The 135,537-nt window shown below is 42.6% G+C and overlaps 2 protein-coding genes across 6 annotated transcripts; one reads left to right on the top strand and one right to left on the bottom strand.

Annotated features, from left to right (window-relative positions):
• Positions 1–19,064: 19,064 nt before the first annotated feature.
• Positions 19,065–80,611, bottom strand: NUDT22 (nudix hydrolase 22). 4 transcript variants are annotated; one of them, XM_089652814.1, is made up of 6 exons: positions 80,378–80,611; positions 45,897–46,504; positions 31,585–31,692; positions 24,740–24,837; positions 24,567–24,660; positions 19,065–20,525 (listed from the first exon to the last, which is right to left on the bottom strand). In XM_089652814.1, exons 2-6 carry the CDS (start codon positions 46,491–46,493, stop codon positions 20,415–20,417), a joined length of 1,008 nt encoding a protein of 335 aa, XP_089508940.1. In that variant the 5' UTR covers positions 46,494–46,504; positions 80,378–80,611; the 3' UTR covers positions 19,065–20,414. The 4 variants fall into 4 exon arrangements, with proteins under 4 accessions (XP_089508940.1, XP_089508941.1, XP_089508943.1 ...); XM_089652815.1 differs by having other exon boundaries at positions 80,382–80,611; XM_089652817.1 differs by lacking the exon at positions 80,378–80,611 and adding an exon at positions 77,074–77,132.
• Positions 80,374–131,700, top strand: DNAJC4 (DnaJ heat shock protein family (Hsp40) member C4). 2 transcript variants are annotated; one of them, XM_089652818.1, is made up of 7 exons: positions 80,374–80,511; positions 101,377–101,482; positions 104,048–104,141; positions 114,837–115,063; positions 115,920–116,075; positions 122,463–122,549; positions 131,494–131,700. In XM_089652818.1, exons 2-7 carry the CDS (start codon positions 101,400–101,402, stop codon positions 131,588–131,590), a joined length of 744 nt encoding a protein of 247 aa, XP_089508944.1. In that variant the 5' UTR covers positions 80,374–80,511; positions 101,377–101,399; the 3' UTR covers positions 131,591–131,700. The 2 variants fall into 2 exon arrangements, with proteins under 2 accessions (XP_089508944.1, XP_089508945.1); XM_089652819.1 differs by having other exon boundaries at positions 80,455–80,597.
• Positions 131,701–135,537: the final 3,837 nt, after the last annotated feature.

Here is a 135,537-nt window from a genome sequence, read left to right as displayed (position 1 = left end):
GTCCTCAGCAATCGCCGGGTACCGGCGGGGAATCTCTGGCCAGGGCCCGGTGATCGGCATCTGTAGGCACCTTCGGCAGCACAGGTAGGGCGCTGCACGCGCACCCCCTACCCAGAAATGTAAAATCACATATATACAGTCATGGCCGAAATTGTTGGCACCCTTGATATTTCTCCAGGAAATCATGTATTTCTCACGAAACGTATTGCATTAACACATGTTTTGCTATACACATGTTTATTCCCTTTGTGTGTATTGGGACAAAACAAAAAAAGGGAGGAAAGAAAGCAAATTCGACATAATGTCACACAAACCTCCAAAAATGGGCTGGACAAAAGTATTGGCACCCTTTCACAACTGCGGATAAATAAGAATGTTACAAGCATGTGATGCTCCTGTAAACTCACCTGGGGCAAGTAACAGGTGTGGGCAATATAGAAATCACACCTGAAAGCAGATAAAAAGGAGAGACGTTCACTTAACCTTTGCATTGTGTGTCTGTCTGTGCCACACTAAGCATGGACAACAGAAAGAGGAGACGAGAACTGTCTGAGGACCTGAGAACCAAAATTGTGGCAAAATATCAACAATCTCAAGGTTACAAGTCCATCTCCAGAGAACTAGATTTGCCTTTGTCCACAGTGCGCAACATTATCAAGAAGTTTGCAACCCATGGCACTGTAGCTAATCTCCCTGGTCGTGGACGGATGAGGAAAATTGATGAAAGATTGCAACGCAGAATAGTCCGGATGGTGGATAAGCAGCCCCAAACATGTTCCAAAGACATTCAAGCTGTCCTGCAGGCTCAGGGAGCATCAGTGTCAGCGCGAACTATCCGTCGACATTTAAATGAAATGAAACGCTATGGCAGGAGACCCAGGAGGACCCCACTGCTGACACAGAGACATAAAAAAGCAAGACTACAGTTTGCCAAAATGTACTTGAGTAAGCCAAAAGCCTTCTGGGAAAACGTCTTGTGGACAGATGAGACCAAGATAGAGCTTTTCGGTAAAGCACATCATTCTACTGTTTACCGAAAACGGAATGAGGCCTACAAAGAACAAAACACAGTACCTACGGTAAAATATGGTGGAGGTTCAATGATGTTTTGGGGTTGTTTTGCTGCCTCTGGCACTGGGTGCCTTGACTGTGTGCAAGGCATCATGAAATCTGAGGATTACCAAAGGATTTTGGGTCGCACTGTAGGGCCCAGTGTCAGAAAGCTGGGTTTGCGTCCAAGATCCTGGGTCTTCCAGCAGGACAATGACCCCAAACATACGTCAAAAAGCACTCAGAAATGGATGGCAAAGAAGCGCTGGAGAGTTCTGAAGTGGCCAGCAATGAGCCCAGATCTAAATCCCATTGAACACCTGTGGAGAGATCTTAAAATTGCTGTTGGGAAAAGGTGTCCTTCCAATAAGAGAGACCTGGAGCTGTTTGCAAAGGAAGAGTGGTCCAAAATTCCGGGTGAGAGGTGTCAGAAGCTTATTGATGGTTATAGGAAGCGACTGATTTCAGTTATGTTTTCCAAAGGGTGTGCAACCAAATATTAAGTTAAGGGTGCCAATACTTTTGTCCAGCCCATTTTTGGGGTTTTGTGTGACATTATGTCATATTTGCTTTTCTGCCTCTGTTTTATATTTGTTCCAATACATACAAAGGGAATAAACATGTGTATAGCAAAACATGTGTTAATGCAATACCTTTTTTGTGTGAAATACTTGATTTTCAGGAAAAATATCAAGGGTGCCAACAATTTCGGCCATGACTGTATACGTGATTTTGTTCAGCCCTGCCGCCCTGTAGCAGTAGTTCTGCTACAGGGTGGTCGGGAAGCGGTTAATATCACTTTAAATCTGACCTACAGAAATGTGACAAAAATAACCCTTGTTGTGGGGCTCCCAGCACTTTGCAAGGGTTCAATGCTTTTTTTGTCTAGAGGTTCAAAGATAAGGAGAAATACCTTATTCGTTGCTCTGGCCGGCTCCATCAGTTCTTGCAATTGGTCCAGGAGTAACTCCTCCTCTAAGGTGCTTCAGTCTGCAGTTGCATGTTCACACCAACCACATACAATACAGGGTTAAAGCAGAACTAAACTGCAAAATACTCACCAGCAACTTCAGCAATGCGACGGTTACATCCCTCGCTGGCCGCTGTCATCTTTTCCATAGGCTACTTCTGGGTACTGGGTTTTCAGCTTCTTGATTGGCCAGTGGGGGATGACATCATCCTGCACATGCACACAGGAGTCAGTCATTCTGGCACAGACGTACCAAGAATTCACACTAAGCTGTGCATGTGCAGCTCACTGTACATTCATTAGGCTAAGCTTACACTAGTGTCCGAAAACAGGTGTTTCATCTGAGTTTTTGAAGCCTCATGAACATGGCATGGAGGAGCTCAGCTATGAGGAAAGATTAGAGGAACTGAATTTATTCTCTCTTGAGAAGAAGAGATTAAGGGAGGATATGATCAACATGTATAATACATCAGTGGTTCATATAGTGTGCTTGTTGTACACTATGAACTACTGAGGTCATCACAGAGGACAAGGGGGCACTCTTTACGTCTGGAAGAAAAGAAATTGAATCTCCAATAATGGAAAGGTTTCTTCACAGTAAGAGCTGTGAAAATGTGGAATAGACTCCCTCAAGAGTTGGTTCTGGCCAGCTCAGTGGATTGCTTTAAAAAAGGCCTGGATTCTTTCTTAGATACGCAGAATATAACTGGTTACTAACATTTATAGGTAAAGTTGATCAGAATATCCAATTACCGCTCGGGGGATCAGGAAGGAATTTTTTTCCCAGCAGGAGCTAATTGGATCATGCTTTGCTGGGTTTTTTTGCTTTCCTATGGATCAACTGTGGGTGTAGGATTATAACTTTTTTTTTTTTAATGGTTGAACTGTATGGACTTTTGTCTTTTTTCAGCCAGACTAACTATGTAACTATGAACGCATGTCCACACTCTGTGCTAATTATGTGCATTGCAGCAGACAGTGTTGTTCACCTGGTCACATTTGCGTTACTTTGCATTGCAAAAATTAATTCAACTGGTATTAGCATTCCTCAAACACTTCCATACATGCTTTGTTTACAGCACGTTTGAGATTAGCATGGGCGATTAGAACCAGCAATTCTTGCAGGAGAAAGTTCAGCCCCATGCACACTTTGCCATTGTATTATGCAGTAGAAGAATTCTGAATGTCTGATTTTTAGTCCATTCAGGTGCATTGGCAGCCCATTCATTATAGCAATGTTGCTGTTCGTTGTTTTATGTATAGACAGCCTAGGCTTCATTCACACGGCTGCAAAGATCAGCAGATTCTTGCCGTGGTTCTCAATGTTTCCTGCACACTGTGTGCCCAGTGGCAGCTGTCAGACTTGTACTCTGTACAAATCAATGGCCAGCGCCGCCGGTTACATGGAAACAGAGACTTAAATTGACCCAGGATGAAGACAAGGTACATCCAGGGTCAGTATTTCTGCAGAATTCTGGCTGCACACAAACTGGCATCAGCTAATCGTCCAGGCATTTAGTTGTCTCTGGATGCAGCAAACAGTCTGCACCTATGTGACCCTTTAAATGTAGCCGTACTCTTCAATAAAACAGGACTGCTGTACAATGCAGCTTGACCAGCATGCTTTACTAACATGAATCTTTATCCACTTGATCTCTGGAAGATTTACCCACTTTCATGATCAGGCCATTTTTTTGCTGTACAACACTGCATTACTTTAACTGACAACTGCGCAGTCATGCAACGCTGTACATAAATTAAATTTATATAATTTTTTCCCACAGATAGAGCTTTCTTTTGGTGGTATTTGATCACCTCTGGGTTTTTTTTTTTTTTGCGCTATAAACAAAAAAAAAACATTTAAAAAAAGTCTTCAGGGCTTGGCACCCCATTAAATATACGTAGACAATATAGATATACATAGAATGTGGAAGAATCTTCTATGTATATCTATATTGTCTAAGTATATTTATTCTCCATAGATATATTGCTAGCCCCTGAAGAAGTGACGGTTGTCATGAAACATGTCGGGCACTGCCTGCACAGCTTGAGTATCCCCTACCTCTCTGAAGGAGTACTTTGTTGGTACTATCCATACTGCAACCATTTTCGCAATCATTTTATGTGGTTGGTGGGTTATGGAATATTAGCTGTGGGCTAATTGTGCAATGATATTATACAAGATATATTTTAGAGGTGATGTGATATTAATAAAGGAACATTGATTTTATCTTTTCGTGTACTGAGTTTTTGTGCCTAGAAAGTCCATTTCCATTTTCTTCCTTTCAATGTCCCATACAACTTGTGATAAGTATTACTCCCAGGTAAACACAGAACACCAGATTACAGACATTTGTTATTACCCACTAAATAGTTTTTTTACTATTTTATAAACTTCGCAATTTATACTGAAGGGTAGGGTTCAGGGGCGGACTGACAACTCATGGGGCCCCCGGGCAATAGGGGATCATGGGGCCCCTGTGTCCTTGCCCAAACTCAAAAAAGCCTATGCAAAAGGTACCAGGGGCATCTCATTGGGCCCCCTACTGACCCCGGGCCCTCGGGCAGTGCCCGAGTTTCCAAATGGTCAGTCCGCCCCTGGTAGGGTTGAGCTTCATGTTCGAGACGAACATGGGCTGTTCATGTGTTTGGCAAAGTTAGAGCACAGTTAGAGCCACTTTAAATCAATCCTGTAGGAGCTAAAATACAACAATAGGGCTGAAGGGAAAGAGAGGCGTGTGAGGTCAGGGGGGTGGACGTTCAATCTTCTGTTGCCTTAGATGTCATCAATATACTCCCTGGAGCAAGTGAAGAAATTCCAATAATGTAATCTATTTTTCAATAAATCATTTATTACTGTGTTTTTCTACCTCTGTGAGCTCCAAAACATCTCCTCATCCCTTAGTTCCTTTTCAAAACAAGCTGTGCATGTTAGTTGTGGTCATGTGCACTGCTTAATGGACTCTACAAACCCCATAGTCTATATAGTTCATCTCAGGAGTGAGAAAAAGAGGGTGGCTACCCTATTAGTTATAGTGGGACTATTGAAAACAAATGTAGCCACCCTCTAAAAGGAAGTCAGATCTCAACAGCAAACAAAAGGAATTTTGAAGATTTGGAGGAGGCTGAGAACTATAGAAGGTACTATAGAAGGTTTGAGTTTGAGAATATATTCATTAAAGTGGAACTAAACCCTCCTATCATTTTCAGCCAAGGAAGCTGCCATCTTAGTCTCTGTTTGATCTTCAGTTGCCATGATGCTGCACATGTGATCAGTTATGGCACCAGCCATTTAAAGGTTTTACAGTTTGGTTGAGGGAACAAGCAAATGTGACAGTTACATTCTCTGCATGTTTTTTAACTGTTAGACCAATGAGTTTACTTCTGCTTTAATAGAATATATATATTTTTTTTTAAACCAGAACTTAATGTCAATATAGTTTCCATTTTTAGATGCAAACAATTGTTTTCCATTTTTGAAATTGCAAAATAAATAAAGGTAAAGAGATTAATGGAATGAGCATTTACCAATTGCAAATAAAAATTCACATTGTTCTTGATTTTTCTGCAATAAAGGACTTTGGATAATAACTTTTCCAATATTTATGTATGCCTTGGTAGATTTTGCATGTATGTCATTAAATTAGCAAGCTAAAGGGAAGGTGTTAAAGTGGTTGTAAACCCTTACATATACCCAGTGAAGTGTCTGGTCTAAGGTGATACACAAAGATGAAAGAAATCCTCCTACATAAGTTGTACCTGTTAATCTGCAGTCTGCTCATCCCTACGTCCAGAAGTGACTCATGCTGATAGCAGAGGACCAAAGCAGCAGACAGAAATTACACTTAGTGCTCTTAATTGAGACAAGTACACACTATAGTTGGATATGCTTTGTACATATTTCATGTCTGGGGTTTACAACTGCATAAAAGCAGTACTTTCAGCTAAAACTACTAAAACAAAAGAAAAGTACAATGTATTTCATCATATTCTGAGTTTTGACGGCAATGCTTACCACGAAGTAATTTTTTATGTGACTTTTATATTTCTACATGCTTGTTCTTCCATGTTTTTCTTATTTTATTAAATATAGATCTTTGTAGATTAGCCACTAGAGGGAGCTTATGGGTGTCTTATTGCAATTACTCTGTCTCCCCCTAACACTTGTTGGGATACACTATGCGCCCCAAAGGCAGCTCAGCGGACTGCATCGTGAGTAGGAGCAGTAAAGTGCAACCATTGTGAAGCACTATAAACATGGAGCAGATCCTGTAAATGAAAAGAGCACATGTACATACATACAAATTACACATAGAAACAAGGCATTAACATGGACACATATTGATAAGAATATATACACTACTTTATACTGAAATAGTTTACATATTTTTCTGAAAAAAAAAAATGAAAAATGACTAAATTTTTCATTAAAAAAAAGTCAAGTAATACATTTTAACAGGCAAGTAAATTAAAACAAAGCTAGAAGAGACCCTTTATTGTTTATAATAGATCACTGTTCAACAAATTTTTATTTTTTGCCAGTTTTGGAAACAAAAGGATCCATTTCTTAATGAATTTCACATTCTGAGTTCAAATATAACAATGAAATTTGTCAATTGGCTCTAGTTTTTCTGTAAACGGAAAGTTTTCTACTATAGGCGTAATGACTACATAATGCACAATAATTATATAGATAGATGTCTTTCCACAAATATAAAGCAAGTGATATTGACTACATAACAAAGCCTAAATGGCATAATATATTGCATAGGATTACCAAGAAAAATTATAGCCATAAGCTAAGTTGAATCATTTTAATACTTAGGATTCTCACTAGTTTTGTCTTCAGTTTGTGTCGGTTTTGCTTCTCTTGGCTTTTCTCTTGCATTCGAGGAAAGGGCTATCTCTTACAACTGCACGTGACTACACGCTTCAGGTTCTTCCTCACTTGACTCAACCACGAAGGATTCTGGTGCTTTAGGAATTGGTAGCCCCTCTCCATGAGGAACTGGACGTATTGCCGATGGAATATTTGGATAGTGCACAGATAACTTTTTCTTCTTATTTAGCCCTTTTACAATTGGAGGCACCATACAAAAGTAACAATTACTAACATGATCTGTTGGCTCTCTCCAAATCATTGGTAGAGCGAAAGGCATAGATGCCTTTTTTCCATTCAACCATTGCTCCAGTGCCGTCCCACAAGAATTGCAGCATATATGTGGTGCCCAGCTCTTGTCCTGGTCTCCTATCTTGCAGCCAAAATACAAGTTGTAGGCTTTCTTAATCATTCCTGTTATCCTCCTTTTTTGTGAGATAAAAGTTATTTCACCGCAGATATAGCAGAAATTATCTGCTTTATTCACACAAGTTCGAGGCATTACTGAGTAGCCTATATAAGCATAAAACGAAATGTAAAGACGCTGTCGAACTACAATCAGCTGCAGATACTGCAGCTTTTATGCAGTGAAGTGATGCAATTAAAGGCTAATATTGCATCATCTCAGTATACATGCAATTTTCTATTGGTCACCAGTATCAATTGCGCAATATGCAGCTGAAGTTGCATCATAATTATGAATGGCTTACGTCATTAGATGGGTGAAAATATCATGGAAACTAGAGCCAATCAACATTTTTTAGGGTCATTTTTGTTTTCAGCACCCCAAAATTATGTAAGATTAGCTAATTTTATGCCCAAATCTTTTTACCTGTTGAACAGTGTTATCTTTGTACAGATAAGAATCCCTGGAGTAGACAGAAATCATTATCACCTACTAATAGTTTGCTGTTAGTAAGTTGCATGTCATGTATTACTGAAATAATTTATTGCACTTGTCCGTGTTCACGCTAATGATGTTCTTTGCAATGCGAAATTCTGTCACTGCATTGTTTCAGCTGTTTTTCTATCCCTGTACAGTGGTGATGTATTTTTCCCGTGCAAGCTAATTCCTGTGTCAGATAGATTTTAAACAGAATTTATGTATCAGTAATTAGATTGAGATGAGAGGGCTGTCAGCCAAGGATACTTAATGTGAATTTACTGTGTTAAGCCAAGATTACTTTAAAAAAAACATATATATTTTTATATATATATATATATATATATATATATACATGCTATATTGCCAAAAGTATTGGGCCAGCCCTCCAAATCATTGGATTCAGGTGTTCCAATCACCTCCATGGCCCCAGGTGTATAAAATCAAGGACCTAGGCATGCAGACTGCTTCTACAAACATTTGTGAAAGAATGGGTCACTCTCAGTAGCTCAGTGAATTCAAGCGTGGTACCGTGATAGGTTGCCGCCTGTGCAAGAAGTCCATCCGTGAAATTTCCTTGCTACTAAATATTCCACGGTCAACAAAGTGGAAGCAACTGGGAACAACAGCAACTCAGCCACCAAGTGGTAGGCCATGTAAAATGACAGAGCGAGGTCAGCGCATGTTGAAGCGCAGAGTGCGCAGAAGTCGCCAACTGTCTGCAGAGTCAATAGCTAAAGACCTCCAAACTTCGTGTGGTCTTCAGATTAGCACAACAGTGCATAGAGAGCTTCATGGAATGGGTTTCCATGGCTGAGCATCTGCATCCAAGCCTTACATCACCAAGTTCAATGCAAAGCGTTGGATGCAGTGATGTAAAGCACACCGCCACTGGACTCTAGAGCAGTGGAGATGGAGTGACCAATCACGCTTCCCTGTCTGGCAATCTGATGGATTTGTCTGGGTTTGATGGTTGCCAGGAGAATGGTACTTGCCTGATTGCATTGTGCCACATGTAAAGTTTGGTGGAGGGGGTATTATGGCGTGGGGTTTTTCAGGGGTTTGGCTTGGCCCCTTAGTTCCAGTGAAGGGAAGTCTTAAGGCGTCAGCATGACAAGACATCTTGGACAATTTCATGCTCCCAACTTTGTGGGCACAGTTTGGGGATGGCCCCTTCCTGTTTCAATATGACTGCGCACCAGTGCACAAAGCAAGGTCCATAAAGACATGGATTAGCGAGTTTGGGGTGGAGAAACTTGACTGGCCTGCACAGAGTCCTGATTTCAACCCGAAAAAACACCTTTGGGATGAATTAGAGTGGAGACTGCGAGCCAGGCCTCCTCTCCCAACATCAGTGTCTGACCTCACAAATGCACTTCTGGAAGAATGGTCAAACATTCCCATAGACACCCTCCTAAACCCTGTGGACAGCCTTCCCAGAAGAGCTGAAGCTATTATAGCTGCAAAGGGTGGGCCAGCTCAATACTGAACCCTATAGACCAGTGGTTCTCAACCTGTGGGTCGCGACCCCTTTGGAGGTCGAACAACCCTTGCACAGGGATCGCCTAAGACCATCAGAAAACACATATTTCCAATGTGTAAAGAGCAGCTACTGTGTAGAAAGCAGCTACTGTGTTGAAAGCAGCAGTATTAGAGGTAAAATGACACTTCATGAATTATAATTAATGGGTAAATAATTTTATGGTTGGGGGTCACCACAACATGAGGAACTATATTAAAAGGTCACGACATTAGGAAGGTTGAGAACCACTGCTATAGACTAAGACTGGGATGCCATTATAGTTCATGTGCGTGTAAAGGCAGGCATCCCAGCACTTTTGGCAATATAGTGTATATACGAGGGGAGTTCAAGTCAAACCAGGACATTTTATTTGATAGGGAAAAAAAAAGGGATGCTAGCGTGGCGGTACTACATTCAGTAGCAAGTGTGTCCTAGTACTGATAGGCGGCGCACATGTCCTGGGCCAGTCCAGAGGCCATTAATTAGGGTTGCCATCTCATTCCATAAACCTGAACACATATTATTTCACAGGTTCTGAGGCTAATTTAATTCAGATAATTCACTAAGTGAGTTTAATTACCACCTTAATCAGCAACAGAACCTGTGTAATTAATATGTATTTGGTTTTAAAATGATGAAGTGGCAACCCTACTGTTAATCAAGATGTCAGACAACAGTGTATGTGCATGGAACAGCATGTGGTGATGACGTTTCTTGTGAATGAAGGTGTAAAACCCGCAGATATCTATAGAAGACTTCAAGCACAGTCCGGTGATGAGACGCTCAGCAGCAGTAAGACATTTGAATGGTGTAAACGTTTCAAAGATGGCCATACATCCATCAGTGATGATCCAGGCCGTGGTGGTTCCCAGCCCACTGCAGTCATTCCTGTGAACAGTCAGCACATAGAACATATTGGATCATCGACACATAACCTATCCTGATATTACACAAGACCCAAATCTTTCTGTGGGAACGGTGAACACAATGATTATGAAGTGAAGCAGACTGTCCTAGGATGGTTCAGGCAAACCGACAAATCTTTCTATGCCAAAGCTTTCCAGGCATTAGTTAAACGCTGGGATAAATGTATAAATGTAGCAGGGGAGTCTGTTGAAAAATAAATGCAGTTTCTACTCCTTGAAATGTATTTGTTATATAACCTCATGTCCCGGTTCGACTTGAATGCCCCTCATATATGTAAGCAGCACAGTGGCTAAGTGGTCAGCAATTCTGCCTGGTGGTTTCTTCCCACACTCCAAAGGCATATTGGTAGGTTAATTGACTCTTATCTAAATTGTCCCTAGTATCTGTATGAATGTGAGTTAGGGACCTTAGATTGTATGCTCCTTGAAGGCAGGGACTGATGTGAATGTGCAATATTTATGTAAAACCGCTGCGTAAATTGACAGCGCTATATAAGAATGTATAATGATCCCCACACAATATATCTTTCCCTACTGCTCCACAAGTATCACAGCTCTGGAAAGATTTGCGTAAGTGGAAATGCCCACTGTCATATCACAGGGTTTCACTATAGGAAAATTATTATTATTATATAGGATTTATATAGCGCCAACAGTTTGCTCAGCGCTTTACAATATAATGGGAAACAATACAGCAATAATACAGTTCAATACAAGAGGGTTAAGAAGGCCCTGATTCTTGGAGCTTACAATCTAAGAGAGAACTATATTCAAAACTTAAAAAAAAAATGGATAATTTGAATTTTTTTTGCCATCTGTGACCATTGGAGAGATTTCTCTTCACTTCCTGTCCTATTGCCAAAACAGGAAGTGAGAGGAAATCCTTGCAAACTAAGTGAATCCCTTGGGGACCTCCAGGTCACCAGAACTAGTGCCCCCATTGGCAGGATTTCCCTTCTATTACTTTTCTGGGGACAACCCAAAATTTAGGATTTTCTTTTACTTTCACTTTCAATGATAATGGTAAACAGGGCAAATAGGGAGAATCTCCTTAATGTGGGCACAGACAGCAATAAAAACCTAATAGGTGTTCTAATCCCTGGTTACTCTGTCCAAAACTGAAAAAGAAAGTTTTGCCTTTAGTTATACTTTAACTGTAGTAGTATAATGGCTACTGTTGGATGCAGACAGCATGAAGAGTTCCAATTATAACTGAATACTGATTAGTATTAATTAACTTAATAACACCATAGCTGCATTCTGCCGCAGAGCCCAGCTTGACTGCTGTTCTTTATTCGGAATAAGATGTAGACGTCAGACTCCTGTGTCTACATTTTCTGTACCACACTGTTTTATTTCTTTAATTAATGATTTTCTCAAAGGTACAATTAATGATTTGAGTAATACACACTCATGAATATCGGCTTTATTTAAAATGTAAACAGCAACCCCACTCACATTCTTGCAGCAGACAGAAGTAAGCTAGGCACGTAGTAAAAGTAGTCATGGAACTAAGGGCTCTTTCGCACTGATGCCTTTTTACTAAACACGCAAGAAAAACATAATAAAAATATTTCCCTTCACCGTAGGTTCACACTTATGCATTTTCCAGTTTGCAGAAATGCGCTATAGTCAGGGCTGGTGCTAGACTATTTTGCAACCTAGGCAAGACCAGCTACTCGCTACTCGCTACCCCCCCCCCCCATAAAAAAATAAAATAAGAAAATAAATTAAAAAAAAAAAAAAACAACGTAGAAAATATTGAATCAACAAAACATGAAACTGCAAGATTTATCTTAATTTGCAAAAAAAGTGCCTTAAGATGCCACTAAGACCAATATTAAAGACAAGATATATATTAACCAAATATAAATTACCTGTATTAACCAATCAGACAAAAAAAAAAAAAAAAGAAAAGAGTGATCCACCGTGATCAGTAGCCGACTTGCAGTAAGGGACTGAGTCTGAGAGGAACACTGGAAGGAGCAGCAGCTCGGCTGCTAAACTGGCCCCAGACACCCGGCATCTTCCTCTGTCCTTTCTTCCTCCCACTCTGCCGCCCCTCCCCTCAGCTGAAGGATCATTCATGATGTGGCGGCGTCCCACACGATCAATTAGCATCCGCTCCCCTCACCCTGACTATTGTCTGCCCCCTCCTTCTGTCATCTCCATCCTCCTAGGCCCGACTCACCTCTGATGGCTCCTGCCAGTTGCAGAGTCCAGGCTGCAGCTCTCAGCGAGAGCAGAACGGAAGTGCCATCAGAGGACAGACTGCATCTTCAAAGACTGTCATCAGACAACGGAGTGGAGGGTGCACTTTACCCCCTTCTTGTTTGTTGAACTTTTCCTATACATGCTGGGAGGATACTACTGCTGGCAGAGCTTTATTTAAAGAGGAAGACACCATCCTTTCACTGTCTATTATTGGGTCACTTTGCGTGGATAAACTTTCACCTCTTTGAATTACAAATATCTTCACGTTAAGGTTTAGTGTTACACTTTACAGTTTAAAGGGCCCCACCACCAGAAGATTTTGTAAAAATGGTCAATGACTTGATAGGATCTATTTGACTAGTTAGGCCCCATTGGTTAGCCCCACCCTTCTCACTCTGGTTTGGATATTTGTTGTATTGATTGTTATTATATACTGCTTGCAGTGTCATTCTTCACTTGCCCAGTGCATTTCAGGCAAGGCTATTCACTGGTGGTAAAGAGAATGAACATCAACCCTATTCACCTTGATTTGTAACTGAACTGTCCTTACTATTGTCAAACCTTTCAACCACCTCCTTTCCTCAAGATTATTGCTGCTTTTAATAAATCTAATTTATTGCCAATAAATGTGTGTTAGTTTATTGCCTGGTCCAGTTATGGAGTGGGTCACCACAGGAAATGGAAGGAGAATACCTGCAGCTCCTGTAGGTGTAGAGCTACATCACTTTGAAAAAGGCTTCCACCAAAAAAATCCGCCTCAAAATACATACACCAACATTTGTTTGCATCTATAACTTTTGATCTGGACATCAAAACATATGAATCCCAGAAGAGATGATCAGCCAGGACTGATTCCCTTTTGCCAAAAGCTTTTGTTCCCTAAGATAAAGATGACAATGGGTTTTTTTGCTTAGTGCACAGATATGGACACCTATGAAAAACAAGATATCTATCTATAGGCAGATTGTTTAAAAATGATCACTAAGTGATTGGATTGTGCATGCTGGTTGTGAAAGTCACCTAAATGTCTCTGGACTGTTTTACCCTAACCTCTAGGTTGGAAAACCTCCTGTCTGTCACCTGTCTAAGAACGTCATATAATGTGCACGCTACTTTTATAATGGCAACTTTGGGAATTCCAGGTAAAACTCTGGACACGAACTTGAGGAAAACAAGCTTTATTAACCAGCTGGTGACCTAGCCAGACTAACGTCGCAAAGCTAAGTGCCTTGAAAAAGCATCTTACAGGGTATACATATCAGCAATTGCGTCACAATGCATATATTTCCTCTTTCACTCTCTGTATATTTAAAAGACTTTCTAAACAGTGCAGGATATGGCATTGCTAGATAAACTTATCTTCAGCTGAAAATAAGGGTACCAGCTACAGACTGGAATACATTATTCCACAGGAAATAAGGGAGGGGGAAGTGAGCTGATGACATTGTGTTGCAAACAAATGCTGTTAGAAATGGTAAAGTTTAAAGGGGAACTCTGCAATATTTGGGTGCTGCCACACTATAAGTATATGCACTGAAACAGTTTATTGCATACTGTGCTAAAATGATGGTACCCTCTTCCAAACTCTTGTATCCAAATCCTCTCATTCCTACCAAAATGGGATAAAAACTGTCCTTTCTATATGACCAGCACTATAGACTGGAGCAACACGTTACATTGATGTTAGGGTACATTTACACCATATGCAGTGGGACTGTGTTGGGTGTCTAGTCCAGCACAGTCTAACAGCATGACAAGGCAAAATGTCTTGCCTCCTTGCCTGCGCGTTTCACACCACTGCGTTGCTATGCACTATACATACACCATACTGTATGCATTACTTTTTTTTAGTGCAGTCCAAGGCAATCCTTTGAGACAATTGAACTTTATGAGATGGCTATGTGACATCTCAATAAAGTTTGTAAGTAAAAAAAAAAAAAAAAAAAAGGTTTTCCCATTTTCGCTGTTAGCATTTTGTATCTGAAGTTTGAAGGACACGGTACATATTTCCCCACGTATTTAGTCACTACATCCTTCCATTTCTAGATGTCTATCGCTTTATATTCACATGTTTTGGCTTCTATAAATTGTTTTGTAAATATGCTCTGGTGTAATACCTGTATAAAAAATTATGGAATAAAAACAATTATAACACACGACACAAATTTGCTTGCTTTTCAGTAAGCTGGCATGGCTGGACGATCACATGGAGTAGACAAGGATTTTAAAACAGTATGAGTATTCTTTTTTTGAACAGCAGAGAACTCTGTGGTCTTGTAATGGAAGGGAACAGCATTGCCTGCCTCCTCACATACAACTGCCTGATCTTGTTATTATTCACTTGTCCTTAGTAAGCTGTGTCCAGAGCAGACTTCCCCTAAAGCAAACTATACACATGAAATCTAGATCCCAATCTTGCTTATGTCTGTTGCACAAGCAGACCCCATTGGCTGATCACTCTCTTGGGAGAAGGTGATCCATCAGGATTCACCAGACAATTTAAAAGTTCTGGTCTTAACTACTTGCCGACCGCAGATAGCCGAATGACGGCTGCACTGCGGCTGGCCAGTTCTGGGTGGACGTCATATGACGTCCACCCAGAACGCGCTCTCCTGCGCGCCCCCCGGGGGCACGCACCCGGCGATCTCCATGATCGCTGTGTCCTACGGACACAGCTGATCACATGACATGGTAAAAGGCCAATCACAGCAGCCTTTTACCACGTGATCAGCCGTGTCCAATGACATGCTGATCACCGGGAAATGCAAATGCCGGTTCTCGGCTGCACTTTCCTCACGCTGTCAGATCGTGAGGAAAGTACTGCCGAAAACCGGCAGTTGTCAGAGCAGGGATCAGCACCGATCATCAGGGTCACTGATCATCAGTGCCCTGATTATCGGTGCCCAGCAGTGCCACACACAAGTTCCGACCACCTGTGCCCAGCAGTGCGCCCACCTGTGCCCAGCAGTGCGCCCACCTGTGCCCAGCAGTGCGCCCACCTGTGCCACCCAGCAGTGTCACCACCTGTGCCCAGAAGTGCCACCTACCTGTGCCGAGTAGTGCCACCCACCTGTGCCCACCAGTGCCCATCAGTGCAGCCCAGCAGTGCTGCCAGTCAGTGCCCAGCGGTTGTGCCAGTCAGTGCCCAGCAGTGCCGCCAGTCAGTGCCACCTATCAGTGCTGTCTATCAGTACCCATTATCAGTGTCGCCTATCAGTGCCGCATATCAGTGCCACCTATCCGTGACACCTCATTAGTGCTGCCTATCCGTGCTGCCTATCCGTGCTACCTCATTAGTGCTGCCTATCAGTGCCCTTCAGTGCTGCCTATCAGTGCCCATCAGTGCTGCCTCATCAATGCACATCAGAGAAGGAGAAAAATTACCTGTTTGAAAAATTTTATAATAGAAACAAAGAAACTTTTTTTTTTTTCAAATTTTTTTGCATTTTTTTTGCTTATAGCACAAAAAGTAAAGTGCCCAGCAGCGATTAAATACCACCAAAAGAAAGCTCTATTAGTGAGAAAAAAAATGATAAAAAATTTCATATGGGTACAATCTTGCATGACCGCGCAATTGTCATCTAAAGTGCGACAGCACTGAAAGCTGAAAATTGGCCTGGTAAATAAGGGGGTATAAGTGCCCGGTAGGCAAGTGGTTAAAGCTATTGTTGACTTAAAGATAAGCTTTTATGAGAAGGGAAGAATCTACAGCTTGCTCATCAACATGCAAGTTTATGCTGGTATCTTGCCAAAAAAAAAAAAAAAAAAAAGCATATCCCGAAAGGCTGGATGATGTCTGCAGGGCTTACTGTCATCTGAACTCTGTAGCCTGATGTAGTATTTGTGATCTCACTAACCGCAGACCTTGACAGAATGAGTCCAGTGACTCACAGACAAAAGAGGCTATTTAAAGGATTAGTTCAGCTTTACCAAAAAATCTGCCTATGCAGGTAAGTGGTTTAGATACAAACAAGCTGTGCAGCTTTGACCAAATTTAAATAATGCCTTTGCTATAGATGTAGGCCATTTACATATCTCCCGAAGCCAGGCTGAAAAACTTCCAGAGGTGGCATCATCCAATCCTGCTTTGTTGCTAGGAGGTTACTGAGGCACCTCCAGCCAGTTTGAACCCCCTTGCACTTTCTCTCCCATTGCAGTAGCTCTGAGCTCAGTGATGCTGCAATAGATGGTGGACCACACATGTACGGGGGGTTTGAGAGCTCGTTCCTGTGATAGTGGGGGTGCGCAGTAAGGTCTAGGAGTGACCTAGAAACATCCTAGCAACAAGAAAGGACAAGATGATGCCATCTGAATGTGTTTTTTGGCCAAGCTTCGAGAGGTATGTAAACAGCCTACACCTATAGTGAGCGCATTAGCAAACTTTAGTCACAGCTGCGCAGTTTGGTTTTTCATCTACAGGCTCCCCTTACCTGCATAGGCAATATTTTTGGCAAAGATGAATTAACCCTTTAAAGCAGGGGTGTAAAACTGGCGGCCCTTCAGCTGTTGCGAAACTACAAGTCTCATCATGCCTCTGCCTTTGGGAGTCATGCTTGTACAGTTGCAAGAAAAAGTATGTGAACCCTTTGGGATTACGTGGAGTTTTGCATGAATTGGGCATAAAATGTGCTCTGAACGTCATCTAAGTCACAACAATAGAAGAACACAGTCTGCTGAACATAATACTACACAAACATTAGATGTTGCCATGGTTTAATTGCACATAACATGTAAACATTCACAGTGCAGGGAGGAAAAAGTATGTGAAGCCCTAGTTTAATGACTTCTCCCAGAGCTAATTGGAGCCAGGAGTGAGCCAACCTTGACTCCAATCAGTGTGATGATATTGGATATGTTGCTGACAGCTGTCCTGCCCTTAAAAAACACACACCGGTTTTGGGTTTACTGGTTTCAAGAAGCACTGTCTGATGTGAACCATGTCTCGCAGAAAAGAGCTCTCAGAAGACCTACGATCAAGAATTGTTGACTTGCATGAAGCTGGAAAGGGTTACAAAAGTATCTCCAAAAGCCTTGATGTTCATGTGTCCACAATAAGACAGACTGTCTACAAATGGAGAAAGTTTAGCACTGTTGCTACTCTCCCTAGGCTTGGTCGTCCTGTAAAAATGACTGCAAGAGCACAGCGCAGAATGCTGCATGAGGTAAAGAAGAATCCCAGAGTGTCAGCTAAAGACCTACAGAAATCTCTGGCACATGCTAACATTTTTGTTGACACATCTACAATAAGGAAAACATTAAACAAGAATGGAGTACATTCGGAGGACACCACGGAGGAAGCCATTGTTGTCCAAAAAGAATATTGCAGCACGTTTGAAGTTTGCAAAAGAGCACCTGGATGTTCCACAGCACTACTGGCAAAATATACTGTGGACAGATGAAACCAAGATTGAGTTGTTTGGGAAGAACACACAACACTATGTGTGGAGAAAAAAAGGCACAGCACACCAACATCAAAACCTCATCCCCACTGTAAAACATGGTGGAGGGAGCATCATGGTTTGCGGCTGCTTTGCTGCCTCAGGGCCTGGACGGATTGTTGTCATTGATGGGAAAATGAATTCCAGAGTTTATCAAGACATTTTGCAGGAAAACGTACGACCATCTGTCCGCCAACTGAAGCTCCGCAGAGGATGGGTGATGCAACAGGACAATGACCCAAAGCATACAAGTAATTCAACAAAACAATGGCTGCAACAGCACAGAATATGCCTTCTGGAGTGGCCCAGTCAGAGTCCTGACCTCAACCCAATTGAAATGCTGTGGCATGACCTTAAGAGAGCGATTCACACCAGACATCCCAAGAATATTGCTACACTGAAACAGTTTTGTGAAGAGGAGTGGTCCAAAATTACTCCAGATCTTTGTGCAGGTCTGATCTGCAACTACAGGAAACGTTTGGTTGAGGTTATTGCTGCCAAAGGAGGGTCAACCAGTTATTAAGTCCAAAGGTTCACATACTTTTTCCTCCCTGCACTGTGAATGTTTACATGTTATGTGCAATTAAACCATGGCAACATCTAATGTTTGTGTAGTATTATGTTCAGCAGATTGTGTTCTTCTATTGTTGTGACTTAGATGACATTCAGAGCACATTTTATGCCCAATTCATGCAAAACTCCATGTAATCCCAAGGGGTTCACATACTTTTTCTTGCAACTGTAACTGTCAATCTTGCAATGCCTCATGGGACTTGTAGTTTGGCAACAGCTGGAGGGCCGCCAGTTTGACACCCGTGCTTTAAAGTAAAAATAAACCCAATCACTAAGGGCCCATTATGCTTTTTGAATGCAAAAATCATTTTGAATTTATGCGGTTTTGAAGCCAAAGGCTTGCCACACCAAATATTGATTTGATTTATTTTCCTGCCATAAAAGGTCCTTGATCAGGTGCTTCTTGTTATAGAGTATATATAATGCTATGTCCCTGTCTCACCATTGAGCTCCTGCGCTGCCACATGGGCTTCTGATGGCAATTATAAGCAGCCATTTTATCTTTTATTATCTATCACTAGCAGAAAACCTGCCCTGAGAAATGTAAATGCATGCAAGAAAGCATTCAAAGAGGCTGCAAGAAATCAGCAGTACTGAGAAGCAACAAAGTTTAAAAAAAATTAAAGCGGTATTTTATTTTATTTAAAAAGGAATAAACGTTTTTCACATAATGTTTTAGCTAATGAAATGTCATTTAGTAACCTTATTTTAAACATTGATTTTTAAAACACAAGCAGGGAAAAAAAAACATTAGCATGAAACCGTGGCAATTTAAGAAAGCTGATTGTATCTCCCTAAAACAGAGACAGTAATCTAAATAAACTCAGTCCTCACCGTTAAAAACCTCTTTATTAAAAAAAAACAAACAATATTCCCTAAGTAAAAGCTACACAAAAGTTCACATTTTATTTACAGGGTCCTTGGTTAGGACACACCTTAGACTTTATGGATTACTATGAACGTTGTTGGGTAGTGATGCAACAAAATGAATATTCTGGTGCCGAAACCAAAACTGAAAATTCAAAATGCACGTGGCAAAAAAAACAAAAAAACAAAACCGAAATACGCAGTTTTTAAAAATGAATATATATTTTTTGAAAAAAAATACACTTTGATTAAAAAAACAATATATACCCCAATTGTTTTGTAAAGTATGTAAGAGGATGTTACAGCGAGTAAATAGATACCCAACATGTCACGCTTTAAAATTGCGCACACTCGTGGAATGGCATGAAACTGCGGTACTTAAAAATCTCCATGGATGATGCTTTAAAAATTTCTACAGGTTAGCAGTGTAAAGTTACAGAGGAGGTCTAGTGCAAGAATTATTGCTCTTGCTCCGACGTTCATGGCCATACCTCATGTGTGTGGTTTGAACACCATTTACATATGTGGGCATGGCCTACGTATGCGTTCATCACTATGTGCGCATGGGGGGACAGGGGCATTTTAAACTTTAAAAAAAAAATTAATGCATGCATCCCTTGTGATAGGAATAATTAGTGACAGGTCCTCTTTATGGAGAGATATGGTGTCAATAAGACCCCACATCTCTCCTCTGCAATGTAAAGCATTAGATCAAAAAAAGCATTGATCTAGTGCTTAAAAAAAAAAAAAAATGGCCGGAACTGGAAGTAAGTGACATCGTTCCGGTCCTCCAAGGGCATAGAGGTATGTGGCAGCCATCTTTCCTTCACCCATCTCTATGGCCAGTGTCGGGATTGATGATTTCTCAGGTAGGGCTGAACTACCGAGCAGCGGCCGGGCGACGGTGGACAGGAGAGGTGGGCAGATGGGAGGGGCGGGGTTTTTTCAGCACCTGTATCTGTGCTTTTTTTTCATTTCGGCCTACAGCGAAAAGGGGAAACGTTTCGGCCACCGGAATTTCGGTGCATCCCTACTGTTGTGTATAAGGAGTGACTTTTCTCTACTTCAAACAGACCATGATACTTGACTTGTCTACAGCTGATAAGATTGCTGCTCCCGTACTAAGAGATAGAGTTTCATACAACCCTTCGCTGAGGGACACAGCTCCTTCCACATTTCTGAGCTTTCAATGGTGAGCAGATCCTGTAAATGAATCACAAATTATTACTATACAACTGCATCAGCAACACAGTATGACTACAATCTCTTTAAACCTTTTCAGACAAAGTGATCTGCACTAGTAAAAAGTCCATTAATATTCACACAAAAAAAAAACCAAACAAACATACATACACACTGCTCAAAAAAATTAAAGGAATATATATATATATATATATATATATATATATATATATATATATATATATATATATATATATATCTCATGTGATATAAAATTGTGGTAAATATTTTTGGTTCTTTTGACACCAGCTTGTTATTGTTAAAATAATGTTATTTCACATAATAATTTATATATGTTGTGTGGTTGGAGTCATGGAAGATATGTTATTACATACAGTATTTCTATTCTTTTTTTGTTGAACATAAATAGTTCTAAAATGGTTGTCTCTTGGAATGTACAAAGGATGGGGGTGCCACGAAATGGAATGCAATTTCAACTTTTCTAAACAATACTAGCTTGGTAACATTTGTTTGCAAGAAACATGTTATCGTAGATACAGTTGGGTATCTATAATGGTCTAATTACACTCAGGGTATATATTCTTGCTATTCGTCATATACATGTGCTGTTTGTATACTTATACACAGGCTGGTTCAAAGAAAAAAAAAAATATGTGTTGCATTTGTTGCAGCAGCTTAAAATGGTTGTAAAAGCTCAAGGTTTTTCACATTTATGCATTCTATGCACGAAGGTACAAAACCTTCTGTGTGCAGCAGCCCCCCCAATACTTACCTGAGCCCCATCTCAATCAGCCATGTGCACGATAGCAGCAGCTCTCTGGGGATTCTTTCTCAATGACTGAGACATCAGCGGGAGCCATGTGCTACTGTCAATAACAACCAGTGAGCCAAAGGAGGAGAGAGTGGGGCCAAGCTTCGCTCCGTGTGAATGGACATGCCAAGCCTGCTCAGGTGCCCCCATAGTAAGTTGTTTGCTATGGGGGTACTCTGCAGGAGGGAGGGGCCAGGAGCGCCCGCAGGGGACCCAAGAAGGGACATATCAGGACTGCTTTGTGCAAAACCACTGCAGACAGCAGGTAAATATGACATATTTGTTATTTGAGAAAAAAAATATCTGCCTTTAATATCAGCGGCCATCTGCATACATAGGAGCCATGGAAAATAAAATGGGCATAGTAGTCCTTTCTACTTCTTATATAGTAGATACATTCTATTGACTCCATATCAATTTATATGTCTGTAAAACAGAGATGAACAACTATTTAGAGCATATAACCTTGACAGTTTTGGGCTTGGGAGATTAATGACTTTCCATTTACTTTGGAAGAGCTGTAAAAGAAAATCCTGGAAATGCTTCCTAATAAGGCCCTGGGGGTTGGGAAGGGGGAGAAGATGGTTTCCCAGCAGACGTAAACAAGACTTATAAATAAATTCTCTTGTCATTATTAGGTATTATTTAAGCCTAAATTCAGCCAGAATAAAAAAAAATAAAAAATCAGCACAATGGACATAAGTTACAATCAATGGATGTGTCCCATGTGCTGATGCCTTTTCTGTTCAGTCAAATCCTCCTCCAACCATGCCCCCCCCCCCATCCACTGCAAACTTCCAGTGTGGCAGGTGTTATTAGAACTGTGGTAGCAGTCACAGACGCATTAAGAGTGCCTGGCTATGCCAGCCCTTTCAGACCAGCTTCTCCATTCATAGAATCCGTACTGCAGCTTCTGTTTATGGAAAAGGATCCATGGATGAAGGACAAGCGGATAATTGAAAGGTCCATGGATATATTATATAGATGCGCATGTGCAACATATTGCGGGCCAAGGTAAGAAGATCCACCCTCTATCAGTTGCTATGTGTATGAGCTGGAGAAATAGATCTATTAGAGGTGTTGGAGAAGGGAGTTTTCTATTTTCCAAGTGTTTCCCTTATTTTCCAGTTGTTGAATACAATTTAAAGATTGATTGATAGGAGTAACAGGGATTTCTGTTCTGGACCTATCTGTGGTAACTATATGCAAAGGGAGCTAATTGGAGCCAGGAGTGAGCCAACCTTGACTCCAATCAGTGTGTTGATATTGGATGTGTTGCTGACAGCTGCCCTGCCCTTAAAAAAATCACACACCTGTTTTGGGTTTACTGGTTTCAAGAAGCACGGTCTGATGTGAACCATGCCTTGCAGAAAAGAGCTCTCAGAAGACCTACGATCAAGAATTGTTGACTTGCATGAAGCTGGAAAGGGTTACAAAAGTATCTCCAAAAGCCTTGATGTTCATGTGTCCACGGTAAGACAGACTGTCTACAAATTGCATGTTATGTGCAATTAAACCATGGCAAAATCTAATGTTTGTGTAGTATTATGTTCAGCAGACTGTGTTCTTCTATTGTTGGGACTTGGATGACGTTCAGAGCACATTTTATGCCCAATTCATGCAAACTCCATGTAATCCCAAGGGGTTCACATACTTTTTCTTGCAACTGTACAATTGAGTCATGCAATAAGCTCCCAGGAGAGCATGACACCTCAGTAATATAGCATGTTGATTTGTCTAAGCGTACAAAGGGTATTATTTCTTCTGTATACAACGTACTAGAACATGCCAAACTGAGCCCCCCCAAGATGTATAAGCATTATGTGTCAGCAAAAGTTTCTCCCCCACCCCTAAAAAAATCAAGCACTAATCTGAATTCTTACCCCTTAAGCATAAAATTCTCTTGGAAAATCAAAAATATCCCTTCCTCCCAGGGTTTCAAATCCCTGGGGGGGAGGGGAGAGAGAAAGAGAGAGAGAGAAAGAAACTCCAAATTCTACTTTGAGAACAGGAGACAATGGTGAAAATAGCTGCACAATATGTGACCCTTCCCCCATCCCCCTCTATATTACCCCTTCCCCTCCTCCTGAGAGAGAGAGAGAGAGAGAGAGAGAGGGAGGGGGGGAGAGAGAAAAAAAGAGAAAGGGCCGCACATTTGCGTGCACTCGGCGTAAACAGGTTAAGCAACTATTATTTGAATGAGACTTATTGATACATTAGATCAGTGGTTCTTAACCTGGGTTTGATCGAACCCCAGGGCTTCGGTGAGTCAGTCTCACGGGTTCGGCGGAGGTGAAGACCCACACCCGACTCATATGATTCGTGCAGTAAATATTCATTATTATGTTTTTGTGTGAAAATCATGTTTTAATGGTTTTGTTCTTCGTTCTTAACGGTTTTGTTCATTTTGTGCACCTATGTATAAATATATACCTAAATATATACCTATATTTTGAATTTTAAAAATCATATTTTATTTTTCCAATTAAGAAGGGTTCGGTGAATGCGCATATGAAACTGGTGGGGTTCAGTACCTCCAACAAGGTTAAGAACCACTGCATTAGATATTAGTTGTATTTTCTGGTGTTGTTCATTTATTTATCTTTTGCACTTTTACTTATGGCAAACTGTTTAGTTATCTTGATTCACATTTTTGGCAGCAAGGTCTATATACACACACATTTATAACATTCACCCCTTTGGACCGAAGGTGTACACGAATTTGAATCTCCAGTCTGATCTGGTTTGTGAAAAAAAAAATGGAAGGGGATCTGTCCCCCTCTGTCTAGATGTAAATGGACAGTGGAGTCTGTTTACACCTGGCCACCCATACAGCAAAGTTGACTGTATCCAGAGTAGACACAGACAAACTGAGCAGACACAGACTAGTCACCTGCCGATCTGTTCTGATCAGCAGTGGGACAAGGTATAAATCCCCTGCTATGAAAATTGGAGCCCGCCCCGTGTTAAAGGGGCCTTATGTGAACGCTATCTCAGCTGCAAAGAGGCCATATCATCAAAATGCCACTTGCATGTTGTAAGGGTTTAACTTGTAAAACCCAAAAAAAGGCATCTGGGGAAGAAAAATAAACCTGACTGGTTGCAGCAACACATTTTTTTCTATGAATACTGCTATAAATTACACATTTTAGGCACACTGACACATGGTGTGTTTTTGTTCTTTTAAAAAGAAACATTATACATTGTATCAATAATTGCTGCATCCTTACCGCTCGGTCTAGAAAAATAATATCTGTAGATTCCTGTGCCTCTGGTCCTCCCTGTAAGTATCTTTCTTTCACCTCTTCTGAGGTCAGACTGCATCTGAGAAGTGACATTTCATGTCAGTTGAGAAGAATAAGTGATAGCTGAAATCACAATGGACTATCCATGATGTGCTTACCTTACATAGAATTCTGCACTTGGTCGCCCTGCACTTGTATGGTTACGGGCAATGCCAAGTAGAAGAGGTTCACTTAATGTAGATAAAGGTAAATTAACCTAATAAAAAGAATATTTTTAATAGATTATACAAAATAAAACATTTATTCTGTTACATATTAACATGTTCATTGTTATATCCATCTACTACAGCAATTCACCGATTTCTGGGTGTCAGGAGTTGACATCTTGTGGCCATAGTGAGTACTACAGCTACGATTGTGACTGTAAGGCTCTGTTCACATACAGGTGTTTTGAGTCAAGGGCGGAATTGCCATGATTCTGCCCACAATTTCAAAACACGCTGTTAAAATGGGAAATTGCACATCAGTGTGTTCAGGTGCCATTAATTTCAATGGCACCTAAAAACGTGGGGCGATTCTGCCGCGATTGTCACGATGCAATCGTACAAACCAAATCTTGCGACGTGTGCAGCCATGTGTCAGACAATGTGCGATTTGTCGCGCGACAATCGTCCCTTGTTTTTAGGTGCCATTAAAATGAATAGTATCTGAACTTAATGTGCAATTTTACATTTTAACAGCGCATGGGCAGAAACGCGGCAATTCCTCCCATGATTCAAAACGCCTATACAGTGGGGCAAAAAAGTATTTAGTCAGCCACCAATTGTGCAAGTTCTCCCACTTAAAAAGATGAGAGAGGCCTGTAATTGGCATCATAGGTAGACCTCAACTATGAGAGACAAAATGAGAAAAAAAAATCCAGACAATCACATTGGCTGATTTGGAAAGAATTTATTTGCAAATTATGGTGGAAAATAAGTATTTGGTCACCTACAAACAAGCAAGATTTCTGGTTCTCACAGACCTGTACCTTATTCTTTAAGAGGCTCCTCTGTCCTGCACTCATTACCTGTATCAATGGCACCTGTTTGAACTTGTTATCAGTATAAAAGACACCTGTCCACAACCTCAAACAGTCACACTCCAAACTCCACTATGGTGAAGACCAAAGAGCTGTCAATGGACACCAGAAACAAAATTGTAGACCTGCACCAGGCTGGGAAGACTGAATCTGCAATAGGCAAGCAGCTTGGTGTGAACAAATCAACTGTGGGAGCAATAATTAGAAAATGGAAGACATACAAGACCACTGATAATCTCCCTCGATCTGTGGCTCCACGCAAGATCTCACCCCGTGGGGTCAAAATGATCACAAGATTGGGGAGCAAAATTCCCAGGACCACACGGGGAGACCTAGTGAATGACCTGCAGAGAGTTGGGACCAACTTAACAAAGGCTACCATCAGTAACACACTACGCCGCCAGGGACTCAGATCCTGCAGTGCCAGACGTGTCCCCCTGCTTAAGCCAGAACAGGTCCAGGCCCGTCTGAAGTTTGCTAGAGAGCATTTGGATGATCCAGAAGAGGATTGGGAGAATGTCATATGGTCATATGAAACCAAAATAGAACTGTTTGGTAGAAACACAACTCGTCATGTTTCTGAGAATGCCGAGTTGCATCCAAAGAACACCATACCTACTGTGAAGCATGGGGGTGGCAACATCATGCTTTGGGGCTGTTTCTCCGCAAAAGGACCAGGACGACTGATCCATGTACAGGACAGAATGAATGGGGCCATGTATCGTGAGATTTTGAGCGCAAACCTCCTTCCATCAGCAAGGGCATTGAAGATGAAACGTGGCTGGGTCTTCCAACATGACAATGATCCCAAACATACCGCCCGGGCAACGAAGGAGTAGCTTCGTAAGAAGCATTTCAAGGTCCTGGAGTGGCCTAGCCAGTCTCTAGATCTCAACCCCATAGAAAACCTTTGGAGGGAGTTGAAAGTCCGTGTTGCCCAGCGACAGCCCCAAAACATCACTGCTCTAGAGGAGATCTGCATGGAGGAATGGGCCAACATACCAGCAACAGTGTGTGCCAACCTTGTGAAGACTTACAGGAAACGTCTGACCTCTGTCATTGCCAACAAAGGATATATAACAAAGTATTGAGATGAACTTTTGATATTGACCAAATACTTATTTTCCACCATAATTTGCAAATAAATTCTTTCCAAATCAGCCAATGTGATTGTCTGGATTTTTTTTCTCATTTTGTCTTTCATAGTTGAGGTCTACCTATGATGCCAATTACAGGCCTCTCTCATCTTTTTAAGTGGGAGAACTTGCACAATTGGTGGCTGACTAAATACTTTTTTGCCCCACTGTATGTGAACAGAGCCTAGAAGCAAATCTCACAGGGTATGTTTATTAACTGTAGTGAGTACAAACAGTTCAAAGAAAAGATGTGCAAGATTATGAGAAGTTTACAAACCTAGAACACCAGCAGAGCAAAGCTGATAAGGAAATACACTGCTCAAAAAAATTTAAGTGTTTCTTTTATCAGAGTATAGCATCAAGCCAGTTAAACTCCTGGGATATTGATCTGGTCAGTTAAGTAGCAGAGGGGGTTGTTAATCAGTTTCAGCTACTTTGGTGTTAATGAAATTAACAACAGGTACACTAGATGGGAAACAATGAGACAACCCCCAAAACAGGTTTTACAGGTGGGAGGCCACTGACATTTTTGTTCCCTACTCATCTTTTCTGACTGTATTTCACTAGTTTTGCATGTGGCTAGGGTCAGTGTCACTACTAGTAGCATGAGGACTGACATCTAGACTACAGAGGTTGTACAGACAGTACAACTCCTCCAGGATGGCACATCAATACATGCCATTGCCAGAAGGTTTGCGGTGTCTCCCAGCACAGTCTCAAGAGCATGGAGGAGTTTCCAGGAGACAGGCAGTTACTTTAGGAGAGGTGGACAGGGCTGTAGAAGGTCCTTAACCCATCAGCAGGACTGGGATCTGCTCCTTGCGCAAGGAGGAACAGGATGAGCACTGCCAGAGCCCTACAAAATGACCTCCAGCAGGCCACTGGTGTGAATGTCTCTGATGCCATACCAGCATCCTAATCACCGCCATAACCGACACCAGAATCCTGATCACTGCCATACTCCATATCAGTGTCTGGCATTTTATAACAAAAACTAAAAGGGAAAAAATATGTTTTCAAAATGTATTCATTTTTTCATTTATAGAGCAAAAATAATAAAACCTAGTGGTGATTAAATACCACCGAAAGAAAGTCTGTCTCAAAAAATTATACAAATTTCATATGGGTACAGTGTTGCATGACTGAGTAATTGTCACTCAAACCATGACAGCGCTAAAAGCTGAAAATTGGCCTGGACTGAAAGGGGGTGAAAGTGTTCAGAATTGAAGTGGTCAATTTAGGATTAACAGCAGAAGACTGCGACTCCTCAGGGGTAAACTCATAAGTCAAGGATTTGAATGACTCAGAATCAGACAGACAGTCTCTGTGGCTGATGGCTCAAAAGCTGCTAAAGCCACAGATAAATCAGATACAGAATTTGCTGGAGAGTACATTTGTGGTATCTGTGATTCAAGTGAGAAAGCAATTGGTAATTTAGATAATTAAAGTCTTGCATATCTACATAAAACATTAGCTGAAAGAGCAGAGGACCCAACCACATCCAATTGACCTAAAGAGTACTCCAAGAACAAGAGAGAATATAACAGCAGGGGATAGAATGACTCCATGCTGCAGATTTTAGCATCAGTAGGAGCACTGCAAGGAGCCCATGACCCGTAAGTGGAAAGTGAGCACCCGTTACAGTGGGACTCTATCAGCCTCCATTCTATCCATGAACCAGCAAACACAATTGCTCCTGTGCTTGGGGATGGACTCGATGCAGGCTGCAACCACATTAAGAATGTCCTGGAACATGCACACCTTACTGCCCTCAACAGACCGGGGGAATCCAAATATACTGAATGAGGAAAGAACAAAGAAAGGGCGCACAGGCCTAGTGCATTACCATAAATAAATGTTTAATAAGAAATAAAGTAGGTGTTGTACTCACAAACGACAATAAAGTCAAGGCATATCATAAAAGAACAGCTGGGTCAACACCGCGCTGACTAACAGTCCATAATGGGGAATGTAGACATCCAATAGGCTGACGCGTTTCGAGGACTTGCCTCTTCCTCAGAGCCCAGGGCTGTGCGCCCTCTCTTTGTTCTTTCCTCATCCATTTTATCCATACCTATATCCAGAATCAGCCATGTTGCAGCCATGGTGCGGTAGGGAAAAGTACCATATATGCCCAGGGTAACAGGCAAGGCTTCAAGTACTTATGAAACCAGTTGGTAGCAGATGAGGATCAGTTGGCCAGAGGCAACAATAGTTGCTGTAAGCAAGCAGCTTGGAAGGATCAAAAGACTGAAAGGTCCACATGGCTCTTTGCAGCAGGATCAGAAGCAGGGAGATGCTTCCTAGACGCTGAACAGGCATGCAACACTCCACCCAGCGGATGACATCAGCACTCCATACAGTACCATAGTGTTAAACCCTTCAGAGGCAAAATAATGGCAGGAAGGAAAAATGGTAGTAAATAATGGTCCAGTGATGGATGGAAATAAGATAACTCTTGTCCTGACTTTGAAGACTCACTCAGTGAGTATGCTGGTTAGTTTGAGTACCATGAGCTAATACAATTCCTGTGGCTCTAACCCTGGAAAGTGTTTCACAGCTAACTTTCACCAGAATGGAGTCTGGAAAGTGCCTTGAACTGAACCCAGTGCCTAAAGGTCATTTCCAGGCTATCCCTACAACCTCCAGTCCAGCGGAGTCCGGATGTGGTACTATAAAAGCCAGACTGTGGACAACTGCGCTTGAAAACTGCAGAACAGAGGGGAAAACTTCAGCAGCAGTGTAGAGAAAAGAGTCTTGATGGAGAAGGACACTAGCACAAAACTTCTGCAGGTAGCAGTGTAATCCAAAAGTTGGTGAGTCCCTCACCAGACAAAAAAAAAAAAGGAAGAAGGAGTGCAAATATTGTGCAACAAAAAATTTCAACTAGCAATTTTATATTCTAGAGACCTTCTGCTTTCAGAAAATATAGAACGTTTGGGAGTTTTAAGTAATTTTCATGCCTAAAATGCACATTAACCATGTGTTTGCAAAATGTAAAAATTAGTCTAGAAGCTAAAGGGTTTAATATCAACTTCAAACCCAAACTAATTTTATAAAGCTGAAGTTTACTTTTGGCAATCTTTACATTGTTATATTGGTCCAGCTTGGCTCAGTGTAAGTATGTATCATTATATTAAAAAATCACCAGTGCCAAAAACGTGCAATTAAATACTAAATAAATAAAATGCTGCTGCTCATTAGTGTAAACACCAAAAAATAATATAAAACATCAAAAACAGCGCAAATATATAAATATACACTCCAGTGAAAAAATAAATAATGATTAATAAAAAAAATATATAAAAAAATAAAAAATTTGTAAGTCCCAGTCCAAATCAATTAAGTGAAAAATAAACATAAAAAACATATTCATAAAAATCCTTTTTCCAAAAATCTTTTTGACCAGTGTTTCCACCGAGATAGTGATTATACTTTTTAAGAATGTGAGTGGTTTGGAACTTGGAAATTGATTCTGTCCAAGTATTTGCAGTATTACACTATATATTTGTTTTTTTTCCCCTGCAATATTCAAAACTTTTTCTTGTAGCGTGGTGTCTGGTGACCCTGGAGGCTGGCTATATTCCTGTCTGGAGTAGGGGAGATCTAATAATATCTGGTGTTTTGGAGGCTTATTTACTGGGTCTAGGATACCAAAAAAACCTAAAAGGTGTTTTTTCCACCAATATCTGGTGAATGTGGTGTGTTATTTAAAGTTTTTTGGAAAAAGGACCTTTATGAATATGTTTTTTATGTTTATTTTTCACTTTATTGATTTGGAGTGGGACTTACTAATTTTTTTATATATTGTTTATCAATTTTTATTTAATTTTTCACTAGAGTGTATATTTATTTATATATTTGCACTGTTTTTGATGTTTTATAAGTATGTATGTATCATACCTGTGAAATCTCCATGGGAGCTAGAAATCACTGTACTAGGCAACGCTATTAAAGTGATTGCCGCTAGCTTTTGCTTCCCATGCCAAGCAGCTGCCCTGTTGCTTACACAGGAGGTCACTCACTCAGCTTTGGTGCTATTCAGAGAACACTTTGTATTTTCTTAATAAAAGCAATGTATTCGCTGATAGGATGAGATGGAGATTGTTACAGCACCGTGCCACCTCTGCACCTCCTCCAATCAGAGAACGCTTTGCATCCATTGAGAAAATGCTAAGTGCTCCCTGAATGGCTCCTGAGCCAAACAAATTGCCTCCTGCAATCACAATGCAGCAGGGCAGATGCTTCACAAAGGATCCAGAACCCAGTGGAGATCACTGTAACAGCATTGCCTACTACAGTGATTTCCAGCTTTCTTTTTATCCAAAGTCCCTTTTTTCACACCTTCCAGCAGCCTAAAAGGATATGACTGCACCACGATACAATTTGTACGGTTTCTGTAAGTATCTCTTTTCTGGGTAGGTATAATTGTGGCTATTGCGGTTATATCGGCCTCAGCTCCATTGTTTGCTAGTTGATTTCAGGCTTCCACAGGTATGGCATTTATAAACTTTCACTGGGCCAAGTTGGACCATTGTAAAGAAGTAAAGGTTGCCATACCTAAACTTCAGCTTTAAGTTTGGACAGATTTGGGAAGGGTTACTACCTCCTAAGGTATTTTTCTGCACTATATGTCCAAGTTGGGGACTTTGAAAAGCTGTGTTCAGTTGTTTTCCACTCCAATTTTTTTGATGGATGGGTTGAAATCAATAAATGTTTACGGCTGGATGCTGATTAAAAGCAACAACTTTATCAAGTGTATGTGGCAGCACTGCATGTCAATTACCTCATCCCGTATTTCAGCCAGGATAGATGAGAAAAGCTCTCTGATAACCAGTTCAGGCTCCAAAACATCCAAACTAAGTTCTTCCTCAGGAACATTGGGAGCAACAGCCTATTGAGAATGAACAAAAGAAAAACAAACTTAAAAGCCAAACTCAACTTTCAGTTTGTCAGATAAATATAATCAAGGTGCATAAAAAAAAAAGTATTCACAGTTCTGAAAGCAGTCACAGACTGGGTAGAAAAGCCTGTCCCCTGCCAGCATTCTCCAGATCAGTGTTTCTCAACCTTTTTTTCAGTCAAGGCACCCTTTAAAATTATGGACAGTCCCGAGGCACCCTTTAACATTATAGATAGCCTTGAGGCACCCCATTCTAAAACAGGGTGCCTCTAGACTGTCCATAATTTTAAAAGGGCACCCCATTCTAAAATGTGAAAAACATTTCTAATAGTTTTACATAACGCAGCAACATCCACACATGTAGGACACCCAACATTGGAGGGGATTTATTCTTCCAAAGCAAATACACTTTTGCACCCTGGCACTGACTAGTATTCCAATGTTTCTCTTCTCCCTCAGTTTTTCTCCATCACTGAGCTAATGTGACCCAAGGACCGATAGAGAGTGGCAGGGGAGGGTCAAACTAGGATGCTGTGCAGGCAGCTGTTATCCTCATCAACTGATGATGTCATTGGTTGTCAGGACGCCGGCGATTAGAAGGTCATAATGGTGCACAATGAAAACCTGTGGCTTTTGTAACTAAAAGGCAGGCTGATCCACCCGCTGGCTTGTATACAAGTTTTGGGCAATTTTTAGACATTTTTCCAAGGCACCCCTGAAGAAACCTCAAGGCACCCTGGTTGAGAAAGGCTGCTCCAGACAATGATACTTGGTCTGTGTGTGTGTGAAAGAGAGGTATCTCTGCAGAGGTCCGATATACCTTCTGAGAATAGTTAATGGCATAAATAAAGATATGTTGGTGGATCACTGGTTCAGGATTTTGTTAGAGATATATATAAAAAACATCACACACAGACACACACACACTATATTGCCAAAAGTATTAGAACGCTTGCCTTTACACGCACATGAACTTTAACCACCTCCCGCCTGCCATATAAGGAAATGACGGGCGCAAGGTGGTTCTCTCGTTCTGGGAGGATGTCATATGACGTCTTCCCATTCTAACCGCGCATGCGCGGCTCCGGGAGCGCTGCGATTGGCGGTGCGCTGTGTCCCTCGGATACAGCGGATCACCGATCAACAGAAAGAGCCAAAGATTTTGGCTCGGTCATGTGATCATCTGTGTCCAATCACAGCTGATCTCATGTAAATAGGGAAATGCCGGTTATCGGCATTTCTCTCCTCATGAGCTGTCACCATGACAGCTCGAAAGGAGAGGAGAGCCGGTAATCGGCATTTCTTGGAGGGGACATGTACACTGATCATCAGGGCACTGATGATCAGTGTCCCCTGATGATCAGTGTAGGCCTAGCAGTGCCACCTGTCAGTGTCCATCAATGCCAGCTGTCAGTGCTCATCAGTGCCACCTGCCAGTGTCCATCAGTGCCACATCAATGCCAAATATCAGTGCCTACCAGTGCACATCAATGCCACATATCAGTGCTCATTTGAGCTGCCTTTCAGTGTCACCTATCATTGCCACCTATCAATGCCAGTCAGTGCCACCTATCAGTGCTGCCAGTGCCACCTATCAGTGCCAGTCAGTGCCACCTATCAGTGCCAGTCAGTGCCACCTAACAGTGCCATATATGAGTGCTGCCTTTCAGTGCCCATCAGTGATGCCTGTCAATGCCCATCAGTGCCACCTATCACTGCTCATCACTGCAACCCCATATCAGTGAAAGGAGAAAAATCACTTATTTACAAAATTTTAAAACAAAAACTAAGGAAAAACTCTTTTCAAAATTTTCAGTTGTTTTTGGTTTGTTTAGCAAAAAATAAAAAACCCAGAGGTGATTAAATACCACCAAAAGAAAGCTCTGTCTCAAAAAAATGATAAAAATTTCATATGGGTACAGTGTTGCATGACCGTGCAATTGTCAAAGTGCAACAGCACTGAAAGCTTAAAATTGGCCTCGGCAGGAAGGGTGTATAAGTGGTGCCCTGTAGGCAAGTGGTTAACGGCATCCCAGTCTTATACAGGCCATGCATGGGTCGATTTCTGAACCTATTTTCTTTAGAAAATCGGACATTTTGTGCGTTTTGCAATCTGATGGTGCAACCATTGGATTTCGAATTCATTCAACCCGCCAAGCCTTCAATTTCACCTCATGTTGCTACAGAAAATAATTTCCGTGGCCAAGAATTTTCATTCCTTTCCAGGCCACAGCTCACACTATTTTGTTTTTTAATTCCATTTCTCGCACGATTCTCCCATCATTGATTAGACATTTGTTCATTTTTTTTAAAATTTCCAACATGCCTCATCATGCAAATTCCATGGTCGTTCGAAAATCGGCCATTGCTGTGACCTACTAATGGTAAGAAATTCGAATGAATATTCTTTTGAAAATAGTTTCGAAAGAAAATTATTTCGGAATTCGACCCATGTATGGCTGGCTTTACTCCGTAGGGTTCATTATTGAGTTGGCCCCACCCTCTGCAGCTATAGCAGCTTCAACTCTTCTAGGAACGCTGTCCACAAGGTCTAAGAGTGTATCTATGGGAACGTTTGACCATTCTTCCAGAAGCGCATTTGTGAGGTCAGGCACTGATGTCAGACGAGAAGGCCTGGCTCACAGTCTACGCTGTAATTAATCCCAAAGCTGTTCTATTGGGTTGAGGCCAGTCAAGTTCCTCCACCCCAAACTCGCTCATCCATGTCTTTATGAACCTTGCTTTGTTTACTGGTGCTCAGTCATGTTGAAACAGAAAGGGGCCATGCCCAAATTATCCCCACAAAATTGGGAGCATGAAATTGTCCAAAATGTCTTGGTGTGCTGACGCCTTAAGTGTTCCCTTCACTGGAACTAGGGGGCCAAGCCCAACCCCTGAAAAACAACCCCACACCATAACTCCCCCTCCACCAAACTTTACACTTGGCACAATGCACTCAGGCAAGTACCGTTCTCTTGGCAACCGCCAAACCCAGACACGTCCATCGGATTGCCAGACAGAGAAGCATGATTGGTCACTCCAATTAACATGTCTCCACTGCTCTAGAGTCCAGTGGCGGCGTGCTTTACACCACTGCATCCGACGCTTTGCATTGCACTTGGTGATGTAAACCTTGGATGCAGCTGCTTGGCCATGGAAACCCATTCCATGAAGCTCTCTACGCACTGTTGTTGTGTTAATCTGAAGGCCACTTGAAGTTTGGAGGTCTTTAGCTATTGACTCTGCAGACAGTTGACGACTTCTGCGCACTGTGCGCTTCAGCATGTGCTGACCCCGCTGTAGTATATTGTGTGTAATATATATATATTGAAGACATTGAAACACATACTGACAGGCCAGTGATAAAACCACTTTACACACCAAAAGGACACCTTACTATGTTAATGTATGCAGGAGGTAATTACCTTACCTTTGTTGTGTGGGGTTAACCTGTTTTGGGTAAATATATGGAGTGTTAGGGGAAGTTTAAGAACAGGTTAGTTGCAAATAGATTGGGAAAAGTCTTAAAAATATTCATGATGTGCTTGTTTATGGTGAAGAGAGAAGATTTGCCATAAACAAGACAAGTAGTATCTGTTTAACTTTTTAATTAAAAGCTATGCATACAGCTATTCTAAGTCTAGACACATAAGATCAAACATGCTAATAAAAGTGGCCAATCAGACTGCTTGCCATTGTACTGAATGGGGAAAACGTGTATATTAACACAGGACACAGAACACAGGATGAAATACAAAGATAGCAGAGCACATGCAAGGATACGTGGGCAGAGCATAAGGGGGTATACTTGGGATAGAGCACAGGTCAGGATACATGGGACAGAATACAGGTTGCATGGAAGCTACCTAGTTGCATATTATAGATTGGACATATGCTGGATGGTGTAGTATCTCTATGCTTGATATGAGGTATCTTGAATAGGACTTTGAGAGCTGTTGTTCGTTGTAACATTTACAAGTATTCAACTGAATTTCTATCATCTGTAACAAATATCTTTATCCAAATAAATGCATCTCTCTGGAAAAGGACTATTGGTTGCTGCGGGAATAGTACATATATAAATACACACTGGTTATACGTCCTCCATTATTGATATAAGACAACAGATTTGTCTTATGAATTGTTTCTGTGTGGACTTCATTATTTTAAGACAACACCCGCTCTGTCATTTTATGTGGCCTACCACTTTGTGGCTAAGTTTTAGCCACAAACTTAGCCACAAAGTGGTAGGCCACTTGTGGTAGGCCAGTTTGTGGCTAAGTTTTTCCTTTGTGGGAGGTGATAGCAATACCTAAATCCAATGATTTGAAGGGGTGTCCCAATACATTTGGTAATATATGAAAATCGACCAGAGTCCTGATGTACAGTCAGTCTATCTCATTTCTTGAGGCCCTAAAATGCCAGGACAGTACAAATATCCCCCAAATGACCCTTTTTGAAAGTTAGAAAGTCCAAGGTATTTAGTAAAAAGGCATGGCGAGTTTTTTCAAGTTTTTTTTGCACAATTTTTTTTCAAAATAAAGAAATGAAAACAGATTTTTTTTTTTTTACATACTGTCATCAGTGCAGTACGGCATCATCATATAACTGGTGTGGCGGTGAGCATCCAATATTTCTGAATGAAAACTATTCATTCAGTGTTACTATTGTGATTAGCCACAGCTAAATCACATGGTACAGATGGGCTGTGATTGGCCCTGTCTGTACCATGTGATCACCGTGACCAATCACATAGCTCATCACAATATTACACAAAGAATCAGAGCCTTTCATGGTGTACAATTGTCATGTGATCTGCTGTGATTGGCCACAGTGATCACATGGTTTCCTTCTGCTCCCATGTGACAGTGTTGGGCAACTTACAGCTCAGGCACCCAAAGTGGTTTCGGAGGAAGGGGGAGTATTACAAGCATGAACAGAAATACAATGTACAGTGTTTTTTTTTGAGGCTCCCATGGCAATTTGAGATAGTGAAGTAGTGTGATGAAGGGACCTGGAGGCAGCTTATGGAGCCTGCCATGCAATGAACCAGCCACTTTTTCCTAGTATGCCCACAGTACACACTCGTTTTTACGCATTTCTATGTTTATATGCATTTGAAAGAAAACTCCACCAAAATTTTGGGTGGCCATCAGTGTTATGCAGGCACTAAGAAGAACCCATAAGAGAAGTATGACACTATAAGGCTGATTTACTAAAGGATTTGAGAATGTGCACACGAATTGTGTGAATATTTACTTCAGTTGTCCAATCGTGCACATCAAAAAAGGGTTTTCACATTATTGAATAAATTAAAATAAATCTTAAAGTGAAAATAAAGCTTTGTTTTGTTTTTTATGTCATTAAAACAACAAACATGTTATACTTACCTGCTCTTTGTAATGGTTTTGCACAGAGCAGCCCCGATCCTCCTCTTGGGTTCCCTCGCTGGCGTTCCTGGCTCCTCCCCTCCGCTGAGTGCCCACCATAAGAAGCCACTTTCTATGGGGGCACTCGCACAGGCGAGATTCCGAGCTGAGCGGTTTGCATCTATTCAGACACACAGCCTCGCTTGGTCCTGCCCCCCCACTCTCTGCTCACAGCTTTTGATTGGCAGCATCAGGAGCCAATGGCTCCTGCTACTCTCAGCTAAACCTGGAAGAGCAGGGAGAGGGGAGAAGAGCTGCTGTGGGTGTGCACAGCACTGGACTGAGATCAGACTTCGGTGAGTAATTGGGGGGGCTGCATGTAAAAGGTTTTTTACCTTATAATCAAGGTTTTAATATGTCGTGAAAAACAATGATTTCTGGTCTATATACAGTACCTGTTTTTCCAATTACTGTATAAGTTGGTTATGTATGTAGAATTTTTCAAAATGTTTGTGGCCTTAGGGCCAGGGAGATATGGATGTGGAGTGGGGTTTTTTTGGTCCCCCCTGTCTCATTAATTTACACCAGGTGTTTGCTATCTTGTGCACAGTATCAGTGGCTGTGCGGTTATATTTGTTCCCCTTTTTTGAATGGAGATTTGGTTGCTTGGCAACCTAGGAACAAAGACACGTGCCAGTGCTGACTGTGCCTGACCAGAAGTGACATCACAACGTCGCGTATACGCCGGAAGGGTTTACTATTTGTTATCTAGCTGTGATTGTTGGCTTTGGTATAGTAACTTTTTATATACAGTGCTCAGCATAAATGAGTATTACCCTTTGATTTTGTTGTCTAAAATTTAGCTTTGCTCCTAAGACTTTCACTGGGGTGTATTCATTTTTGCAGCATTGAATTAATGATTTTTTTTAGGAAAAATACTTTGTGTGTGCAAATTAACAAATCTTGTTTGCAATCAATGGCCCGCATTTGTGGGAGTATTTTGTAGCATCCCATAGAAAATGAGTGTCCCATAGAAAATGTTGATTCTGAAAGGAAAGTAAAAAAGTTTTCTGACAAATCTGTTGGGGTGTACTCATTTATGCTGAGCACTGTATTTGTTCATGTTTTAGCTGGTCTTCCTATACATCTTGAAGGTTCTTGCAATAGTTCTGATATATGATGGATGGCCTTTTGTCTTTTTTCAGCCAGACTAACTATGTAACTATGATCCTGAGATTATTATTATTATTACTATACAGGATTTATATAGAGCCAACAGTTTGCTCAGCGCTTTACAATATAACGGGAGACAATACAGCAACATTACAATTCAATACAAGAGTGATTTGAGGGCCCTGCTCCTTGGAGCTTACAATCTAGGAGGGAGGGGCTAGTGGTACAAAAAGGTAGTAACTGTGGGGGATGGACTGGTTGGAAAAGTAGAAGATTCCAGTATTAGCTGAGGGCAGGATAGGCTTCCCTGAAGAGATAGGTTTTCAGGGATCGCCTAAAAGTGAGCAGAGTAGGTGATAGTCTGATAAATTGGGGTAGAGAGTTCCAGAGGATGGGGGAAGCTCTGGAGAAGAGCATGGGAGGAGGAGACAAGGGAGCTAGAGAGTAGGAGGTCTTGCGAGGAGCGGAGAGTACGGTTTGGGTGATATTTAGAGACAAGATCGTGATGTAATTTTGGGCAGAGTTATAAATGGCTTTATACGTTATTGTTAATGTTTTGAATTTGATCCATTGGCCAACGGGATGGGAGATGGGATACCAACCTATTTCTTTCCCTTCCTTGACTTCCAATTTATATATGTGATAGCTGCTCTGGCTCCAGGTAGCTTTTTATGTTATGTTTGATTAGTGATTTTCGAATTTTATTTATTTTTTCCTTGTGGTAATTACATTGGAGTTGGATTATTATTTTTGGTACCCAGTCTAAAGCTAAATGGTCTGGTATTTTCAGCCTTGTGGCATTGGAGGATGTTTATTATTGGTGTTTTTAGAAGATTGTTAGTGGTTTTTGTGTCTATTTAAATTTTTTTTTCCCCAGAGGATTACATGTATTAATTGAAAATCTTTTGCAGAATCCCACAAGCTCAATTATCCACAGTCCCCCATTTTCTTGCCACCACTTTTTCAAATGTAGGTGCCTTTTTATTTGTATATCCACACTGACTGATTATTTGGTTGGTCTATATATTGTTAGTAACTATAGTTTTTATAAATGTCTTTGCTAGTTTTCACCTATTCAGAGGGACCACTCGAGGGTCCTTTTGCTTAAGCGATCCCGGAGGATTGCCACCAAGGCTTTCTTTTTAACTGACAAATGATTACGTAAGTCCATTATGGATCTGACAAAAAAAAATGAATTACTCATGTAAGATAAATGTATTTATATGCCATATATTATCAATACTATTCTGTTTTGTAAAAGTTTCTGCTGTATTCTGTTGCTCCCCCTGAAGATTAAAAATTATGAATTAAAATGCATTGGGGTTACATTTATCTAGGGAGAAGTTTCTCCCAAATAGAGACTACATAATAATAATAATATATAATAATACAGAAATAAAGTTATTTCCTTGGTCAATTCTATTTATGTATATACCATACTATCCTGTTATTCACAAAGAACTTTTCTAGATTTTTTAAGATAACATTTTATTAAATATGATTTTAAAATAGTTGGTAAACGTTGGTGCTTAGAAAGTCCCTGTTCCTGAAAATGTATGCCTATCTATGTATTGTTTTTTACCTTAATGCAGAGAATGCATTAAAATTAGAAAACTTTATTTTTACAACCACTTAAAGTGGGCCAAACACCAATCGAAATTTGGCCAATCCAGCAGGGAGGGGCCAAATTTCATTCAGTCATCTGCTGCAGACCACTGGCTTTATGGAAAAAAAAAAGTGCATTACTGGCTTTACACAATTCATTGTGTGAACATTTTCCAAGCCTTTAGCAAGTTAATCAGCTTCCATCATTTTGCTTCGAAATGACTGAGGGAAGTTGATGGTATCTGGGAATGCTGGTAGGGACATCATACTAGACGAGTCTGTAAAAGATGTTTAAGAAACTATAGGGGGGAGGAAGACACCATGCAAAGCTGAAATATCAAAGCTGCTTGTATCTTTGTGTTGAGATATTTTTTTCTTTTAATGTTAGTAGCTTATTAAATTCTACATATTACATCCTGTTCTTTTCCTCTGAATTTTCTGTTCCTTCTCCCTCATGGGAAGTATTTAATAATGTATTAACAGTAAAACGTATATAAATAACACTGGGCACAAACACCTAGCGCATTATCCAAGATTTATTGGAAGTATAAAAACTAAAACAAACATACTCACAAAATTAGAAGCCTGTAAAACCACTGAAATGACTCAACGTAATGGCAGAGTACCTGACTGGTGGCGAGGTCAGCCCTCTGACGCATTTTATGGAAGTATCCCCTTCCTCAGAGCTGAGCTCTGGTACTCTGCCATTATGTTGGGTCATCTCAGTGGTTTTACAGACTTTTATATGCATCTAAATTTTGTGAGTATGTTTTCGTTTTTATACTTCCAATAAACCTTGGATAATGCTCTAGGTGTTTTTGCCCCGTGTGCTTCCTTTTCCAGTTTGCAGTTTGATCCCCCAGTCAGAGGAGGGCTGCACCACCAAGACCTGGCTCCAAAGCTAGTATTGACTGTAGTATCAATGTAATATCCAAGTACTGCCCAGCACGCACACTCCGCTCCTCACAAGACCTCCTTCTCTCTAGTTCCCTGGTCTTCTCCTCCCATGCCCGCCTCCAGGACTTCTCCAGGGTGTCACCTATCCTCTGGAACTCCCTGCCCCAACCCATCAGATTATCACCTACTCTCCTCTCCTTTAGGCGCACCCTGAAAACCCACCTCTTCAGGGAAGCCTACCCCACGCCCTGCTAACTTGACCGACCAACTCCACTCTTCCTACCACTCCATCCCCCACAGCTATTTTCTCCTGTGCCACCATCCCCTCCCTCCTAGATTGTAAGCTTGAAAGAGCAGGGCCCTCGATCCCCTCATGTTTTGCATTGTATTGGTATTGTTCTGTCACATGTTCTGTCCCCCTTTTGTAATGTACAGAGCTGAGCGAACTATTGGCGCTTTATAAATACTGTATAATAATAATAATAATAATAATAGTGGAGAACAAAAACAGAGAACACAAACCTTGCGCATTACCTCAGTAAACAGTTTAGTAGATTTCTTGATTTAGGAGATATACTCACAAAAGTAGTAATGAAAACAGGCAAATAAAATCCTAAAGTGCATCCTACAGAGCTCTGATGAAGAAGGGACCCCCTTTGAAACGCGTCAACGTCATTCTGAAAATTTCCCCTTCAGATGGGATTCACATGTGTCTCCTTATCGTAGGATGCACTTTTTGATTTTACATGCCTGTTTTATTATGCTCACAAAAGTAGTAATAAAAAACAGGCATGTAAAATCAAAAAGCCTATGCTACGATAAGGAGACACATGCGAATCCCATCTGAAGGGGAAATTTTCAGAATGACGTTGACGAGTTTCGAAGGGGGTCCCTTCTTCATCAGAGCTCTGTAGGATGCACTTTTGGATTTTAATTGCCTGTTTTTATTACTACTTTTGTGAGTATATCTCCTAAATCAAGAAATCTACTAACTGTTTACTGAGGTAATGCACAAGGTTTGTGCGCTCTGTTTTTGTTCTCCACTACAGTTTGTATCAAGCTTCCCCAGCTTTGTATTGGAGCTGCACAGCCTTTGATTTGTCTGAGATGAACTTCCATACACCTTCATACTATATATACACACTATTGATCCACCGGCCCTCTACTGATCTGGGTCCCTGAGTGCAGGAGGTGTTGTATCTGTGTTCTCCCTGGTATTGACCCCTTTGAAGCACTGGAGAAGTAGTTTTTTCAGTCTTATATAAATAACACCCAAGAGCACTCTTCATATACAGAATTCTCATACAAAGTAACCCCACTTTAAATAGAGTTTGTATAGCCAAAACGTTTCATTTTTATGCTTTGCAAGAGTAAGAAGAGATTAAAAAACGTCCACCCGGAGGGCCGAAAGACCCGCCCGGCTGTCAATCTGCGGTTGGCCATGTGGGAACCACTTAAAGCAGTGTTAAACCCAAAACATTTATTGTATTGCAGTTTACCAATTCTTTGATGTAATGGCTGCATTCGTTTTCCTTTAGACTCTATTTTCATCTGGTGATCTGGTAGCAAGTTTGATGTTTTTCAAAAGCTCAAAACGCCCCAGCACAATGTTTCAGCTTGCATAGATGAGACAAACCATTTAACACTGGCAGAGGTGGTTAAAATGATCAGCTTTTATTTAATTAATTATGGTAAACCTTTACTCCCCCCCCCCCCCCAAAAAAAAAAATGTTAGCTGGCTTTTGGCTTCAATCTGCTAATAGATTTAACATTCTCCTCCCCCAAGACTAACAATGCTGAGGATGTTGTTGTCTGCTGTGCCTCCTGTGCTCAATAATACAGGAGGTGTGTTACTGGCCAGATCACCAGGTGAAAAGGCCAAATAAAAAGAAAAAAAACAGATGTGTCCACCACATCGAATGACTAGTAGGCTGCAATATATGCACTTTTGGTTTTGGGTTTAATACCACTTTAAGCTGGCCATAGATCGGTCATTTTTAGCAGGGTGCACAAAAGAAAAAAAACAAAAACCACCACACACCACAAATGAATTCCTTCATCCACGCAAGCAAGATGGATGGTGGATGGTGGATAGTGGACATTTTATTCTGACAGAAGGATTTTCTCATCAGCAGCTGCAGCCATTGATCGACAAAAGTGTTTCAACATTCCCGCACCGTAAAAGATGTGGGTGGGGGGGGGGGGAAGAGCTAAAAAATCTCACCTGAGGAGGGGGTTAATCCTAAATTGTTGTTTATTGAAACCTCATCCTTCCTATCTTGTGCTCTACTAGGTATTCATGACTGTTGCTTTTATACTTTTGCACTGCCTTTTTGCTGACCGGTCATTGGTGTGCCGTTAGTGGCGATATACTGTACCCCTACTTGATTACCATTGTTTGCACCATTAACCAAGACCTATGTGTATCCTATATATGTATATTAAATGCACATTTATTTTATGTGTGAGCTAGTCCACTTCAACTTTTGTTGTCATCTATGTCAACTAGAGATACACTGAAATTTCAGCTGCCGATAGGAAAAATTTAGCCAATACAGGTGCTCATACAGGGGACTGTGTGTACTGCAGATGTGGGAGGGTGGTAACAGCGGAGAAAGGCAGGAGAGGAGCAGTGTATACAGTGACTGGCTGTGTATATGTCAGTGCCGGTTTTTAAAATGTAATTACCGGCTTTTTTTTTTCCTGCACTATATCTCAGAGAATAGCTCCGGGGAGAGTGACAGCTCAAAGAAGAAAAAAAGCCGGCAATTACATTTAAAAACAAACAATGACATTTTTAAATGTAATTACCAGCTCTTTTTCCCTTTACTATAGCTCAGAGGAGCTGTCATTCTGGAAGGACTAAAGGAAACAATGGGGTGGGGTCACCCAGTGACCCGCCCCTTTGTTTCCTTTAGCTCTGGGGAGAGTGACCGCTCATTCTCGGAGCTATAGTGAAGGGAAAAAAAAGCTGGCAATTACATTTAAAAACCAGCACTGACATATAGGCAGCCAGTGAGGGAGCCTCTCTGTATACACTGCTCCCTCACTGTATACACTGCTCCTCTCCTGCCCCCTCCTTGCACACACTGCCTCCCCCCTTACAAAGAGGACCTGTCACTTATATGCCATCACATAGGGGACTACTGGTCCCCTATGTGATAGCAATAGAATCATAAGTTAAAAAAATAAATAAAAAATTACATTAAAAGTAGAAAAAAAAAAAAAATACAAAAAGAAAAAAATTGGAGCCTCCCCACCCTGATATACGCAGACATTTCGGTTTGGTTTTCGGCCACGTGCATTCTGAATTTTTGGTATCGGTTTCGGCACCAGAATTTTCATTTCGGTGCACCACTAATGTCAAGGGTATGATAATTGATTTATATACGCATTGTATGTGTTTTTAATTAGGTGTACTAAATACATTTGTAATATATGGAAGTTATGTTAAGTTTAAGTGACTTATACTATATTGCCAAAAGTATTGGGACCCCCTTCTAAATCATTGGCTTCAGGTATTCCAATCACCTCCGTGGCCACAGGTGTATAAAATCAAGCACCTAGGCATGCAGACTGCTTTTACAAACATTTGTGAAAGAATGGGTCGCTCTCAGGAGCTCAGTGAATTCAAGTGTGGCACCGTGATAGGTTGCCACCTGTGCAATAGGTCCATCCGTGAATACTTGGACAATTTCATGCTCCCAACTTTGGGGGAACAGTTTGGGGATGGGCCCTTCCTGTTCCAATATGGCTGCGCACCAATGCACAAAGCAAGGTCCATAAAAGACATGAATGAGAGAGTTTATGGTGGAGGAACATGACTGCCCTGTACAGAGTCCTGACCTCAACCCGATAGAACATCTTTGGGATGAATTAGAGCGGAGACTGCGAGCCAGGCCTTCTCGTCCAACATCAGTGCCTGACCTCACAAATGCGCTTCTGGCAGAACAGTCAAACATTCCCATAGACACCCTCCTAAACCTTGTGGACAGCCTTCCTAGAAGAGTTGAAGTTGTTATAGCTGCAAAGGATGGGCTAACTCAATATTGAACCCTATGGACTAAGACTGGGATGCCACTAAAGTTCATGTGCGTGTAAAGGCAGGCATCCCAATACTTTTGGAAATATAGTTTATGTTGTCATACAGCACCTTGAAAGTCCCTAGAGAACAAGAGAGGGAATATGCATCTGTTTACGAATTCAGGGATGTAATGTTCAGTATACCCATCATACCTAAAGCATTAGCATCCAATTCAAGTGAAGCAGCTCTCTGTCCAGTACACGTTTATTAATCTTGGATGAAAAAGTCAGAAGACAAATCCAACAAGTACCAGGTGCCCATGGCTCTGACACTCAACGATATCCATATTCTCTAAAATAATCCATACATATTCACTACTTAATGGTCTTGTAATCTTTTTTTCATGAAGCTGGCGCTTGCTGTGTTTTATTCATACATTTCATTATTTTGTTTTATGTAACATTCTCCATGAACTCCCAAACCTTTCCCTGCCCAATTTCGTTTGCATGCAGGGAGCAGCGCACTTTAGCTGCGGTCATGTGCACTGCTCTACGTACACTGCACATCCCATAGTCCATGTTCCCGCAGTATGTAGGGACCATGAGCTATGAAGAATAAACGTAGTCAACCTCTAACAGGAAGTCACATTACAGCAGCAAACAAAAAAAAAGCTGAGGGCAACAGAAGGTACTTTTCTGAGTTAAGAATACTGTACAGTCTATAGTTGAAAACATTTTTTTAAACCTGGCTGTCAGTCGAAGATTACACTGCTACCATTATAGCGTGCATGGTCAATTGTGCATCCAAGACCAGTTGAAGGGGAAGCCCTGGGCCACCAAACAGTGTTGCATTTGTCTTCTCCTATGGACTCTTCAGATAATCATTTGGTGCTCTGTTTATTGATTTTACGTGGCTATCTTACTCTAGCTAACAATTCAGTTCTTTGCAGATGGAAAGAGTAGGTGTTCACCATTCCATTCAGCAGAAATGTTTGTGCTTTGCAAATGCATAAACAATGAGGACCTAGCGATATGGCACTGGAACCTCCCTGTATATACAAAAATATGTAACTGTCAGCAGCCCAATTGGAGGTAGCGGGGGGGAGGGGGTCACCCATGTTGTCTTACCTTAGGCTCAGGGTGTCCTCCTGGTACATCCAGCTGACCTGGTGCTTCTCCTACCTTGAAGCTCCTCTTTAGTAGAACAAACCGATCGTCTTTACACTGTAGAGCAGCTCCTACGCCAAGCGGCTGTGCCAAATAAGCTTGAGTGTCCCCATACTCTCGTCCTCCTCGTTCCTGTAAGGCACTTGCCTCACCTGACCAGTTGGTGCCCAAGAAATCTCTGTAACATGTGAGTGCCAGGTGTAGAGTAAGGCCTCCCCCTTCACTCACATTAGGGTCAATTTCTCCACATTTCAGTCCCTCACTCCATTCTGTTGTTCTGCTTTCAATTTTCAGGGTCTCTTTTTTCCTCTCTGTCTTTTCTTGTTTTTCCATTTTTGGATTTTCTTCAGGCTGGACAGAATGAAGCCTGAATTTTGCTCCATTAAATACCCATGGCTGTTTGCGCTGACGTTCTTCCCAGTCTACGAGAATCTGCTCTTCCAGTGGGGGTGGAAGTTTTCTCCGCTGATAAAGCGGGGAAAGCTGGACATGCACTTTACGTTGGGGGATCCCCTGAGGAATGGGGCTGCAGTACAAGATAGATATCTCAGGATCCATGAGAACTGCAACTGAACAGATATAAAAATTAACAAAACAACTACATCAATGCAAATGGATGATGATCTACCACCTTCATTCTACCAGGTATTATTACACACAAGTAGAAGAAAGTAGTACACATTCAACACACAAGGACAGACTGCCACTTCACATTACAAATGTACATTAATGTTATACTGTAGTTTAAACAAACAGGATGAGCTTCATTGCCATATTTACCTTGCCTTGGGCTCAGGATGTCCTCCTGGTACAGCCAGCCAACCAGGTGCTTCTCCTACCCTAGGGCCACTGATAAGACAGTACAGCCAGCCATCCTGTATTAGTTCTAAAGGGGGGACCAGGCACTTGACAAGCAAAAGGGCCAGCTGTACTGCCTTGCTGACACTTGTGACTTTTGTGGATCCCCATGCAGTACTGCTGGTTTTTACTCCACTTTCTCCTTTTGGCTGTGCTGCTAGCATCTGCGCCCGCTTCCATCTGCTGTCCGGGCCCCCCTGCCCCACCTTGCAGTGCTGCCGTCTTCCCTCCTCTCCTACTGGTAGCTGAAGGGACACAAGGGGATTGTTTCAAGATAGAGGGGGGCAGTGAATATGTCATATTTACGGGCCCCTTCCTTTCTTGAATGAACACAGTGAGCAATCAGTACTGATCACTCCTGTGTTCATTTAGCAGTTACAGTTTGTGAATGAACAGGAATACACTCAGCATAGAGCACTTCCAATTCATTCAAATTCCAGTGCAGCTGAGACTGCAGAGAAAGGGACTGATGAATCTATGTCCTCAGTCCCTTCTTCTGTCGCAATATTTTTGAACAGGGGTGTCAGGGGGACAGCCTACTGTACAGGGCCCAATGATTTCTAACAGCAGCTCCTCCTCAGTAGAACAAACCAATCATCTTATATTTCAATGGTTTTTATTAATTTTTAAACAGTTTAACACAGGAGCAACAAATCATGAACACGCAGGGGCTATCAATTGCACATAAAAAATTAGAAAAAACCGTGCTCTAACACCAGCAGAGCAAAATGTGCGCCCACGCAGGGGCTATTAATGGCACCTAAATAGCAAAAACATTATTATAAACACCAACAGTAACTCAAACTAAAGGCAGCTATCCACTGCCACGCCAAAAACAAACAAACAAAAAAAAGGAAAAGGAAGGAGGAGGAGTATAAAAGAAAAAAGATAACAAAACCAAGAGCAGGGGTCAGAGAACGCCAATACCGAACAACATCACATCCCCAGACTAGCCGGGGGGAGCGTGGGAAAGGCATATTGCAACCATGGCTCCCATATTTTCAAGTCGTTGCAGATAGTAGACATCTGTTCATTCAGCATCATAGTGGTCATATGCACCCCCTGAAGAGGGACAAACGGGCTCTTCCAGGCCTGAGCAATTGTTCTAGTGGCCGACAAAAACAAAATAGGAAGCCAACTTCTGCTGATGAGCCAAGAGGCCTGGTATGGGACAATGAAGCAAAGCATACCGAGCATCCCGGCGTATGGAGAGATGGAATAAGGTGAAAAGCAGGCCAAATACACAAGACCAAAAACGAAACAGTCTCGGGCATGAGCACCAGATATGCAATACATCACCACGATGGACACAACCCCCAAAGCATCGATCACTGCAGGCAGGGTTCGCCTGGTCAAACGAGCCGGAACTCAATAACAACGAAACAATACTTTGTATGCCGCCTCCAGTGTAGTCGTATTAAATAAACATTTAGCTATAAGCGACCAGGCCCTAATCCAGTCCTCCAGATCCACAACTGCCTCCAGGTCGCGCTCCCACTGAACAACATATGAAAGAGAAGTATGCGAGCATCTGTTCAAAGCTGCATAAAGAAGGGAAATAAGTCCCGGGGCGCCTGGACACTTTTGGCAAAGCAGTTCAAAGGCAGATTTCTAGTACGGGAAATCGGAAGTCCCCCGCAGTGAGATCAGCCAATGCCGTAATTGAAGGTAACGAAAAAATTCCACCGGAAGGACATCCCGTGACTCCCGAAGAGAATTCTAGGCAGGGAAGGACCAAGAAGACAAAAAGTGTTGCACCTGCGAAAAACCATTGGCCACCCACCAAGAAAACGTCCTTGGTTGATCTAAACCTGGTAGGAAGAGAGGGTTGTTAGTAATTGGGAGCAAAGGCAAGAAAGGTGACATCAGGCCACTGGAGTAACGTACCGAGTCCCACACTTGTAAGCCATGGAGCAAAATCGGACTCAGTGCCATAGGGCACAGGGCAGGGTCAAGCCATAGAAGCGTCGATGTCGCAATAGGGGCACAATTAGGTAGTTCCAGCAGGACCCAAAGAGGAACGTTTGAGGAAGTGTGCAACATAGACAGAGGGGCAATCTGGCTCCCCTGATAATGCTTAGTTACATTAGGCACCCCAAGACCACCCTGGAGTCTATGAACAAAAAGCGTATTTCTGGAGACTATGGGGTGCTTATCGGCCCAGATAAAAAGCATAATCTTCGCCTGAACCAACTGATGAAAATGAGGGGGAACCCGCACTGGGAGGGTGCGAAAATAGTATAACAATTTTGGCAAGATGGTCATTTTCACTGAATTAACCCATCCTATCCAAGACAGGTAAGGAAATTGCCAAGAATGCACAAGTGAGGACACAGAGCGAAGCAGTGGATAATAATTTGCAGCAAACAAGTCATAGGTGGGGGTCAAGCGAATGCCTAGGTATTCAAGCGATGAGGAAGCCCATTTGTAAGGGAAGTGGGACTGTAGGCACGAAACCAAATCTGAGGCCTAAGTAATATTGAGAGCGACAGTCTTATCCAAATTAATACGGAGACCCGAAATGAAGGAGAAGCACTCAAGAACCTGTTATAAATTTGGAAGCGTAGTCAGGGGATTAGTGAGAGTCAAGAGGGCATCGTCCGCAAAAAGGTTCAACTTGAACTCCTGTCCCGCGTATGGAACCCGCGATACATTAAAATCGGTTCGGAGCGCTAAAGCCAGCAGGTCAAGCGCCAGGACAAAGAGCGCCGGGGATGGGGGCAGCCCTGTCTCGTCCCTCGCCCAATAGGAAAGGGATCCGAGAAATACCCAGCTTATTTAACGGAAGCCGAAGGGGAAGAATACACGGCTTGAATCCAAAAAAGAATAGAATCCTCAAAACCCACAGCACAAACCGCAGATATTCCCAGGATAGAGAATCAAAGGCTTTATATATGTCTAAGGACAATAAGAATCCTGGGATTTTCCGCTGTTGTAGAAAATGTATAAGAAGGACCACCTTGCGAACGCTATCACCCGCCTGCTTCCCAGGGATGAAACCTACTTGGTCCCTGTGGACCAGACTACGCAAACATTTATTGATACGAAGACTAAGAATCTTGCCCAATATCTTCAGGTCGGAAGGCTTGCACATCATCGGTCGTTTTAGGAATCATGGAGATATGAGCATTAAGCCCGTCCAGAGAGGGCAAAGAGCCCTGTCGTAACTCATTAAAATAGTCAGCCAAGAAGGGCGATAACAGGGTTGCAAATTTCTTTTAATAGAGACCGGAGAAGCCGTCGGGACCTGGGGCCACGGTGGACCGTAGAGATTTGATAGCTTGGAGCACTTCCGATACCGTGATCCCGGCGTTGAGGGCCATCTGCGCTGCCTCGGATAATCCAGGAAGTCAGAGATCTTGGAAGAATGCCTCTGTCTAAGCCACAGGGAAGGGATCTGGTTCAGCGTAAAGACGCGAAAGGAAGAAACCAATCATCTTTACACTGTAGAGCAGATCTTGCACCAGATTTCAATTTATATCATACACATATTTATAAATGACCCCTACAATGGTTATTTGTCATATGCACAGCAGATACCTGCTCCTCCTTTTTCTGCACTCTGCCACCTCCCTCATCCACCGTTGAAGCCTAGAGAAAAATCTGTTGTGTGAGAGGGTGTGTGTGTCAGGCTACCTCTTACTTTCACTTTTTGGGTTTTGTTCTTGGTATAGGAGACGTCCTCTTTTAATGTGCATCTAAACCCAAACTGGATGACATTTAGTTTGGTTTTTTTTTTAATAAAATGCTTTTTGAGGAAAATATATTACCATCCAAAGGTTATTCCATCATGAAATAAAGATTAGTTTTCTAATTATGTAGAATAAGGCTGTATATGTTTTATTTTTTTGGTAAATAAATTCCATGAATCCATTCACAATGTCATGCTCTTCCAGAGGTTTTTGTAAGATTATTGGGCAGTTTCTCTGCCTACAAGATATTATCACAGATGTTGGTTTACTTTTGCAGTTCTCAAAACTGAATTTGACTCAGCGGAGATCACATGCCTCTTCTTCACAGCAAAAATGTTATAACATGAACAGAGTTAAGAAAAAGACCTTAATCCTAACTTCTACAAACCTATGAATACAGAATCAACCCCTTCAGTGCTAAATTTCAAGACGTTCAGTGAATAGAATAGAAACAATATTTTTCTGATTGTTTGGAGTGGAATAGATCTGCACAAGAAGAAAGTGAAACTAAGTGTGAGGAGGAAGGGGCTGACAGTCTAAGTTTCTTAAAGTATATATATTTTGTTTAGCCAAATTAGTTACCAAACATGGATGTTTGTTTAAGCAAATCACATATGCTGGAATGTTATTGTTTCAGATGAATAAATCTATTTAAATTGTTATTATTAAGGTAATGATTATTTTTCTCCTTCCTAAGTACAACAGAAAAGTTGTCCAAATATGAATGATTAACCTATTAAACTGGGGATAAAAAAACTAATATGAAAAGTTATTCTAAAAATCTTCATCTACTTGCATATTAAAGTTATACCAGCAAGAATTAGTCTTTATGTAGAAAACTAGGATTTAAATCAAGCCTTACTGACTAGTGATTGAAATCGCGATTTGAATCAGTTTGATTTAAATCAAATCCACCCTGATGAAGGCTAAAGCAGCAATAAAAGCCCAAGGTTTTTATTCTATGCATGAAGTTAAACTTTCTGTGTGCAGCAGCCCCCTTAAACTTACCTGAATCTCAACCCCATCCAGCGAGAAACACTGCACGAGAGCCTCAGACAGCAGCAGAAGCCATTGGCTCCCGGAGGAAGGAGCAGAGACAGTTCGAGCCAACTGTTAATGGACACACAGAGCAGCGGCTTAGGAGAGAACCTGGTCAGGTGGCTCCATAGCAAGCAGCTTGCTATGGGGGCACAACGCATGAGGGAGGGGCCTCGAACACTGGCAGGGGACTTAAGAAGAGGAGGATCGGGGTTGCTCTGTGCAAAACCATTACACAGAGCAGGTAAGTAGAACATGTTTGTTATTAAAAAAAAAAAGCCTTTAACTACTTTCCAACCGCAGATAGCCGAATGGCGGCTACACTGTGGCTGGCCAGTTCTGGGAGGGCGCCATATGACATCCTCCCTGAACGCACTCTCCTGCGCGCCCCCGGGGGGCGCCCCTCCGGCAATCTCCGTGATGTGGTAAAAGGCCAATCATAGCGGCCTTTTACCACGTGATCAGCCGTGTCCAATGACATGCTGATCACCGGGAAATGCAATTGCCGGTTCTCGGCTGCACTTTCCTCATGCTGTCAGAGCGTGAGGAAAGTACTGCCGAGAACCAGCAGTTGTCAGAGCAAGGATCGGCACCGATCATCAAGGCACTGATGATCAGTGCCCAGCAGTGCCACCCACCAGTTCCGCCCACCTGTGCCCAACAGTGCACCCACCATTGCCACCCAGCAGTGTCACACACCTGTGCCCAGAAGTGCCACCTACCTGTGCCCAGAAGTGCCACCCACCTGTGTCCACCCAGCTGTGCACCCACCTGTGCCACCCAGCTGTGCCCACCAGTTCCGCCCACCTGTGCACCCATCTGTGCCACCCAGCAGTGTCACACACCTGTGCCCAGAAGTGCCACCTACTTGTGCCCAGCAGTGCCATCCAGCTGTGCCCACCCACCAGTGCAGCCCAGCAGTGCTGTCAGTCAGTGCCACCAGTCAGTGCCCAGCAGTTGTGCCAGTCAGTGCCCAGCAGCTGCTCTAGTCAATGCCTAGCAGTGCCGCCGGTCAGTGCCCAGCAGTGATGCCAGTCAGTGCCACCTATCAGTGTCCATCATCAGTGCCACCTCATTAGTGCTGCCTATCAGTGCCGCCTATCCGTGCCACTTCATTAGTGCTGCCTATCAGTGCCCATCAATGCTGCCTCATCAACGCACATCAGTGAAGGAGAAAAATTACTTGTTTGAAAAATTTTATAATAGAAACAAAAACTTTTTTTTCCAATTTTTTGCAGTTTTTTGTTTATAGCACAAAAAGTAAAGTGCCCAGCGGCGATTAGATACCACCAAAAGAAAGCTCTATTTGTGAGAAAAAAATGATAAAAATGTCATATGGGTACAATGTTGCATGACCACACAATTGTCATTCAAAGTGCGACAGCGCTGAAAGCTGAAAATTGGCCTGGTAAAGAAGGGGGTAGAAGTGCTCGGTAGGCAAGTGGTTAAATATCACGTTAAGGCTCATACACACTGGGCTTAACCGCCTCTCGCCCACCATATAAGCAAATGACTGGCAAAAGGCGGTTCTCTCGCTCTGGGATGACATCATACGACGTCCTCCCACTCTAACCGCGCCTGTGCGCGGCTCTGGGGGCACGCAGCGCAGCAATCGGTGGTGCGCTGTGTCACTCGGACACAGCGGATCACCGATCAACGGAAAGAGCTGAAGACGTCGGCTCTGTCATGTGATCAGCTGTGTCCAATCACAGCTGATTGCATGTAAATAAGGAAATACCGGGTATTGGAATTTCTCTCCCCTTGAGCTGTCACGCTGACAACTTGTGAGGAGAGGAGAGCCGGTAAATCGGCATTCCTCAAAGGAGACATGTGCACTGATCATCAGTGTAACCCCAGCAGTGCCACCTGTCAGTGTCCATCAATGTCAGCTGTCAGTGCCACATCAATGCCACATATCAGTGCCTACCAGTGCGCATCAATGCCACATATCAGTGCCCATCTGAGCTGCCTTTCAGTGCCACCTTTCAATGCCAGTCAGTGCCACCTATCAATGCTGCTTATCAGTGCCAGTCAGTGCCGCCTAACAGTGCCACCTATCAGTGCCATATGAGTACTGCCTTTCAGTGCCCATCAGTGATGCCTGTCAATGTCCATCAGTGCCACCTACCAGTGCCTCCTCATCAGTGCCGCCTATCAGTGCCCATCACTGCAGCCTCATTAGCACACATCAGTGAAGGAGAAAAATCACCATTTTACAAAATGTTATAACAGAAACTAAGAAAAAAAAATTTTTTTTTCAAAATTTTCAGCTGTTTTTGGTTTGTTTAGCAAAAAATAAAAAACCCAGAGGTGATTAAATACCACCAAAAGAAATCTCTATTTGTCTCAAAACAATGCTAAAAATTGAATATGAGTACAGTGTTGCATGACCGCGCAATTGTCATTCACAGTGTGACAGCGCTGAAAGCTGAAAATTGGCCTGGGCAGGAAGGGAGTATAAATGCCCTGCAGGCAAGTGGTTAAAAAAACAACAACAAAAAAACAGAAAAAAAAAAAAAACACACATACACTTTTACCAGGTGTTTGATTTTCTTTTTCTGCCTATAAACAAATATGTCTATGGCCTATGTGTCCATGAACATACATGTTTACAGTCATATTAAAAAAACATTACCAAAATATTCAGGTGAGGAGCTTTTGGGCAGATATAAATGACACACCTAAATGGCAGGGACATTTAGCATTTGAACATTCATTCATTTCAATGGCCAGAGAAAAAACTACAGGTATATTCTGATAATGGAATCCATTAACTGGCAAATGTATGATGTGCATAAACAAGCCTAAACGCATATTCAAGGTGTTCAGGAGAGCTGAATAAACACTGATTAAGCATGCATGAGCATGCATGCTTGTATGTCTTCCATTTTCTAATTATTGCTCCCACAGTTGATTTGTTCACACCAAGCTGCTTGCCTATTGCAGATTCAGTCTTCCCAGCCTGGTGCAGGTCTACAATTCTGTTTCTGGTGTCCTTCGACAGCTCTTTGGTCTTCACCATAGTGGAGTTTGGAGTGTGACTGTTTGAGGTTGTGGACAGGTGTCTTTTATACTGATAACAAGTTCAAACAGGTGCCATTGATACAGGTAATGAGTGCAGGACAGAGGAGCCTCTTAAAGAAGAAGGTACAGGTCTGGGAGAGCCAGAAATCTTGCTTGTTTGTAGGTGACCAAATACTTATTTTCCACCATAATTTGCAAATAAATTCTTTCCAAATCAGCCATTGTGATTGTCTGGATTTTTTTTCTCATTTTGTCTCTCATAGTTGAGGTCTACCTATGATGCCAATTACAGGCCTCTCTCATCTTTTTAAGTGGGAGAACTTGCACAATTGGTGGCTGACTAAATACTTTTTTGCCCCACTGTATGTACTTTTCCCGCAGCAATAACAGAAATGGGCAGCACAGTAGCTAAATGGTTAGCACTTCTGCCTGGCAGTACTAGGGTCGTTGGTTCAAATCCCAGCCACGGCACCACCTGCCTGGAGTTTGCATGTTCTCCCTGTGCTTGCATGGGTTTCCTCTCACACTCCAAAGACATGCTGGTAGGTTAATTGGCTCTTGTCTAAATTGGTCCTAGTATGTGTATGTATGAATGTGAGTTAGGGAACTTGTACGCCCCTTGAGGGTTAGGGACTGATGTGAATGTATAATATATATGTAAAGCACTGAGTAAATTGACAGCGCTATAGAAGTACCTGAAATAAATAAATCCAGCTGAATACTTATAAATGTTACAATGAACAACAACCCTCAAAATCCCATTTAACCACTTGCCGCCCAGCCACTGTAGATATACGGCGGCAGGGCTGCACTCGCAGGCAAAACCACGTTTTAAAACATGTGTTTTGTAAACAAATAGGGGGCGCGCGCGAGGCGCACCGCCGCCCTATCTGTCCCGCCAATCACCACTGCAGATGTGAGTCGCCGGGTCACAGCCGGTCCTTAGCGGCTGTTTCCCGGCGATCGGCGGCAAACAGTGACAGACAGCACAGCTGCAGTAGCTGTGCTGTCTGTCACTTCCCTGTGAGCTCGAGGATGAGCTGATCGAGAAAGAACAGTTTCTCTTTCTCGATCAGCCTTGTCCCATCCAGTACACCCCCCACCCCCTATAAAACACTCCCCTCACTCCTATAACCCTTTCCTGCAAAATAAAGTTAACCCCTTCCTCCCCATTGCCATTAGTACAGTGTCAGTGGGGTTTTTTTTGCACTGATCACTGTATTAGTGTTTTTGGGGATGTCAGTGACCCCAAGTCAGTACGCCTTAATGTCAGAATGTCCGCCGCAGTCCCGCCATTAGTCACTGGTCGCTGCCATAAGTCCCTGATCGCCGCCATAATTCGCTGATCGCCGCCATTATTAGTATAAAAAAACCCCTAAAAATCCCAGTATCTTTCCCGCCATTTGTAAACGCTATAACTTTCACGTAATCCAATTAATTTACACGTATTGGGGTTTTTTTTTAGCAAAGACATGTCGCAGAATGCATTTTGGCAGAAATTTATGACTAAATTAGATTTTTGCATTTTTTTTTGTACTGGACATGTTTTATAGCAAAAAGTCCAAAATATTGTTTTTTTTTCCTCAAAATTGTCAGCCTTTTTTAATAGCGCAAAAAATAAAAAAAAACGCACAGGCGATCAAATACCACCTAAAGAAAGCTCAATTTGTGGGGAAAAAAAAGGATGTAAATTTCATTTATGTACCGTATTGCATGACCGCGCAATTGTCCGTTAAACTAGCGCAGCGCTGTATAGCAGAAAAATGGCGTAAATTGCAGTATTTATACCATAGTTTGTAGACGCTATAACTTCCACACAAAGCAATCAATATACACTTATTGGGATTTTTTTTACCAAAAACATGGAGCAGAATACATTTTGGCCTAAATTTATAACTAACTTTGAGTTTACTATATATTTTTTATAGCTGAAAGTAAAAAATATTGTTTTTCTTCAAAATTTTTGGCCTTTTGTTGTTTATAGCGTGAAAAATAAAAAGCGCACAGGTGATCAAATTACATCGAAAGAAAGCTCCATTTGTGTGAAAAAAAGGACGTAAATTTCGTTTGGGTGCAGCATTGCATGACCGCGCAATTATCAGTTGAATTAGTGCAGCGCCGAGTAGCAAAAAGAGGCCTGGTCATTAAGGGGGGTAAATCCTCTGCAGCTCAAGTGGTTAAGATACTTCATATCAAGCAAGGAGATCCTACACCGTCCAGCATATGTCCGATCTATAATATGCACCTAGGTAGTTTCCATGCATGCAATAATGTGAGTTATGATCTATACCTGTGCTCCCATATTAAATGACAGGAAGAATCTCCTCTCCCAGCCAAAATAACTTCCCTTGAAATAATTTACTGGGAGGGGTTTCTGATTGGCTAACAAAACACTTTTGATCTTACATGAAAAGACTTCACTTGTAACAATTAGGTTCACTATAGTGTTGGCCAGATACACAAGTCATCCTTTCACCAAATAATTTTCCATATGGGTGTAGATTTTGCATATGACTGCACCTCATTGTGAATAATAGATGTATACACATCTCACATAGTGGATTATATAAAAGGATTATTTATTATATATTTAATTATGGAGTATATATAATATATAGGTAATTGTGTGGGAGCCCAGCACCATTCCTTTTTTTTTTTTTTTTTTTTTTTTTTTTTAGGTGCACAGGATCTGCTGTTAGTTTTGGAGGCAATGCGGTCTCTACAGCTGCTAACTAGGGCCTCTTTCAAACGGGAGAACAGATCGGGTCCACCTGTCCGTTTTTCAGGCAGACCCAATTGGACCCAATTCTATGGCGAGGTGGATATAAACGAACATGTGTCCGTCTACACCCGCCTGCATCCAATCTGTTAAAAATAGACAGATGGGGATCCATTCCCCATCCGTCTAGTGGACTGGATAACCGTTGGATGTAAACGGACAGGTGGTTCATTTACATTCGATCGTCCCATAGAGACCGCTCTGCACAAGCGGAGCAGACATGGACCGGTCATCTGCCTGCTCAGTGGGGATCAGCGGACAGATCACCCTCTGAGCAGGCGGATCTGCTTAATGGAGTCTGTCCGTGTGAATGGGGCTTTAAAAGGAGAAACTGTTTGTAAAGCATAGTATTTTTTGATTAGAACAGCAAACATGGTATATTTACCGGCTCTCTGCAATGGTTTTGCACAGAGCAGTCCTGATTCTCCTGTTCTTGGGTTCTATGTGCCCAATCGCAAGATCCAGGGGTAGAAACCTTATAATACTATACAAGCACTGCCAGGCTCGAAACACATTCCTACAATACTAGGCAACAATCAGCCTCAGCCTACAGGAATATTACTGTGATTATATGCCATAATCAGTGCCATAATCGGATTAAACCGCAATATGCATAAAAAACGCTCTACGTGCTTTTCTTCAGATTCCCCATTGAAGTCTATAGAACCAAAAATGCAACATTTTGAGTTTAACAAAATCCCTGACCCTTTCCAAAAAACGCACTGGATGAAAACGCAGAGACTTGAACCTGTCCCATAGGAAATCATGTTAAATGGGCTGCTGTGCTTTTCTGAAAAACACAACAGAAACCGCATAGGTGTGAACCTAGACTCAAGGAGAGTACATGGCATTCATGGCACAATCATCAGGTATGATTTCAACAGAAGCTGCAGATTTAAAATGATTGCGAACAATTTTATACATTACAGTAACCGGTTAAATCTTATATGACATTTTAGTGACTAGGTTGACTTTTTTTTTAGGTTACTAATTCAGTACAAGTCCACCTTAAATGGCACAATATCAGTAATGACAGCACTTCAAACTTCCTTCTGATTTAGATAAAGCCTTAGGATTTCCATTTTAATACTTTAGACCAGGGGAGGACTGACCATTTGGAAACTCGGGCACTGCCCGAGGGCCCGGGGTCAGTAGGAGGCCCCATGAGATGCCCCTGGTACCTTTTTCATAGGCTTTTTTGAGTTTGGGCAAGGACACAGGGGCCCCATGATCCCCTATTGCCTGGGGGCCCCATGAGTTGTCAGTCCGCCCCTGCTTTAGACCCTGTTTAGGTTCATATGCTTACAAAATTTAACGTGGTGCAGGGGATCTGCTGTTAGTTTTGGTAGCAATGCGGTCTCTACAGCTGCTAACTAGGGCCCCTTACACACGGGCGGACCGATCGGGTCCACTTGTCCATTTTTCAAGCGGACCCAATTGGACCATTGATGGTTTTCTATGGGGAGATGAATATAAACGGACGTGTCTGTCTATACCCGCCTGCATTCAATCTGTTAAAAACAGACAGATGGGGATCCATTCCCCTACCATCTAGTGGACTGGATGATAGTCGGATGTAAACGGACAGGCAGCTCATTTACATTCGATCGCCCCATAGAGACCGCTCTGCACAAGCACGGCAGACACAAATCTGTCATCTGCTTGCTCAGTGAGGATCAGCGGATAGACCCCCCTCTGAGCAGGCGGATCCGCTTGGTGGAGTCTGCCCCTGTGAATGGGGCTTTAAAAGGAGAAAGTGTTTGCTGTTTTAATCAAAAAATACTATGCTTTACAAATATGGTATACTTTCTGGCTCTGTGCAATGGTTTTGCACAGAGCAGTCCTGATCCTTCTCTTCTTGGGTTCTATGTGCCCAATTGCAAGATCCAGGGGTAGAAACCTCATCATACTATACAAGCACTGCCAGGCTCTAAACACATTCCTACAATACTATGCAGCAATCAGTCTCAGCCTACAGGAATATTACTGTGATTATATGCCATAATTAGTGCCATTTTATCCTACATTCAATCGCAGACTACAGCATGACTGTTAGAAGAGCATACTGAGACCAGCACCATCAATCGCAGACTACAGCATGACTGTTAGAAGAGCATACAGAGACCAGCACCATCAATCGCAGACTACAGCATGACTGCTAGAAGAGCATACAGAGACCAGAACCATCAATCGCAGACTACAGCATGACTGCTAGAAGAGCATAGAGAGCAGCACCATCAATCGCAGACTACAGCATGACTGCTAGAAGAGCATACAGAGACCAGAACCATCAATCGCAGACTACAGCATGACTGCTAGAAGAGCATACAAAGACCAGAACCATCAATCGCAGACTACAGCATGACTGCTAGAAGAGCATACAAAGACCAGAACCATCAATCGCAGACTACAGCATGACTGCTAGAAGAGCATACAGAGACCAGCACCATCAATCGCAGACTACAGCATGACTGCTAGAAGAGCATAGAGAGACCAGAACCATCAATCGCAGACTACAGCATGACTGTTAGAAGACCACACAGAGACCAGCACCATCCCAGAGCAACAGGAATCAATCCTAACACATGTCTGAAAGAACACACAGACAGTACAAAAAAAACATAAAGCTGAACCATATATAGAGACACACACAACACAGTCTGAACATAACAATCCCAATCTATACAGATTGCTTACCTGTTCAATCTCCTAGTTACAGTATCAATTACAGAAACTATACAGACTCATCTCCACCCTTCGTAGACATGCTGACACGCAATTACTGAAGCTCCAGGAATGTCACCAGATTTGCCATTGTATGGGTTCCTGCCCATCCCCAATCACACCTGAATGTGTAGATGTGACAAGAGAATCAGTCAGCAGGGGGTCTACAGCATCCACAATCTACATATCTGGCATGGGGGAAGGGGGGGGGGGAAAGGGGGTTGTGGTCATCACAAAGGAGTTAGTGCACAGAACACTTTCAAAAAGCTAAATACTTCTGCAGTAAGATTTATTTAAAATTCTATTTAATATAATTTGTTTTCTTTATTCATGACAAATTTACCTAAAAGGTATGTAAGACTTTGTTTTACCTAAAATATTTAAAGTGGTATTAAAGTGTTACTAAACCCACAACAGTAAAATCAGTCTGTATATGCAGTAAAGCATGCTTGTTATACTCACTGTGGGACCTAAGGGTAATCGTAAATTGATGGTGCTATAGAAGTACCTGTAATAAATAAATAAATAATCCTGTGCATTGTGGAAAAATGCGGTTTGATCCTGACTTCTCTGATCCTCCCCTTCTTCCAGTGCCCCCTATTATCTCCTGATAAGACATATAGTGTGGAGTCACTCTGCACATGCTCCACATGCTCAGTTTGGTGTGTATTGCTAGAGGTTTTTTTTTTTCCTTGGGAGAGTGCATCTGATCAGCACAGAGCCATTGGCACGGTCCAGGCAGAGGTCAGGGGTTCTGCATCCTTCTAGAGCAGAAATAAAACTTCTCCTACAAGCTTTAACCAGTGCTCTGCTGGACACTGATAGAAGTCACAAGACTGCTCTAACTGCTGATGAGAAAAGATATTTAGCAGTTTATATTTACTAAATTAATTGCAATTCCATGTTGTGTGTACTGTGGGAGACCAGATATAGTGAATGCAGAGTCCTGGGTTTAGTAACACATTAACAGCAAAAGATCAGATCCCATTTTATTTACAAAAATATATGTCCATTTCTATTAACAGAACAAAGTGAAATTTCACTAAATCAGAGCAATCAGATTTCACTTTGACTGAAATAAGTTCAATACATGCGTTTGGATAAAAAAAAAACATTTTACCTTTAGAATTGCTTTAAATAAGCCAAGTAAAGTGCAGAGCTCTAGTCTATTCATAATGGGGCATCTATGTACGAATGCCAATTCCAGCTTCTCTACAGGACAAAATCTAAAAGGCAAAAATCCCACAATAATATGGGGAAGTTTGGCGATCCAGCACAAAAGTCGTAATATATATATATATATACACACATACATATACATACACACATATATATATACACACACATACATACATACATACATATACACACATACATATATACACACACACACACACACACACACACATTATATATATATATATATATATATATATATATATATATATATATATATATATATATATATATATACATATATACATATATACACATATATACACACACATACACACACACACACACACACACACAGTATATAGTTTCCTCTTCGAGCAGCTAAACACACAAATCCTAATAATGGAATATATACTAGTAAACTAAAGCGGAGCAAATCTAAAGCTGGCTACATACTATTTATTTATTTCAGGTGCTAATATAGTACTGTCAATTTATGCAGTGCTTTACATATATATTTTACATTCACATCAGTCCCTAACCCTCAAGAGGTGTACAATCTAAAGTCCCTAACTCACATTCATACATACATATCCTAGGGACAAGTTAGACAGGAGCCAATTAACCTACCAGCATGTCTTTGAAGTGTGGGAGGAAACCGGAGTCCCCGGCAAAAACCCATGCAGGCACAGGGAGAACATGCAAACTGGTGGTGCCATGGTTGGGATTCAAACCAATCACCCTAGTACTACCAGGCAGAAGTGCTAACCATTTAGCCACTGTGCTGCCCATATCTGTACATACTAGCAGGTAATCAGATTAACCTTTATACACATATTTGTACAACAATACGTTTTGCTTTTAAAATTCGATCTTAGAATAAATGTAAGCAGATGTTTTGCTTGCCCTATGCTATGGACTTGCTGTACAATACCCTCCTAACATTGAAACAGAGTTTGCTGCCTTGCTGAACAAAAGTACAAGGTAAACCTGCTTGGACCAGTTGAGCCTGTCCCTCTTACCGTACCCATGTCCTAATTCGACCATTTTCACACAGTATGTGATGCATTTGTAGAAGTGTAAGGTGAAAAATGGTCAATAAAACCAGTTGACTCTAATACGTAAATGCATAAATGAATAAAAAGGTCCATGCACACAGAAAAGGCCCACACCTGGAAAGGGGGGGGTGTTAAGAGCCTACAGCCAAAATTCTTACAGCGCCTTGAACTTTTGTTCACATTGTACAGTCAGCTATGTGGCGGGTGTGTCGTTCATTTGCGTTGTCATTCCTTTGTGTTAGAAGAGCTTCAACTGAGATGACATAAGAACCAAGTAAACAATCTGCCACTCATTCTAAAATTATTACCTGTAACTCATACAAGCTTGATTAGAGTATTATAGATTATGTGGACAATAAGAATACAAGAAATATTCCAATACTGAAGCCTCTCCACCTTTTCAACGGAGAAGAACCCTTGACACAACTGTCTGATCTCAGATAACTCCTGCTAAAAAGGACTAGATCTACAACTCATGATACATTTGTGTGATGGTCAGTGGGAAGAATGATCCTTACGCTTCTAGTCATTGGGAAGAATTACCCCCTTACAGATAGCTAAAAAGATCAATGGTGTTAGTAGGAATTTATAAGAGGCAGAAATTGTCCATTACTCAAGGAACCCCTATGAAAAACTCTGGAGGAACCCTAGGATTTCACTGAACCCCAGTTGAGAAACTCTGCTCTACATGCTCCAAGGTTAGTTCAGTTTTCAGCCTTGATGTGTTAAGAGGTCCTTAGAGAATCAGAAGGCTTTGGTCTTGATTTTTTTTTTTTTTATCTGCAAGAAATACCCAAAAAACATTATTTCTAACGTGCCAAGCATCGAATTTCACTCTGAATCATCTCGGCGAATGGACACTGCCTGTACATCTTGTTAAACCTCAAGTTTTTTCTATTCTATTTATTAAAAGGGTAACTCCGCTTCTGTGGGAAAAAAAATGTAGCATAGAAAAAAAAAAATATAGAAGTATACAATTGCGACATAGCCGTATTGCAATTGCATTACAAATTACCTTTTTTTTCAATCTACATTTTTCTGCAAAATGCAATGCAATATGGCTACCTGAAGGTGTTCTGTACACAGATGGTTTACAGAAAACCCCCCAGATATGTAATTTCTTGCTTGTGCGATTGGCTTACTTATTTTCCCATTTTGAGTAGCCCCTGCAACAAAAATGTTATTTTTGGTGAGATACTCCCAAAGGGAAATCATGTCTCAAGGGATGCAGACTAGTGGTGCACCAAAATGAAAATTCTGGTGCCGAAACCAAAAATTCAAAATGCACTTGGCCGAAACCAAAATGCGCAGTTTTTGAAAATGAATATATATTTGTTGTAAAAAAATACACTTTGATTAAAAAAAGGCAAAAAAAAACAACAATATATACCCCAATTTGATTGTAAAATAAGAAAGAGGATGTTACAGCGAGTAGACAGATACCCAACATGTCATGCTTTAAAATTACGCACACTCATGGAATGGAGTGAAACTGCGGAACTTAAAAATCTCCATGGATGATGCTTTAAAAATGTCTACAGGTTAGCAGTGTAAAGTTATAGAGGAGGTCTATTGCGAGAATTATTGCTCTTATGTCGTGGCGATACCTCAATTGTGTGGTTTGAACACCATTTACATATGTGGGTATGGCCTAGGTATGCATTCACCACTACATGCGAGCACAGGGGGGATGGGGACACTTTAAACTTTTTTTTTACATTTAATTTTTTTTTTTTGCGCTGTCCCTTTAAAAAAAAAAAAAATGTTTTAATAACTTTTATTCTTATCACAAGAAATGCATGCAACCCTTGTGATAGAAATAATTAGTGACAGGTCCTCTTTATGGAGAGATGTGGGGTCAATAAGACCCCACATCTCTCCTCTACATTGTAAAGCATTAGATCAAAAAAAGCATTGATCATTGAAAAAAAAAAATGTCCGGAACCGGAAGGGACATCGCTGCGGTCCTCCAAACACATAGAGATGTGTGGAGGCCATATTTCCTTCCCTAATCTCTAAAAAAAAAAAAAAAAAAAAAACACACACACAACAGATTTAACCACTTGCCGCCCTGCCACTGCATATATACGTGTGCAGGGCGGCACTGGGGCGCAAAACCACGTTTTAAAATGGGCTCCGCACTCCCGACGTTTTCACCGACAGGGGGCGCACGCGCTCCCGCCGACCCGCGGGTGACACCATTTGATCCCGGAGGGATCAATCATTCGATTTCAGCCAGTGATGTCTGGCTGAAATTAGATGATCGGTCCCTGTCCTATCCTGTGTTGACATTTACACAGGACAGGATATGATGTCATTCTTCTCTGCCTGGACACATTCCGTCCCAGACAGAGAAGAAGACATCCAAACAGTGAGTAAAACAGCACATACCCACAGTTAGAACACACCTAGGACACATTTAACCCCCTGATCGCGCCCCCCCCCCCAGTTAACCCCTTCACTGCCCTGTCACCAATCAGTGAACCGATTTTTACTGATCACTGTATCAGTGTTGCTGGCGACTTCCGATAGTGTTAGCGCCCCTCCCAGATAGCGCCAGATTGCCCGCCAGTACACCAGTAAAACCCGTTTAACCCCTTAATCCCCCCCCCCAGTTAACCCCTTCACTGCCCTGTCACCAGTGTCACTGATCAGTGAACCGATTTTTACTGATCACTGTATCAGTGTCGCTGGCAACTTCCGATAGTGTTAGCGCCCCTCCCAGATAGCGCCAGATTTCCCGCTAATACACCAGTAATCCCATCTAACCCCTTGATCGCCCCCCGCGTTAACCCCTTCACTGCCCTGTCACCAGTGTCATTGATCAGTGAACAGATTTTTACTGATCACTGTATCAGTGTCGCTGGCGACTTCCAATAGTGTTAGCGCCCCTCCCAGATAGCGCCAGTTTGCCCGCCAGTACACCAGTAATCCCATTTAACCCCTTGATCCCCCCCCAGTTAACCCCTTCACTGCCCTGTCACCAGTGTCATTGATTACAGTGAACAGATTTTTCTGATCACTGTATTAGTGTCACTGGTGACTTCCGATAGTGTTAGCGCCCCTCCCATATAGCGCCAGTTTGCCCGCTAATGCACTGGATTTTTTTTTACCAAAAACATGTAGCAGAATACATTTTGGCTTAAATTTATGACTAACTTTGAGTTTACGATATATTTTTTATAGCTGAAAGTAGAAAATATTGTTTTTTTTCAAAAACATTTTTTGTGTATAGTGCAAAAAATAAAAAGCGCACAGGTGATAAAATACCACCAAAAGAAAGCTCTATTTGTGTGAAAAAAAGGACGTAAATTTCGTTTGGGTATAGCATAGCATGACCGCGCAATTATCATTTGAATTAGTGTAGCGCCAAACAGCAAAAAAAGGCCTGGTCATTAAGGGGGGTAAATCCTCAGGAGCTCAAGTGGTTAAAACGGTTGTACTGTTTAGCCTCAAGCGATCTGGAGAAGAAACAAATCCCCCTACATACATTGTAGCTGTTTATCCACAGCCCTTTCTTCTCCATAGCCTTCTAAATCACATAGATCAAAGGCTACTTCACAGCTTGAGCAGGCAGAGGGTGGAGATCCAACATCACACACTGAACAGGCACAGAGAGGACAACTGAGTATAATCTGAAACCTGAGTGGAGGGAATGGACTTGCCCCTACTGTATACAATTTCACAGAAAAACATGCATAGCAGAGGCTGTCAATCACTTTCTGTGTGCTTGGGTGGGGTGGGGGGTGAGGCCATCTCTTGAGATTCGGTGGTGTCGGCATGACCTGTCACAAAACGCTCATGTAGACAGCAGAGGAATGACAGAGGAGACAACAATCACACTAGGTGCTTTGGATCGAGGTAAGTACACGTTACAAAGGGATATACCCTGTTCATTTTTCATTTCAGAGGTTTACAAACACTTTAAATGAGTGTCCATTGCCAGAGAATAGTCTAGTTACCAGCAGAGCCACATTCTACTGGCTGTCTACTAAAATAATTAAAACACAAAAGCCATGATGGGAAATGGGAAGTGGGCAATGAACAAGGCAATGTAAGGTCAACAACCAAAGAAGAGGTGAGTGACAAATCTCTGCAGTGCTGCCTAGGTGATTAAGTTCATAACATTTAGCACCGTCAATGGGATTAAACAAGAGAGATATGAAGGCCACTGTTGTTGATCTTTTGCTGTTGCCTGACTGTTACATTCACTTATTAGCTGTAGGCTATCTGAGTCATTGATCCAGTATGCATAGAAGACATTCTGTGTTTTGACACTCCTACTTGACTTGCTGTACACGTGTTCTTAGTCAGCGATCTAAAATGCTGAAACCAGAGACAGTCATTTAGCATTTTCACTTGCAAAGTCAATCACAGCCCTCATTTGCTTGTCAAGACAGATGCAAAAGGACATCTTGGTTCTACAAAATGATATTTCCTAACTCTTGGTTTAGAGTCGGTTCACACCAGAATTCAGTGCAGGAAAGTCGAGTTGCGTGTGCGCTCTCTGCACCACAGGTGAACGTTCTGCCCTTGCGATCTGCACGAGTGTGCCCATGAGTTGTTAAAAAGTGGTTCTAAATAGGGATACACCAAGATTTCGGTGGCTGAAACGCTTCAGCCAAAAACACCCCTTTCGGTCGTTGGCCATAATGATAAAAAACACCAATACAGGTGCCAAAAAAACCCCCCACCCCTAGCCCCCGCCACTCGGTAGTTCTCAGCCTTACCTGTGAAACCATAGATCCCAGCACTGGGCATAGAGATGAGTGAAGGAAAGATGGCCGCCACTTATCTCTATGCCCTTCCCGTTCTGGCCTTTTTTTTTTTTTTTTAAAGCACTAGATCAATGCTTTTTTTGATCCAATGCTTTACATTGCAGAGGAGACATGTGGGGTCTTATTGACCCCATATCTCTCCATAAAGAGGACCTGTCACTAATTATTTCTATCACAAGGGATGCATGTATTTCTTTTGATAAAAATAAAAGTGATTACAATTTTTTTTAAACTGACAGTGCAGAAAAAAAAAAATTAAATACATTTAAAAAAAAAAAAAAAGTTTAAAAATTCCCTCATCCCACCATGCTCACACGTGGTGATTGCATACATAGGCCATGCCCACATATGTAAATGGTGTTCAAACCACACATGTGAGGTATCGCCACAAACGTCGGAGCAAGAGAAATAATTATCGCACTAGATCTCCTCTGTAACTTTACACTGCTAAACTTTACAAATTTTTAAAGCATCACCCATGGAGATTTTTAAGTACCGCAGTTTCACACCATTCCACGAGCGTGCGCAATTTTAAAGCGTGACATATTGGGTATCTATTTATTCGCCATAATATCCCCTTTCAGATTTTAGTAAATAAATGGGGTATATATTGTTTTTTTTTAATCAAAGTGTGTTTTTTTCAGCTTTACTGTCATACAGCTATAGACCCTATGTCATAGAATGGCAGCTTCCATCTGGAGCTTCTAACACAGGCATTACAAGTACCTTTTAAATAAGCAAGCCACTGCAGACCCCCCTTCCCTCCTTCTTCTCGGAGTCTGAACAAGTATGCAGATAAATGCTTCTGACGTCCAAACTTCCTCATCTTCGTTTTTTAGAAGAGAATGTCTCATCGTATGGAATCCAGGAAGACACAGTAACAGCCGGGCCACAAACTTCAACACAGACTCTGTGGGCAAGGCTATCTAAACTGTGTGATTATTTATATACCCCAAATACCTGTTGACTGGGAATTCCTGAAGGCATAGATGGTCACCAGTTGGATTAGAAGATATTCATCTCATGGGTACTATAACGCAAACCAACAGTTTTGCTTCAATGCTGGCACAACCAGCTTCATATACTTTCTTTCGCTCCATCACTAAGTTTGGAAGCCAAGAGGGAAGACACATATGCAAGGCTTTCATTATGGAAGATAATTAGATTTACTTCCCTTCTTCCAGCACTACACTGCTGGCGATTCGCAATTGATTTGCAATTTTACTTCTCATGGCAGCTGAATGAAGTGGGGTAAGATGCTGGGACTAAATTGATCACGGTAAACACAAGATCAATTTAAACTTTCCCTGTAGGACTCATTGTAGGGATATTGTAAATATATATATATTTATTTATTATGTGGTGTATTCTCAAGTTATTCACTACGCCAGAAAATGACTGAGCTAGATGTATTTTACACAACAAAAGCAGCCAAGAACGCTTTGCTATGTTAATTCTATGCAAGATAACCTGGACACTCAGGGGCCGACTTGCTACATTTCAATGTAGGTACCGTATTTTTCGCTCCATAAGATGCACATGACCATAAGACACGCCTAGGTTTTAGAGGAGGAAAACAAGAAAAAAAATATTCTGAACCAATGGACTGCAGACATAGTACAGGAGATGACCAGAGACTGCGAACGTACTACAGGAGAGGACCAGAGACCGCAGACAGTACAGGGGATGACCAAGAGACCGCAGACAGTACAGGGGATGGCCAAGAGACCGCAGACAGTACAGGGGATGGCCAAGAGACCGCAGACAGTACAGGGGATGGCCAAGAGACCGCAGACAGTACAGGGGATGGCCAAGAGACCGCAGACAGTACAGGGGATGGCCAAGAGACCGCAGACAGTACAGGGGATGGCCAAGAGACCGCAGACAGTACAGGGGATGGCCAAGAGACCGCAGATAGTACAGGGGATGGCCAAGAGACCGCAGACAGTACAGGGGATGGCCAAGAGACCGCAGACAGTACAGGGGATGGCCAAGAGACCGCAGACAGTACAGGGGATGGCCAAGAGACCGCAGACAGTACAGGGGATGGCCAAGAGACCGCAGACAGTACAGGGGATGGCCAAGAGACCGCAGACAGTACAGGGGATGGCCAAGAGACCGCAGACAGTACAGGGGATGGCCAAGAGACCGCAGAGAGTACAGGGGATGGCCAAGAGACCGCAGACAGTACAGGGGATGGCCAAGAGACCGCAGACAGTACAGGGGATGGCCAAGAGACCGCAGAGAGTACAGGGGATGGCCAAGAGACCGCAGACAGTACAGGGGATGGCCAAGAGACCGCAGACAGTACAGGGGATGACCAGAGACTGCAGAAAGTACAGGGGATGACCAAGAGACTGCGGACCTTTGGGGAGGGAGGGGGAGCGGGTACCTGAATTTGACAGGTACCCGCTCCCACTTCTGCCGAGTTGTCCTCCCTTTAGTGTGGGCACCTGGCTGTTATGTGTCCCAGAAGACGCCGGATCATTCACAAAGCGCAGCGCTTCTCGCGCATGCCCAGTGGGCAACCAGCTGTCACAGCCGGGTGCCCACACTAAAGATGCCGGCGCAGGAAGACTGTACAGCGCTGGACCGAGGAACAGGTAAGGTCCTGCTGTAGAGAAGAGCTGAGTGACCGGCCTGGTATTCTGACACGGTGGCGGCAGTGGAAATACCGGACCGGCAGCTCCATATGACGCACTGACATTTCCCCCCTTTTTTTGGGGGAAAAAAGTGCGTCTTATGGAGTGAAAAATACGGTAATTTGCAAACTTGCAAGTGTGATAAAATGCAGATAGCTCAGTCAGACTTAAATGTATTGAACAACATCTATTACAATAGCTGTTAAGTATGGTAAATAGCATTCTTCAAAGGGTAACTTGTTTATCCAATTAATAGTAAAAGAATGCAGTTTAGGAAATATCTAGACAACTTTACTTGCAAGAAAGATACTAGCAAGATGGCGTCCGCACCGGAAATATGTCACAATACGGACGCCATCTTGCTACACCCAAAAATACCCATGCAAGTACACCCATAGCATGAGGATTTTTTCAGCTTGTTTTATTCTTTGAAAAAGTGAGTGGGCATTTTTTATGATCGATTATTATAGTTCATAATATTGCAGTCCTATTAGGACTTTTTGACTTACTATTTTGTATTTCTGTCACTGGTGTTTCTTTATGTTTACATTATCAATTCACTTTTTCGTCCCACTATGGATCCCTTAGTGGATCAGTTCACTTTATGATCTGTGAGAGATTGATTTATTTATTACCTGAATTGCACTGGGGGCAATTATTAGTCACTTATAAGTCTGATATGAGCTATTTTGGATGTGCATTTTATTCTATTTTTATTTATTCATTGTTTATTGGCATGTTACATCATTTATTGTTTTTTTTCCATCTGATTTTTTGGGATACGCTAGTGTGGGATACAGTATTATTTCGGTTAGCACTGCACCATATTATTCTTTCGAAAGCAGAGCAGACATCAGAGGTCTAACAGATATAAAGAGAACCTGTCACCTGCCCAAGGTATCACAAAAGAGGCATGTTAGCCCTTTGGGAAATAAATAAAGTTAAATGTATAAAAAAAAAAAAAAAAGGGGAGGTGTAAATAAGTAAATAAATTGGGAAAAAAAAATTAAAAAGCACCACTATCTGTCTGCGCATACATGCAAAAGCGTGTTTAGGTCCGGCACAGACACGTAAACAGCGATTGCACCACACAAGAGGTGTCACTGCAAACGTCGGAGAGAGCAATAATTCTAGGGCCATAATTCAGGGCTAACTCTAAACTGATAACCTGCGTACGCCTATTAATGCGTCACCTATGGACAATTTTAGGTACTTTAGTTTTTCATTTTCACAAGCATGCACAATTTTAAATCTTGACATGTTAGGTATTTATTTACCCGACCGAATGTCATCTTCTGTATTTTACCAAAAAACTTGGATATTATTTTTGCACACTAAAGTTTATATTAGACAAATGGCTATGCAAGTTCTCTAGGGCCTCTACTTGCAGAAGAAGAAAATATATGTGTATGCGTGTGTGTAAATGAATACAAAAAATAAACACGTTAATAATAAAAATGCTTGGGGGTTCTAAATTATTTTCTAGAAAAATATGCTGATTTTAACATGTGTGAAAAATTTTAAAATGCCCTGGTCAGAAAATAGTTAAAAAAAATGTAAATATTATTCTCATAGGTAACATTATTACATTTTATTAAATTGCATTACACATTTTATAGGTCAGTCTTTCTCAACCAGGGTGACAAGACACCCTGGGGTACCTTGAGGTTTCTTCAGGGGTGGCTTGGCAAAATGTATAAAAATTGCCCAAAACTTGTATACAAGCCAGCGGGTGGAACAAGCCTGCTTTTTAATTACACAAAGCCACAGGTTTTCATTGTGCACCATTACGACCTTCTAGGCGCCGGCGTCCCAACAACCAATGACATCAATTGATAAGGAGGATATCAGCTGCCTGCACAGCATCATAGTTTGACCCTCCCAGCCCCCCTCCGTCAGTTCTGGGGTCACATTAGCTGAGTGATGGAGAAAAACTGAAGAAGAGAAACACTGTAATACTAGTCAGTACCAGCGTGCAAAAGTATATTTGCTTTGGAAGAATAAATCACACCTAAGGAGCGGCTGTGACCCGGCAACTGACATCTGCGGCGATGATCCACGGGACAGATAGGGCGGCGGCGCGCCTCGCGCGTGCTTCCTATTTGTTTACAAAACACACATTTTAAAACGTGGTTTTGCCTGCGAGTGCCGCCCTGCCGCCGTATATGTACAGTGGCTGGGCGGCATATAGTTAAGACTACATGTACACTGGAACTGTTATAGACGCTATCTCTACTGGCAGCAGAAAAATGCTGCAAATACGTGTGTAAACGCGGTACAGCGTTCAGCTCTTGGACATTTATTAATTTCACTGGCCAGAGTACGTGCCATTGAAATGAATAAATACCCAAGCTCAGGCAAGTGTAGGCCTCATGTACACTGCTGCACCTAAAAACGTGAGTTTAGGAGCTTTTGGCATTTTTTTGCCAAAGTCCCTGAACTCAACTCAATGAAATCCTACGTGTCCATGTACACATAGGCTTTTACCAGAGTTTGGAACAGCAGACTTTAGGGGCAGTTAAATGTTCCTCTTCTGAACGCAGCAGAATCGCATTCAGGAGAGGAACGTTTTGGCCAAAAAATGCTAAACACGGCAAAAACGCTTGGGAGTTTATCCATGTCAATGGAAAATACTCTGGCCAATCAAATGAATAAACGTCCAAGCACCAAATGCGACTAAATGTAGTACCGCGTTTACACACTTTTTTTGCTGTGTTTAGAGTTTTTCTGCTGCCAGGAGAGCTAAAAGTCAAGTTCTCCTGGCAGCAGAAAACCGCTAAACGTGGCAAAAATGCGCCTTATGCCTCATGTACACATGAACTCCCCTAGATGTTAAGCTCTCCTGGCAGCAGAAAAACGATAAACTTGTGTAAACGCTGTGCTGAGTTTACCTGCATTTAGCAGCGTTTAGCGCCTGGACGTTTATACAAATACCACCCAAAACGTGCTCTCCGCTCCTCACAAGACCTCCTACTGTCTAGTTCCCTGGTCTCCTCCTCCAATTCCCATCCCCAGGACTTCTCCAGGGCTTCCCCCATCCTCTAGAACTCCCTACCCCAATCCATCAGACTATCACCTACTCTCCTCAACTTTAGGCGCACTCTAAAAACCTCTATCTTCAGGGAAGCCTACCCCGCCCTCAGCTAATTACTGAACTCCTCCACTCTTCCTACCACTCCATCCCCCACAGCTATTTCCTCCTGTACCACTATCCCCTCCCTCCTAGATTGTAAGCTCCAAGGATCAGGACCCTCGAACACCTCGTGTATTGAATCGTATTGTTACTGTACTGTCTCGTGTACTGTCTCCCATTACAATGTACAGCGCTGAGCAAACTGTTGGCGCATTTTAAATCCTGTAAAAATAATATTAATTTAATTTGGCCAGAGTATTTTCCATTGACATGGATAAACGTCAAAGCACTAAACGCGGCTAGCGTTTTGCGGCCAAAAATGTACCCGTCCTGAACGCGATTCTTCTGTGTTCAGAAGAGGAATGTTTAACTGCGCCTAAACTTTGTTGTTCTGAAACTCTGATAAAAGCCTATGTGTACATGGACACATAGGGGTTTATTTACTAAAGCTGGAGAGTGCAAAATCAGACTCCCTTCTGCATAGAAACCAATCAGCTTCCAGGTTTCATTGCCAAAGCTTCATTGAACAAGCTGAGGTTAGAAGCTGATTGGTTTCTATGCAGAAGGGAGTCTGATTTTGGACTCTCCAGCTTTAGTAAATAAACCCCAAAGGCTTTTATTGAGTTGAGTTCAGGGGCTTTGGCAAAAAAAAAAAAAAATGGCAAAAGCTCCTAAACTCACATTTAGAAGCAGCAGTGTACAGGAGGCCTGAACATGACTAAATGTCCAAGCGCTAAACGCGGGGAAACGCAGCTAAATGCGGTACCGTGTTGACGCCGCGCTTAGCGTTTTTCTGCTGCCAGGAGAGTTTAATGACTGGGTGAGTTCATGTGTACATGAGGCCTTACAAGCCAAAACATTCCTCTCCTGAACGCGATTCTTCTGCAAGAGAAGAACATTTAACTGCCCCTAAACTCTGGTAAAAGCCTGTGTGCATGGACATATAGGCTTTTATTGAGTTGAGTTTAGGGGCTTTGGCAAAAAAACCCCACAAAAACTGAGGTTTAGGAGCAGCAGTGTACATGAAGCCTAAAGCCCCACTGTGGGCAAATTTGTTGCAACCCTTCAATCCCTACCACATTTATTTATTTTTGAGTCTGCCAAATTGACCCTTCACTGCACCTCTTCTGCCACCAGCCACCTTGGTGTCATCTAATCAACTGCCATTGGAGTCTTCAGGACCTTGTCAATGGACACAATGTTAACTGTCCATGTCACCAGGCAGCAAGGTGGGCACCCAAAGAAAGGCCATTCCACTCTGCACACAGAAAACCAAAGACTCTGGACATGGAGCATTACTTGACCACAGATTGGAGGGTATGGGCCATTTAGATCATTTTTATTTCAATCAATAAGGTGATTCACTATATGGGGTGTGGGGTATTGTTTACAGATCCCTGGCCAGACTTTGGTTTTAACCACTTGCCCTCATAATATTCACCCCCCCCTTCATGACCAAGCCATTTTTTGTGATACGACACTGCGTTTCTTTAACAGACAATTGCGCAGTCATGCAATGCTGTACATAAATTAAATGTATGTAATTTGTTTCCCCCCACAAATAGAGCTTTTTTTCTGTGGTATTTGGTTACCTCTGCATTTTTCATTTTTGTGCAATAAACAAAAAATTACTGACAATTTTGATTTAAAAAAAAAAAACTCCAAAAACTATATTTGTGACTTTTTGCTGTAAAACATTGAATTAAAAACAAATTTTTTAAAATAAAATTTGTTTTTAAGTTTAGGCCAACATGTATTCTTCTACAGGTCTTTGTTAACCACTTGCCTACAGGGCACTTATACCCCCTTCCTGCCCAGGCCAATTTCCAGCTTTCAGCGCTGTTGCACTTTGAATGACAATTGCGCGGTCATGCAACACTGTACCCCATATGAAATTTTTATCATTTTTTTGTTGACAGATAGAGCTTTATTTTGGTGGTATTAAATAATCTCTGAGTTTTTTATTTTTTCTTAAACAAACCAAAAACCACTGAGAATTTGGAAAAAAAAGTTTTTTCTTAGTTTTTGTTATAAAATTTTCTAAATAAGTGATTTTTCTCCTTCACTGATGTGCGCTAATGAGGCTGCACTGATGGATACTGATAGGTGGCACTGATGAGGAGGCACTGGTATGTGGCACTGATGAGCATTGACAGGCATCACTGATGGGCACTGAAAGGCAGTACTGATAGGCGGCATTGACTGGCACTGTTAGGCAGCACTGACTGGCAGCACTGATAGGTGACACTGACTGGCACTGATGGGTGACACTGACTGGCACTGATGGGTGACACTGAAAGGCAGCTCAGATGGACACTGATATGTGGCATTGATGTGCACTGGTAGGCACTGATATGTGGCATTGATGTGGCACTGATGGGCACTGAAACTGATGAGCACTGACAGCTGGCACTGCTGGGGCTACACTGATCATCAGGGCACACTGATCATCAGTGCTCTGATGATCAGTGTACATATTCCCTCCGCGGAATGCCGATTAACGACTCTCCTCTCAAAGCGGTCAGCGTGACAGCTCGAGGAGAGAAATGCCGATAACCGGCATTTCCCTGTTTACATGTGATCAGCTGTAATTGGACACAGCTGATCACATGACCGAGCCGACATCTTCGGCTCTCTCCGTTGATCGGTGATCTGCTGTGTCCAAAGGACACAGCGCACTGCCGATCGCCGCACTGCATGCTCCGGGAGCCGTGCATGTGCAGTTAGAATGGGAGGACGTCCTATGACGTCCTCCCAGAACGAGAGAACCACCTTGCGTCCGTCATATTACTATATGGCAGGCGGGAGGTGGTTAAAGACAAAAATCCTAATAAGTGTATATTAATTGGTTTACATGAAAGGTATAGCCTCTACAAATGGCAGTTTATATACTGGAATTTTTTTTTTGTATACTAGTAATGGCGGTGATCAGCGACTTATAGCAGGACTGCCGACACTAACTGACACCGGATGGGAATTAACTGCCACTAACAACTCCAGTGACACTAATACAGTGATCAGTGTCTACATAATAAGCACCAATCACTCTACTAATGACACTGTGCAGGAAGGGGTTAACATCTGGACCGATCAAAGGGTTAACAGTGTGCTGCTCTCCATCTCTCTACTTTGCAGAGACAGAAAGCAGCACCTGTCCGCTGCCAGGAGAGACATCTGTGTTGTTTAGACACAGATGTCTCCCGTGTCAGATTCGCTGAGTCCCGGCAATGGATCACTGGCTGACTGACATCTCCGAGAGCCAATGACAGTGCGCGTAGGGCGGTCCATATGCCCCCCTACCCAGAAATGCACAATCCCGTATTTATATGTGATTTTGCACAGTGCAGCCACCCTGTAGCAGTATATCTGCTATAGGGCAGTCCTGAAATGATTAAGCAAAACATATTCATATATGTCTCATTGACAGACCTTCGACACAAATTTTCTTTGTTTACAGTGAGAGGCAAATTCTTATAAAACAGAAATCCTAATAGGCTGCATGCACACTAGCGGTTTTTTTTTTTTAAGCTCAAAAAACGCTGGAAGAAATGCTGGATAAAAAAATGTTGGTAATAGCGTTTTTTAGTAGTGATCGTAAGCGTTTGCATTTTATTAGCATTTTTACAGTACTTGTAGAGGGAAAAAAAAAAGATGTTAGGAGCGTTTTAGTAACTAGCATTTTTGTCTGCTGGAAAAACACTCCAAAAAAACTCTACAAAATTATTTTTTCTGCTCCTAGACGCCGAAGCTCAAAAAATTCTAATAACCTAAAGTAGTGTGCATGGACACCAAGGATAACACTAAGCTTCTGGGACCAGAAAAAAATGCTAACAGCAGCTTTTAGGAGCTTAAAAAACATTAGTGTGCATGAATGAAGGAGTATTGCCAGAAGTCAAAATTCTTTATTGAATCTCTCAGGGACCCAGTGCACCAATTCAAGTTTGCACCTTTGTTGTTAAGCAGCTCAACCCCCTCCACCGCTGTCTGACCATACTGCTAGCAAGGACACAAATATATAATTAGTTCTGACTGGCATTGCAGGAGGAGAGGGGACCTGACAGACAGTCACACAACCCCCTCCTCAGCTGCCAGGATGGAATGTCTGAGGCTCTTCTGTGTAAATCATGCAGCCCTGTCCCTTCTCTGATCTCCTCTGCTGACTTCCTTGCATTGAAAGGCAATATTGAGTGTATTTTCTGCTATCTATTCTACATAGTAAATGGGAGAGAATCTCACCGATTCACATACAGTTCACAATCTGGGCAAATCTCATTGGGTCTCTAAGTCTTCATTTATTCTGGAGAAGCTGAAAGGTGCAATAGAAGAAATAGATCATTCACAAAAGCACAAGACATCAACAACACACTTCAGCTAGCCTGCTACTATAGTCCCTCTTGGACAACCAAGCCCAGAGCCACCCCCCTGCTACTCCAAGGAGAGAGACTGCAGTAGTAGCTGGTGTGTGGTCACCTGATGAGATTAGCAAAGACCATGAACTCTGTGGGGTTGATCTTTTAAACCTGGAGAGTGCACAATCGGGTGCAGCTTTGCATAGCAACCAATGTGTGAACTAAAAACCCCCATTTTTTTATTGCAAAGTTTGCTGGAAAGGGTATATAGCAGTGCGCAGAGGTTTCCTTCAGAATTTCTATTATTACCCCCGCTGACATCAATGATGGGGCAGTATTCCTCTCACTGACACCAACGCTGGGGCACTATTCCTCTCACTGACACCAACGCTGGGGCACTGTTCCTCCCACAGACACCAAGGCTTGGGCACTATTCCTCCCACTGACGCCAACACTGGGGCACTATTCCTCCTACTGACGCCAACGCTGGGGCACTATTCCTCCTACTGACGCCAACGCTGGGGCACTATTCCTCCTACTGACGCCAACGCTGGGGCACTATTCCTCCTACTGACGCCAACGCTGGGGCACTATTCCTCCTACTGACGCCAACGATGTGACACTATTCCTCTCACTGACACCAACGCTGGGGCACTATTCCTCCCACTGACGCCTAGGATGGGGCACTATTCCTCCCACTGACGCCTAGGATGGGGCACTATTCCTCCCACTGACGCCTAGGATGGGGCACTATTCCTCCTACTGACGCCAACGATGTGACACTATTCCTCTCACTGACACCAACGCTGGGGCACTATTCCTCCCACTGACGCCTAGGATGGGGCACTATTCCTCCCACTGACGCCTAGGATGGGGCGCTATTCCTCCCACTGACGCCTAGGATGGGGCGCTATTCCTCCCACTGACGCCTAGGATGGGGCGCTATTCCTCCCACTGACGCCTAGGATGGGGCGCTATTCCTCCCACTGACGCCTAGGATGGGGCGCTATTCCTCCCACTGACGCCTAGGATGGGGCGCTATTCCTCCCACTGACGCCTAGGATGGGGCGCTATTCCTCCCACTGACGCCTAGGATGGGGCGCTATTCCTCCCACTGACGCCTAGGATGGGGCGCTATTCCTCCCACTGGCGCCTAGGATGGGGCGCTATTCCTCCCACTGGCGCCTAGGATGGGGCGCTATTCCTCCCACTGGCGCCAAGGATGGGGCGCTATTCCTCCCACTGACGCCAAGGATGGGGCGCTATTCCTCCCACTGACGCCAAGGATGGGGCGCTATTCCTCCCACTGACGCCAAGGATGGGGCGCTATTCCTCCCACTGACGCCAAGGATGGGGCGCTATTCCTCCCACTGACGCCAAGGATGGGGCGCTATTCCTCCCACTGACGCCAAGGATGGGGCGCTATTCCTCCCACTGACGCCAAGGATGGGGCGCTATTCCTCCCACTGACGCCAAGGATGGGGCGCTATTCCTCCCACTGACGCCAAGGATGGGGCGCTATTCCTCCCACTGACGCCAAGGATGGGGCGCTATTCCTCCCACTGACGCCAAGGATGGGGCGCTATTCCTCCCACTGACGCCAAGGATGGGGCGCTATTCCTCCCACTGACGCCAAGGATGGGGCGCTATTCCTCCCACTGACGCCAAGGATGGGGCGCTATTCCTCCCACTGACGCCAAGGATGGGGCGCTATTCCTCCCACTGACGCCAAGGATGGGGCGCTATTCTTCCCACTGACGCCAAGGATGGGCGCTATTCCTCCCACTGACGCCAACGATGGGGCGCTATCCCTCCTACTGACGCCAACAATGGGGCACTATCCCTCCCACTGACGCCAAGGATGGGGCACTATCCCTCCTACTGACGTCAACAATGGGGCACTATTCCTCCCGCTGACGCCAAGGATGGGGCACTATCCCTCCTGCTGACGTCAGTGATGGGGCACTATTCCTCCCACTGACGCCAAGGATGGGGCACTATTCCTCCCACTGACGCCAAGGATGGGGCACTATTCCTCCCACTGACGCCAAGGATGGGGCACTATTCCTCCCACTGACGCCAAGGATGGGGCACTATTCCTCCCACTGACGCCAACGATGGGGCACTATTCCTCCTACTGACGCCAACGATGGGGCACTATTCCTCCTATTGACGCCAACGATGGGGCACTATTCCTCCTATTGACGCCAACGATGGGGCACTATTCCTCCTATTGACGCCAACGATGGGGCACTATTCCTCCCATTTATTATTATTATACAAGATTTATATAGTGCCAACAGTTAGCACAGCGCTTTACAAAATTAATGCAGACATAAGTTACAATACATGACACCAATGATGGGGCACCATTCCCCCCACTGACACCAATGACGGGGCACAATGGAGCACGGTTTACTCCCACTGACATCAAGTCATTTTCCTCTCTCATTGGTCACAATCTTACCCCGCACCCCACCCCAAAGTCTAAAAGACAGTAAACTGGCTCTTTGTTTAGAAGGTTTGGAGATTGCAAGTTCTTATGCAGGCCGTACATGGCAAATGATGTCATACATCCCAGGAGTCATCAGGAGGGGAGGAGGGGCTTTCTCAGCTAAGCACACCCTCCTGCCTACATGCCTGTGCTAAGGGCAGATGGATTCCAGGAAGTAAATGCTACAGGAATCATCTGCCCTTACTCAAGATGTCCAGGGCCACAAATATGAGGGAGTGTTTTTCAATGTGATTTCTCAGCAAGAATAGATGGGGGAGTTTTGGAATATTGAGAAATGAAACCGTTTGATTTGTGGAGCTCAGATGCAGTGTAAATCCACCCCAAACCAATGAATGACACTATAGAGAGGTGTGATATCTGAATAAGACGTATACAGTTATCTATGGAGATCTCGCAGCCATCACAAGTCCTGTATAGGACATACAGGGTGTAGTGAGGTAGAGGGAGGAGATGTGAGCACAGAGCAGGATGGAGATGTGAGCACAGAGCAGGATGGAGATGTGAGCACAGAGCAGGATGGAGAATGTGCCCCGAGCACACGTCCCCCATATACATATCCCAACACACACGCCCCCCATATCCCAGCACATAGGACATTCCCTTCCAATATCATATCTGACCCCCCTCCCCCATACACACCACAAATCCACAGTATCTGATCAGAGCCCCCCATTACCTACATACGCCTCGGCCCCGCCTCCTCTACTCCCATTTGTCGCTGGGGCCGGCAGCTATAGATCTTCCCCACCAATCACCAGCGGTCCTGGTCTACGCCTGCGCAGCCGGCTTCGGATGACATCTGAGGAGATGGTGAGCGGCGTTTGTTAGTAAACATCAGTGAGAATGAGGCAGCTGCGCCGTGGATGGAGGGGCTCCAGCCTAGTGTGTGTGGAGGTGTAAGTGGCCGGAGAATGCGGTGACTCGTACAGGCTATAGACGGGGAAGGGACATTTGAAAAACAGAGGTCACTGAGCCAGCCAATCAGATTGAAGCGGAGGCTCAGGAAGGGGAGTGAACCGCCAATCAGTTTTTGTCTTGTTAATGTGCGTGTGGTGGCTGACCAATGGCGGGGGTAGCTGTGTTATTGAGAGAGGTCACCGTGTTGGTGTGTTCTGTGGCGTATGTATAGAGCCGTGTGATCAGCAGGCAGACAGCACCGACGACACCAGTTATTAGAGGGGACTGGCGGATTTTTGCAGTTATATACAATACATATATATAGTTTATATTATATCAGCCTTTGTATTTAGCTCTGGATAGACTAGAGAGCGATTAGAGCCCGTCAGTGATTATTGCCGTGTCCCCATCAGGGAGATGCCCCCTCCTCTAGTTGTCCTGTTTACCATTACCACCTAAAGTAGAAGAAAATCCTACATTTTGGGTTGTCACCAGAAAAGGAATTGAGGGGAAGTCTTTCACTGGGGACACTAGTTCTGGTGATAACCTGGAGTTCCTTCACTTTGGGGGATTTCCTCTCACTTTCTGTTTTGGCTATTGGACATGAAGTGAGAAATCTCAAGGTGGGACAGGAAGTGATGAGCAATCTCATCTTGGGACAGGAAGCGATGAGCAATCTCATCATGGAACACAGATGACAAAAAAAAAACCTGATAGGGATCATAGCCCTCCCCCCCAGTTCCTTTACACAGCTGTTCAGTTGAAATCTGCTTTTCCTTTTTAACCCCTTCCCGCCTACCATAAGCATATATGCGGACTCATTGAAGTGTGTCTTTCTGTGGGGGCCACATATATCTTTTTTTGTGCTGGTAGCACTCCACATACCATGCTCCCACCACAGAGACTGGGCTGTCACCAACGATCCGGACCCAGGACTCCTGATTCCAGGTCACCTGATCATGGTGATAGCTTCTGATTGGCTATAACAGTGATTAGGTGACCTGGAATCACTGTGGTAGCTTCTGATTGGTTATCAGAGTGATCAATCACTGTAAGCCCGCCCCTGTGTTTACTTCCTCTTCTGAATGAAGAGGAAGATACCTTGAGTCTTCCTCTGCTTGCAGGAGGTGAAGCTGGAAAAAAAAAAAATTGTGTGTGAAAATAACAAGATCAAGGTTAGTGTTAGGGTCACTGTTGGGGTCAAAGGTCATGGTCAGCATATTGAGTAGAATTTAAATTTTCTTTTTTTTTATTTAAGTATTGTCAGTGTGTTTTAGGTAGGATTAAAAAAATTGCAAAATGTGCACCTTTGTTTATGGGCCCTGCCACAGGTACAAAGAACAACTAACATACACATACATGGTATCACTGCGATCGTCAGGAGAAGATATTTTTTTTGGTTAAAATAAGAAATATACAGCTAAATTTAACCTTTCCACACCGGCCGCACACAAATGTGCGTCCTCCCGGCATCTGGGCTTAGACGCCGAGCGGCCGCACATTTGTGTGCGATTAAGAAAACCATATGTGCTGAGAGCCTGCGCTCTCCCAGCACACATGTCCGGTACTCATGGAAAGGTCCCGATCTCCTCTTTCGATCGGGACCTTTCCCGATCATTTGATGGCGAATTACGGCAGTCACATGACCCTAAAACCCCGCCCCACCTCCTGGCTTCTGAAACCCTTAAAGGGCCGGGAGACGTCGGCGCCAAGAGGTTAAAAAAAATTATTATTTTTTTACTATTTTGGGCCAGATTTCCTTTGATAATAATAAAAACAATTAAGGAGGCATCCTTTACCATTGACCACCAAATGAAAGGCCAATTTGTCCTGAAAAAACCAAGGTATAATCCACCTGGATACACAAAGTAGTTGTGATGATATGCATGGTTTTACTAACACATGTCAAAGTTGCAAACTTGTGCTTAGGCATTAACATTTGTTTTACCTTTAGGCAGGAAGGGGTTAAGGTGGATCTGAAAGAAAGCTCTATGTAAGTCTATGGACAGGTGGACGTAAACAGATGTGCATCTGTTTACATCCAGTTACCTCTGAGTCATTCTAGGTTTACAGAAAAGCCCTATATTCTTTTCTGTGATTTTTGATATAAACGTGTCCATTAAAGCAGAACTAAACCAATCCATTTAATAGTTTAAAAAAAACATTTCCATTCCTGGAATGCCGAGAATGTAACTGTCAAACTGTCAAACCATCAAATGTCTGCTGTCATAAATGATCACATGTGTAGCACCATGGCCACTGTAGAGGCTGATGGCAGCTTCCTTGGCTGAAAAGGATAGGAGGGTTTAGTTCCACTTTAAATTCAAGGTATTCCATGAATGATAACTGTCACATTTTGCTTGTGCTCTCAACCGACGTGTCAAGCCATCAAACGGCTGGTGTCCTAACTGATCGCATGTGCAGCACCATGGCAGTTACAGATTAAACAGAGGCTAATGCAGGCCATAGACGGGTCAAAAACCGGCCGTTTTTTTTAAAAAAAAAGAAAAATCGGTCGTTCATTAGGCTGACGTTACCACCAACGGTAAAAAAAATCGGCCGATTTTCGTCCCGTCTACGGCTGGCATTTAATTACTTCTGTCCCTGCAGAGAGCTCCGCTATTATATTTGACATGAAAAAGTATTGCGGTTGCAACAATGTATCCATTTCAGGTACAGATGTTTTTATTCGGATATAAATAGATACATTGTTGCAACTGCAATACTTTTTCATGTCAAATATTATAGCGGACTGGAATTCTTCTTATTTTTCTTTTTCTTGCAGGCCACGGCTCATGCGCAGATTTTTTATCTGTAAAAAGATCGACCGATTTGCCCATCATTGCTGGGAAAATCGGCCGATTTTTTTTCATTTTCCAACTTCACCGATTAAAAAAAAAGTGCCAAAACCCCGAAAAACGGCTGACCAATTAACCCATTAACGGTGCGAAAATCGGCCATTTTTTTTCCCGGCCAACTAATCAGCCTATTTTCGACCCGTCTATGGCTTGCATAAGATGGCAGCATCCTTCCTTGGCTGAAAAAGGATAAGAGGGTTTAGTTCCACTTTAAAGTGGTTGTAAATCTCAGACATGAAATATGAACAAAACATATCCCTCTATAGTGTGTATTTGTCTGAACCCAGAGCACTAAGTGTAATTTCTGTCTACTGCTTCCTTCCTCTTATATCAGCATGAGTCTCTTCTGACATGTTTTCCTGATGCCAAAAGAAAAATGGTGACAGAGAAGTGACCTCCAGCAGATTGACACCCTCAGCTCTGTTCCTTTGTGCTGTGTGGAGAGAGGTGTGTCTCTTCCCTTCAATCAGCTCCCAGAGTTCTCCTCGCTGAGCTCTGCAGAGTGTAATTTCAAGTGATTCTAAAGCCTTATTTTTTTTAGGATAAAATAACAAACATGTCTATACTTACCTGCTGTGTGCATTGGTTTTGCACAGAGCAGCCTAGATCCTCCTCTTCTCGGGTCCCCTGCAGGCTCTCCTGGCCCCTCCCTCCTGTAGGGTGCTCCCACAGCAAGCAGCTTGCTATGGAGGCACCCACTGCTCTGTGTGTTCATTTACATGTGGAGCTGCAGTTTGGCCCCACCCCGCCCCCTCTCTCTTCTTATTGACTCAGTGGCTGTGATTGACAGCAGTGGGAGCCAATGGTTTCCTGTTCTGTCTCAGCCAATGAGAAGAGGGAGTCCTGAGATAGCCGAGACTCCAGTGCACATCGCTGGATCAAGAGGGGGCTTGGGTGAGTATTAGGGGAGGCTAGGGGTGATGCTGCACACAGAAGGTTTTTTACCTTCATGCATGGAATGCATGAAGGTAAAAAACCTTGAGCCTTTAAATCCAAATTCAGCTTTCTGGCTCCATTTTGTTTTTTCTTCTGAACTTCCAAAGCAAGCTTTAAAAATTCTGGACTTTGAACGGATGAAGAGAAGAAAGGGCTACAGACAAACAGGTACAACTTGTGTAGTAGGATTTGTATCAACCACTTTAATTCAGTTTTAATATTCAAAGCAAACTCATCCATCCCTACATGTGTCCATGCTTTATTTTGCCAAGAAATCACTTTGAAAAACCCCCTCCCCTGTTTTTAGCTGTGGCCATATTGAGTAAGGTTAGATGATTCATGTAGCATTTACATAATGGAATCCAGCTGCCCTTAGCTCAGGCATACAGGCAGGAGGGTGTGCTTAGCTGAGAAAACTCCACCTCCCCCTTGGGATGTATGACATCATTTTGTGCCAGGCCAGAAACTAGGAAGTAACTGAAGAAATGTAAAAAAAGGTTTAAAATAAGTAAATATAATAACTATAATAGCAGCATTAGGATTAAAACTAGTCATTGCTGATTGGGAGAGTGAAGTTCCACTTTAGGCTTTGAAAATAAAAGACAGAATTCTATTGGTGGCCATACATACTGTAAATGCTCCAGAGCCTGGTTGCTCTGGTCTTAATAGTAAATTGGACCTTACGCCTGTTACATCAAAGCCCCGCCTCCACATTAAATCGACACAATACACTAAAAACAAATGGGAAGAGTTAACTAAAGTTAAAATGTCGGGGGCACTCACTAACCTTCTCCCATGGGTTTTATTTGTTTAATGTGGTGATTTATTAATAGGGTCGGGGCCCTGATGTCAATATTGCTTTTTAGTACAAAGTCCACTTTAAAGTGGAACTCCAGCTTTTTTTTTTTTTATTTCTGAATTCATCCACGCCTGTATAGAAAAAAAAACCTAAAAGCTGTGCCAAGCTTCTCTTATCCCTTTTATGCTCCAGCACAGTCCCTTGGCGGTCCGAGCAGAAGTTTTTCCCCGTCCTCCCTGCCCACAGCCCTCTGAGACACATCAAAGGTCCCACAATGCAATGTGGCTCACGCACACGCAGTGGGCAACTGACTGCCCACAGTAGGGATGCAGGCGCCGGGGATCGAAAACTGATGTAGAAACTGGCCAAGGTGAGGACAGAGTTGGATCTCTGGACATGTGAATGTCTTTTTATTAAAAGTCAGCAGCTACAGTTCTTATGTTGCTGCAGAATTTAAATTTTCAGACATATAATTGAAGCCCACTTAGCGGCCGCCCACCCAAAATGTACTGCGGCCGGGCGGCCGTTGTAGGCAAAGCGACACCCGTACTGCCTACTTCCGGGTTGCCGATCACCGCCATTAGTAGTATAAAAAAAAAAATTAAATTCCAGTATATATACTATGGTTTGTAGACGCTATAACTATCACACAAACCTATCAATGTACACTTATTGGGATTTTTTTTTTTCTATCAAAGACATGTAAAGGAATAGATTTTGGCCAAAATGTATGAATAAATTTTACTATTTTAATCTTTTTAGTGGATATGTTTCATAGCAGTAAAAAATATTTTTTTTCCAAAATTTTCTCTTTTGTTTATATCACAAAAAATAAAAAACCCAGTTGTGATCAAATACCGCCAAAAGAAAACAAATGACATAAATTTTGATTGGGTACAGCGTTGCATGACCACGCAGTTACCCGTTATAATAGCACAGTGAGGTTATAGCAAAAAATGGCCTAGCTATGAAGAGGGTAAAATTTTCAGGAGTTCAAGTGGTTAAGGATGTAGCCAGAAAAAGACCCTCTTGTCTTCACCAGACCAGTCTTGTCTAAATGCTGTGAAGCAAACTTTAAACAAGCTTCATCATGCTTTTTCTTCAGCAACGGAGTCTTGCGTGGTGAGCGTGCATACAGGCCATGGTGGTTGAGTGCATTACTTATTGTTTTCTTTGAAACAATTGTACCTGATCATTCCAGATCTTTCTGAAGCTCTCCACAAGTGGTCCTTAGCTCTGGGACAACGTTTCTGTCAACTATCCACTCCCGTCAAAAATCTTGAGAAGAGCACCTGGTCATGGCCGGTTTATGGTGAAATTATGTTCTTTCCACTTTCGGATTATGGCCCCAACAGTGCTCACTGGAACATTCAGAAATTTAGAAATCCTTCTGTAACCAATGCCATCAGTATGTTTTGTAACAATAAGGTTGCAAAGATCTTGAGAGAGCTCTTTGCTTTTACCCATCATCAGATGTTTCTTGTGTGACACCTTGGTAATGAGACACCTTTTTATAGGCCATCAGTTGAGACTGAACCAGCTGATACTAATTTGCACTGACAAGGGCAGGATTGCTTTCTAATTACTGATAGATTTCAGCTTATGTCTTGGTTTTCCACGCCTTTTTCCCTGTGTCATTCCATGGTATTGCACATTGCCTAATTTCTGAACTTATTTGTTTTGTTTTCTTTGTATGTATGGATTGCACACATTTTTACCGACGTGGTGAAAAGTTCATGTTAATAGAACTTTTAGAAATATATTTACCAAGAAAAATGGTGACGTGTTCAATACTTATTTTACCCGCTGTCTATAAGTGATTTTGCACTTCCATTGTGGGGGCGCACAACTCCTGCTGTGATTTCACGCAGCAGAAGCCGCTAAACAGTTGACGGTCAAAGGATGAGCGCCAGCCGCTTTTATTCAAAGGCAGAATTGTGTCCTGTCACCAGCGATGTGCTGGATTGGCATTCCCTGCAGAGCAGTGAATGCAATCCAGCACATCCCTTAGTAAAACCCACACATATCACACAGTAAAACACTAGTCAGGCACATAGTTCACCCTTTGATTGCTCTAGATGTTAACTCCTTCACAGCGAGTGTCATTTAATATAGTGACCGTGTATATTTTTAGCACTGATCACTGTATTAGTGTCTTTGGTTCCCACAAAGGAACGTCAGACTTGCAGTCCCTCTATAAGTCACTGATCGCCACCCTTACTAGTATTTTATATTTTTATTAAATGTTTCATAGCAGAAAGAGAGAAAAAAATAAATACATACAATTATTTATATATATATATATATATATATATACACAGTTGCAAGAAAAAGTATGTGAACCCCTTGGGACTACGTGGAGTTTTGCATGAATTGGGCATAAAATGTGCTCTGAACGTCATCTAAGTCACAACAATAGAAGAACACAGTCTGCTGAACATAATACTACACAAACATTAGATGTTGCCATGGATTAATTGCACATAACATGTAAACATTCACAATGCAGGGAGGAAAAAGTATGTGAACCTTTGGACTTAATAACTGGTTGACCCTCCTTTGGCAGCAATAACCTCAACCAAACGTTTCCTGTAGCTGCAGATCAGACCTGCACAACGATCTGGAGTCATTTTGGACCACTCCTCTTCACAAAACTGTTTCAGTGTAGCAATATTCTTGGGATGTCTGGTGTGAATCGCTCTCTTAAGGTCATGCCACAGCATTTCAATCGGGTTGAGGTCAGGACTCTGACTGGTCCACTCCAGAAGGCGTATTCTGTGCTGTTGCAGCCATTATTTTGTTGAATTACTTGTATGCTTTGGGTCATTGTCCTGTTGCATCACCCATCCTCTGCGGAGCTTCAGTTGGCGGACAGATGGTCGTACGTTTCCCTGCAAAATGTCTTGATAAACTCTGGAATTCATTTTCCCATCAATGACAACAATCCGTCCAGCCCTGAGGCAGCAAAGCAGCCCCAAACCATGATGCTCCCTCCGCCATGTTTCACAGTGGGGATGAGGTTTTGATGTTGGTGTGCTGTGCCTTTTTTTCTCCACACATAGTGTTGTGTGTTCTTCCCAAACAACTCAATCTTGGTCTCATCTGTCCACAGAATATTCTGCCAGTAGTGCTGTGGAACATCCAGGTGCTCTTTTGCAAACTTCAAACGTGCTGCAATATTCTTTTTGGACAGCAATGGCTTCCTCCGTGGTGTCCTCCCATGTACTCCATTCTTGTTTCATGTTTTCCTTATTGTAGATGTGTCAACAAAAATGTTAGCATGTGCCAGAGATTTCTGTACGTCTTTAGCTGACACTCTGGGATTCTTCTTTACCTCATGCAGCATTCTGCGCTGTGCTCTTGCAGTCATTTTTACAGGACGACCACGCCTAGGGAGAGTAGCAACAGTGCTAAACTTTCTCCATTTGTAGACAGTCTGTCTTACCGTGGACACATGAACATCAAGGCTTTTGGAGATACTTTTGTAACCCTTTCCAGCTTCATGCAAGTCAACAATTCTTGATCGTAGGTCTTCTGAGAGCTCTTTTCTGCGAGGCATGGTTCACATCAGACAGTGCTTCTTGAAACCAGTAAACCCAAAACAGGTGTGTGTTTTTTAAGGACAGGACAGCTGTCAGCAACACATCCAATATCATCACACAGATTGGAGTCAAGGTTGGCTCACTCCTGGCTCCAATTAGCTCTGGGAGAAGTCATTAAGCTAGGGCCTCACATACTTTTTCCTCCCTGCACTGTGAATGTTTACATGTTATGTGCAATTAAACCATGACAACATCTAATGTTTGTGTAGTATTATGTTCAGCAGACTGTGTTCTTCTATTGTTGTGACTTAGATGACGTTCAGAGCACATTTTATGCCCAATTCATGCAAAACTCCACGTAATCCCAAGGGGTTCACATACTTTTTCTTGCAACTGTGTATATATATATATATATATATATATATATATATATATATATATATACACACACACACAAACAAACACAGTTGTGCTCAAAAGTTTGCATACTCTGGCAGAGATTATGAAAATTTTTTAATAGGTGACTCAACAGTACTGATTGGCATATTCAAGGCATGGACATCTTTTTATGTCCTTTTCCATTTTATTATTTTATTTCAGGTACTTGTATAGCGCCGTCAATTTTTCGCAGCGCTATACATATAGTATATATTGTACATTCACATCAGTCCCTACGCCTCAAGGGGTGTACAATCTAAAGTCCCTAACTCACATTCATAATTACACATACTAGGGCCAATTTAGACAGGAGCCAATTAACCTACCAGCATGTCTTTTGGAGTGTCGGAGGAAACCCACGCAGTCACAGGGAGAACATGCAAACTCCAGGCAGGTGGTGCCGTGGCTGGGATTCGAACCAACGACCCTAGTACTGCCAGGCGGAAGTGCTAACCATTTAGCCACTGTGCTGCCCCATCTTTATAAAGTTCCATTACCTTGTTACGCAGGACTTTTGACAGCTCTTTTCTGATCCCCCATGGCTCAGTATCTAGCCCAGTCAGTGCTTCCACATAAGAGCTAACAAACTCATTGACTATTTATACACTGACACTAATTGCAATTTAAAAAGCCACAGATGTGGAACATTAACCTCTAATTGGCATTTTATCCAGTGTGTGTCACCTTGTGTGTCTGTACCAAGGCCAAACATTCCAAGGTATGGAAACTTTTGATCATGGCCATTTGGGTGATTTCTGTTATGATTTAAAAAGGAGCCAAACAACTATGTGATAATAAATGGCTTCATATGATCATCATCCTTCAATAAAAGAGTATTTTTTGGCATGATCAGTCATATTTTCAATATCAGTGCCAAAATTTCACAATTTCTGCCAGGGTATGCAAACTTTTGAGCACAACTGTGTGTTTGTGTATATATTTTTTTCAAAATTGTTTATCTTTTTGTTTACAGTGCAAAAAATAAAAAACCAAGAGGTGATCAAATATCACCAAAAGAAAGCTCTATTTGCGAGGAAAAAATGTTTAAAAAGTTTATTTATCCACTGTGTTGCATGACCGCAAAATTGTCATTTAAAGTAACACAGCACCATATTGCAAAAAATGGCCTGGTCATGAAGGGGGGTAAATATTCCGGAGTGGAAGTGGTTAATGTGCTACTGATGTGAGAAAGTTTGAACAAACTTAGGGCCTTTGCTCATGGCCTTTGGGCTTGTGTCAATGTTAGTGCAGCCCTAGCTGAATTATGATTGTTGAGGACCGGCTCTGTGACGTCAGCCAACAGTGGACTTTAGCTTGCTGTCCAATACTGTTGATCACCAGGCAAGAAACTCCAGGTTGCAACATGTTTTAATTGTAGCATTTGATATAAATCCAAGTTCTCGATTCCCCAACAATTAGCTAACTGTAACTACTTACAGACTGTCATGGAAAAGCATATCATTTTCCAAACTTGGCAGGAGACACAAAAATGTCTCCCAGAAATACTACAAATCTAATATCTTACAGCTAGAGAACAGGGTGTCATCATCCGCAATAGGAGTCCGTGCTGAACAGTGGCTGGATTTTGTTCTAATGTAGACTGGTCCTTCTACTCTTTTTAAAATGTATCTTCAGACAAAAGTGCTTTGTTTTGGATAGACTAGGGACTGGTTATTCTCTAACAGTTTTTTTCTTTTTCCATTGAATCTCTTCTCTTTACTTCTTGTTGCACTAACTAAATTTCTACTAACAATACAATTTCAATCAAATTTTTGCCAAAGTTAGACAAGATCTTACATCCGGTTCTGACAGGCTGCTAAATCCTATGCTGAAAATAGAACTCTTATCTATGAAAATACAAACAATAGTATACAAGATTTCTGCATAAATAAGAGAAAAACTTCTCAGCCTATTAAATGACAGTGTTGCATGTGTTTTCAAACTGCAGACACCTTGTATCCCTCGTGAAGTCAGGTATGCGTAATTCAGTTTACTTAGTAGTAGCTTAACCACTTGAGCTCCAGAGGATTTACCCCCCTTAATGACCAGGCCTCTTTTTGCTACTCGGCGCTGCACTAATTCAACTGATAATTGCGCGGTCATGCAATGCTGCACCCAAACGAAATTTATGTCCTTTTTTTCACACAAATAGAGCTTTCTTTCGGTGTAATTAGATCACCTGTGCGCTTTTTATTTTTCACGCTATAAACAAAAAAAGGCTAAAAGTTTTGAAGAAAAACAGTATTTTTTACTTTCAGCTATAAAAAATATATAGTAAACTCAAAGTTGGTTATAAATTTAGGCCAAAATGTATTCTGCTCCATGTTTTTGGTAAAAAAATCCCAATAAGTGTATATTGATTGCTTTGTGTGGAAGTTATAGCGTCTACAAACTATGGTATAAATACTGCAATTTACTCCATTTTTCTGCTATACAGCGCTGCGCTAGTTTAACGGACAATTGCGCGGTCATGCAATATGGTACATAAATGAAATTTACATCCTCTTTTTTTTTTTCCCCACAAATTGAGCTTTCTTTTGGTGGTATTTGATCGCCTGTGCGGTTTTTATTTTTTGCGCTATAAAAAAAAAAGCTGACAATTTTGAGGGAAAAAAAACAATATTTTGGACATTTTGCTATAAAACATGTCCAGTAAAAAAAAAAATGCAAAAATCAAATTTAATCATAAATTTCTGCCAAAATGCATTTTGCGACATGTCTTTGCTAAAAAAAAAAAAAAAAAAAAAACAATACGTGTAAATGAATTGGTTTACGTGACAGTTATAGCGTTTACAAATGGCGGGAAAGATACTGGGATTTTTAGGTTTTTTTATACTAACAATGGCGGCGATCAGCGAATTATGGCGGCGATCAGGGACTTATGGCAGCGCCCGGAGCAATGTCACTTCTGGTTCCTTTTTTTTTTTTTTTTTTTTTTTTTTTTTTCCAAGCACTAGATATTTGTTTTGTTTTTTTTTTTTTGATCCAATGCTTTACATTGCAGAGGAGAGATGTGGGGTGTTATCTCTCCATAAAGAGGACCTGTCACTAATTATTTCTATCACAAGGGATGCATGCATTTCTTGTGATAAGAATAAAAGTAATTAAGTTTTTTTATAAAGGGACACTAAAAAAAAAAAACAAAAAAAAAAACATTAAATACATTTAAAAAATAAAGTTTAAAGTGCCCCCATACCCCCGTCTCGCACGTAGTGGTGAACGCATACTTAGGCCATGCCCACATATGTAAATGATGTTCAAACCACACACGTGAGGTATCGCCACGAACGTCGGAGCAAGAGCAATAATTCTCGCACTAGATCTCCTCTGTAACTTTACACTTATTTAACCTGTAGAAATTTTTAAAGCATCACCCATGGAGATTTTTAAGTACCGCAGTTTCACGCCATTCCACGAGCGTGCGCAATTTTACAGCGTGACATGTTTGGTATCTTTTTACTTGCCGTAACATCCTCTTTCATATTTTACAAAAAAAATTGGGGTATATATTTTTTTGTTTTGTTTTTTATAATCAAAGTGTATTTTTTTCCAAAAATAAATATTAATTTTTAAAAACTGATTTTCCATTTTCGGTTTCAGCACCAAAATTTTCATTTTGGTGCACCATTACAAGGAACTAGTATTTTCAGGAAGTGAGGTCCGCTGTGGCATTCTAGCTACTTCCTCACTACAGGTTTCTTTTAGTGTTTACTTATTATTTGTAAGCTTTATAATTTTGGGTATGGCACTGCAGTGCTAAAATATCATATACACTAAAAGCAATATCGAAATTTACATATTGGTGTAAAAAAAATGTAGTCTTGTACATGTTTGAATTAAAGTGGTTCTAAAGGTTGAAGGTTTTTTTCTATGCATAAAGGTAAAAAATTATCAGTATGCAGCTCCCCCCGTAGCCTCCCCATTCCAATACTTACCCAAGCCTGATCGTAATCAAGCAATGTGCATGAGAATGGCTGCTCCACCAGATCTCTGTCTCCTCATTGGCTGAAAGACAGTGAGAAGGGGTTGGGGCTGAGCCCTGTTCTGGTGTCTTATGGACACACAGAGTGGGGCTCAGGAGCAAGCACGCACGAGTGCCCCTTGAGCAAGCAGCATGATATGGGGGCACCCAGAGAAGTGGAGGAGCCAGGAGCACCAGCAGGGAACCTGAGAAGATGATTGGGGCCGCTTTGTGCACAGTGCAAGTAAGTATAATGCAAGCCAGGAAAACTGTCAACGTTGACCTGGAAGTGATGTCATACATTTCGCTTCCAGGACATGAACAAAATGCTATGCTGGTCCACTATGCCAATCCCGGGCCTGGAGATGAACAAGCGGAGCCTGGGATACATAGCAGGGGGCACGCACGGAAGGGAGGGGGGTCACTTTGCCCACATTTGTGGAGGCAATCGGGCGGCACTGGAGCCACTTGACTGCTTCCAGCTGACAAGGGTGCACATCCCTGCAACTGTGAATGGCATGAGAAAAGCCCAGGCACCAGGATGCAATTTCTAGTCGCCATGGTGACCTGGCAACTTGGATTTGTCGAGCCCTGGTGTAATAGAGCTTATATGAATAGCATTGGTGAGATGGGTTTGTTTAAAATAATGGCTAAATACTAACACAAAAATCAGAAATGTGAAGTTCAGGTAATCAGTGGAAGTCATTCTGTATTAGTGTATGTATAGCCAAAGATTTTTCTTTAGTTTTGGATGGGGTAATGAAGATTTCAAGCTGAATTCGTAGTTACATTGGCCCAGTGGTGGCAGCATTAAATATCCATTTACTGGAAAAAGCCAGCACATCAAGTGTAGATGCAGTATTTTCACTGAAGTCCCATATGAAACACGACATGTTTTGGGACACAAAGGCTCCCTTTATCAAGGTGACATTACAGGGGACCTTTCTGTCATGGGTCATTACTCATTACTCCAGTAACAACATTGCATTTGCACATGGTGTGCTCCCCCTTTTTTTTTCTTCAAAAAACCTGACAGATACCAACCGCATACAAAACGACTCCAATCATACATATACTTCAACAAACTAGAGCAGTAGGAAGTATGCTAGTATTTGTGATGCACTTATACAAGAAAGAGCAAAACAGTAGTTGATGTTTATGGGACACGCACTTTTGTGCTGCTTGGTGCTCTTTTCACTCTGTTTGCATGTTTTCCAGTTCCTCTGCCTTGAATGCAATCTACTATACGTAATTGTTTTTCTCCTTGTCTGTTCACATCCTTTTTATGTTTATTTTCTGGCAGTTTAGCAGAGTGCCCTGTAATAGATGTATGCCATAATTGCTACATATTATAACATACATTGAACTGAAAGCCAAAAAATCCCTGGCACTAGCAGATGATTACACGGTTATCTGGATTGGAACTATAGCGATGACATTTATTGAATGATAATTACATCCTGCATTTTAATTAAAAATGTAAACAGAGGCCTTATAGTATAGCATTGGATTACTCGGTACGTCAAAATATTTTCAAAAACAATGCCAGCAATATTACGTAACATTTGATTTTAATTGAGTAGCTATATTGTAATTATAATGATTAGTGTATAGATTAAATCAAAGCAGTAGCTGCAAAATGTGGTGCAAAACATTTCTTAAAAGTGTCCTTAGTGGGTGAAATGCAGTCTATAGCATGGGTAGGCAACCTTTAAGAGGTGGAGAGCAAGATCAAAGATCTCCGGGGTCCTGCACTCTTCCCTTTCTTTTTTTAAAAAGAATTAAAGTGATTGTAAACCTCAGATGTGAAATATGAACAAATCACATCCCTTTATAGTGTGTGCTTGCCTCAATTAAGAGCATTAAGTGACATTTCTGTCTGCTGCTTCATTCCTCTATCTGCATGAGTTGCTTCTGACAAGTTTTCCAAGAGAAAAATGACAGGGAGGGACCTACAGCAGATTGACAGCCTCAGCTCTGTTCCTGTGTGCTGTGTGAAGGGGGGGGGGTCTCTTCCCTCCAATCGGCTCTCCTCACCGAGTTCTGCAGAGTGTAACTTCAGCTCTTCTGCCCGTTTTTTCTGTACGCTCAGAAAGCTGTGTATGTTCAGGACTTCAAATGGATGTAGAGGAGAGGACTGCAGATAAACGGGTACATATGTAGGAGGATTTGTTTCATCTCTGTGTATCACCTGAGGCCAGTCACTTCACTGGGTATATGTAAGCATTTACAACCATTTTAAATATCAACCCCCCAATAAAAAGTAAAGATGGCATGAAGAAATCATATAACATCTAATAAAAGAAATGTCACTGCAAAAATATGAACCTGGCCTACCTTATATGTTCGCTTCAGTGAGAAACGTGCAATTCACTGTCATTCACAAATTTCTGTCATGTCTGGAGAGTAATTGTTCACCCCCACAAGTCTGATGCTGGAGTCCATCATGAAGGCAAAACCACTGGGACTGCAGGCTGACTTGTTTGAATAGTTTTAGTAGTTAGGGCAGTGTGCAGGAGTCCATAGTAGATAGGGCTGTGTGCAGGGGTCCGTAGTAGTTATGGCAGTGTGCAGGGGTCCGTAGTAGTTATGGCAGTGTGCAGGGGTCCGTAGTAGGTAGGGCGGTGTGCAGGGGTCCGTAGTAGGTAGGGCGGTGTACGGAGGTCAGCGGTAGGTAGGGCGGTGTACGGAGGTCAGCGGTAGGTAGGGCGGTGTACGGAGGTCAGCGGTAGGTAGGGCGGTGTACGGAGGTCAGCGGTAGGTAGGGCGGTGTACGGAGGTCAGCGGTAGGTAGGGCGGAGTACGGAGGTCAGCGGTAGGTAGGGCGGTGTACGGAGGTCAGCGGTAGGTAGGGCGGTGTACGGAGGTCAGCGGTAGGTAGGGCGGTGTACGGAGGTCAGCGGTAGGTAGGGCGGTGTACGGAGGTCAGCGGTAGGTAGGGCGGTGTACGGAGGTCAGCGGTAGGTAGGGCGGTGTACGGAGGTCAGCGGTAGGTAGGGCGGTGTACGGAGGTCAGCGGTAGGTAGGGCGGTGTACGGAGGTCAGCGGTAGGTAGGGCGGTGTACGGAGGTCAGCGGTAGGTAGGGCGGTGTACGGAGGTCAGCGGTAGGTAGGGCGGAGTACGGAGGTCAGCGGTAGGTAGGGCGGAGTACGGAGGTCAGCGGTAGGTGGGGCGGAGTACGGAGGTCAGCGGTAGGTGGGGCGGAGTACGGAGGTCAGCGGTAGGTGGGGCGGAGTACGGAGGTCAGCGGTAGGTGGGGCGGAGTACGGAGGTCAGCGGTAGGTGGGGCGGAGTACGGAGGTCAGCGGTAGGTGGGGCGGAGTACGGAGGTCAGCGGTAGGTAGGGCGGTGTACGGAGCTCAGTAGAAGGTAGGGCGGTGTACGGAGCTCAGAAGTAGTTACAGTTTTACGATGTTATCAAGACTGGTTGTTTGAGCCCCTTCCTAAGTACAAACTCATGAAGCCAGAGTCTGCCCCTCCGCTTTCTTCCGCCTTTTAGGTAGATTTCCGTATCTGAACAGAGTGATGGTCATTTCTGAGTTAAACTTTAAAATATGCATTATGTATCTCCTTTTCTTTGTCATTCAGAATGTCATGTACAATTGATCGCCAGTATGTGAAGATGTGCATAAATGTACCGTACTGCATGTCTTGCTTGTGTGTTGCAAAGAATTGTTCTTGGCTGTATTTAAAAAAAAAAATCAAAAATAAACACTCTTCAAAAAAAAAGAGACATTGCCTTCCAACTCTTCCTTTCTGACTGAAACATAATATGACATCAACCCTACAAAGGAGGCAAAAGGGAGAGGATAGGAATTGGGATTTACTGTTTTGGCTACAATACCTACAGGGTTCAGCTAGGTTGCAGACCATTACAAAGTGTCAGCGCCTACAATTTCAGAGATAGGATTCCCGATTGTGTTCTACAGAACCTCTGCAGTTAGTGACAACCTGTCACAAGACATAATAATGTGTCATGCAACACAGTTTGCAAGCTACTACTATAAGACAATAGCATCTTTAAATGTGCAATGGTAGATCATTTCATCAGTCGAGGTATGGGTTGGATCTTCACTGCCATATAAAAACAATCATTAAAGTTTTAAATAGTTACCCTTCGTAACAGAATTGAGTTAGTTAGATGTGCAGTATGGCTTGATCAAGAGATTTTGGGGAAGAACAATACTTGTTGAAGCTCATTAAACTAGAAAAGTATACAGAAAGACTTTGGCATAGATCAGTCCACATAAATCCAAGACATTTTCTTGGGATTGGGACATCCTACATATCATCAGACAATGCACTTTTTACATATGTTGACAGCTAAGAACCCCCTGGCATTGCTTGCACTTGTGACAACTGTGTTAAACTTTAAAGAAGAGTGATAAGGTCTCTACTGCTTATCTCATGTTTATATGGAGCACTTGAATGTTCCAGAGCAATACATTTTTATGCTAATGAATTCCAAGTTGTACCAGGAACTCTACTGTAGAAATCCAGTATGTCTACATGCATTATAAACGGTATATAGCAGTAAAATCTGTCTGCATATGCAATACAGCAAGCTTGTTATACACACTGAGGGGTTAATCCTCCGCATTGTGTAAAAAGGATGTTTGATCCTGTCTTCTCTGATCCTCCCCTTTTTCTACTGTCCCCAATCCATCTTCTGTTAGAGCAGAGCCTTGGGGGCAAGCTGCACATGCTCAGTTTGGTGTGTATTGCTAGAGAATGTTTTTGTTTTTTTTTTCTTGGGAAAGTGCATGTGATCAGCACAGGGCCTGTCAGGAACCATCGCGACGCATGGGTCTACACATGCGTAGGTGTCTGTCAAGACATGCAGGCAGCACGGCACTAGGACCCAGGCGCACCCGTCGTCTATGACAGTACTGGGCAGGCACTAGGACCTAGGTTGCGCCTGTCAGGTGCAGGGCGGGCTACTTAAACCAGCCCTGCACAGACACTTGTTGCCGAATGGTCTTTCTGCGATTCCTGTTATCTGATACCTGTGTTGTGAGTACTATTGATCCGGATTGTCTGACCATTGCTGCCTTCTCCTATCCTGACCCCTTGGCTTGTCTGACTTCGCTCCTGGATGTCCCCCTTTAGATCTGATCTCCTGTTACTGACCTGGCATGTGACCCGACCATTCTTTGCCTACTGTTTTGTACCGCACCGGCCCCCCCCGGCTACCGACTCGGCTTGTTTGACTTAGCTCTTGCTCCTCCATCCATCCATCCCTCTAGGACCCCCTGGTCCCCTCACATCAGACTCTCACCCTGCGGGAGCCTCTGGCAGACTCCTCTACCACCGGTAGGGATATCCAGTAGCTGCGACCTGGTCTCGGAGCGCTCCAAGTCCATCCCCACCATCAGGGGCCCTGGTGAACAAGTGCTCCGGAACTTAGACTCCGCGCTCTGGGGAGGCCCTATCAGTGGATTGCTAGAGGTGCTGCCAGGTGGTCCCTTACAGGGCCAATCTGCACTGTCCAGACAGAGGACAATCAGGGGAGAATGAAAACTCCTCCTACAAGCTTTACCCAGTGCTGTGCTGGACAGTGATAGAAGTCAAAAGACTGCTCTAACTGCTGATGAGAAAACGTATTTAGCTGTTTAGCTGATTTAACTGTAATGCACGATGTATACTGATCTGTTTTGACCTACATATCGCTAACATTGGAAAAACGGGAGTTATGTTGGTCGGGAAGAGCCGTCTCTATCTAAGGCTATCTGACTAATTTAGTCTGGTAAGGTGCATGGTCTGTGAGGTGGTGGAGTGTTTCTATCACTTTTTTATTGGTAGTCACAATTTGATAAAGAGTGGAGCACGGGAGGACACGATGCTGAGGAATTGATAGTACTATTCTATGTAATACATATCTTTTGGAACATATCTTTTGGAGAAGAGGACGGAAAGAGGAAGTTGTGAACTGAATAAAATTCTTCTGTGGAACTTGCTATAAGGCAATTTGAATATAGATAGAGGGCAAGAGTAATAATTGCAGACGATAAGAAGTAAACACGTAGTGGAGTGGCTATGCATGGATTTTGACACATTTTTGTAAGCGTGACTTTTGTAACCACTTGCCGACCGCAGATAGCCGAATGACGACTTTACTGCGACCGGCCAGTTCTTGGAGGGTGTCGTATGATGTCCTTCCTGAACGCACCCTTCAGCGCGCCCCCGGTGATCTCCTACAGACACAACTGATCACGTGAGTTGGTAAAAGGCCAATCACAGCGGCCTTTTACCACATGATCAGCCGTGTCCAATGACACAGCAGAACACCAGTAAATGCAGTTGCCGGTTATTGGCTGCACTTTCCTCACGCTGTCACAGCGTGAGGAACGTACTGCCGATAACCAGAAATTGCCAGAGCAGGGAATGGCACCGATCATCAGGGCACTGATGATCAGTGCCCAGCAGTGCCACCCACCTTTGCCCAGCAGTGTTGCCAGTCAGTGCCCATCAGTGCTGCCTGTCAGTGCCCATCAGTGCTGCCCATCAGTGCAGCCTCATCAACGCACATCAGTGAAGGAGAACAATTACATGTTTAACCTCCTTGGTGGTATGATTCTTTCCTATTTTTTTGTGCTGAAAGCGGTACCATTTTTTTGCATGGAAATATGTAGTTTTTTATTGTAGGCTGTAATTTTTAGGAATAACTCACTGAAATCTGTACGAACAAGAGTCTATTAAACATTCCGGATATGATAAAATTTGAAACACAAAATCATAAATTATAATTTAATAAATAATCATAAAAAATAATAATATAATAAATTTAATTCAATAATTTAATAAAACTAAAAACACTGAAATTTGAAATACAGAGGCAAATTCGCACATCGCTGAGCAATCGTTTTCAGTGTCTGATGACGAATTTCCCCACGAATCATTATCCCTTAATTCTGCAAGTGGTTCTGATTTACTATCGCTATTCTAAAACCGCTTTTGACGTAAAGGGACGCTTTTTGGATGCCATGGACTTTTCTAAGTTTCCAGGCAGAAAGAACATTCAAAATGCAGGCAGGGCACAGGACAAAGCAGTAGGGACAAAATATATGTGAAATGCATTGAAACAGCAATGACAGCAAAAATGAAATTTTTTACAAATTTAAAATTTCCCGCCGGTTCCGGCACCCGTACGTCCCGACGTCACAGGGACCGGAACACAGGAGCCGGATGCCGGCATCAGCCGGAGGAGATGGCCGGGGACGCTGCAGGGGACACATCGCGGGAGCGAAGGACAAGGTAATTGCTGCAGGGACCCCCAGAGCAGCGCCGCATGGTAAGCCCGAGTGTAGCTCGAGGTTACTGCTCTTGGTATAGAAATTTTACCCTGAGCTACACTTGGGATTACCGCTAAGGAGGTTAATAGAAACAAAGAAAAAAAATTTTTTTTTCAAACTTTCTGCTCTTTGTTTTATTTTTTGTGCTAAAAACAAAAAAAAAAACTCAGCCGTGAGTACATACCACCAAAAGAAAGCTCTATTTGTGTGAAAAAAATAATTTCATATGGGCGCACTGTTGCATGACCGTGCAATTTTAACTCAAAGTGCGACAGCGCTGAAAGCTGAAAATTGGACTGGTCAGGAAGGGGGTATAAGTGCCCGGTAGGCAAGTGGTTAAGAAAGTTGTGAGTGTATTAAGGATAATGCACTATGTGTGTCTTTCTGTGCATTTTTTTGAGGGTACAAAGATGAAGATGAAGATTTGCTTGTGTAGTTGGGAGAATTGCACACTGAAGGATATTGAAAAAGGACAGTTCACATATGTATACAGGGGATATTCACTGTTTGGACGTTGAGGACTTTTTATTTTGTTCAAGCATTGATTGATATTATTCTAGTAAGATTTTTTTTTTTTTACTTTTGTTGGATTTTTAATTTGCTGCTACTTTTGCACATCTCATATTTCCAATCATTTCAGCAAATAAAACACGGAGACATGGATGGATGGGTGAGCTTGCTTTAAATATTAAAAATGAAATAAATAGCGCTTTTGGTTTGTGGTGTTTAGATTCAGTGTATTTCACTTTAAGTGAAACATTACAATAACAATCTTTTTTCCATAGGTTTCTGTATATGGGTATAATGTTACATAGTATTATTATGACTCTCTCTTTTTTACGCTGAAATCTAAAATTCTTAAAATTCGCAAACTTTTTTATTAACTGTAATTGCATTATATGACTTCAGAATGATTTATGATTGCCGTTCATTAATCACATGTTCTTTTAGCCCACAGCGACTATCGTTCCTCAATGATGTCATGGCGTGGGTTTTGTAAAGGAGGTATACAGATATTTACGTCAGGGGCTCTACGCTGTGCTGGAACATATTCACGGTGAGATGCTTGCACTTCGCTACAGTCTTGAATTCCACATTTACCTTGGTAACTCTGGTCCATATGCAGCAGTTTGTTTACATTGTAAATGATTCTTTATTTGTCATGCCTGTCATCTAAAGCTGGTCATGCACTGTTGGCTGGAAAAAAAGCACAGATTCCTCCATCTACACAAACGAGGTGGATAGCGGAATCCCCCTTGCCAGGATATTGTATTCTGACAGCGGCTTATGCTGCTGTCAGAAACACCAATAACTGATAGGCTGCAGCCACGGATCAAGGACAATTTGCCAACATGTCACTTCTTCGACACAAGTTGATCAAACGATTGATAATCTATCAAGCAGGGACAGTCACACACTGATCAAAAGTTAACCAGTCCCTATGCCCCTGGCCAGTGTATGGTCAACGTAAATAGCAAAAGTGCAGCGCTAAAGAAATTGAACTGAAAACAGTGAGAAGTCAGTATAATAATATCCGTGGTTTTCTTTAAAAAGATGCAAACTTCCAAAGCTCTTGCGGCCTCAAATAATACCAATGCGCACTCACCAGAAACGCATGGGTTATGCGCATGTAGGAATAATCATTCCAGATGTCAGATCCCTCAAAGATCAGATGGCGGGCATCCCTCTCACGGTGGATCGTCGAAGGCTCCAAATTGGATCCTGAGGTCCCCTTAAGGTCAGTCAGGCACTCCACACTGATAGTGATACTCTCTCCTCTGAATGGTACACACACCTTCTCTGTGGGGGTATCAGCTCCACACAGGAGCCCCAGAAAACAGGTGCCAGAGATAGTGTAGTATGTTTAAAACAAAATGTATTGCTTCAATAAAAGTATAGGGCAGCATGCAGATCCAGACCCATATAAAGGCTTTAAATGGAAAAAAAGGCAGTACTGACCCTAGTAAAGATGTCAGCCGGGCCTCCTCGTGGCTCCGGCGGTGGAATGACGTCACGCTCTGCACAGCTCCTCCTTAGGCCTTTCGTGCTATAGGCACATCATCAGAGGGGAGGCTGTAGTGTATGGTCAGCTTAAGACACAAGTTCTCAAATCAATGAGTACAACTGACATATAGTGTAGTGAACAGAGCTGTCAGCTGGTTTTTAATATGATACGTATTACCGCTAATAGAAGATTAACATACAAGTCTCCACAATGAACAAAGTTCAGAGATTGTCACTTTAAGAATACTGAAAGTTGCTGACCGTTATGAATTGTAGGCATTCAGTTGACACATACAGTACTTGTAACAACTTTCAGTATCCTCTGCTTAGCCTGAATGCTTGGCTATTCTAAACGGGCAGTGCCAGAACATGCAGCTAAGTAGTCCCATCTACATCCATACCTATTGGCCCATGACTATGATGAGCTGCCATGCTGAGCAATAGGGGTATGTGGAATGAATGATAGGGCCAGCAAGCTTCAACACTGTGAGGCCCATGTATCCTGCTTTACCTCCTTGCAGCAATGCAGCCCCCTTAAGACTTTTTGGCATCCAACATTTCGAAGAGTCTCATATACCTTTGTCCCCTGCTGTGTGCTGTGTCCCTATCCTTAGACTACGTTGTCTGCCGTATCCTGCAGTGAGGTGGGGTCAGATGAAGGAACCACAGCATATGGTGGGATACACAGGCACCTGACACTCCCAGAAGTATCCAATGCCGCAAAAGAGGCAAGCTAGGAGACACAGGCTATTTGAGTATAATGCCTCTTCCATGGCAGGGAACTTCAAATATGATTTTTTTTTTTAGAGACTAACTAGGTCTCTTTAAAGTGATAGAATCTCTGTAAAAATATTGAAAACATGTAAGAGTAAATCAAGCTGAACTAATGCACTTTGCCTGGTTTATTATTATACAGTATTTATAAATCGCCAATAGTTCGCTCAGCGCTGTACATTACAATAGGGGACAGAACAATAACAATACAATACAACACAAAACATGAGGGGTTCGAGGGCCCTGCTTTTTCGAGCTTACAATCTAGGAGGGAGGGGATGGTGGCACAGGAGGAGAAAGCTGTGGGAGATGGAGTGGTAGGAAGAGTGGAGGAGGTCAGCAAGTTAGCAGGGGGTGAGGTAGGCTTCCCTGAAGAGGTGGGTTTTCAGGGTGCGCCTAAAGGAGAGGAGAGTAGGTGATAATCTGATGGGTTGGGGCAGGGAGTTCCAGAGGATGGGTGACACCCTGGAGAAGTCCTGGAGGCGGGCATGGGAGGAGGAGACCAGGGAACTAGAGAGAAGGAGGTCTTGTGAGGAGTGGAGTGTGCATGTTGGGTGGTACTTGGATATTAGGTCGGTGATGTAGTTCGGGGCAGTATGGTGGACAGCTTTGTACGTCAGTGTTAGGATTTTGAATTTGATCCGTTGCGCAATCAGGAGCCAGTGGAGGGATTGGCAGAGGGGGGTGGCGGAAACGTAAAAGTTATTATTTTGAGAGGTAAAAACAGTTTTAACATAGCTACATGTCAGCGATCCCTAGTCCCAGTAAATGCCCAGGTGGTGCTTGACTTAGGTAGGGGGACGCAGGTTACAGTGAATCTAACATATCATTTTTTTTCTTTTAGTTCTGCTTTGCGGGATCATTATCAAGTGCTAGGTGTGGGAAGGGAAGCATCAAGTATAGAAATAAAGAATGCCTTTTTCAACCTATCAAAGAAGGTAATTGTCTCCAATATCATTTCCCTGTTATTCCACATTATGTGTATGGAAAATGCATTTACAGCACATTTCAGTAGAGTATAGTTATATTTCTTATGAGATCAGGCAATGGATACAGAAGTTGGTAAGTAGTGTGAATAATGCAGTGCCAGCACTGCAAACAACTTTACCTACAAAGGAATAGGCTTATGTCATGTGTTTTGCTTATGCCATACGAACGATAATTTACCAGAGACTTGTATCAACTGCAGCTCTTTTTATAATTTTCTTGGTTGTTGTGTACATGCCTACAAAGCTTCTTTTGTTGTAGGACCAACACTGGTTAAAATGAGTATTTTACCTGGTCTTTTTTTCACCGGCTCCAGACGCTGCTGCAATACAAATCTTCCAGTTCATTTTCTGCTTATTTTTAGCGTTAAAGTAGCCAATGTATTAAAAAGTACAACTATTCTTTAACGTGACACTGAGCCCTGCTTCACATCAGGTGCGACTTCAAAATGCTGTGATTTTGTCCAATTTAACCACTAGCCTACAGGGCACTTCCTGCCCCCTTCCTGCCCAGGCCAATTTCCGTCTTTCAGCGCTGTTGCACTTTGAATGACAATTGCGCAGTCATGCAACACTGTATCCATATGACATTTTTATCATTTTATTTTGGTGGTATTTAATCACCTCTGGGTTTTTTATTTTTTCTTAAACCAAAAACCACTGAAAATTTTGAAGAAAAAAAAAAAATGTTTTTTCATAGTTTTTGTTATAAAATGTTGTAAATGAGTGATTTTTCTCCTTCACTGATGTGTGCTAATGAGGCTGCACTGATAGGTGGCACTGATGAGGAGGCACTGGTAGGTGGCACTGATGGGCATTGACAGGCATCACTGATGGGCACTGAAAGGCAGCATTCATATATGGCACTGATTGGTGGCACTGACTGGCACTGATTGGTGGCACTGACTGGCACTGATTGGTGGCACTGATTGGCAGCAATGATAGGTGGCACTGACTGGCATTAATAGGTGGCACTGAAAGGCAGCTCAGATGGGCACTGATATGTGGCACTGATGGACACTGAAATGTGACACTGATGTGGCACAGATGGGCACTGGCAGGTGGCATGGATGACGTCATATGACGTCCTCCCAGAACGAGAGAACCGCCTTGTGTCCGTCTTATTACTATATGGCGGTTAAACATGACTTCAACATGACTTCAATGTGATTTCAATATACTGCAACTTGCCTATATCCAAAAAAATTTGAAAAAACAACTGTGTGGGGGTCCCCCCCAATCCATACCAGGCTCTTCGGATCTGGTATGGATTTCAAGGGGGAATGCCAAAATTAAAAAAAAAAAAAAAGGCATAGGGTCCCCCATAATCCATACTGAACCCTTATCTGAGCATGCAGCCTGGCAGGCCAAAAAAGGGGGGTGGGGTGGAGGCATGTGAGAGCCCCCCCTCCCCCCGAACCATACCAGGCCAGATGCCCTAAGCATTGAGGGGGTGCTTTGGGACACCTTTTTCCCTTTGTTGATGAGGACAAGGGCCTCTTTCCCACAACCCTGGTGGTTGTGGAGGTGCAGGGGGTGACTTATTGGAATCTGGAAGCCCCCTTTAACAATGGGGTCCCCAGATCCCGGCCCACCCCTTATGTGAATGACTATGGTGTACATAATATCCCTACTCATTTACAACAAAAAAGAAAGTAGATCCAACATTAATCGCAAAGAACATCGCCACAAAAGAAAAAAAAAAGAGCTCTGCACCCGATGAAGGGAATTGGTGAGTCTTTCATTCAACTTGCTGGTTAAACTAAAAAAAAACAACTGATCTAACTATGGCTAGCTTAAGGAGGTTGAATAACCGGGAAAAAAAAAACAATTTCCTGACAAATAGATTAACTAATGGATGTGTATGGATTATTTTTGGGGAATAAGGATATTGTTTATTGTCACAACTTATTCTTTAATATCAAAGACAAGTAGCATGACTGCCTCCATTGCTGCCCATGCAGCTATCATGTAGCCTGAGAGGAGGAAATGGTAGCTGGTAAGAATGATTGATTGGAAAGGAGTAAAATCAATCACTATCCTACCTATGTTTATTGTCTCCCTGACCACATCCTCATTAAACCTGCAATCGATTACTGGCTTGGGTCAAAGATCGAACTGTTTCTAAATACAATGATCTCCCCACCCAACCCAGCATAATTTCAGTTACCAGGATGGAGCCTTTTTACTTGTTTTTTCTTGCTAAGAGCTGCCCTTCCCGCCATGGGCTGCTGAGTACCAATTAAAGAGGCTTTTATCAAGAGAGACTTACAGTAGGTCATTACTTTAAGTGAGGTTGTCATTTAAGGCTTCCACCTTTCAAAGCTTCATCTCTACTCACTCTATGTAACCCAAACCGATAAATAATAACCTTCAATCCAGCTCTTGAGATAGGAGTTGCCCAAGGCTGCACAGCCTTTACATTGAAATAAGCTCTGTCAGCCCATGTGCCCACTGTGCATGTGTGCCACAGATGTATTCTTTCCTATGGCTCATCCATAGTCTTCCAGATAATTGGGCCTGCCATGAGTATGAACCCAGCCATAGGAATGAATGATACCATGGTACATATGCGCAATAGGAGCATAGCCTGGCCTGGACTTTTATCAAGGAAAACCTGTGTGCCACTGGCCTGCACAGTGAAGATCTCTGGAATGGGGCTGAAGGTAAGTACTGGGCTATGTAGATGTAGTATGTGTGGAATAGGGAAATTTTAAAGGACAGCATTTAAAGAGGTTGTAAACCCTTAATATACCCATGAAGTGACTGGCCTCAGGTGATAAACAGAGATGAAACAATTCCTTCTACTTAAGTTGTACCTGTTTATCTGTATATCTGTAGTATTCTCTTCTCTACAGCCATTCATAGTCCAGAATTTATACAGCTTGTCTGAGCTTTCAGAAAGCAGGGAGCAGAGAACTGAAGTTACACTCTGTAGAGCTCAGTGAGGAAAGCTCTGAGAGCTGATTAGAGGGAAGGGACACCCCCTCACCTTTCACAAAGCTCACAGGAACAGAGCTGAAGCTATCAGTCACAGGCTGTGTGCTAGAGGTCCCTCCCCTGTCACCTTTTTTTCTCTTGGTGTCAGTAAAACTTTTCAGAAGTGACTCCTGTAGATAGCAGAGGAACAAAGCAGCAAATGACACTTAGTGCTCACAAGTACACACCACAGAGGGATATTGCTTTATTCATATTTCATGTCTGAGGTTTACAACCACTTTATAGAACAATGGATATGCTCATCAGTCTCCTGCTTTTCATTTTTACTGTGGAGTCAAAGGCTTTGGAAGGGGAAAAACATATAACTGCTACTTCGCTGCAGCAGACAATTATTGAAACTCTTTCCCTTTATATTTATTTCATCTGTGCATTCAGCTCTTTGCCAGACTTCAGCTTTAAGCACATTGTTGCTGCTTCTGAAGTTAAACAATGTGGTATCTTATCTGATTAATACAATAAGCAAGATGAGTACTAACATGTTCGCTCACAATAACTGTACATGATAAGAAAATTAAAAACACTTTTACTCTGTTTTATATACATCCCCCATCATGGTTTTAGAAAGAATTCTGTTTTCATGTGACTATCAGTTGTCACAGGTTTTTGATAAGTAATGTGTCTGTAAGGGCAGACGTCTTTTTCCTGTACAAGCAAATTTCATTAAAAAAAAATCAGATTTAGTGTGCAGATACACCTTGTCTTTTATAATATGTAACACAGTTACAATAGATCTGGCTTTCCAACTTCATCCAGACTGATTGGTTACCATATATAGGTAGTTAGTGTACTATTGTTTTTCTGTATATTTTTCCTTTAACGATTTTTACTGCCACTGAAACCATACACAATCTCCACTCTATTTGCTTCAGTGAAGTACAGATAAAGACATCCGGAGACACCAGACCCCTAATGTCTTATTAACCACTTGCCTATTGGGCACTTATACCCCCTTCCTACCCAGGCCAATTTTCAGTTTTCACTTTGAATGACATTTGCTTGGTCATGCAACATTGTACCCATATGAAATTTTTATAATTTTTTTCACACAAATAGAGATTTCTTTTGGTGGTAGTTATTTGCCATTGGGTGTTTTATTTTTTGCCCCATAAACAAAAAAAGAGCAAAAAAAAAAAAGTTTCTCCTATGTTTCTACTAGAAAATTTAGCAAACAGGTAATTTTTCTCCTTCACTGATGTGCGTTGATGAAGCTGCACTGATAGGTGGTACTGATGGGCACTGATAGACAGCACTGATAAGCTGGCAATGATGATGCTGCACTGATATGCAACAATGAGGGGCACTGATAGGCGACACTGACTGCCGGCACTGCTGGGCACTGGTGGGTGGCACTGCTGGGCACTGGTGGGTGGCACTGCTGGGCACTGGTGGGCGGCACTGGTGCGCTGCATTGTTGGGCACCGATCATCAGGGTACTGATCATCAGTGCCCTGATGATCGGTGCCAATCTGTCCTCTGACAATTGCCAGTTATTGGCAGTACTTTCCTCACGCTGTGACAGCGTGAGGAAAGTGCAGCCGATAACCGGCAACTGCGTTTACTGGTGATCTGCTGTGTCATTGGACACAGCTGATCACGTGGTAAAAGGCTGCTGTGATTGGCCTTTTACCACATCATGTGATCAGCCGTAGGACACAGCGATCATGGAGATCACCGGGTGCGTGCCCGAGGGAGCACGAGAGGGTGTGTTCTGGGAGGACCTCATTTGACGCCCTCCCAGGACTGAACAACCGTGCTGTAGCCGTCATTCGGCTATACCGCAGGTGTCAAGTGGTTAAAGAGAATCTTTCACATTAAAATGCAATTTATTGATCCATTATGTGATAGCAATAAATATAAGTGAAATAAAAGGGTAAAAAAATGAAAGGTACACCCAAGCATTTAAAGTGGTTCTAAAGGTAAAATGTTTTTTACCTTAATGCATTCCCTGCATTAAGGTAAGAAAAGTTTGCCACTTACTGTGCCCTTTTCGCCACCAAATATCGGAGTCTTATATTGATTTAGCGCTGTGCCCGTCTGCTGTTCTTCTTTCTCTCTGCTCGCACAAGCTTGTCTTGAGAGCAGCGGAAGACATTGGCTCCTGCTGTCAGTCAAATCCTGTAATTGGGGGGGGTTCCGGGGTATCAAGCCGTGCTGTGTGTGTCATACAGCCCTGCTTGGGATCAAGCCCACACATCTGTCCCCATGGCAAGTGCCTTCTATAGAGGCAGACTCAAAAGAGGAGGAGCCAAGATCGCTGGTGGGGGACCCCAGAAGAGGAGGGTTGGAACTGCTTTGTACAATACCATTGCACAGAGCAGGTGAGTATAACATGTTTATTATTTTAATAAAAAAAAATTGCCTTTACAAATGCTTTAGACCCTCCCCAAAAAAATCTTGAGCTCCATGTATATGCACACATGTATATAAGCACAATGCTCTACTTTTCCGCCTCCCCCCCACTCCTGTATCACTTTTGAGTACAGTTATATATTTTGTGGGGGGGGGGGGGAGCGGGTGCTTGGTCTTGACAGGTACCCGCTCCCATTTCTGCTCGGATCACCAAGCTGATTCATGTTGAAGTTTGTCCCCCACCTTTGCCCGCAGCTTTCTTGGACACATCACAGGCCCCAGAAGGCTGCAAGACCATTCACAAAGTGTAGTGTGGAGGGAAGCCAACCGTGAAGCTGCAAGGAGCCATAGCCAGCTTCCCTTATTAAGCATACTGGCACCAGGGGAGGACAGTGCTGGATCCTTGGACAGGTAAGTGTTCTTTTTTTAAATATCAGCAGCTACAATACCTGTAGCTGCTGACTTTTTTACTTTTTTTTATACAACCTGAAGATCCTCTTTAAGTTGCCTTGATTTGCCTTTCAATTGTTAAAGGAGTTGCATTGAGCTGCTTGGCTTTCATAGGGAATAAAAGCAGCTGACATACAGACCATTACCCATGTACATGAGCTGTTCTTCCCCTTAAAGGGTTGGTCAGGAGATGGCTGGAGAAGAATGATCTATTACCATAACAATTGTTGTCTGATCAACCATAAATTATCATTAGGGATGCACCGATACCATTTTTTTAAACACCGAGTACAAGTACCGATACTCTTTTAAAAGTACTCGCCGATACCAATGTCCCATACCTTCTGCCTATGAAGAGTAGGTACAGGGGTGGCGCGATACGGGAAAACATGCCATTCCGCACGTTACCCCACTGCAATTTGTGTGAACAAGCCTTAAAATGTACTCTGTTAGGCAGAGTTCAATTTATTACATATTACAGGTAGTGTGGATGTAGTGCTGATAGATGGCTCCCCCCTCTAGATTTCTGCGGAGGGGCTGATGATGCAGATCAGTGTCCTCTCCTGGCCCGTTCTTTTGTCGGCAGGAAGCCAGGAAGTACAGCACTTTAAGAAGAAGCTCTAAAGGAGGAAGTTAGATCTTCCTCTTCTGAATGCCGGGTCCTCCAAGCACCTGATTGGTTGTTAGGTCACTAGGCAGGCCTAGCAACCAATAGTTTTGATAGGTGGAGTGACCCTCCTTGCCCCCCTGTAGCAATGTCGCAGTATTTCCGGCATTTTTTTTTATACATTTCAGCTGTCAGCAGGGGAATCCCACTGACAGCTGAATTGTCATTGGTTGTTAAGGACAGGGTGGCCCCCTCCTTAACAACCCATAATTGCCGGCATACTTTTTTTTTTTTTTTTTATATTTCAGCTGTCAGCGGGGGAATTCCGCTGACAGCTTAAAGAACCGAACCTAAAAGTATCGGTTTTTAGTATCGGAGCATTTTCACGAGTACCGATACTCATGCAAGCACTCAGTATCAGCACCGATACCGGTATCGGTGCAACCCAAATTATCATGTCTGAAGGCACATTACAGCACACCTTATAGAAGGCCTCCTGTGTATAAATTTGTTGTAGAAAGGCAAAAAGGATTACTTACCTAACCCTCATCTTTTGCATTGCAGGGAATGACTTACTATCCTACTTTAGAGATTCCTGGGGATCAATTAGTACTCCAAATATCACAAGAAAACACTCCAGCCCAATGCAAGAGCATCTTCTTGTGTGATCTGGAATTCTCATGTTTCCAGGATCTTGCTGAAAGGATCAAGACATTACGCCCTCCTAGGTGACACAGATGAAAGATAGGGGTAAATTAGGTATAAATTTTACTGTTTTTTCCCCATAGATACATTTTCTGCCCTGACCTAATATGCGAGCCTTTCATTTTACTGAGACCACAAATCAAGCAGGACAGTGAACGTGATAAACCATTGCCATATAGGTAAAATACAGCAAGCAATTAAAGCGTTTGCTTTAAAGGATAGGTTGACCTGTATAGAAAAAAATCATAAATACACACATTTTTTGCAGAAAAAAAATGTATATTTATTATTTTTTCCTGCAGGAGCCTGAAAAGCATTGCACCTTCGAGCAATTTTTATTATTATTATTATACAGTATTTATAAAGCGCCAATAGTTCACTCAGCGCTGTACATTACAAAGGGGGACAGAACATGTGACAAAGTAGTCCAATATGTCTTAGTATGCTGATGCCTTAAGAGTTCCCTTCACTGGAACTAAGGGGCCAAGCCCAACCCCAACCCCTGAAAAACAACCCCACACCATAATCCCCCCTCAACCAGCAATAGATCACATGTGCAATGTGGGCTCCTACACACATCCTCTGGATTACAGCTCGTACCTCTGTATATGCTTTCTGTTTGAAAGCTGTAGGTCATGTCAATTGACTCTCATCAGTGCTCCTGTAGCCCATTGAAACTGCAAATCCGTCTGTCGCTGTGGCAGATGATACTTTGTATTTTAATCATTCATAGTAATCTGTGAATAAATGATGCAGTTGTCTGGCTGGAGCCCTGCACAGCCATGCTTTTTAACAAAAGTGACAGTGGGTGCCAGGAGAATAACCCCAGCCCGCTGCCAGAAAGAGGGGGATCGGGGGAGAGGAGGCAGGAGCTACAACATCTTAAATGTTCCACCCTAAATTCAGGTGGAACATGTTCCAAAGGTGAACTTAGCTTTTAAAATCAGTAAAACACTTTTACCTAGAAACAATATTACAACTGAATAAACAAATGCAACATGACCAGCTTGTATTCGAAAATCAAACATCTAATGACTGTATTTCCTGTCACAGGAACTGTGCTTCTGACACTTGGCCTTTATTCAGTAATATGATGAAATCAACTTTGATGTAGAATCCTTCCAGCTAATCAGAAATCAGCTTTCACTCCTAAATTAATCTGCTAAAACCTCTGGATAGACATAAAGAAATATAGCACATGATTGCTGTGTTTACTTTAAATATGACTAAGATCTTGCATAATGTCAAGAGCGATGACTGGGTAGGGTTGGCCATAGATCTGATAGAGCTGATGTCTCTTGAAGAACATCTGCACATCCTTAATTGACCCAAGACCCATCACAGTATTATGGGACTTTGCTTACACCACTCAGCATCCACACAGCATCCTTAGGATAACCTTGAAGTGGTTGTAAACCTCAGACACAGACATGAAATATGAACAAAGCATATCCCTCTATATTGCGTATTTGTCTCAGTTAAAAGCAGTGTCAGTTCTATCTGCTGCTTCATTCCTATGCTATCAGCATGAATCACTTCGTCTCCCTGACCCCAAGTCCAAATAGTGATGGGGAAGGAGGGGGGGGGGGGGCTCTGTTCCTGTGAGCTGTGTGGAGGAGGGGGTGTCTCTTCCCTCCAATCAGCTTTCAGAGCTCTTCTCATTGAGCTCTGCAGAGTGTCATTTCAGCTCTCTGTCCCCTTTTTTTTTGGACTTTCAGACAAGCTTTAAAAATTCAGCACTTTGATATGATGTAGGAAATAGAAGACTGCAGAGAAATAGGTACAACATATATAGGAGGATTTGTTTCATCTGTGTGTATTATCTGAGGCCAGTCATTTCACTGGGTATATGTATTTTAAAACAGCCTCATCTTTGATCATGATATAGAGCTGTCAAGATGGGGGGAGAATTAGGCAGTTTAGGGCCACCCGTAGCCATGTAACTTGACCCTATGTATTACATGTACTGCATTCCCAGTAGTCTACTGCTGCAGAATTTTAGCTGCTAATAAGGTATCAGTAGGTAAATATTATTTGAAACTTCCTTTTCCCCTCCCTGTCCTGAAATGCATAAATAGGAATTACACACAAAGGCAATCTATCCTGAAGCAAAGCACCCATGTGGGAAGCTTCAAATGGGAGCTTATATTCTAGTTCTGGGATTGTGACGATAACTCTTTTACTCTTTAGTGTTAGTATTGTTAGTTTCATAAAACTAGCATGCAGTTGACAGTGTCTATCTGAAAATGTTTACACCGGAGCTTTGCCATAGAGTGCCTCTAAATTGTATCATGTTTAGCATATACACTATATTACCAAAAGTATTGGGACGCCTGCCTTTACACATCAACTTTAATGGCATCCCAATCTTAGTCCGTAGGGTTCAATATTGAGTTGGCCCACCCTTTGCAGCTATAACAGCTTTAACTCTTCTGGGAATGCTGTCCACAAGGTTTAGGAATGTGTTTACAGGAATGTTTGACCATTCTTCCAGAAGTGCATTTGTGAGGTCAGGCACTGACCAGAAGGCCTGGCTCACAGAAGGCCTGTGCAGGCCAGTCAAGTTCCTCCACCCCAAACTCACTCATCCATGTCTTTATGGACCTTGCTTTGTGCACTGGTGTGCAGTCAAGTTGGAGCAGTAAGGGGCTATCCCCGAACTGTTTCCACAAAGTTGGGAGCGTGAATCTGTCCAAAATGTTTTGGTATACTGACGCTTTAAGGGTTCCCTTCACTGGAACTAAGGGGCCAAGTCCAGTCCCTGAAAAACAACCCCACAGCATAATCCCCCCCCCCCCTCCACCAAACTCTACACTTGGCACAATGCAGTCAGGCAAGTACCGTTCTCCTGGCAACCGCCAAACCCAGACTTGTCCATCGGATTGCCAGATAGAGAAGTGTGATTCATCCCTGCTCTGGAGTCCAGTGGTGGCGTGCTTTACACCACTGCATCTGACGCTTTGCAATGCACTTGGTGATGTGAGGCTTGAGTGCAGCTGCTCGGCCATGGAAACCCATTCCTTGAAGCTCTTTACGCACTATTGTGCTAATCTGAAGGCCACATGAAGTTTGGAGGTCTTTAGCTATTGACTATACAGACACTTGCTGACTTCTGCACACTGTGCTGATGTGCTGACCCCGCTCTGCCATTTTACATGATTGAGTTGCTGTTTTCCCCAGTTGCTTCCACTTTGTTATAATACCACTAACAGTTGACTGTGGAATATTTAGTAGCAAGAAAACTTCATGGCTGGACTTATTGCACAGGTGACAACCTATCACGGGACTACGCTTGAATTCACTGAGCTCCTGAGAGCGACCCATTCTTTCACAAATGTTTGTAGAAGCAGTCTGCATACCTAGGTGCTTGATTTCATACAACTGTGGCCATGGAGTGAGTGGAACACCTGAATCAAATGATTTGGAGGAGTGTCCCAATACTTTTGACAATATAGCGTATATACATTTGTTTTATATTTATTTTGTGTACCTCTTCATGCCACTGTTATATTTATCTGTTTTGTTTTTTTTTGTAGTGCCATCCGGACAGTGACCCATCAAATCCTCTCCTCCATGCCCAGTTTGTACGCATCAATGAGGCATATAAGGTGCTGAGAAAACCGTCTTCCCGCAAGGAATATGATAAGGTCTTAGAAGCAATACAGAGAAATGGCCCAGCTTTTAGAGACCAAAGTGCTTATAAGACCTCCAGCAGAGCAAACGGCACAACACACACCTATAGAAAAGAAGAGCCCTATCACTGGTAATAAATCTTCATTCCTGTTCCCTTTTTATCTCACTTTGCATTGTAATTATAGAAAACCTGTGAAGGTAGCAATATGGGGTCTACCATTTGTCTACCTATAGTTAGGCAGTCCATAAATTATGAAATTCTCTTCCCTTTCACCATGGATGGAGGGAAGGAAAACTGCTCATTTACCCTAAAAACACAGTGTTGATGGGGGAATCCCTCCCGCAGCGGTATTGTGTTCTGCTAGCGGGGAGTCTTCCCTTGCTGGTAGAACACAAGGATCGCTGCTGGCAGTTAGAGCGGCTGGCAGGGGTAAAATTAAAAAAATTTGTTGGACCGACTTTAGTACAACCAGCCTGCCAATAGATTGATCAGATCTCAGCTGGTTCATTCGATCCATCTATAGACAGCTTAAGTCATCAACCTGGAAAAAGCCAGGCTCAGTATGACACCTACAGAGTTGCTCACTTGAAAGCAAGTCAGCAATGGCAGCTGTCTTTGACCTGCAGTTTATTTTGTTCTTTCACTCTCTGTTTCAACTTTCTCTAATTGACTCCCAGTCGTTCCATGTGCTGTTAATGCTCCTTATTCTGTTCTGTTCTTTCTTTCTTATCTTAAGATGCTGTGATACCAGGAAATTCCTTGTCTCTTTGATACTGGCACATAGGGGCAGTTTGAGGAATGCAATGTTATGCATAATGAGACTTGAGACAAGTTGTCAGCAATCATTTTAAAATAAAATGCTGATTCCAGCTGCTCACTTTTGTCTTTCAGTTTTTATCATTTTTTTTAAATGTTTGTGTCTGCCTAATTTTTTAATGCCCCATTGCTAATAGTCATCCTCTTTGTCTGTCCATCACCTATTCAGGTCCTCCAAAGACAATGATTGGTATTGGTCTCAGTTTTCTCGCCAGTCGGATTTTAAAGAGTCTGAAAAGAAGCTACAAGAGCGCAATAAAACCATTGTATGGACTTGCATATTCTTGGTTTTCTCAAGCATCTACCTACACTTATTTGTTTTTAGGTAACCAAACATCTTATTTAAAATTGTATCCATCTAAACCCCAAAAAACAAAAATGTAATATTGCAGCTGTCCAGTCCTTAGACGTGGTGGCTGCATTAGTTTTCTTTTTTGGGGCCAAGTTCACTTTTTTTCAAATACAGTAAAATACTTGATTCTGGTAGATATCAAGTGTCCTTGTAATTAAGACATTGCTCACACAGGCAGCAGCCCTTGACACCCCTCTGAAAAGCAATCTGCAGTGGATCAGTTACTGTGTACTGAACTGAAATGATAATTATTATTTTCTTTCAAAGCTATCCCCTGGGAATGGCACAATCCTTCCCTGCAAATGTTATAACAATGAGGGGATGGGAAGGTGTTTGTAATTCAAAATAGGTGAGCAGTCTTCTTCATAAATTTTGTCACTTTAAGACAGGAAGTGTGTGTCAGGGCAGGGGCCGAGGAACGGACAGGCAGGCCTAACAATGTAACGCCCTGGCTGACGACAACCACCACCCACAGACCGAAGTCCCTCAGGGCGCAGAGTTTAAGTCCCAGGCTGCCCTTCACCAGGGCCCCTGATGGTGGGGATGGACTTGACGCAGCCAGGAACCAGGTCGCGGCCCCCGAGACACTTCAGCTGCGGTACTGGCCGCCGCCAATGGCGTGTAGCTGGTGGAAGAGACAAAAGAGTAGTCAGACAGGCCGGGTCAACAACAACAGGACAAAACAGTACAGGACAGCAGACGAGAATCACAGGTCACGAGCCGGGTTCAGCAACAGAGGGTCAGATCAAAGGAGAACGCAAAGAATAGTCGAGTCACAAGCCGAATCAGATACCAGGAGAGTCACGAGAGTCAGAACAGAGTAATAGCAACACCAAGACACAAGTGCAAAGAGCATGTGCGGACCACAGGCTTATATGTCATCAGCCACACCCCTCTGGGGGATGGACCTCAGAGACCTGAAGGCATAAAAGGATTCCCACCATGCACAGCAGAAATCCAAGGTGGACGCCAGCACATGGAGTAACATAACCTCAGGGAAAAGGTAGGACCTTGACAGTGTGTTACTGGCAGGATTACCATTTGAGCCTAAAAAAAAAAAGAAACCGAAAGCAGCCACTACATTTAGGACCTGGTAAGCTGCAGTTGTTTTATTTTGTCTTTTGGGTTTAGAAGCTTTAAAAGCTAATGCCAGCAAATCTATTTTAGTGTTCGATAGAGTAAGGAAGACTTTATTGCCTGTGTCACATTCTGTTGGTGTTCCATTGCTGAAGTGGTTTCCTCTTAGTTACCCTCTTGATGCCAAATCACCTGCATGTATGTGATTGGCTTCAAGTGGTTATATCGTGGTTATGGCTGCAGCTGTATGCCATAACCCTGGTATTTTTTTTTTTTTTTTCAGCAGGCAATGCTTTTTCATCTAAAAGCAATCCTAATGGTCCTTCTCTGGGCTCCTCTGTGTGATCAGGGAGCCTGGTATTTGATCCAGCAGTGCCATCGGGTTATCATAGAGCTGGCTGGGGACAGGAATGTCCCCGGCCATCTGTATGGTCTATGAGACTGGAAGCCATCCATGGCGGAGTCGAATTTTGACTCCGCTCTGCCTTCTGTGAGTGTGCCTGAGACCCCTATTGCAATCTTTGATTCCTCAGAGTTTTCTACTGAATAGATTGCATTTCAGCAAATTCCAAGTGACTCAGATTTACAAGGAGTTGTTTCTAACCTGATCGATGCAGTAGGTTCTACCATGCATTTTAAGAATTACTTGGCTGTTCTTACAGCTGCAAAGACCTTTTCTGTATACTCCGTATTTAAAACATTCCCCTACAAAGACTGGAAATGACCAATGGAGTGATGGGCCCTCCTGACAGTGGGAAGGGGGAATGAATTTCTAAGCGGTCCCTGCCCAATGTGGACATTTGAGTCTTACATCTTACCAAGTATACCACCAAACAGGTTGATGGTGTTCTTACCTTTTAAGGATTTCACTGACAGACAGTTGGACTCTCTACTTCGTTTTTATTAATCTCTGTTGGAGGTGACTGATTTTTTTTCGTCACTATGAATTAAGTCCCCTAAAGTGGAACTTCACTCTCTGTCAACATGGAATGTTTTTAATCCTTATGCTGGTAGCATTAGTAAACAGTAAAGTATATCATATTTACTTGTTCTAAACTTTTTTTTCCATTTCTTCAGTTATTTCCATGTCATATATCCCAGCAGTCTTCAGGAGGGGAGGGAGGGTTCTCAGCTCAGCCTATGCCTGAGTTAAGGACAGATGCATTTCAGGAAGTAAATGATACATTATTCATCTGCCCTTACTCAAGATGGCCACTGCCAGAAATGCTGGGGGGGGGGTTCAAAATGATTCTTCAGCAAAATAAGGCATTGAGACATGGATGGATGGGTGAGTTTGCGTTGAATATTAAAAATGAATAAAATAGCATTTTTGGTTTGTGATGCTCAGATGCAGTGCAGTTCTACTTTAAGGTGGACTCCTTCATCACAAGGACAGATGCTTGTGTCCTGGAGCTCTTTGAACAGGCGTCCTGTTCTTCAGCTTTGATGGCTCCTTACAAGCATCTAAACTTTGGTCACACATGGAGTTAATGTCTGTTCATATATGTAAGATAATTTGGTACATGCCTGGGATGTCAAGGATACACCCAAGGAACCTCTGATTCACTTGCCCTTTAAAATAAGGCGTCTGTTCGGACCTGCCCTTGACATTGTCATTTCTGATGCTTCTAGTGGCCAGACTGTATGCCCGCCTCAACACAGGAGATCTGTGGATTGGGCAGAGAAACGTAAGCTTTCTGTACTACTGCAGCAGTTGACCAGAGTCTGCCTCAGCTTCAGATTGTTAAGTTCAAAGCCCTCTATCTCATCTGTTTAGCTTTCTGCATGAAGGTTAGCCCCTACCCTTGCAAGTTTGGACCTGTTCATCCTACTAGGTCCCTACTTCATTTATCTCTTCACATTTTTGGTGCCCAGACTTTTTCATTTAGCTTCCACTCTGGACTTTTTAATCACGCACCTCCTTCAACTGCCCCTCTACCCTTCTGGTATTACTACACCCCGTTGTGCATCTTTTTCCAGAAGTAATGAAGCCATAGGCAGCCAGGCAAGAAAGACATCCTCCATGTTTCTCTAAAGTGTTTCTAAACCCTGGACCCTGTATTCACTATATCTGGTCTCCCATAGTACACAGAACATGGAAATGCAATTCTTATAGTAAATACAAACTGCTAAATACCTTTTCTCATCAGTAGTATATAGCAGTCTTGTGCCTTTTTATCAGTGTCTGGCCAAACACTGGTTAATCTTGTAGGAGGAGGTTTCATTCTGCTTTGACTGTCCTATGATGTTGCATAACCCCTGTCCCTCTATCTGGACAGTGCTGATTGTGCTGATCACATGCACCCTCCCAAAGAAAAAAAAAATACTCTGTAGCAATACACACTAAACTGAGTATGTGCAGAGTGACTCCTAGTGCTCTGTACCATCAGCAGTGGGATTGGGGACAGTAGAAGAAGGGGAGGATCAGAGAAGACAGGATCAAACAGCCTTTTTACACAATGCAGAGGATTAACCTCTTAGGCTCCACAGTGAGTATAACAAGCATGCTTTACTGCATACACAGACTGATTGTACTGTTGTGGGTTTAGTAACACTTTAAAGTTGTGTTAGTTATTTAAGGCCATTTTATAAGCATTTGTTTTCTAAAATGAGTCCAAAAAGAGGTTTACCTAAATCATTTAATATCAATAAACATTTTTAAATTAACTGAAGTGAATACACCAGAGAGTAGTGGCACACTTGCTTGAGTCACAGCGTGTAATCAAAGCCTGGGCATTAGATTATGTGATTATCTCATCATTTGCTACCAAGACCCTAATGAGTACAGCACATGACTTCAACACATACTCTTGTACCCAGATTTTAGATACCTGCTTAAGGCCTATAACTAACTGTGATATTATTGTAAACAGTCACCAAATGTAAAAGTCATATGTGGATTATAAGTCCCTCCTGCCTTAGTTTAACAATAACATGAATTTATTGCACATTTTTTACAGATCCGTTATGCTAATTCCTTCTTTTCAGTCAAGCAGACAATACAACTCGAAATGACCCAAGTAGTCTGGCGTTTAAAGTACACCTATTTTAAATGATAAAACTATGTTAACAGTCTTGATGAGATAGATCATTAAAGAGGCAAAGAAGGGCTGCAATACACAAGGTTCTGAAAGTATTTATTCCCTCATGCCCTTTGGCAGAAACCTTGCGATAATGCTGCTCCATCATTCTTCAAAAGCTTCAGAGTTGGATTCTTTGGTTTCATCCGCTAACACCTGTGTCAATACTGGACACAAGTAGTGATGTTGGGGCTTGTGGGTGGAATGTCAACGCAGATCTTGAAGACACTGGAGATTCAAAGAACTGCCTGCATTATAAGGTAGATAGATGTTTACCTTTTTTTTTTTTTTTCCAATTTAACACCCATACCAGGCTCCGTCCAGCTGCAGGTCTTGGCTGTAGATGTAGCTGGGTGGGCTGTTATCAGGGAGGTGTATCTATGCAGAGCTTCTTATTGGCTGCAGCCAGCCATTGGCTCTGCATAAGAATACTTCTTCCATTGTAATGATCGTCTTGTAATGATCCTCCCCCCAGATCAGGAGCCATACCAATTCTACAGCACTTGAAAAATGAGTATACCAACTCACTCAAAATATGTATTATGAGTAGGGCCTGTGGACAGCATTCCTTTGTGTCGAGGTGCATTGTAGGAAAGTCTTTTATAAAGATTTTTTTCTGGATTGATCTATATTGCTGTAAGTTAGTTAAACTGCAGCTTTGAATGAAGCAACGTCTAAAAAGCATGGTTTTGTGACAAGGTGCTTTAGTGCATTTACACTATATTGACATAGGTATTGGGACACCCCTCCAAATCATTGGATTCAGGTGTTCCACTCACCTCCATGGCCACAGGTGTATAAAATCAAGCACCTAGGCATACAGACTGCTTCTACAGACATTTGTGAAAGAATGGGTCGCTCTAAGGAGCTCAGTGAAGTCAAGCTTGGTACTGTGATAGGTTACCACCTGTGCAATAAGTCCATCCGTGAAATTTCCTTGCTACTAAATATTCCACAGTCAACTGTTAGTGGTATTATAACAAAGTGGAAGCAACTAGGAACAACAGCCACGAAGTGGTAGGCCATGTAAAATGAGAGAGCAGGGTCAGCGCATGCTGATGCGCATAAGTCGACAACTGTCTGCAGAGTCAATAGCTAAAGACCTCCAAACTTCATGTGGCCTTCAAATTAACACAACAGTGCATAGATATCTTCACTGAATGGATTTCCATGGCCGAGCAGCTGCATCCAAGCCTTACATCACCAAGTGCAATGCAAAGCATCGGATGCAGTGGTGTAAAGCATGCCACCACTGGACTCTAGAGCAGTGGAGACTTGCTCTCTGCAGTGACGAATCACGCTTCTCTGTCTGGCAATTCGGTGGACGTATCTGGGTTTGGCAGTTGCCAGGACAACGGTACTTGCCTGACTTCATTGTGCCAATTGTAAAGTTTGGTGGAGGGGGGATTATGGTGTGGGGTTTTTTTCAGGGGTTGGGCTTGGCACCTTAGTTCCAGTGAAGGGAACTCTTAAGGTGTCAGCATACCAAGAAACTTTGGACAATTTTTTTGCTCCCAACTTTGTGGGAACAGTTTGGGGATGGCCCCTTCCTGTTCCAACATGACTGCACACCAGTGCACAAAGCAAGGTCCCTAAAGACATGGATGAGTGAGTTTGGGGTGGAGGAACTTGACTGGCCTGACAGAGTACTGACCTCAACCTGATAGAATACCTTTGGGATGAATTAGAACAGAGACTGCGAGCCAGGCCTTCTCATCCAACATCAGTGCCTGACCTCACAAATGCGCCTCTGGAAGAATGGTCAAACATAGACACTCCTAAACCTTGTGGACAGCCTTCCTGGAAAAATTGAAACTGTTATAGGTGCAAAGGGTGGGCCTACCCAATATTGAACCCTACAGACTAAGACTGGGATGCCATTAAAGTTCATGAGAGTGTAAAGGCAGGCGTCCTAATACTTTGGCAATATAGTGTGTTTTCATATTTATCTGATGTGAACAAGCCCTAAGAATTACTGTAAGATAATGCTCTTCTTTAATAATATTTGCCATTCTAACCAGCTTATTTATTGCCTTGCTTAGGTGTCTCAAGATTATGTGTTATACCACATTCACATTGCCTTATTAAATCAAGGCAAAATTTATCATCAGAATTTAGCAGGTTCCTCTATTAAGATTTCTAGAACAATGTGTAATGCCCAGAGCATCAAGTTTAGCCATATTGAAATGAATTTGTATTGCAGCACAATAAGAGACTTTCGTAACAAGGAGATAGAAGAACAACAGAAGAAGATTTTGGATTTCTATAATAAGACAAAGGAGAATGCCCAGTAAGTACAAAGTCTTGAAGGCCCCCAGCTCTTTTTAGGTATGGCTGTTCCAGTATGACGTTGATTGCCTTATGAATCTGTTGTCCTCTCTGTCCGAAATATGCACCTCACTTTCGTTGAAAGGGCGTCCCTTTAAGTTGTAGTAAGACTGCTGAATACTGAACTGCACAGTTTGTCATATATTGGTTCATCCCGGTTTTTGAGGAATTTTTTTTTTCCTATTGCAGATCTTTTGCATTTCCTTCCTTGAGCTGCATATACTAAATTAATTCACTTGTGTTTGAATGTTTGGTCTTTTGGATGTACAAGCTTATATGTATTGCTTGAAAGACACAGGGATGTATTCATTGTTAAAATCCTTTTTTTTTTTTTTTTTTTTTTTTTTTTTTTACACCCCAGCCACATGTTAGAGCAGCAATGGGCGAACTACGGCTCGCTGCCACTCACATCCTGATAGCCAGTGATTGGCTGTCAGGATGTGTGTAGGCGGGGCAGCATGACAAACATGAGGGGAGCTAGGCTCCTCTCACAGTCCGCCCTGAAGAATGGAACGGCGCGGGAACACGGCGAGAAGAACGCGCGGAGCAAAGGTAAGTAAATTGACACAGGGGGGACTTGGCTTACTACTTGCTACTTACTTACTACTACTATATGAGGGATGAATTAATATGGGGAATGAATTACTATAGGGGGGATGAATTACTATGGGGGATGAATTACTATATGGGGGATGAATTACTATGCTTACTATGGGGGAATATTACTATACTTACTATGGATGGCATGGTAGTGGCTGGACCGGCCAGCAGCTAGTCCGGCCCCCGGGTCCAATATATGAACCCATTGCGGCCCTCAAGTCAAAAAGTTTGCCCACCCCTGTGTTAGAGCATTCGATTACTCTTTAGGGTTTTGTTTGTTCAGTTGCCCCATTTTTTTCTTGGCCTTGTGAATATTTTAACAAAAGCCCAATTTTGGTAACTGCACGCATTCAACACACTCCTGGCATGCCCATGGGTTTTAGCCTCGAATACACGATGAGAATACCGGACGAATGGTCGTCTGGTTTTTTTTTTGTTTTTTTTTTGTTTTTTGCATGCTAATCTCATATCGAAAATTAATATTTTACTAAAATTACGAAAATTCTTGTAACACAGAATACAACTTTAGAAGTAATGTAACTTTTATTTCTGAGCATGTGCTGTTTTGGTCACTCGATTTTTTTTTTTATTACGGACGAATACTGTACTGGTTAAATAAAAATCGTTTGTTCTGTTATCGTACGAGAAAATTTTCATATAATTTTACATGAACTGTTGGGATCGGCTCTCGAAAGCTGTGTACTAATGATCCGATTATTGGACAATCGGTCCAAAAGTGGTATTTTTGGATGATTTTTTCATTGTGTGTACTAGGCATTTTTCTTACAGTCTTTGTTTGACTTACTTTCTCAACCTGGTGTTTCAGAGTTGTAATGTTTGTGTTCCAGTAGGTGATGGCAGTCAAAAAGCAGATACAGGTCTGTGTGGGCAGGTTTCCTGTAGACTTCAATGTCCAAGTAACCCCTTCCTTGATGACGTGTATAACACAGTCTAAAAAGTCATATTTGTTTTTCTTTGTGTCTTTTAATGACCACAAACTCCATGAAAAAAAGATGTGTGCACATGCAGATGGTTTTATCGGGATCCATGTTTTATCCACTTGCAGTACCAGAACAAAAGGCACAGTGTTATTCTGCCTGAAGTGTTCAAGGCTCTCCTCTCTATGTAGAGGTTGTCTGCAATGGAGGACCATGGTGATCCCAATGCACATTCCTGTTTCAGTCTGTAGACTTTATCCTTGTATTCGAAATAGGTGGTGTTGGGGTAAAGGTCCAAAAAGAAACATACTTGGTCTGACTTTAAGTTTCATTCGACTCTCAAGGGTATTCAGTTTCAAATGTCTCAGTAGCCTCTGCAGTTTATATACTAGTTAAATAGGGATGTGACATCTGAGAACAGTTTTTTTTTCTCTTCTGTTCCTAACTTCACTGTACAGAGCTTGTAGACAACTTCATTAGTGTTCTAAATACTGTGTACCTTGTTGCCAACTAAAAATTTAGGCTGCTGACCATCACTCTTTGAGGTGCTCCTAATGCAGGGTACGCAGGCTGAACAAAAAAAAAACTGAGAGGTCGCCATACTAACTAACTAGTGTGGCGATCTCCCTCTCTGAGCTATTGTGTTCTGACAGGGGGATAACCACCATCACCCCCCCCCCCCCTGGCGGAACGCACTGAACAGTGTTCACATCCATTGGCTGCCAGTGTGTCTGTTCGATAAAAGTCGATCGTTAGACCGGCTTCTGTTGGACACGCTGCTGTACACATGGGCAGAATTGTTGACCAGTTTCTGTTGAACTGGCCGATATACGGCCCGTTTGCACCAGCTTTTACGTTTGTATCTTAGGGAGTCCAAACAAGCATGTTGCAACATTTTTTTCATTCACTAATAAGTTTTCTATTTCGAGACTTACGGAATGGGATGAGGGACTCTGACACCATTTGTCACCCAAATATATTAGCATTTTAAAATTATCTACCTTGGCGTTTAACAACAATTGACACCTTCTTCCAAATAATAAAACAGCTAGCACATGCCCCTGTCTTAGTGGGACCATGTTGATTTGATCAAGTAATTAGAACAGGATCAGCATCTGCCTTGACACAGTCCATACTAATTAGATTATGGTGACTGACTTCTCCAAATGGCTACAAATGCTGGGTATGTTTCTGTCACCCATTAGATCTTAGGAGGCTTCTTGATGAGCTGTGTGCAGCATTACAGGGCAATTGAATGTCGAATGTGGCCAAATAGTACTAGGTATACCATAACTTGGATAAATGAGAACCTTCCCAGCCTTCTGACGTACAGTTTTTTTTAAAAATCTACCATTAGGAGCTTTTCAGACAGACACAAGAAACATAGATCAGATCAGAAAGCAGTATAACATATGATGAGAAAAGCATGTGATGAGCAATTATTTTATATTGCACCTTGTGATTGTTTACTGAATATGTAAATAATGCAGGGTTCTTCTGCAATATCTGACCAAATAACTCCAATTTTTTCGCTCTAATTTGTCTCTGCCAGCTCACTCATAACTGAAGATGAGCAGCCAGCAGAAATGAAATACTTTTTTCAGAAATACAGTCTATTTTTGTAGGCACAACCCTGACATTTAAAACCTACCACCACACATTTTGTCTACATGAACAAATATGACTCGTGAGAAATGATGCCTGTACATTTAAAAGATAACTAAACTCAAGAACATAATTTTAAAATATTGCAGTCTACTAGATGTGGTGGTTGTGTTATTTTTATTTTTCAGGCTAAAAACAATTCAGCAACTACAGAAAAAAACTTGTTGATCTTGCCAGAAATGCAGTGTTCCTGAAACTTCTTGTGAGCTGAACTCAAAGAATGAAACGTTCTCTGTATTCTGTAAACTACTAATGATGAGCAGTGGCAGCCTGAGTGGCAACCATGGCACCCTCCATTGATACAGTGGAGCAGTGAGCATAGCCACCCAGGGACAGAAAGTGTGTTATTCAAAGGATCACCAGGTGAAAATAAATGGGGAAAAAAGTCTGAAAAATAATGTAGCTACCTCAACTAAGGACTAGCAAGCTGCAGTTTATTACATTTTTGCTTTTGTGTTTAGATATTTTAAATATTACTTCTACTGGCCTAAGCCAACTCCTAATAACTAGGTGTTTCTGTGGGTTCCGGGTTTTTTCCACCTCAAAGACATGTTGTTAGGTCAACTGGCTCCTGTCCAAACTTACCCTAGTATGTGTGTGCATGTATGTGTGTATGCATGTGAGATAGGGACCTTAAATTGTAAACTCCTTGAGGGCAGGGACTGATGGGAATGTACACTATGTAAAGGGCTGTGTAAATTGTCGGTGCTATATAGCTACCTATGTTGTGACAGTGCTTATAACTTTTTTCATTAAAACTTTCTTGGTGTAGGCTTAACAATTCACAGGCACTGACAACAACCTGGGAATTCTCTTAAATTGATCATAGGTCCCAGATGAGGCCTTTTTTAAATCTATGAATAATCAAGAAGGTAGTAAGGAGGAGACACCGCTGTACCTGGTTTCTGTCGCATGCAACAATGATTGTACAAGGTTTTCAAACAATCTTCCTTTAGGCCTGGTTCACACTAATGCCGTTTCAGATGTGACTGCTGTAACACCGCATCGCACGACAATGGAAATCCTATTATTTTCAATGGTCCCTGTTTACATCGATGCAATGCAGCTACAGAATTTTGGCAAAGGTGCAGGTGCTACTTTGGTGCTGGTGCAGCATGATTATGGCCCCATAGACCTCAATGAAAATTCATCAAAAACACATGTACAACTTGCAGTGTATTTTTGTTAGTTGTTTGTGTAGATTGTTAAGGAGCTGGCACCCAGCAGCGTCCTAGAAACCAATGACTTTTACATGTACAGTCATGGCATCATAGCGCCTAAGGTGTGGTGAGGTCGAGACTAGCATCAATACAAGGACATCCCAATATCTGTTCTCACAAGCTGGTATGCTCCTCTGATGCAGCCCTCTGCAGATAGGGGAATCTTAATAGTAACCACAAACAAGAGGGTGCAAAGGCCTGTTGCATTACCTCACATCATTTGTATTAAATAAAACAAATGCATACTCACAAAGTGTAACAAGAAAAAAAGTGATGTACAAAGTGTCAGAGTGGTCAGGCTGAAGATGTGTATCACCAGGCTTCAGGCATCACTCAGACTAGCTAACACATTTGGAGTGATGGACCCTCTTCTATGCTTTGAGGAAGAGGTTCTGTACTGTTAATGAGGACAAGGGCCTTGTCCCCACACCTTGGCCCTGTGGTCTTTGGGTGGGGGCCTCCAGATACTGCCCTCGCCCCTATGTGAACGAGTAAAGGGTACATGGCACCCCTACTTATTAAAAAAAAGTCAATCAGAAATAAAAGCACAAACACAGTTTTTGAAAACTCCTTTCTTAAAACGCTGTCCCCCGACCGGGTCCATGGGAGTCACTTTGGGGGGGCCCATGTAACACAGCCCCCTTTGGAGGGGAGGGGAGACCCCTGTCTCAGCTCCCCATATCCCTTGGTGTGGGGGTTGTTCATTGTTTACTGCCATGTGGTCCCATTGTTCTATTGTGTGTCTTGCTTGGGAGCAAACTATTATGGGATGTATGTGTTTGTGTATTTGCTTGGTGGGGGGTGTTTCCAACAGCCCTCCTGATGGGACTCTCTAATGGTGTGTGTCTCTTGTTGTTAAGTATATAGATTGCCTTGCCCTGTGTCATTATGCAGGGAGGGGGGATTTGTCCCCTGAGTGTATAAAAAGCCAGTTGGAGTTTCAAATAAAGAGTTTCATGTTTTATACAGACTGGTGTCATCTAGTCCTGTTTGGTCAGCAGTGGTGTCCGTGGATCTGTGTTTGGACAGTGAAGTGGTAGTCTAACGGAAATACCCTAGTGCAGTCGGGGTCCGGTTCCGTTACATTGGTGGCAAGCGGTTGGATTGTGCTTCCTGGCTGTGAACACATCCAAACCTCCACCGGGATCCAAGGTTTGGATAGCAGGAGAGGAGAGACAGATACCACCCGGAGCTATGGAAACTGAGGTCTTCTGGCGGATGCAGCAAGTGCTGGCTTATTTAGACTATCCTGTTTCTACATGGGACAAGCTTGGATGGAGGAATGCGACTGTCCAACAGCTGGATGAGGGTATAGAAGATGGAGAAGTTGGCTCTTTCCTACAGATCCCAGAATGTATGGATCTAATAGATTTTTCACTGGAGGATGTTGTGGGTGATGAGTCACCTACCAAAGTGCTCTTACTGGGCCCAAGGGCCACCAGCCCTTGCCCTGGACATTTAGTCATTCCAGAGACTGGGGATTTGACAGACTTCTCTGTTGAGGAAAAACCACCTGGTGAGCCTCCAGCAGAAGAGCTGGCAACAAGGCCAAACATTGCTGAACTCTACCCAGTACCAACAATAGCTTCAGTCTCCCTGAGAGAAGAGGCAGCCAGCCTTTCTCCTACACCACTGACAGGGACATGGGATTTCCTGCCAGCAGCATCTTTTAGGTAGAAGAATCTACTCCAGCTGAAGCGCTGACAACCGGACAGAGGGTCCCGGACCTCTGCCCCACACCTGCGGTAGTTTCAGAGGTCCAGGGGGATAATGGAGAGGAGGTTGTTGTCCTCCCTCCCCCACAGTCACCCAGAGTGGAGGACACTGTCTTCCCTCCCAAGCCAGGATCTGTGCACCAGGGAGACAGTGACAGAGGAATGCCATCCCAGCAGCAGATCCACAGTCTAGGAGTGGAGGAAGCCAGCCTCCCTCCCATACAGTTAGCCAGAGCAGATGTGGGGTCCCCAGCAGAAGTGCTGGCAACAGGACAGAGCGCCGCTGGCCTCTGCCTAGCAACTACAGTCACCACCTGGATACCCCAGGGATGCTGGGCAGTCGGCCCAGATCCCCAACAGCATGATGGAGTCAGCCCAGCCACCCTGTCCTCTCTCCAGCGGCTGAGAGGACTTCAGGGAGAAGGACCAGCCCGTATTTCTCCCCAGCGGCGGGTATGTTCTCCGAGAGAGGCAGAGGTTGGCCGGGTGAGTAATGCTTTGTTTGGGACAATTTGCTTGGGGTACTGTGTTGGTGCTGGCATTGGGGGACTGGAAGTACAGACTAACTTCGGAGTCTACCCGTCTGGGGTTTACTCCTGTGTTAGTCTCCTGCCAAAAGGGGAGATATGTGACCGGGAGTCACTTTGGGGGGGGTGGGGGGGTGCCCCGGGTCCATGGAACACAGCCCCCTTTGGAGGGGTGGGGAGACCTCTGTCTCAGCTCCCCATATCCCTATTATGTATAAGTCACCCTGTGCTTGGTAGGGATACAGGGTGAAATGTTCTAATATTGGTGTGGGGGTTGTTCATTGTTTACTGCCATGTGGTCCCATTGTTCTATTGTGTGTCTTGCTTGGGAGCAAACTAATATGGTATGTATGTGTTTGTGTATTGGCTTGGTGGGGGGTGTTCCCAGCAGCCTTCCTGATGGGACTGTCTATTGGTGTGTGTCTCTTGTTGCTAAGTATAGATTGCCCTGCCCTGTGTCATTATGCAGGGAGGGGGGATTTGTACCCTGAGTGTATAAAAAGCCAGTTTGAGTTTCAAATAAAGAGTTCCATGTTTATAGAGACTGGTGTCGTCTAGTCCTGTTTGGTCAGCAGTGGTGTCCGTGGATCTGTGTCTGGACAATGAAGCGGGAGTCTAACGGAAATACCCTAGTGCAGTCGGGGTCCGGTTCCGTTACACCAATCATGATGGCATGGCCGCTGACGCACATGAAAGAAAAAAGCATGGCGTTACCCAATTGATCCAGTCGCTTTCCTTGGGCCAAATTTATTATTTTAGTTAATAAAGGACTTGTTACAAATTGTGTTTTTTATTTTTACTTGACTTTTTCCTTGTTAATGAGTAGATGCACTATGTTCGCCTTACTGATTCACATAGAGAGATGTGTTATCTGGGGCCTCCCTATTGTTGAAGGGGGCTTGCAGATTCCGATAAGCCCCTTCACAGACGCCCAGAACCAAGGACCACGGTTGTGGGGAAGAGGTCCTTGTCTTCATCAACATGGGGACAAGGTGCGTGCTGAGGGCCTAGTTTGGTTTGGGGGTGGGGGGGTACACGCTTGTCCCTCCCCTTTCCTGGCCTGCCAGGCTGCATGTTCAGATGAGGGTCTGGTATGGAGTTTCATGGGAACCTGTTGCCATATTTTTTTGTTTTCTTTTTTTTTTGGTGTTGGGTCCCCTTAAAATTCATACCAGACTCTAGGGTCCTGGTACGAATTTTTTGAAATGTCCCCTCTCCTTTATTTACATTCACCTCTCAGCTGAGAATACCTTCACTGAATATGTCATCCATCTTTTGGTTCACTCAGTAGTTTCTCTGAAATAGCCTATTAATTTTCAAATCAAACTGTTAATTCTCTTTGGTTTCCTGTTTGTAAGGCAAGTGGCTGCTATGCCACCTATACCCCCAGCCACTGGTCTTGGCACATCCCTTCTGTAGTTCTTTCTCCAGGAAGCAGTGATTTAATTCAGCCACTCTTGCAGTGGTGGATGGACCAAGACTCTGACACATTCAACATATTCAGGCCTAGTGTACCCATCCACATTCACTACAGTTCCCTGTGGATGATGGGAACTGTAGTTTCCTTTTATTAGAGAGAGAGGAGGGGACATGCTGTAATCCCTGTTGTTACATCTCCTCCTTGGCAGAGCAGAGGCTGCTCTATTTTGAATTACAGAGATAAGGTCATGAAAATTCAATTAGATTTTTCTCCTAAATGGTAAGGATTTTCAAAATTTTTATAACTTTTATTTCTTAATGTTTAGTGTTTTGTGTAGGTGAGTGTACTAATGGGTAATTTTTTTTTTTGCCTATCCCGGAGTTCTTCTTTAAAAGAAAGTTATCAGAAGCATCATCTGAGATCATAGAGAGAGGTAATTGCCTTGTCCAAGTACTTTTATCTGATGTCTTTGGCCAGCTTTCGACTGGTTATATGCATCCATCGGATTCCTGTTGCAAGAATCGGCAGATTCTTGATTCTGGAATGAGAGAGTCATATGATCAGCAGCATTCGCATGAAGCTGCACACAGAGTAGTTAGCGACGGTTATGGACAGATGTCCGAGCCTGGCCAATTGTCTCACCAATAAAACATTTTATCGTGTACTGTGTTTGCACTAGTGGAGCTAATACAATGTATTCGATTATGATTACATGAGGCATTTAACTACTAGGGCAAGCCTTCTTTCTTTCCTAATGAAGCATAACATTGCCTATGGATAAAACAGCCAGATAATAACACACAACCCTCCATGTACTGCAGGATGAATGGGATTAACAAGCAAAAAGAGATTCTACTGCAGAAGCATGAAGAAAGGCTGAGGAAATTATATGGACGAGACGCTGAAGCTAAGAAATAAAGAAGAATCAAAGGATTAACCTTTTCCTAAAAACCTAATATTTTATGAATTTGTGGTGTAAATAAATAACAAACAAACAATAAATTTTATTTAATTGTCTGGATTACAAATGTACCATAAATTGCCTACAGGCCAGTGCAGAGACTAAAAGTGTTTGGTTGTAGCCTTCTAACAAAAGTCACCTTTCATTGTGTCCTAAATCATGTTCATGACACTTAAAGTGATTGTAAACCTCAGACATGAAATATGAACAAAACATATCCCTTTATAGTGTGTGCTTGTCTCAATCCAGAGCACTAAGTGTCATTCTGTCTGCTGCCCCATTCCTCTGTTTTAAGCATGAGTCACTTCTGGTGAGTTTTCTAACACTCAAGAGAAACATGGTGACAGGGTGAACACATCATGTGATTGACAGCCTCAGCTCTGTTCCTGAGTCCTGTGTGAAGGGGGTGTGTCCCTTCCCTCTAATTAGCTCTCAGAGCTCTTCTCAATTATGTAACTACAGCTTTCTGCCCACTGCTTTTCAGAGCTGAGAGATCCTGTGTAAATTCTGCACTTTGAATAGATATAGTGGAAAGACGGTTGTAGATAAACAGGTACAACTTATGTAGTAGGATTTGTTTAATCTTTGCGTATCACACGAGGCCAGTCACTTCACTGGGTATAGCTAAGGGTTTACAGCCACTTTAAATTTCAGCAAGGGCTGTCATCTGCTTCCTGAGCTCCCCTTGTTACAGTATGTCTTACTTCTAGAACCAGAGTTCCTGCAACACACACAATTTCCTGAGAATGGTTCTCGGATCTTGTTCACACCTACAATCATGTAAAAAAGCAATTACATCCATGGTAATTGTTCAATTGTTTTCAACATACTGAACAGGAAAACAAATCTTGGTTTAAAGGTAATGTACACTAACCGATTCCCTTCCACACTATAGCAGAAATACTGATCCAGAACGGAGGGGGTGCACAAAATCACGTGTGTATATATACGTAATTGTGCATTTATGGGTTTGCGACTTCGGCTGTATCTCCGACAGGGGAGAGACCTGTGTATAAACAACACAGATCTCTCCTCTGTCAGCTCCTGCACACTGCTTTGTATGGCTCTGCATAGCAGAGTCATTGACACCAAATCAATTCCCCCCCAGTGTCAGAATGCCCACTGCAGTCCTGCTATAAGTCGTTGATCACCACCATTACTAGTAAAAAAATAAATTACAGTATCTATACCATATTGTCGGTCTTTTTTTGTTTGTAGCGCAAAAAATTAAAAGCACAGGCAATCAAATACCACCGAAAGAAAGCTTTGTGGGGGAGAAAGGGCATAAATTTCATTAGGATGCAGTGTTGCATGACCACGCAATTGTCAGTTAACCATTTGCCACCCGCCCTATGGCCGAATGGCGGCCGGCAAATGTCATCAGCGTTCCGGGTGGACGCCATATGGCGTCCTCCCGCACATGCGCAGATTGCGCTCCTGCAGAGCAGCGCAGCGGCGCGATCTGTCACCGGCCGTGTACCTCGGACACGGCTGATGACAGATCTGAGTATCGGCCCCATTGCCGGTACCATGTGACCTGCTGTGACCAATCACAGCAGGTCACATGACAGTTATATAAAATGGATTGCTTCATTCATGCCATCCATTGTATACTAGTGTCTAGCTGTGAATGGTCACAGATAATCACATGCACATGTCATGTGGCCAAATCACAGCTAAGCACAAAAAAAAAAACCCTGAATGAATCGGTCATTCAGGTAACTGCTTGCTTATAGCAAAGTAATTCTTTGCTATAAGCAAATTGTGTAAAAAACAAAAACAAAAAAAAACTGATCACTTACCCAAAGTAGTACAATGTTACTATGGTAACATTGTACTACTTTGGTCATAGTGAAATATGAGAAAAAAAATTTAATAAATAAGAGAAAAAAAAAAAAAATATATATATATATATATATATATATATATAATTTTTTTTTTTTTTTTCATACTGTCACCAGTCAGTGTCCCTGATCACCGCCATGCCAGTTATATGATTATGCTGTACTGCACTGGTGACAATATGTAAAAAACAAATAGTGAAACTAATTTTCCGAAAAATTATGACAAAAAAATACTTCAAAAAACTCGCCATGCCTCTTATGAAGTACGTTGGACTGTCTACTTTGCAAAAAGGGGTCATTTGGGGGATATCTGTACTGTTCTGACATTCTTGGACCTCAAGAAATTAGATTGGCCGTCAGTACAGTTGTGGCCAAAATTATTCAACCCCCACTGAAATTGAGTGTTTTGGCCAGTTTGACATTGCTTTTGATCATTCAGTCATCTTGCTTACATTTACATTAAAGAGGCACTTGTAGGTCAGACAAATATAACATAACAGTTATAATGAAATAACCACAAATGTCTTTTCTGTGCTCACAGCATTATCAGTTTTATTCAACCCCCAAGTGACATTCAATCTTAGTACTTAGTACAGCATCCTTTTACAGTTATAACAGCTTTTAAACGTGAAGCATAGCTTGACACAAGTGTCTTGCAGCGATCTACGGGTATCTTCGCCCATTCTTCATGGGCAAAGGCCTCCAGTTCAGTCACATTCTTAGGCTTGCGCACTGCAACTGCTTTCTTTAAGTCCCACCAGAGGTTCTCAATCGGATTTAAGTCTGGTGACTGCGATGGCCACTCCAAAATGTTCCAGCCTTTCCTCTGCAACCATGCTCTAGTGGACTTGGAGGTATGCTTGGGATCATTGTCCTGTTGAAAGGTCCAACGTCTCCCAAGCCTCAGGTGTGTGACGGACTGCATCACGTTTCCATCCAATATCTCCTGGTACTGAAGAGAATTCATGGTACCTTGCACACGCTGAAGCTTCCCTGTACCTGCAGAAGCAAAACAGCCCCAAAGCATGATTGACCCTCCACCATGCTTCACAGTAGGCAAGGTGTTCTTTTCATCATAGGCCTTGTTCTTCCTCCTCCAAACATAGCGTTGATCCATGGGCCCAAACAGTTCTAATTTTGTTTCATCAGTCCACAGAACACTATCCCACAACTTTTGTGGTTTGTCCACATGGCTTTTGGCATACTGCAGTCGACTCTTCTTATTCTTTGGAGACAGCAAGGGGGTACGCCTGGGAGTTCTGGCACGGAGGCCTTCATTACGCAGTGTGCGTCTTATTGTCTGGGCTGAAACTTCTGTACCCACATCTGACAAATCTTTTCTCAGTTCCTCAGCAGTCACACGGGGACTTCTCTCCACTCTACGCTTCAGGTAGCGCACAGCAGTCGAAGTCAGCATCTTCTTTCTGCCACGACCAGGTAGCGTTTCAACAGTGCCCTTTGCCTTGAATTTGCGAATGATGCTTCCTAAGGTGTCTCTTGGTATGTTTAACATCTTTGCAATCTTCTTATAGCCATTGCCCTTCCTGTGAAGAGAAATCACCTCTTCTCTTGTCTTCCTGGACCATTCTCTTGCCTTCACCATGTTTGTAACCACACCAGTAAATGTCTAGAAGGAGCTGAGTATCACAGTCATTTTAAAGCTGCCTAATTGGTGCTTATTATGCTTGATTGCTGCTCGGTGACATCCACAGGTGTTTTCAATACCTGATGGAAAGCACCTGTATGAACCTCTGTTCTTCAGAGTGGTAGTCTTTAAGGGGTTGAATAATTGTGGCAATGAAGAAACCACATAAGAACCATTTACTACTGTATTACATAAACAATTGATGTCATTTTAGTTGCATTTGGGTAGTTACAACGTCCTTGTAGGATTTGATTCTGAATACAATTCCAAATGTACACTATAGTCCCTAAACCCCTTTACAGCATTGGGGGTTGAATAATTTTGGCCACAACTGTACTTCAGGATTGATCAATATTCAGATCTATACCATAGTTTGTGAACTCTATAACTTTCCTACAAACTAAATAATACATCC

Source organism: Staurois parvus, unplaced genomic scaffold, assembly GCF_062004578.1.
Source record: "Staurois parvus isolate SC_StPar_1 unplaced genomic scaffold, SC_StPar_1.0 ptg000694l, whole genome shotgun sequence".
Classification (NCBI taxonomy): Eukaryota; Metazoa; Chordata; class Amphibia; order Anura; family Ranidae; genus Staurois; species Staurois parvus.
Note: the sequence above shows the minus strand (reverse complement) of the source record. Positions and strands in the feature narration are given on the sequence as shown.

Coding starts and splice junctions, on each gene's coding strand:
- NUDT22 (XM_089652814.1), bottom strand. CDS start 46,493: ATGGATCCTGAGATATCTATCTTGTACTGCAGCCCCATTCCTCAGGGG. Junction 24,838..31,584: donor TGGCTGAAATACGGGATGAG/GTAATTGACATG, acceptor TCTTTTTATTAG/GTTAATTTACCTTTATCTAC. Junction 24,661..24,739: donor AGTGCAGAATTCTATGTAAG/GTAAGCACATCA, acceptor GTCACTTCTCAG/ATGCAGTCTGACCTCAGAAG.
- DNAJC4 (XM_089652818.1), top strand. CDS start 101,400: ATGATGTCATGGCGTGGGTTTTGTAAAGGAGGTATACAGATATTTACG. Junction 101,483..104,047: donor TGTGCTGGAACATATTCACG/GTGAGATGCTTG, acceptor TTTTTCTTTTAG/TTCTGCTTTGCGGGATCATT. Junction 122,550..131,493: donor AAGACAAAGGAGAATGCCCA/GTAAGTACAAAG, acceptor CATGTACTGCAG/GATGAATGGGATTAACAAGC.